Source organism: Falco peregrinus, chromosome 11 (genome assembly GCF_023634155.1).
Source record: "Falco peregrinus isolate bFalPer1 chromosome 11, bFalPer1.pri, whole genome shotgun sequence".
Classification (NCBI taxonomy): Eukaryota; Metazoa; Chordata; class Aves; order Falconiformes; family Falconidae; genus Falco; species Falco peregrinus.
The window spans coordinates 4,232,303-4,354,198 of NC_073731.1; the positions used below are offsets into that span (position 1 = coordinate 4,232,303).

General features: G+C 42.3%; 5 protein-coding genes and 1 long non-coding RNA gene across 15 annotated transcripts in view; 5 read left to right on the forward strand and 1 right to left on the reverse strand.

Annotated features, from left to right (window-relative positions):
* PAPOLG (poly(A) polymerase gamma) overlaps positions 1-721 on the forward strand; it is an 18,469-nt gene extending 17,748 nt beyond the window's left edge. The window contains exon 22 of the mRNA XM_055816693.1: positions 99-721. Coding sequence (XP_055672668.1) covers positions 99-107 — 9 coding nt within the window. The 3' untranslated portion in view covers positions 108-721. The remainder of the gene's footprint in view (positions 1-98) is intronic.
* A 5,815-nt stretch (positions 722-6,536) lies between these two features.
* LOC129785344 (uncharacterized) lies at positions 6,537-12,499 on the forward strand. Its single transcript, XR_008749268.1, has 4 exons — positions 6,537-7,704; positions 7,792-7,982; positions 8,908-9,117; positions 11,943-12,499. It is a non-coding gene; the product is annotated as an uncharacterized LOC129785344 (long non-coding RNA).
* Positions 12,500-16,652: 4,153 nt separating this feature from the next.
* On the forward strand, positions 16,653-49,113 carry REL (REL proto-oncogene, NF-kB subunit). The gene is made up of 10 exons (XM_055816676.1): positions 16,653-16,839; positions 21,808-21,950; positions 25,270-25,418; positions 29,738-29,829; positions 40,392-40,532; positions 44,445-44,549; positions 44,861-45,073; positions 45,428-45,496; positions 45,606-45,677; positions 46,329-49,113. The coding sequence occupies exons 1-10, from the start codon at positions 16,833-16,835 to the stop codon at positions 47,102-47,104; spliced, it is 1,767 nt and encodes a 588-aa protein (XP_055672651.1). The 5' UTR covers positions 16,653-16,832; the 3' UTR covers positions 47,105-49,113.
* Positions 48,913-85,624, reverse strand: PUS10 (pseudouridine synthase 10). The gene is made up of 18 exons (XM_055816677.1): positions 85,494-85,624; positions 83,491-83,627; positions 81,082-81,348; positions 79,387-79,473; positions 72,853-72,887; positions 70,435-70,546; positions 68,674-68,735; positions 66,039-66,084; positions 63,180-63,244; positions 61,939-62,024; positions 58,948-59,073; positions 57,126-57,182; positions 56,113-56,189; positions 55,965-56,020; positions 55,725-55,842; positions 54,396-54,538; positions 53,638-53,737; positions 48,913-52,055 (listed from the first exon to the last, which is right to left on the reverse strand). Exons 2-18 carry the CDS (start codon positions 83,614-83,616, stop codon positions 52,017-52,019), a joined length of 1,602 nt encoding a protein of 533 aa, XP_055672652.1. The 5' UTR covers positions 83,617-83,627; positions 85,494-85,624; the 3' UTR covers positions 48,913-52,016.
* A 59-nt stretch (positions 85,625-85,683) lies between these two features.
* PEX13 (peroxisomal biogenesis factor 13) lies at positions 85,684-92,440 on the forward strand. Of its 2 annotated transcripts, none has more exons than XM_055816678.1 (4): positions 85,684-85,808; positions 87,895-88,592; positions 89,048-89,176; positions 89,706-92,440. In XM_055816678.1, exons 1-4 carry the CDS (start codon positions 85,735-85,737, stop codon positions 89,999-90,001), a joined length of 1,197 nt encoding a protein of 398 aa, XP_055672653.1. In that variant the 5' UTR covers positions 85,684-85,734; the 3' UTR covers positions 90,002-92,440. The 2 variants fall into 2 exon arrangements, with proteins under 2 accessions (XP_055672653.1, XP_055672654.1); XM_055816679.1 differs by having other exon boundaries at positions 89,051-89,176.
* A 3,089-nt stretch (positions 92,441-95,529) lies between these two features.
* On the forward strand, positions 95,530-121,603 carry SANBR (SANT and BTB domain regulator of CSR). 9 transcript variants are annotated; one of them, XM_055816511.1, is made up of 21 exons: positions 95,531-95,854; positions 99,041-99,206; positions 101,061-101,247; positions 104,492-104,585; positions 106,261-106,499; positions 107,357-107,415; positions 108,207-108,367; positions 109,256-109,342; positions 109,480-109,590; positions 111,593-111,716; positions 111,901-112,053; positions 112,287-112,432; positions 112,793-112,892; positions 114,030-114,062; positions 115,640-115,739; positions 116,159-116,253; positions 116,367-116,395; positions 116,493-116,566; positions 117,597-117,685; positions 118,062-118,153; positions 119,545-121,603. In XM_055816511.1, the coding sequence occupies exons 2-21, from the start codon at positions 99,057-99,059 to the stop codon at positions 119,579-119,581; spliced, it is 2,160 nt and encodes a 719-aa protein (XP_055672486.1). In that variant the 5' UTR covers positions 95,531-95,854; positions 99,041-99,056; the 3' UTR covers positions 119,582-121,603. The 9 variants fall into 9 exon arrangements, with proteins under 9 accessions (XP_055672487.1, XP_055672489.1, XP_055672490.1 ...); XM_055816516.1 differs by lacking the exon at positions 101,061-101,247 and adding an exon at positions 98,396-98,513 and having other exon boundaries at positions 119,545-121,602; XM_055816519.1 differs by lacking the exon at positions 101,061-101,247 and adding an exon at positions 98,396-98,513 and having other exon boundaries at positions 104,496-104,585; positions 119,545-121,602.
* Positions 121,604-121,896: the final 293 nt, after the last annotated feature.

The window sequence follows — 121,896 nt, forward strand, 5'->3', positions numbered from 1 at the left end:
CAGATACTTGCTTTACAGTTATTTTCTGTTTGGTCTTACTTTTTTTTTCTTTTGTGTTTTTTCTTTTTTTTTTTTTTTTTCCCCCATCTCCCTCTTAGGGTTTTTAAGAAGAATATTTAGGAAGAATGTAGGTTACTAGTTTCTTGGATTTGATTCAGCATAGGCGCGAACACATTTTGTTTTAACTCAACGTTTGATCCAGTGCAGCGTGACATCACTGTTCTGGAGTTTCCCTGGATGTTGCAGAAGTTCAATACTGCCCCCGGATTATTCAGCTTAGATCTTACTTCTTTCAAATAAAGTTCAGACTTCAATAATTAAACTTAAATGTTCTCCTTTCCTTGTGGAGTTAAGTCTTCTGTTAAAGTGGTTGCAAGGAGAGTTACTCATGCTTACAGACTCAGCGAGGGAGTCTCTGATATCAGACTTCCTACAAACTTTGCTGTTTTTTAGCTGATTGCTGTAGGTATGGCTTGGAGGTCCAGGTGGAAGGGGTGAGGGATGCGTGATCAAATTCCTTAAAGAGGAGTGGTTCTGTATTGAAATTGTTTATGGTTAGTAACTTTGAGCAAGAAATTCCACTGCAGGAAGTAACTTCTTCTGTAGTTTTACGTGTTAGGTATAAGCAAAGAAACAGGTAACATGAAAGTTACATGCACTCCTGCTGTGGTAATGGATACCCCTGTTGAAGCTAAGGCTTATATATATTATATATAAAATATATTTTATACATAATATATATGTAACATGTTATATATGATACATGATATATATAATATACAGTATATGTAATATATAATATCGTATATATAATATATATTATGTATAATATATAATATATAGTGTACATATACTATATACTATATAGTATATATACTGTATACTATATAGTATATACTATATAGTATATATTTTATATTTATATATATATATAAAGTGTCTATCACCATGTTGATAAACATTCTTTGGAACCACTCTTGACAGTTTTTTGAGTTACCTTTTGCCTTAATGAATAAAAAGCAAAGGCGGGGGGGGGGGGGGGGAAATTGTTTATCTTGACTTTGGAGGGAGGGGCGTTATTAATACTGCTTCTGTGTAATACTTAGTGACATAAGCTGTTTAGCCTAAAAACACAAGCAAAAATTCCTAGCTGTGTATTTGTCATTACCTCATCACACTTCTTATAAAAAGTTTGGCCTTGTGCATTATTCCAGTAAATGAAGAGCTGTGGTTGTAGTGTGCTGCGTATCTGTGCGCAGCCGAGGGACTAGTAATCGCCCTGGGCTGGAGGTGTTATTCATTATAGACGGTTAATTTTTTTTAAAGTAAATATTTCTTGTATCGGAGGCACTCGGTGCCTGGTCAATAAAGGAAATCAAGTGGCTGTAGGGAGCACCTCCCCCTGAGCAGTACCCTGCTGCTGGGAAAACCGGCATCTTCCCCTCCCGCAGGACCCTGCCGGTGGGCTGCCCCCCTGTCCCCCGTCCCTTCCCCCGGCAGCGTGGCCGTGGGGCTGCGTGCCCTTCCCCAGCGGGGAGAGCTGAGGGGGCACGGGGAGCTGTGGCGAGGGTTTCATGCCGTAGGGCCCAGGCGGGCTGGGGCCGAGGGCTGCGCGTGCTGTGACGGTGCTGGCATGTGGCTGCACCGCCGCGGTGCTCGGGGCCGGCCGGGGAGCCCCGCTGCAGCCCTGCGTGGCTGCTTGGCCCCTGACCGCTGGCCGGGGCGACTGCCGCAGCCCCCTTCCCTGCCGCTCTGCCTTCCCTCAAGCCCTGCTGGGCCAGGCCCCACTAGGCAGGGTACCGCGGGGTGCTCTCCAGCCCGGAGCTGGTGGGCTGTTGAGTGGTCCCCGCTGGTCATCATGGCCCCCCTTCCCGTGGCCAAGGTTTCCCTCAGCCGCCATCCACCCATGGGTGCCGAGCTCGGAGCGTGGCCCAAGGGCCCGGGGCTCCAGGCTGCTGGCCTTTGTGTGGGCTTTGGGGGGGGGGGAGGGGAGGGAGGATCTTAGCAAAACAGTAGGGTGGGGGCTGATTTTTCTGTTGTTCCAGAAGGTTCAGCCTGTTGATCTCTCAACTATCTGACCTTTGAGAAATTGATAGAACATCAGACTGGGATTGCTTGTCCTTGGGCGGTTCCTCTTTGCTGGGAAGACCCTGTCTGAATCATCCTGCTCTCCTCACCCACCTAACCTTGTTCCTGATTCATGCCTCATCTGATTCTGGACTCTCGCCTCTTCCTTTCTCACCCAAATTCATCTGTGTTTGAACAGGGTGGTACAGTGTTCTGTGCTGATGGAGTGAAAAATCCCAGGAGTCCTGAAACCCTAGGTGAAATAACCTACCCCGTTTCAGTTCTAGTGTGTGGTCACCTGGCAACCAGCGGACCGTCCAGCTTGCTCTCCCCAGGATGTGCCGTGGAGAGAAAGCTGAAAATTTTGGCTACTTAATCAGGTCTAGCAAGCGTGTGTAACTCCAATGTTTGCAAAGGTTCAATACATGCCCAGATATGTCTGTGTGTTTTTCAAAGGAAGAGCAAGAAGTCCGGTAGTGACACCAGCACAGCCTCTGCGCTACATTTCATGTCCCTGTTTCTGAAATGTGAAGAAGTTAAGAGTTTCTTAATCAAAGTTTTACGAATTGTTTAAATATAATTAAAGCAGTATATGTTCCCCGTGATCATTCTTAGAAATGACTGAGTCATTTCTGTTCTGCTTTTCCTAAAAATCAGCTGAAGGTGCAGTATGTGTAATCATACGCTGAAGAAAAGTTTTTGGCAAACTTGGAGTAACTGAAAATGTGCACTTAAAATAGGAAGTGTCGACGAGCCATAACCAACAAAGTGCGTTGATGGTAATATGACAAAAATAACACACGCTACCTACTTGCTACAGCATTAACTAAAGCTAGAAAACGCTAGAATTTTCGTCACCTGCAGTTTTAATTCTGCTTTGTTTTGCCTGTGTGGTCACTTGGCAAGAACAGAAAGTTATCATAAACACTATATCCGTGTGTGTGTGTACACAGAAAAACAGCTGAGGTTTTGTGAATCACTCGATGTGTGAGTGCTTGGCTGTATGCCTTCAGCACGGCTTTAGTGTGTTTGTTGCGATGTTTGTTGGGTAGTTTTTTGTCTCTTACTTTTTTGATACCGAACTTACGTTTTGGTATGTACAGCTCTTCTACCGCTTGAGCAGAAGGACATAAACCTGTCATTGTGAGCAACACAACAGGGATTTCTAATGATTAAGCTAAGGAAGCAATAGCTATTCTAGGTTACACACTTTCTGCTCTCCCAAATGAGACAGACACTAAGGCTGTCGGGAAACCAAAAGCTGGTCCTGCTCCTCAAACGTACGTAAGAAACCAGAAGTCTGTAAGTATTTCTTGCAAGACTTGTGGCTGGGCATTACCTTCATGTCTGGTTTTGTCTAGGTGGTGTAGCATATGTTAATTTATTTATTATGTGTTATTTATATGTTAATTGTTCCCACTCATTTTGAGTGTCTACCATCTTTTGCGGGTCTTTACCAATACTGCAGCTTTTCTGCTATGTAGGACAGCAGCTGTTGGTAGAGTCTGTAAAGCAACCCAGTGTAGGTTTCGTTCCATGCCTTAAAAAAAAAAACAAACAAAAAACCCCAACAACCCAATTTGTGAAACCATGAACAATAGGAAGATCATGGATGCAGTATTTTCTGTACAGTGATGGTTTGCAGTAATTTAATTAAGAAAAACAAACAGGACACAAATATGCCTCTGGGAGTTGCATTTTGAGGAAAAGGACTATGTTGCAAACAGCGAAGTCCTAATGATGAGAAGGCAAGGGAATCCCCTGTTTCTGTTCCTCTGTTCACCCACTAAATCACTGGGTTACACCAAATGGTAAATTGCAGAAGTACAGAGATGTTTACTTTTCTGTAATTCAGGGTAAATATTTGGCACATGCCTGTAAAATTCTAAATCTGTTTACTGAATTATATTTCTCTTACAGACACAAGTAATCAAAAGTGTGTTAATATTCTCTCTCATTCTTATGTGTTGTGACCTCAAGTGGGGAAAATTCAGTAAAGGTAATATCTCACTTTTTCTCCACAGTTATTTAAAGCTGTTTTCAGTTCACCTTTCAGTAACAAGTAAGCTGAGATGGATTGGCCAGAAGCCCAACCGTGGAGCTCAGATAGAGGTTTGTATGTTCAGACCCAAATCTGGTGTGTGTTCAGCCTTAAAGGTCATCCGTGATTTCGGTGGCTGTGATGTCAGTGGGGAAACCCTGCTGCACTTCTGTGTGTCCTTGTGTGAAGGTCTAAACACGTCAAATAAAAGCAAAGCAACTACTTAGAAAAGTTTAAGGCTTCAGTACAGAAACTAACCACAGGTTCTTAGTGAGTCCTAAGGCAGACTGCATTATCTCATCAGCTCCTGCTTGTAAGTGAACCTGGGGTTTTCTCGGTCACTATTCCTTCAGCTTAGATCGCTTTGCTTTTCAATGACTTGTTAAGGAGAGCTTTTGTTGAGAAACATGGGGTGCCCTTGTATTTGTTAAGTAATGGGTGCCACAAACAGAAATGTTTAAGATTTCCTATCTGAAATAATGGTGCCCGCCAAAACTTTCTGATTTGCCTTCAGTTTTGGCACTGTTGTGCCAAGGCTTCCCCTGACACCATGTCACATTCTTTTTCAACACTACTTAATTCTTCACAAGGTCTCTGAGAAGGTTTTTTTCTAAATATCTGCTTTAACAGATAAGGAATCTAAGACATCAAGATTAACAATTTATAAAGGGTCAGACAGAAATTTTGTGGCTGATACCAGAAACTGATGCCAAATTCCCTGAATGTGTGAGATTTGTGGTGTTTGACCCTTTTTCTTCAGAGTCGTGCTCTCCATGCTTGCCATGGGGATTCCCGGTACAGAAGAGTTTCTGCGTCCAGCTAAGGACTGTTGTATCTCCAGAGGCTAGAACTGAAACCGACAGCTGATTCTCGAGCCACCACATATGTGATAGCCCACTGTTCTTTCTTGTTGCTTTTTTATAAGTTTGCAAATTAAACGACTTTTCCTTTCAGACCTTGGTTACTTTCTTAAGAAGAAAAGAATAATAATTGATTTTTTTTCTTGCTTATTTTTGGTTCTCTACAAAAAAGCCTTGCTAAGAATTTTAGCAAAAAAATGCAGTGCCATAGGACAAGTTTGCCCTACTAAGTGCTGAGGGGTAAGTTCTTATATCTTACAGTTGTGGGGGTGGGTGAGGTTGGCAAGAGGGGATCCTAGTAATTCCTGACAGTAGAATTGTGAAAAAAAAAAAAAAAAAAAAAAAATGGAAGGTGAAATATTCTAAGGAGTTACTACTAGTCTCTACAGAAAATGAGTGGATGTAAAGTGTACATCCTTTAAAAAAAAAAAAAGAAAAAAAAGGCAAAAATACTAGAAATTTAACTGTCCAAATTGTAGGTGGCTTTTTATATAGTCTTCATAGAGATGCCTGATTAGACACTCTGCTAGAGATGTCCTTTGCTGCTGCTGAACTGTTGCTGTGGCATCTAACCAGAATTTCTATGTGTAAGATGAACGTAGCTCTGAAGTGATTGAGTAAATCTTTGCAGAAGTATCTTGTCAACTGTTATGAAAAACTGGATATCCCATGGTATCATTTCAGCATAGGAGGCTCCATGCTTAAGGTTGTGCGTTGAAGCCACAGAGGCCTTAGGCATCACAAAATAATGTTGAACTACATGGGTGGGAGAGGCTCCATCACCTGATGAAACACGAATCCCTGAGATATAAGTACTGCAACACTGAGCAGTGTAGCACCTCGGTGTTGCCATGGGTTTGCCTCCAACTCACAGCCATGATACTAGACTTCTTTTATTATCATGCCCCAAATAATCCATCTTTAGATTAGCTGTTAAAAATTACTCTTGGCTTCAGTAGAAGCCAAATCCTTTTATTTAGAAAGGGTTGTAGCTACTGAGTCGAGGCGGTTGAATTATGAATGTTATGTATGTCAACTGGTGCATTGTTACAGCTTTCTGAATGAATGATAAGAGTTTACAGCAAGTTGCTGGTAGCCATCTCCCTTACGATACTTAAATGAATGTCACGTTTGCAGAGCTGCCTATTTTTATCACTCAGACATGATTCCAGTCAACCCAAGTGGAAGCTGTGCCTGTAAGAGAGGTGTGTGATGGGGTTCTTGACTCTTTCCTGTATTGCTATGAGCGTGTGATTGCACGGCCCCACATTTAATAAACTTGTTCCTGTAATCTGCACTTGCTCAGTGTGATGAACAAGGACAGTGAGCATGCCTCCAGGGCTGAGAACATGCTATCGCTTAACGAGTTGCTTAAAGCCCCTCAAACAAAGGTGGAAGAACCACTGGGCTGAGGAAGGTTGACACCCCCCTTCTGTCCAGTTTTAGGGGTGAGAATCCTCCTAGATTTCCGGAATAAAGCTGCTGATCAGTCTCTGTTGCTTGAGTGTGTTAGAGCAGAGATGAAGATGCCCTTGTAAAGGGAGCCGCAGAGTGTTCTGGTGCTCCCCTCCATCTTTCTGAGCCAGAGCAGGAATTTATGGGGGTACCAGGCTGCTGTTCGTAAAGCGCTGCTATGCACACTGTGTTAGAAGGCTCTGGGTTGGAAGACAGCCAGTGTCTTTTGCAAAAGTTAAATGGATTTTGGGTTAGAGGCTTAGGAACGGGATGATATTGCAAAAGAAAGGAGAACTGGACAGGATTGCCTGAGAATAGGGTGGCTGTGGTCGCTATTAAGGGGAGGGGAACACCCCCACCCCCCCAACTTTAGCCTGTTAAACAGTAGCTACTTTGCTGTTTATTGTTTTCATAAACCATAACCAATTTGGTTTTTATCACTGTAGGAGGTTCTTGCCACCACCTTCATCCCTGGCACACTTGAGTCCTCCTCTTCTTTCCTGGCTGGAGACTTCTGCTTCATCAGTTGTGGTGAATCAACTCTCTGTATATGGCTACGGAGCCAAACGCTCTGTTAAAGGGAGCAAAAATAACACTACATGTATTTACCCCTGGTTTTTATTATTTCAAATTAATTACAGGGATGTTTATGAGGCAGGGTTGCTGACCGCACAAATATAGGTTGTTCGTAATACATATAGTCTGGGAGAAACTATAATTGCTATGCTAAATATAATTTATTCTGTGGTTCCATTCAGCTGTATATTTAATTTTATTTTTCCATTCGTCTTCTAGGGCACTAGTAAACATTCTTCCAAGCAGGGATAGTAATGATGAGACAGTAATTGTCTGAGTAAATTATCCAAGCGGCCTTTCTGTCTTGTTTTGGTTTTTTTTGGTTTGGGTTTTTTTTTCACTTCCTACATTTCTGGTGTCCTCTGGCATCAGAACAGAAGTATATGTTAGACCTAGGCTATGTAAATGAAAAGTTCTGTCTACGTTACAATTAAGAACATGTCAAGTCACATGGTTTCCACTTGACCAGCTACAGCAGTGTTGTTTTGCAAGTAAGGTTTTAACTGTGTTGCAAGTGTGAAGTCCTGAACTGACCAAATCTGTAGTAACTGGGTCACCTGCCGCAGTGGTTTTTGTGACATAGGTCCTGGGAATATTTGCAGAAGGAAGAATGCTGTAATTGCATAGCTGTACCAGTATTTATGTTGACACTGAAGCTTCAAGACGCATATTCAGGAAGCAGGAACAATACCATGTGTAACTAGGGTATGTAAAAGGGATATAAATTCTAGTTTTAAAAAACCCAGGCACTAAATGATGGGGACTTTTGAAGAAACACTGTAATTATTTCAGGTTTACATCTTAATGGGCTTTTTGCACCCTGAGAGCATTGACATTGCCCACTGTTGGAGGAAGAGAATTGGCAGCTGCAGCGTACGGAGCTGCGGGACCCCAGGAAGAGATGGCTGTACCGCTGGGTGGCTCGCTGTGACACCAGCCAACAGTTCCTGGCCTGTGGAGCTGGTGGCTACGTGCGTGACGGAGTAAGCACCATATATACCTGTTGTGAAGCAGAGAGGCTGTGTAACAGTATGTAGATACTATCATAGTTGCCCAAGCATGTTAGAGCTCAGAGGGACCGCAGGGGTGCCGTGCAGCCAGGGACCTGCAGCCGCAGACCAGCCCGTTGTGCTGCGGGCAGGACAGTAAATGCCCCGAACTGCCCCAAAGCCCTAGCAGCCTCAAAGCAGAGCGAGAGGCCAGCTGAAGGTGGGGGAACGGTAGCGCCAGCAATTTACAAGACAGCGATCGGCTTGCTGACAAACGCTACCTGTAAAGGAAGCTGGAATTCCAGCCTTCCTTGCAGCAGGACCTTCCGCTGGGACCTACGGCCCCCCTGGGCGGGCCGGGTCGGTTTGAAAGACTTGCAGCAGCAAAAGTCTCCAGAAGTGAATCGTGTGTCAGTACCAGTTTCTGAATTGCAGCAGTCTAGGTGGGGGTGGGCCGTAATGAATCATAATTAAGCGTAGCAGCTAGCTGTACTTCAGGCAGGTCTGCCTGCCGTTAGCGTGCTGGGGCTGCTGGAACCAGCCAGCCACAGAATTCCCTTCTCACCGGGCTGCGCGGCACGGATTTGGTGGCTCGCTTACTGAGCTATGGGTCTCTAGGATCTCAAAAGCTTTGAAGTGGTATTAACTCTGAATTGGTTTACTTGCTGTTTTTTGCTGTAATGGTTTTGTAAACAGGGTAAGAGAAAGCAGTAACAAAAACTAAAACAGCTGTGTTAACTTTTTTGAAAAAGTTTTGAAAAAACTTTTTGAAAAAGTAGCAAAGTTCTGTAAGTGGAACTATAGTTCTGGCTTTTTTGTCTGATTGGGATTTTTTCAAGCAAATGGTTATGCAGATTCACAGAAATACTTTGCAAATGCAAGCGGGAACTTTGGCCTGACTTTATTTTCTGTTATGCAGATTATTTATGCAGGTTTCCTTTCAGTGGAAGCTCTTTGAGAAGGCGCAGTGAGTGATCTTTGGCTACTGCTCTTGGAGATGAGAGCTCAACTCCCCGCAGAGACTAACGCCCTCTGCTTTGTGCACGGCGCTCTCTGCACTCTTGCACCGGAGGAAGCACGCCAGTACGAGGAGGAGTTGGATGCAGGCATAGTGGCATTTACTGGGAAGGTAATAGTTTGCGTGGCCTTTCAGGAAATCATGGTAGTGACCACGAGAGGGCATTTTTATTAAGACACCGCAAACCCAAGTGCATTACTCATGATGGCCAGGGGAGTGGCATCAAGGCCCTTGACAAGCTGTTGCGACAGCCGGGTACGGGCAGTTCAGCAGCAATGAGGTGCTTCATTCTAACTGCCCGACGCCTCTTGGTCCTGACTCTTCTGATACTGGAGCCTGCAATGCTTATCTGCTCATCGATGGGGCTGGTTCGAGTGAAAATTTTAGCTAGTGGCTACCTGCCTCAGCCGTTGTGAATGAGACGGTTCCACGGGTTGATTTTCAGCCCTGCTGACTTGGCTTGCAGCCCAGGGTCCCATATGGAGACTAATCAGAAGTGGAGCTAGGACAGCAGGGGCTTTACTACGTGTAATTTGTCTTTTCTACCTCCGCATGTTAAGGCACCTTTCCGTTAAGCAGTTTTCTTTATATTCAACTTTACATATGACATTGCCCTTCTAGCTGACTCCAGGTCTTGTTCTAATTAATTCTCCTTGCCACCGGCTCGTTTCTGTCATCTCTCTCTTGGGTTAGGTCTTCTCCTTCCTCTGGTTTTACTTGCATTTACTTGCCAGAAGCAGCTTGTGGTGGCAATTCTCCCTCCGTGTCTGCTGTGTTTTCAGTCAACTGGCTGTGTGTGTCTAGCACAGGGCAAATAATCCGTTCAGTTCCTTTCTCTCACCGTGTGGTGTGCAACAGATGTCTTGAAGAATTATTATTCTGCCTGGCTTATTGCTCCTCTTAATCAAAAATAAGAGTCAGAAGATTGATATGTACGTCCTTTACTCACATAGAGAACAGTACTTTTTCCAGGCATCTGAAAATGTTGAGGCTCATGGTGGCTGGCACATCTGCTATACCTAAGGCACAATATTTCAGACTGGAAGCCAGGAGGATGTTTGAATTTTATCTATTTTCTGCAATATTAAGGTTCATAAGCGGAATTGTGTGCAGATGAACATGTATCAAACATATTGTTACATGAGAGGTTAACTGCTACATTGATTATGAGAGGGATGTCAAGCTTTCCCCAAATGTCCTGAAAGCAAAATTGACAAGTCGCGCAGCGACTGCCAAATGAACAAGGCTATGAAATAGCAAAACCCATCACTGTTCTGTGTGAGAAAGCAAGGGGGTTTTCAACCTTGTAATTAAGAAAGCTTGGACTAATATGTGTAGCCTTACACGAATGTTGGCCTTTTTAGTAAATCTAAATTATTTTTGTTGTGGCATGCCAGTAAATTGGATGTTCACTCACACACAAAGTGCAAACAGGCATGGTGGAGGCTAGCTGCCTGCATGGGATGAAGCAGCAGTGTGGTGGTGGCTTACGCACACTCTTGACGGTAAGGCCTCGCATGGTGAGGTGGCACTAGGACACACAGCCCCAGGCAGTGCAGGGCTAATGCGGGTACAGATAAGAGAGCAGCCGGCCAGTTTACAACTTGCTGATACGCTTTGCATACGTAGGAGGATTTTATGCATACACTGGTCCCAAAAGATGTTATGTATTTATGTTCAGCCTGAAGAGTACTGTCACTTTCTGTGATTTCTGAGTATAATCTTTTAACTGTACAAGTCAGAACTACACGAGTCATTGGGCTAGAGATTAAAAATTAAGGTGTAAGGCTCCAAATTAAAAGGAGATGCATCTGGTGGGGCCTTACAGAAACAAAATGCCTTATTATCTCTTTATGATGGGCTGCTGATATGGCTTTCCGAGACTCTTGAAGCTCAAGGTGATGTTAGGTAGCCTAAACTCGTTACAAGCCCTGAGGAAAAAGGGAAGAAGGCTTGTAATAAAACCCTGGATGAGTGATTGCTATCCTCTGTAGGTGGATTCGGTGCATAATGGCTGGCTGGTATGTGCTGGGGTTTGGGGCATCAGGGGAATTAATATGAGCGTACATTGCCCATTTTTTTTTCAGTAGGTAGTTTTCATGTTACAGCTAAGGTACTCTAATAGCTTGCTGTTGCCAAAGGAACTATTCCCATCCTTCCTTCTGCCTCTCTACGATTTATTTTGGTGTGTGGCTGCTGTTAAAGCAATTCTACTGCTTCCCTTTGTACCAGCAATAGTGATCTGGCTTGTAGAGCTAATCTATTTGAAAAAATCATTCCGGGCAGAAGAAGGTTGTTTTCTGTTGATTTGGGTCCTTATGCCCAACCTGAGCTCATCCCTTCCCTATGTCCTTTCACTACAGCACTACCGGATCAGATAAATCTTGATTGTGGCATAAGGAAGTACTGTGCAGTTTGTCCCATTTCAGAGGTCACTAGATCAGCTGCGCTGTAATATGAGGCTTTTATATAGCGCAGTGGAAAAAGAAAACACTCCTCATTTTTTTTTTCTTTGCCTGCCAACAAACATGAAAGACTTTTCTCTGTTAAAATAATGCAGCAACTCCCAAACTGTGGTATGTGTTCATAGCACTGGATAAGGAGAGAGGAAAAGGAAACACTTGAGGGCTGCAGGAGAAGGTGCCTGAGAACTTCTGCTCTGAAAACTAACTCTGGGAAGGCAAGACTGTGAATTAGAAAGTTCAGAGAGATTTATCAGTTTCTTGAGCTGAAAATACAGTGTTATGCTGCAGTGCCACAAAGCTAGCACTCTGGCAGGAACCAGGCACCTCTGCCCAAAGCTGTCTGCCAGAAACTTGTTCTGGCCTTGGTGCCACCACATTCCTTGCTGCTGGCACAGTCATTTCTGTGATTGTACCTGAACTGGCTCAGGAAAAACTGAACCAGCAGAAAAACAATCTTTTTGTTTCCTCCAGGTTACTTTTAAGCAAGCTCCCATGTGGCCAAAGCAGTGCTTGCAGCAGCATTGGAACACATGAGTTGCATACAGGTAAGGAGAGAAGGAGGGGAGACTGCCTTTTTCTGACACCACCGCAGCCTAAAGCGCTCCTGGAACTGTCATTTCATTGTGCTCGCCACTTTCGTATAAGGAGCAATTCATCCGCTGAAGAAATTGCATCATGAGTGAATAAAGTTGAAGTGTGGGAGCAAGGAAATCTCTCCTCTGATTTCTGCCGGGGAAATTGAGGCTCAGAGAATTAAATGACTTGCCTAAGAGTAGAAAGGCTGACTTGCCAAGAGCCAAATTCCAGCCTCCTGAATCATAGCCTTGTGCCTTATCCACCAGACCAACCTTTCTCTGTTAGCACTTCCTTTCTCTCCACCCTGTTTTGAGAGGAGGCACAGCAGCCCTGTTCTATGTCAAACAAACTCCAAGCGTGACACAGGAAGGCTTCCAGCAGAACGGCTTGAACAACCTTTGAGTTTATCGTTAATCTGGAAGCCATGACTTTTCTGGGAATGGTTCCTGCATTGGAACGTTCCTCAGGACCAATAATTACAAAAGCTTTAGCCATCAAAAGGCCTGAGCGTGTTTAAATAAGAGGCCTTTGAGATAAAAAAACATACTTCAAACAGCAAAAGGTTTCTTAAGGTATCGAAGATTGGAAATTGCTAATCGGGAGTATGTGAGGCTGGAGATATAGTGGGCAAGAAAATAGGACTTAACTTCATTCCATAAGGAGAGAAATGAATGATTTTATTATCATTATTTTTATTCCTAGTATGATGCAGCTTATTAGGAGAGCCATATTCTAGAAGCACCTCAGCGCCTGCTTGGCTGCTTAGCCAGCCAGGTGACAAGCGACTTATCTCCGATGGAAGCCAGATAGCTGGGAACAGGAAACAAAGGCTTCAGGGTCTGCCTGGCTGCTCCTGTATCACAGCAGGCTTCCGTGGGCAATGCCCCTGCTAAGCATCACCAAAGAGCCATCATCCCAGGCTTGACAAATATCCACTCAGCCCTCTGCTGTAGGAAGTGTTGGTGGTGATTTGGGGTTGGCTTTCTTTTTTTCCCTCCCACTCTTCCCTTTTCTCCTCCTGCTTGCCCCATGGCATTCCCTGCCGGAGCAGGAAGCGTAATTCCGTACAGCAGCTGTAGGTGTTAACTGTGCTAGTGCAGCAGCCAGTGAAAAGCAGGAGGGAGGACTTGTCTTCGGACTTGATAATTGGAGGAAAATGGGATCTTAAAACAGTTTGCTTTAACTGGAAGACAGGAAGTGAAGCACTGGATCAAACTGGTCCAAGAATTCTGGTATCTTGCCTCTGGCTATAGCCAAAGTCAGCTGACAAAAATAATAGTGATGCACCTGGCTTTTGTTATGCAATGCTACAGGAGGGGAATTCCGTCCTGCTTTTTGCAAAGATCTGCACATGCCCAAAGTTATGACACCTTCTTGCTCTTCATGTCAGCTGCTGACAAGGTTTCTGTCATTACCATTGCCTCACTGTGATTCTCTAGTTCACATCGCTCTCCTGGGGTAATCCCTGTGCCATAGAATCAGGTGGCAGCAGAACAACCTGGTGTACAGGATAGTCACAGGAACAGAGGGATCTATCTGTATGCTTGCATGCTTTTCAGTAAGGCCTCATTAATTTGCTCAGGGTTTTGCCTTTTACTTGGGAAGGCTTCTCTGTTTCTGTACAACTTTCTGTTAGTTTAGGAACGTGAATGTTTCAGCCATGCTGGGCTTAGCATAAAAGATCATTTTGTCCCACTATTGTGCTTTTCCCTGGGCATCAGCTTACAGCTACTGCTGGAGAGAGGAAAAACCATCAAGAAAATGTTCCCACTCCCACTGCCCTTCCTCCGATAACTTAATTCAAGGACTTCCCCAGCCAGATCTAGTCTCTATGTCTTCAGATGATGGGATCATATAGATTTTACACAGTGAAACACTTCGTACAGTTGTTTTTCCTCTAATTTTATTATAGGTTGCTTTCATTGTGGGGAAAGGGCAGGGGTACGAAGCAGCAGTTTGTGCCATAGATGCTGGGGGGGGTGAGATACCGCCTCAATTTCAAACATGCAGTCTTAAGGAGTCTCTTTGAGCAGCCTGTTCCTGCAAGCCCCAAGAGTTAGAGTTCAAAAGAGCTGGAGAAAAATAGGGAATGTTTATTGATGTTTTAGTCATAACATGGTATTCGTATTGCCTGGAATACTGCCCTTCGTTTCACACCGGTTTAGGCTGTATACCCTACCATAACATTTTCCCTCTGAAGAAATGAGTAGGTACTCCTGTTTTGAGCCACCGAGCTTCCCAGGTGCTTTGGGCTGCGTCCATCCAGTAGCGCCGTGGGCTAGAGAAGGGGATGGGATCCAGGGATATAAACTATACTTAGGGAAGCACCTAAATTCATTCTTCCTGAAATGCCATAGTTTTCCTTTCTTATCTTCAGGCTGGTTTGCACAATCTCAGATAGCGAAGTGTTTAAGTCGCTTCAGAGGCCGGCACTGACAGCTCGCTTTACATCCAAACCTCACATCTGCACTCCAGCTCAGGGATAACAGCCTCGCAGGGCTTTTCCAGCTTCAGCTAGCCAAGCGGAGCAGCAGCCCTTTCCCTTTTAAAATCCTGTCCAGAGCACTCCCGTGACCTGCAAGGATGCCCTCAACTTGGGAGCATTTCCCCAGCTGTTCAACCCTGTGAATGAAGGTCGTCCAAAGCAGTTGTGCCACAGCCAGGTGATCAATTAAAAAAAATGAAGTAGCTTCTAAATATTATATGTTAATTAGCTAAATGCGCTTGGATGCGGGCACACAGCAGACAGAAATCTGGGCTGTGTGTTTTCCTATTTGCTGCTCTGCTGCTGTGTTCACGTGCCATCACGTTGGCATCTTTTAACCCCAGTGCTGAAAACGCAAAAGAAAAGCACCTACCCTCACCTCAACCTCTAGCTACCACCCTGAAGAACGTTTTGTTTGCCATCGCTGTCAGTGCATGCTTGTAGGATGCAGTGTGGATGTGTAGGTCAAGTCTAAGTCTGATTTAGAGTATCAGAACAACTTTCCTGCTTTATTTTACATCACCAGGCATAGGGAATCCAAGAAATCCCTGAAGACACAAAGATCTAGTCCTAATTTTTCATAGTTTTAGGGCTGTGTTTGTAACTTTTTTTTTAGGGCTGCTGGTTTATGACTTTCTTGGGTTTTGGTTTTGTTTTGTTTTGTTTTGGGGTTTTTTTGAAAGAAAATGAGAAATGGCATTCTTCTGGCAAGAAACTAACCTACAACCATATTATTGTTTCAGCATAATATCTACGTATATTAATGTATCTGTTCTTCCCTCTAATCTTCTGGAGCTAATGTCACATTGATTATCCTCTGTGCTCCCTAGGATTCTTCTATTCTGATTCCAGTTATAAATTTGACAGGGGTGCAACCATCCTACCATATGGTGAACTGTGGATTGTAATAAGGAAAGCGTTGCTTGCAGGATGGAGAAAGATAATTTCTGTTTATAGGAAATATGATAGTTAGGCAAAATTAAGGTTCTAAAGGAAAGTCCTGTCAAGTTGAGAGGGACTACAGGGCAGGAGGAGCAACAAGCACTGGGCAGCCTTTTCTGCTTAACTACCTGGGTTAGCGTATGGATCTGCAGGTTATGGAACAGCATTTAGTGCTGCGGTTCATTTCTATACATCCTGTTAAGCTTTGCTTTCAGAAAGGATAATGAGGAAAAGAAAAGCAGAAAAACTACCAGTTATGCACTTTGCTTGAGTGCCTTTGGGGGCTTTTCTTGTTATTTTAGTAATGTTTCCTTTTCAATACTAATTCATTTAACTGCATTTTCACGTGACAGTGTATTGCATACCTGAAGTAAAGATTTAAGGGGGAAAAAAGTAAATCTTGCTGATTAAATGCAGCCTTGTACCACAACTAGGTGTGGGCTTGGTGTTCCCCTTTTTACAGTGTTTTGAATCCCCTTGGACATGCCCGTTTGCTGCTGACCCCTCCACCCTGTCCAGCCGTGGGTCTGGGGGCTGTTCCCATGTGTCCAGACCCTTCGCCTGCCCAAGCTGGGTCAGGGCCGGGCTGGGATGTTTCGGATTTGGATCTGCAGTAGCGCTCTGAAGGTTGGGTAGATTTTCAGTTGACCGTTGCGACTTAATCAGCGTGCTGCGGATTAATTTTTCCTTCCCTTCGGTATCAGTTTAATTCCTAGTACGCGTGGTTCTGTTATCGCTGGCTGTGTGTGCAGCGGGGAAAAACATGGATAACGAGGGAGCTCGGTGCGGAGAGGTTTGGGGAGAGGGGAAGCGGGGTGTTGGGGGTGAGGGGTGCGGGGGGCTCCTAGCTGCTGCAGGGGAGGGTGAGGGCTACGGGCTGGCCCAGCTGCTCGCAGGAAGCGGCTCGGAGCGCCCCCGCGGTGGCCCACCGCCGAGGGAAGGGAGGGGGCCGGCGGGCGGCCCTTCCCCGCGGCGGGACGGGGCCTGCCCGGCTCCACTCCGCCTCCCCGGCCTGGGGGCTCGGCCCCGCTGGGCGCTGGGGGGCATCTCGGCCCCGCTGACGGGAGCTCGGCCCTGCGGGGGGACTCGGCCCCGCCGCGCTGCCCGGGGGCGGCCCGTCGTGGGGGCTCGGCCCCGCGGGCGGGGCGGGCGGGGGCGGGGGGCGGATAGGGCGCTCCTCCGCCCGCCGGGACTTTCCCCCTGAAAAGGGCGGCGTGCGGGGCGCGGCGGCGCAGCAGCCGGGGCGGGAGTCGGGCCCGGCTGTTTGTCCCTCCCTCCGCCGGCAAGTGAGCTGTGCGGGGCCCGGGCGGGAGCCCCGCGGCGGCAGTGGGCCAGAGCGGCTGCGCCGAGCTGTCAGCATGGCCGGTGAGTGGCGGGCCGGGCCGGGGGGGGGTGTCTGGGGGGTGTGTGCGCGGTGCGGGGCGAGCGGCCCCGCCGCCCCATCGGCGCGGTGCGGGCAGCCGAGCCCCCCGGCCGCCCCCCGTGCGGAAGCCCGGTGGCGGCAGAAGCGCTGCCCGCGGCGGGGGGAAGGCGGGCTGGCGCCGGCCCTCGCGCGGGGGGCGCTGCGCCTCTCCCCGGCCCCGGGGCGCCGCAGCCGCGGGGTGAGGAGGAGCGCGGGGGGTGGCAGCGCTGCCGGCCGCCTCACGGGCAGGCGGGGCCCGGCGCCCTCCGCAACGGGCCCTTCGGCCTTAACTGCGTCGTTGTCGCGTTTGGGCCGCGACGGAGCCGCCGGGGGGGCCGGCACCAGCGCCCCCGGGCAGGGCCAGGGGCCGCGCTGCCGCCACGGGGCACCGAGAAGTTTCTCTGGGCTAAAACTGAGCGATGGGCGAGCCGGGGGCTGCCAGCCGTGCGGGGGGCGGCTCGCGGGGACCTTCTGTAGCGTTTAAAAAGCCGAACCTGCCCCGCAGCTGAGGCGGGGCTGTGCGGGGCTGGCGCGGCGGGAGCGGGCACGGCTGCTGGGGGGTGCCCGCAACTGGGGAGAAACCAGCCGCCGCTGTACGGCGGCACCTTTGAAAGGTTACGTTTTGTTCGAGCACGGCAAAACCTCAGCAGGAGATAGGGCGCATTTTGTTGCTTTTTTTTTTTCTCCTGGGCGTCTTTAATATATTTTTAGTGTAATCAGGAACCAGATAAGGACTTTTTCAGTAGGGGAAGTTCATAACTTCCTGGTACTAGCAAGCTTCTGTAGTTGCGTTTTTTTGGTTGTGTTTTTTTTTTTTTTTCTCCACCCCCCCACCCCCCCCCCCCCCCGCTTTTGGTTGCTGTTCTGCAATGTAACACGACAGCAAAGAGGAAGTTCCTGAGCGGTTTTTAGTCTCTGTAGGAGCCGTGCAGTTTTCAGGCTCCTAGCTAGATGACTGCGTTCTCAAATAAAAACGCGTTTATGCTTTCAGTTATTTCAGACTGAGCTGGACTGTGCTATAACAAATCTTCCACCATCATCTCCTCTTGCCCGAGGTGTTCTGGCCGGTTAGAAGCGTGTGCGCTGCCTGCTCTGGCTTTCCGAAGCGGCTGTAGGGTCACCAGTGACCTGCAGTGACAGCCAAGCTGAAGGGTGACACTCCTCCCGCCTGCGCCGGGCTGCAGTCACCCCGGGCACAGGGTTTCGGGGGACACTTTCACATCTGCCCCAAGGACGCGCAGCTGCTTGGCTTGCACAGGCACCCGTGGCCGGGGAGTCTGTTCTGGTTGTGCAAGAGACTGACAATGGCGTGGTCCCTCCCGAGCCCGCTTCCTCTGGGCGAAGGAACGAGGCAGAGAGTAGGAGCCCTCGGTCCTGCTGGCTGGGCTTGGTGGCAGCGTGTCATGCTTCCTCATGGCACAGGTGCTCTTAAGCTTTACGCTGGCCCAGGTTTCTCACTGTGGAGAGGTCTGATGGAAGCGTTGAGGTTTTGGGCTTCTTCTTTTTCATCTTGCTCAAACCAGATGGGAGTAAACTGACCTTTAACTCCTGAATAAGTTGGCTGCACTCTCGGAGCTGTTACTGCTTTTGCCTGTTTTCCTTGTGTGTGTGATTGGGATGCTGGATCTCCGATATTCTCTTTTAAATTATTTACTGTGGTATTCAGGGCACGGGGAGGAAGAAACCATTTTATAACAAAAAGAATAAGAGGCAAGTTGTAATACGTAGCACAGTGTTTCTGTTGCTAGCATGTGTATAAGTAATTATAACTAATTACAAATGTAAATTAAACTCTTAAGCACTTAAATGAAGGATTAGCTAGTTTTTGCTTTTCTTCTGTTTGGAATGCTTTTCCCCAGTTGTTGCGGGCAGGTAGGTGACAGGACTAGCCATGCGTCCCTCTCCCGGAATTAGCAAAAGAGTTTGTTTTTTGATACTGCTGGTATTTGCTTGGCAAACGCAGCGAGTCCTGAAAAGGGCTGGTCGTTAGCAACTGTGTGGGAACGAGCAGACTCTGTTAGTGGGAGAGTAGATTGTGAAATGGTGAAGCCCTGCTGCTTCACAAGCGCATCGCTGATGTATGGAAAGAGGGAATGCCGAACAGACCTCTGCTTCGCTGCAGGGCGCTGCCACTGCCCCTGCCTCGCACACATGCTTTAATGTGTTTCCTCTCCACACAAAACGTGACGACACCGATAATCACGGTAGAGATGACGACGTGATTCTTAAGTAGAGTGAGAGAGAACAGAGATAAAACGAAGCTTAATGTTTAATCTCTGGAGGCCACCGCATCATTGAGCTTTACTTTCCCACAAACACACCTGCTGTTAAGCGGTGGGTTTGCCTTCAATGACATTTGTTTCAACCACAGCCCCGTAAAGATCACTGAGCCCAGAGCTTTAAAATAAAGTGCTCTTCCTAGGTGAGAAGAAAGCCCTTTTAGGGAAGTCTTAGTAGAGCATGAAGGGAAATCGTTGGTTAAAGTAGAGAGAGTCAAAGGACTTGCAGTGACAGTGTTCTGTTGTAGTTTTGACCAGCGAGGTTCTAGCTAGTTTTCACAAATACGTCATCTATGTGGGTGTACTGTGCGTCTGGTTAGCAGCTATGTAAGCATGTGCATCTCTAAAGTAAGATGATTAGTAGGCACTTTGCTGCAATTTTGTCATTATAACTTCTAAAATAGATTTTTAATTCAGTACGTGGATATGTGTCTGTATTTGTGGTGTACCGTGTTACGTAGGAACAGAAGGGTGAGGTTCTTTGCTCTCCTCGATTGTGTGATGGGCACGGGATGCTGGCTGATAGGCAGTGGTCGCTCCTCGCTGCTGGCAGAGGCCCTCTGTTGTCTGATCCACTGGACTGTGCTGAGAAATACAGTAGCATAAGTAGATTTAAGTGTGAAAAATAGCTGTACACTGGTGTGCGAGCTTGGCTCAGGCTTTGGCTCTCTCTTTGAAACCAGTTTTAAGTCATTTCTCGGCTTTTTTGTTATTGATGCCTCCCCTTTGCTGGACTTGCTTATTTTTCAGAGAAAAAAATGCAAAGCTTATCTGAAGGAGGGTTAGGCAAGATCTGGGAAGTGTCTAGAAAAGGGACCGACCTTGTAAGTGACCGAACCTAGAGTAGTGAGTGGCTAATGTGTGTTTAATGTCACAGCTTGCTGTCTGCTCTCAGAAAACTATTTAAAATCTACTTGATGGGAGGCGATTGGTTTAGATATTGTATCTTGATGAATTGTTAGAAAGGAATATAGAGAGTCCTAAACCATAGTTCTCGAGTGTTTGGCATCAAATACAGCCTGGAGTTGAAATGTATTGTGCCATTTTAAAAGGCTGTTTAAAAGGGTGTTCAAAAGGCACGTGCTGTTGAAGACAATTGCAGAGTAAGAGCTGCTTTCACGTACTGCCGTTGCACAGTTGTCTGTAGGTGTGTTATAAGTAAAATGTGCGTTCAGGTCAGACCAGGGTGACTTCTTGGAGATGTTCCTTCCATCCCTTCTCTTCTTTTAATTATCTTCTAGGTTGTAATATTTTTCCGTCTTTGAGCATGAACTGTTGCAGCACTGGAAATACTTTGCGATCAACAAGTCCTGGGCATAAAGTTCAAGCTTTGTGTTGGCAGGTATTCCTAAATGACTGTAGGTGCAACAAAAGAGAAGCTTTTATTATGGAGCTCAGATGGGAGTCCGCACCTCTTTGCCAAAACTCATACACTATGGACTCATACGCTGTGTAGACCTTGGGCAAAAGGAAGTAGGGGATCTTTTACCCTTTTAGCACTTTCAATATATTTAATAACTATTTTGCTTGTTATGTTGAAGTCCAAGCACTTTTTTCAGTGCCATGCCACAGGACGTTGCCTGTCATGTTTGTTTGTGATGCTCAGCCTTGCTTGAGTAGGATGCTATTATATGAAGATGACAGAGAGCTCAGTAGACATTTCCATAAGCTACGTTCTTCTGATCGTGCAGCGCCATGATGATTCAACTTTTACAATATTTACTTACCCTGTGTTATTTGTTTTTCACATGCCATCCCACTGTTTGTCACTGTTTGATTGACTATCCTGTTTGATGTTCTCGGTGAGATATATTAAACAGCTTGTTACTGCATGGCAATAAAATACCGCTTGAAGAGTACTTACGCTCTTGCCAAGTTAATGTCTTTCTAAACCTCCCCCCCCCCCCCCCCATTAAGAGTTCTGCTGTCTCTTGTTCTCGTTTATCAGTCGTGTTTCCAGAAGACCTCTTTTTGACAACTGCCTGGTAGCTTTTACTGAGGTTTCGTTGTCTGGGGAGATACTGCAACTAGAAGCAAGCCCTGTGGGAGGTGGGCAGCTCGAGATGTATAGAATTCAGTACCAGCAATCAGGTATTTTCTGAGCCCACAGTGGTAGTATTCAACCCAGTAGGGTGGGGTTTTTGTGTAATTTGCATAGTTTCTGCTTCATTATGGTAGGGACTAAATCAATTGATTCTGAGGAAACATCTTCGCTTTCAGAGGGCATTGAAGAGAACATGCACTTGATGGTACCTGTACTCAGCAATTTGTAATAGTGTATTATAATTAAAGGTATTAAACATTCTCTCAAACCAGTGATTTTTCTGTTGTTTAAAAGCTACTTTCATCAGACATGTATTCTCTGATCGCTAACAGAAGCGAAGTTGTAGGTGAGATGGAGGGGAGGGCATCCTTTGCTAATTACTTCCGTGGCATTGATACCTGGAGGCTTCATTTAAATCTGTTCTCTCCCCTCTCCCCGCACTGTCACTGTGTGCGTGTACATGAAGAGTGGATTGTCTGAGAAGGTAAACAGAGTGGAATGATGGTCGTGTCAGTCTAAGACTCTGGATATTCCAGTTCTTACATCTTCTGCTGCTTTTGAAGCTCTACTGTGTCCTAACACTGGAAATGTTTTGCTTTGTTTTCAAGGTGGCCCTGAGCCCTACATTGAAATATTTGAACAACCCAGGCAAAGGGGCATGCGTTTCAGATACAAATGTGAGGGAAGATCGGCAGGCAGCATTCCGGGAGAACGCAGTACTGAAAACAACAAGACGTTCCCTTCCATACAGGTAAATACCGCTTTTATCTGTGAATTACCATTGCCCACATTAACGTTGCGCTGCAGCAATGTGTTGGGCTTGGTGCAGTAAATAAAGTGCTGTTCATTTTATGTTCTGTTATTCTTTCCTTGGCATGCAAATGTAGTTGCAACAGAGTGGAAAAAGAGTTCCTTGCTCCTAGTCGTTAAAAGATTTTGTTTCAAATTTACAAAAAAAGGGGAGAAGGTGTAGAGGTAGTTAACAAAGTACTGGTAGAGAGGGAACTTGATGAAGTTACTCATTGCCTGGGAACCATTCATTATTAGCTTTTTCTGTGTGCGTATTTGTTCTGGTTTCTTAGTTATGTGACTTGGGTTTGGTTTTGCTATTTGGACTGCAGCATGAATTTTGGGAGAGCTTTGAAGGAGTTTGCGTACAAAATTTGAAAAGGCTTTGAAAAGCTGCTGGGCGCAACATGAAAGAAGGCACTTTGTACGAGTGAGCAAAGTAAGAAAGTGACTTGCAGCCAGCGATTTGGCGATTAGGCTCTGCAAAAGAAACTACCATGAAGTGTGTGAAGTCAGAAGGGGATACAGAATTTAAAAACGAGCTGAGAAAGGGGAATTATGTGGTCAGAGCACCTGCAATGAAGAAGAGTTGGGTGGTTGCATTATGGATCGGCTGGGAAACCCAGAATGAAGGGATTTGGGGTGGCACTGGCAGCTGCGATCAAAGCAGGGGCAAAGATGCAGATGGCAGAGGTGGAGTGGAAGCACTTTAGCAGTAGCTTTCATATGTGGGACAAAGGAATGTGTCAGGGACCCTAGACAGGTAGGGTAAAGGTAGAAGAATTTCTGGTCTTCTATTTGAGGTTGAAGTCACTGGTGTTTCCTTGATCTCTTGCAATTTGGAGAAAATCTTTCAGAGGTGAGGTTAGAAGAGAAAGCTCAAATACAGATGGAAGTTAAGAGTACTTGCCATCTTGAAGCACGTTATGGTGCCCAGGAGCAGAAGCTGTGTATCTGTTTGTGCTGTGTGCCAGTATGAATAAAAAAAAAAGTGAAGCCAAACTTGGAGTCTCTGGAATCACAGCAGAGAAAGAACAGGCATGCAGGACGTGAGATCTGAAAAATAAGAGGTTTTAGCCCGAGGCGTAAAAGCTCTTTAAGAAGAGGTAGAGCTTGGGAAAGGTAGTATTGGCAGTCATGTGTTAAGCAGCGGTGAGTGGCTCCTGCATAAAGCAACAGTGGAAGCTGGTCTAGCCCTGAAGCCAGAATGGCCAAGGGAAGAAGCAAGCAAGAAGGTCCCCCCCTTGACTATCACAGTGCCAGATTTGCGTAAGGAATGCAGGAAATGGAGATCTTGCCAGACTCTGCTTTTTTTCAGCACTCTACCGATTGAACAAGGAACTACGTAGGCTGCTGGCAAGAGTAAACGCTCTCACAGACTCTGCCTAAGGCTGTGCCAGGGCACAAGCTGAATGGCGGCTATAAGCCCCTGATTCCTCTTGGCCTGGGCTCTGCTGCACATGAAGGCCAAGGCCAGCCAGAACCCAAAGGGAAGGTGGGACGTGGGCAGGTGACCGTGCAATCCTGGCAAGGTTTGTGCCTTTTTAAAGGTGACTGTTGATGACAGAGCTGATTGTTACTGATAGCAGGTGATTTCTAGGTGAATTCCTGCCTCCCTGAAGTCCGTAGGAGGCCTGAGTGCTGATTAGGTGCTAGGGGAGTCCCCTCTAGAGATGGAAACATCAATGAGGATGAGAACAGAGAGGCCAGGAAGAGATTAAATTTTGCACTGTGGTTGTGATGAAGAACATCAAGGAGGAACTGGAGAATCACAAGTGGCTAGATTGGGCTTCCAGTTCAAGGGGCTGGGTGTGAAATGAGGGAGAAATGATGTAATAGATGAAGAAGGTGAAGTAGGAGTGGAAGTTTTATTTTAAGGGTAAAAAGTAACGGTGGCTTGTATGAAGGCCAAGAAAGAAGCCAAGCAGGAGACAGAACCAGCTAACAGCTGGTGGAAGCTGGAAGAGCACAGGTCAAGTCAAAGGTCAGAGGTGTTGGCTCAAAAGGATGTATGGTGGATCCTTGGCATCTCAGGAGGAGGAAAGAAATGGCAGGAGGAGGAGAGGAACAGTTAGTTATAGGGCGGGGGAAGCGGAGGAGGAGAACACGCCTCTGCACAAACGTGTGCCTGAGCAAGTCTTGCATTTGCTTTCAAGTTGTTACGCTTCAAACAATTTAGGCCAAACTGTGTTTTTTCTTTTTTTTTCTTCTACACTCGCCCACACAACCCTTGGTGACTTCACCAGTAGCCGTCAGCACAAGGGAAGACTTTATGCACCTGAGAAACATGTATTGAATTAGGCTGACGACTGCTGTGAAGGCTCTCGGAGCTTGAGAACTTGGTGCCACTCTGCTTGAATATAAGACTGAATGTTCATCTGAGAATTAACTAAAAAGAAAAAAATGGGGGGGAAATAAAGACTTCACAGGGGATTGTGTCATGCTATGTTGATTAAGATCCTCTTTCACTACTTAGTGGTGTTCCATGCCCAGATAGCATCCTTATCCCTGAGGCTTTAGGATTTTTTTTTTCCTAAGATCTTTGGAGCTAGACCTCTCCTTCAGTAAGCATTTGTATGTGGTCACCAACGTAGAATCTTGCATCTTTCATGCTAAGGCTAGTTATAATAATGAAATATGTCCTGTTACAGTTGGTCTTAGGGTATTACAAGCTGTTTTACTCTTAGGTTTGAGCATCTGTGTTACATCTGGCCTTTTGCACGGGGATGAATTCGACTCGTGCAAAAAGCCCTGGTAACATGGTGAAGCCATAGATCTCCAGCCCCAGGGGAAAAAAAAACCCCAAAACCCCAACCACCCAGCAAAAATAAAAACGCAAAAACATTCTTTAGAGCCATTCTTGCAGTAGGGTAGTTGAAGAGAACTGAATGGGTTGAATGTCGAATTCTTGCACCAGCAACATTTTATCATTACAAATAACCAGCTGCTTTGGCAGAACTAGCAGGCAAAGTATGTTGGTTTTCTTTTCTGAAAGAGCCGAGAGATGCCTTTGAAAAAAATTTTCACTTTTCAAGTATTTGGCCAAAGAGTTGGTTTTTTAGTGTCAAATGAACAGAACTGAAATGGAATGAACAAAACTTCTGAATGGTCCTGGCTCTTACAGGATCATAGAATTGTTCAGGTTGGAAAAGACCTTTCAGATCATAGGGCGGTGTTTCTGCTGTAGACTATTTTAGCATGAAACTTATTTTCTGTTACATACAGGGACTTTACTAGCCCTGATATCTAAAATCTAGAAATTACCTCACGTTTTTTGGTAGATTCTGAACTATTTTGGAAAAGTCAAAATAAGAACTACGCTGGTAACGAAGAATGAACCCTACAAGCCACACCCTCATGACCTGGTGGGAAAAGACTGCAGGGACGGCTACTACGAAGCGGAGTTTGGGCCAGAACGGCGAGTCCTGTCGTGAGTAATGGTGTTGCTTGGGAGTTCGATTAATTATGCAAGTGATTTGCTAATCTTACGTTTTAAAACTCTAACTAGCAATTAAAAAAAGAGTAGTTAGTATGCTGTCTTTGCCTAAGTTTACTAATCCATCTCTCAGAGAGAACAGCTTCTCTTTGAAGTATTTCCTTCTTTTTAAATACTTCACATATCCACCTTTGGTCCTGTTCTTTTCCTGGCATCCTCTTCTTTCCTTTCTTTGTTCTCCCACTGTCTGTCTCCTTTTCCTTTCTCCCACTTGTTTGCGCTTTTTTTTTTTTTTTTTGGTCTGGTTCCTTAACTCTGCTCACTCTGGAGCATGACTCTCTCCTACATGTGAAAATGTCAACCAATAGAATGGGTAACGACAACATTAGAATTAGCACTTCACAGTGATCAGGGAAGTTTGCATCTCCCATGGGGAATGGTATTTGGACTTTCTGGAAACTGGCAGAGAAAGTTTGTACTGACTGAGCATCACATCATTTAGAAGGTAGTGGTTGTGACACATCTAGAAACATGTTGGTCGGTGTCACTGATGTTGCTCTTTGTTTGGGCTGGGGTTCTTCTGAGTAAAACCACCGATCCTGCTCAGGCCCAGCGCTGCAGAGCAAGCACACCGGGGAAGGATCTACTGGTGGATGCAGGAAGGAAAACTCATGATTATGAGTTTTAAGATTTGTTTCTTGGTGCTCTTCAGAGGCATGTTAAGAATATCTAAAACGCAGTTGTATTCGCTAGCATTTCCTGCAAGTTTACCAAGTCTTTGTTGCAGAGTAAACTGCAACAAACGTAGAGGGATTATTGCCAGAGAGGAGAAGTCAAAATAGACAAGCTGTTTGTGGCTCTCAGTTTGCGATGTAAATTTGGAAGTAGTCTGTTGCTTTGGGGTAAACCTAACAGAGCTGGGGGGTAAATATTTCAGTGTATAAGTGGCTGTAAATATTTCAGTGTATAAGTAGCTCCTGCGCACTGTTCTGGGGCTGATGTGATTCTGTTCGCGTTGGTGAAATTACTGCACGTTTATGTGGGTTTAGTCAGTAGGAGACTATTAAAGGAGAGAACTGAAGACAGTCTGTTTGAAGATGATGATTGCCTGATGGTGAAATAAACAGTTGTAATAGAGGAAATGCTTCAACTTACAGCCCAGGCTGGAGTGATCATGAATGCGCTGCAGTGTATTCAGGTGGCACGTAGTGTGTTGACTGTACTGCCTTTTGCTGTTACAGACACTAAGAACTCTATTAGTTTATTGGTTTTAGCTCTGTTTACAATGCAGTCCTAACTGCGGAATGGTAGAAAAGGATTAGTAAATATAGTATTTCCTATAACATTTTCCCCACTGTCATACCTCTCCAGAAAGGTAGGGCTGTCCCTGGGGGCACTCTACCTTCTGTCTTGATTGTTTTAATTTCTCCCTCATCAGCTTCCCTGCAAATAGAGTTCCCCTTCACCTGGTCTCTAAAAGGCAGTTGCAAATATCCGAAACCTTGCACCTTCCTCTGACTGTCCATTCACCAGCTTCTCCTTTGTCTTCTCCAGTTCCTTACCCACGGTCAAAGGATGCTGGCCCTTCGAGCCCATCCCACTTCCCGCTCTCGGCTCTGCGCCTCCTGATCCGAAGCAGAAAGCCCGATTGCTTAACACCTTTTCTGGTGATGTGTTACATGCAACCGGATGCAGGAGGACACTGGTGATTGCTTTTCCTCTTGGTGTTTTGTTGCACAAGGTTAAGCCTGTAAGCACAAGGTGCGCCTGTCAAACGGATGTGCAGGCTGTAATGCCAAAAAGCGCTGGGATGCTTTGCAAATACTTATTTGCAAAGTTTGATTTCATCTCTGTTGTATGTGTGCATCAAGTCCTGTTCTTTGACATAATGCTGTGTCTCTGTTTCACTCAGAGGCACTCATGATTGTTTGCTATATCCATGAATTCTTCTCAGTATCGGTAGGTTGTAAGCCTCTCGGTTTCTTACAAAATAAGTGGGCTACTTTCAGTTTACTGATAATGTGAAACTGCAAGCTTCAATTGAGCTTGGCACTGGAGATCCTGATGGGAGGAGGCTCAAAACATTCTCTTTGAAATGTTTCCAGCATCGGTGCACTCATATTTTTAACAAATCATTGGTTGCTTTAAGATGAAAGAACAGTATGATCCATAATTGGATCTGGATGTTTAAAGTCATTTTCCTTTTTGTGGCTGGTGACTCAGTCTTTGCATTCTTCTCTTCGAGTCCATGTTGGAGAAAAGCCTCATACAATACTAGTGAGCAGGAGATGTCCTCTCTTGGTAGTGGTTCCAGCTGTTTAGTCTTGCTGAGCATCCCAAATTGGAGCAACAATCCAATTCTATTTTTTTTCCCTGCAGAAGTGGGATTATTAATCCCAGCTTTTGGGCTGGTCTGAGTAATGACTCTGCTTTCTGCTTGTTTGAAGTTCTCCATGTGGTTCTGGTTGAACAAAGTGTGTTGTTCTGCTTGTGCTGTGGTGATCTTTGTCCTGCTGCCTAAACTTGATCAGAGCCCTCCCTGGCCACAACATCAAGGTGAAAGTATGAACGTTGGAGCTTGTGTGACTGCCTGTATACTCAGATTCTTACTTCCTAGCTTGCTATCTCTTGATGTGGATGATATCATAGGTTTTTTTAAAATGTTTTCTTTTTTTTTTTTCCTCTCTCTTCCTACTTCTCCCTCTCCCTTCTCGTTATCGTGCTTGCTTCCTGTCAGCCAGCGCTGGTGTGAAACCCCGCAGCCCTGCGGAGGTTCTCGACGGTTCCTCCTCTGGTCTGACCCTCTGTTCAGTGACAGTTAAATAGACACTTTCGCTGTGAGCGTGTGTTTTAGAAAACATTTATAACCTGAGAATTACAGGCTGTTCGAATGCCTGGTTTCTGTCCCCAAGAGGCTTCGTTCCCCGTGGCTGAAGGGTGTGCGGCAGCGGCTGTCCGGCCCCAGGATGGGCAGTGCTGTCACTCCATGTGCGCCTGCTGCGTACCGGTGACCTGCAGTGGGTTGGGGATGGAACGCGGGACAGGGCTGGGTCATGGGCTTTGAAGCATGCTTCACACTGAGCCTGTGGAATAGAGTGGGTGTTCTGGGGGAAAAAATAATATGTGCTGTGATCAAGCCCTAAAAAAAAAAAAAAGTACTGCCTCCCCGAGAAGGTAGAAATAGGATTGGTTGCGGAGGTGCCGTACAAATCTGGCATGCCAGTAGCCACAACACGAAGCCAAAGTGCTTTAGTGAATTGTGAGATGCTGCTGCGTTTTACTTTCCTCTAGGTCGCTGTATCATGTTCAGTTTCTAAAGGAAGCTTGCGCGTTCCTCTCACGAATAAAGGTTCGGGAAGTGGAGCCTGACTGCAGGGGATCTGGGAACCTCTGAAGAGAGCATGTGGGGTGCAGGCAAGGGAATTCAAGGAAATTAAACTTAACATCCTGCTAGGATAGTTGTTCAGAGCAGGGAAACGCGGAGCAGCTCTCAAGGGGGTTGGCAGGACTTTGGGTGCATGGAGGTGTTTTTTTCTGCATAGCCAAAGCCCAGAATATCTGTGGTGTTTCAAAGGAAGGGAAATAGCTGGTACTTCTGGAGAAAGATGCCTGCTGGCATGACCTATCTTCTGAGCTTATTGTAACATCATGAAATGTGGGGGTTTTTATTTATTTTTTTTATTTTTTTACTTCCTGCTTTACATCCACTCAGCTTTGATGATGTCATGGTTTTTCCATGTGGGAAGGAGTCAGCTCGCCTGGGACTCCCCCCACCTCCTGCATCAGGGTGACCTGCACTTTTATGCAAATAAAGAGGAGCTGCAGCTCTTCAGAACTCTTCCTAACTATGTGAGATCTAAAAACCTGTTTTGACTAGTTTCAAAGAACCTTTACAATGATGTTTGAAACTTACACTCCCTGATAAAAGCAGGAAAGCAAATCCTTAACAGATACAAATCAGCAAGTTTATTGATAACAAAAATAATTGTCACTTCAGATCACCCAAGATTATTTAATTTTTCATCTCTGTAGGTTTACTGCAGAATAACAGTTTTTAATATAAAAATACATATTCTTAATAAAGAATATAAATTCTTTAGAATATTATTTTGGTATTTTTCACTTCTGTTTCCGCTCTTATTTTGGAAAAAGCAGCATCTCTCCTTTTTCAGTTTTTACATCCTTATCAAAACAAGCTGCTTTTTTTTTCCTCACACAGTATGTTATCACACTAGTCAAGGTCAAATAATTTATTTAATATTCTACACTTAAGATTTTTATTAGTTGCTGAAATGCTGCCACATGTGCTTCAGTTTTCAGAATTTGGGCATTCAGTGTGTGAAGAAGAAAGACTTGAAGGAATCAATTTCTTCACGAATCTCAAAGAAGATTAACCCTTTCAATGGTGAGTAGAAATTAGCTGGCTCACTTTGCAGGGTGGTGGTGGGGTTGCGCTTTGTCCTGCCTTTGCTTTTGTGATAGACTCCCCCCCTCCCCCCCCCCGCCCCGATTTTTTTTTTTTTTTTTTGGAAACTGTCTTTCTGTTCTGTTTCCCTCCTAGTCTTTCCTCACTGTCATCACATGAATCTATTTGGATAGTTGCCCCCTTTTTTTTTTTTTTTTTTTTTTAATCTCCAGCAGCAATGTGAATTGCTGCTTCCAGGGAAGTTTCCGGGGAAGCTTTCTGGACAGAAGCGATGGGATAGTGGCAGAAACCTTCCCCAGAAACTTCCACAAGTATCTCAGGAATTGGATTCCCTAGTTTTGGCAGCTATGAGCGTGAAAGACTGAATTGGCATAACTCTGCCACAACTTAAACAGGTAACAAATCTAGCTTGCCACCGTCCCATCTCCTCTTGTGATACTGGTGTCTGTGACCCCAGCCAGGCAGTTTGGGGAGCTGCCCCCCGACTTGATTTTGTAGCCCGGGAGTGGATGCAGGCACATGGGAAGCCTGCAGCAGTGCGGGTCTGAGGCAGGTTGTGCTGCTACACACAGAACCGCGCCTGTGCGGGCCTGCCCGTGGGCTGTGGTGTTGTACAACAGCTGATCCGTGGGCTGCTCGCAGCCATCCTGCTCTGCCCTCCATCCCCAGTCGTGCGCTCAGACTACTTCCCTCGCACCGGGTGCAGAGGTTGCCTGGCTACGTGGTGAATGGACTCAGCAAGCTGTACCAATGGAAACCCAACTTTCCAAAAAAAACCAAACCAACCCACAAAAAAACCCAAAAACAAAAACAACAAAAAAAAATCCCAAAAAACCAACCAACCCAAACCCACCAACCAAAAAAATTCCTGATCAGACAAAAAACACCCCCAACCCAACACCACCCCCCCCCCTCAGATCAACTTGCTAAACCAATTAATCTCCCAGCCACATAATTGCACAGTTCAATGCACAGCACAGGTGGGGAGCATGCAGCAAATTGTAGGGCCGACTGGAGCCGGACCAGCACTTCCATCATGCAGGCGCAGCTGGGGGGAATTAGATGAAAGGCATAAACACCCCTGAACTATTAGCTAAGCATTATGAATGCAGTCATGTATTTGCTTAAGTCTAGCAAGAGCTTGGAGATTTTCCAAATACTTTTTTTAATACCCACAGAGGTCTTGCTAAATTCAGGTAAGACCCTTCTTGGAGAGTCTAGAGCTGGATTTCTGGCTGGCTTCAAAACACGTGTCCCTGAATTGGGACAAAAAGAAGCATGTTGAGCTTATTACAGGGTGAGAAAGGTTTAGATACTTTTCTTAATTTTAGAACAGCCATTTGGAGTCAGGCTGATGGTCTTAATGGTCCATCTCAACAGTTGTTCTGGTAATGGATGCGCACAATGGCATCTGTTTTTACACAAATTTAGCCCATCACAACAATTTAAACAGTTGAAGTGTTTGAATTGTTACCTTGCCTCAGCCAGCTCTACCTGGATTTCAGATAAAAAGGGGAATTTTTCTGTTCAGCCCTTTTGGCTTTCTTTTACTCCATAAATAAAGAACACGTTGACATTTTCTCTTGATGTTGTGCAGTAAAGGAATGTGATAAAATCCCTGTTTGTGCATGGGTTTTACCAAAGAAACTTTAAGAGGCCACATAGTTAGCTCTGTTCCTAGCACTGCTGGGTGTAGTAGTGAAGCAGTGTTTAACTAAAATAATTTGGCAGCAGATTTTTACAATGGTTGGCACGTAACTCCAAATTCACTACCCGTTTTTGGGCAATTACGGCAGGTTGTGCTTGGAGCATCAGGGCAGATCCTGGGCTGCTTTCCACCAGTCCAGCAGCGGAGGAGATGACAGCCCTGCCCTGGCAGCAGGGGAGAGCCTGGCGTGGGTGACACACAGGGCAGCACCCCGCTCTGGGCAGGGGCTGTGCCGAGAAGGGGCCGCTGGCAATCCCCAGCCTGCGTAATTGCCTTTCGGCACTTGGTAGCATGTCAGCACAAAGCAGAGCTGCTTCAGAATGGCCTCCAGCTGCTCCAGGGCAGTCCCACGCTAGGCAGAGCCCAGAAAAGCGTAGGACCAAGGTCTAATAAAACGGGATTGGGTGACAGAAATATTTTTACGGGTGTACTTAGTTGATCAAAAGAGGGTTGCATTAGCAGCAGTCACCGTAATGTTCGCTGCTTGATAAGACTGGGAGTTTTTTGTATGGATTCAGTTTGTTTTTTAAGGTCAGAAGAGTATCATTATGTTCTCCAGGATTGCACAGGCTGTGTCGTACCAGTCCTGCATTGTGCTTGATTTATGTGCCTTCAGAAAGGCATCTGGCTGTTTTATTTGGAGACATTTCGGAGTTAAGTGCATCCTCTAAGCAGGTCGCGAGTTGGTCACACAAGAAATGAGTAACACTATCATAAAAGAAATCTCATGGAGCTGAAAACTAGCCTTCAGGGTGTTTGTGTGATGGTTGGTTTTACTTTTTCTTTCCCACCTTCATCTGGAACAGTCAGATAGTCCCTGTCCCGAGTCTCCTTTCAGGGCAGAGGTTCAGTATTGACCCTATGAACAGATGCAAAACGCCTCCAGCCTGCCAGCGTATGTGTTACTTGGCAGTAAGGGATGAAGTAGCAGCAAGGCGTGGGGCCGTGAAGTCATGTTCCAAAGTTCCTTGTGTAAAGGGGCCATCGTCTTCCAGGGAAGCACAGGTACCACAGGCAACTGGGATGGCAAAGGGAGAGCGAGCCCTTAACGCAGATTCTCTGGGGCTGTCATCCCTCCGCCACGTCTTCCAGTGTACAATACGGACACGTACCGAATAAGGGTCATAATTGGCAGCAGTAGGAAGTTGCTTGGTTGAGGTGTGTGGGTTTGAAGATTGTTTTCTCCAACACTCTTGCCTATCCTGTTGAAGCAACTGATGTCTGCCTCTGAACGCCTGGATGATCAGGAGTCGGTGTTTGCAGGCCATGCCGTGTGCCTGGTTGGAGCTGTCTGCATGAGTCATGCTGCAAGCGTACCTGTAAGGCTGTTTCACCGAGAATTCCCCACTATTAGCTGGCAATGTTTATCCTTTGCCAAGTTCAGTACAGGCTGTACGGATCGTGTGCGTTCGCTAGGATGAAGACAGATGCCTTGCGCTTGGGTCGCTCCTCTTGGGTTAGCCTTGTTTGAGAGAGAATTGCTGTTCCCACACCATCCCTGGATATGTTTGTAATCCGTTGCGTTCATGAGGTGCATCCCATATATTTTTGTCCATTAATAAGCTAAACGATTCTAGAAATCTCTCTTGTCTCATCCCTGAGCGTGCCAGGGAAGTGGTGTGTGGTGGTTGTAACTAGGACTCCTTGGCACGATGATGATATAAATAGCGCAGCATCGAAGGAGCGGAGTTACTCCTCCAGCGGAGCTGGTCCATGTCTGCTTTCTAGGGTGTTTGTTTTCTTTTAGTAGCTGTTGAGTTGTGCCATATCCTTGTCTTCCCATGTACTGTCTGATGTACAGCCAACTCAAATTAAAAGAAGAGCCAGTCTTCAGTTAAGAGCTTTTTGTGGGTGGGTGTGACTTGACATAGAGACAACAATTGGGTTAATAACAACTCAAGTTAATTATCGATGAGGAAAAGCCCTAAATGTGTTCTTTAAATTTAGGGGGAAACCGTACTTGGTATGGTATTCCAGAGGACTAAGCTTTTTCTAGGTGAATGGATGGCAGCATGAAAACCCTAGGCTTGTCTTGGAGTGAGAGCCCTGGAGGATGGCCAGATTTCAGGCAGTTAGAAGAGAGGGCACGAATAGGCTTCCCCTGGAGCTTGACATACGCTTCAGGTTCCTGTTCCTTTGTAATTGCTCTTGCTAATAAGCATTTAATTCACTTGCAGACTCGCCCCTGTACCCCACAACTAATTCTGCTCCGTTTGCCTCCGCAGTCTTTCCTTTGCCGTTTCCCCTTTCCGCCCGCGAGCAGCTGACCCCGCGTCGGCTTCGCACTCGTCACAGTCTCCACGCCACCCCTGCACGCCCCCGCGCTGCGCCCGGGCTCGTCCCCACACCAGTCACACTCGCTTCCTGCCCACGCGCGGTCACCCTCCCCACAGCTTCCCGTGCTGGCCCTGGCACGGCTGCGCTCCTGAGACACCCCCCCCCCCCCGACGCCACTCACCCACGCCAGCCGCGGTCACCGGGATCCCTCTCTCCGGCCGCTCGCCGCAGGACAGCCCCTGCATTGTTGGGGGGCTTGGTGGGCCGTGATTATGTGAGCAAATAAAATATTATGAACCCAGTGAAGACTCTTAGCAAGAATTTGGGAGCTGGGAATAGCTTGAAGTGGAAAGTATCCCTGTAATGAGTGCCTGGGATGTTGCACTTCTGTCCTTAAATTAAAACAAATGTGTAACAGCAGCACCCCCAGCTAAAATCTTGTGAGAGATTGAAAAAAGTGAGAGCTGCCAGCTTTTTGAGAAGCACAGAGCAAATCCACATGTGGAAAGCTAAATGTCCTGATTGTAAGGTGATGTTAGTTTTTACTTTTGGAAAGCCTCTTTTGTACCTCATGCAAATGCTTCTTGCTGTTTATGCTGAAATGTGAATGTTAACCTAAAGGACAGCCCCTTTTCAAATAAAAATGAAAAGGAACGTTGCCAAGTAGAGATGCAAAAAATGCTGCGCTTTTTTCTTTCCTGTACTGTAAACAAACTGCTAAAAACGCGCTAGAAATGTGCAGAGGCTGATGGATAGATCTGCTTAAATCTGTTCCGATTTTACATTTTTCAGACTGAACTTGGGAAAAGAACCCAGATTCAAGAGTAACATTGCCTAGACAAAAAAAGGACTGAGTTTCAAAAGTTTGAATTTGTATTCGCAGTTCTTCCCTTGGCTTTTGTATGAGGCTAGGCCGTTCATCTTCCCTGCGTTTCTTTTCTTGGTAAAGCAGGGAAGCACAACCATGGTAGTTTAGGCATTCGGTCACTGGAAGTTAGCATCAGAGTTTTACAGTCTTTTGCATTAATCAGCCCTCAGAATGCTTTTTTAAAAAATTATTGATAGTCACTGATGCATGTTCTGTGTATAGGTATGTGCAAATGTTTCTTTCTTCTGCAGAATTGGTTGGAACTTACCTCTTTGTGGATCACAGAGGTATAAAGCAGGCATGGGTGTATTGGCAGAAGAAACATATGCTGCCATGGTCCTTTCCTTCCCCTTGTTCCCAGCTTCTACCTCTCAGCAGGTGCTAGTAGATGGTATTTTTGCCTCTGGATGTGTAGCTGAACAGCCTGGCCTGTCATCCAGCACTGTGTCCAGGTGCTGGAGCCCAGCTACAGAGCGAGCACAATATTCTGCTTTTGACAGCAAGGGACAAATAGCGTAGCAGCGCATCTGCTCCTTCCTTTGTACCTGTACGATTTGTAGTTCACTTAGGAACCGCTGCTGTAGCGTTGAACTAGCTGGCCAGGTCCTTTCTGGCTGCGTGGCGTTCGGTGGCAGCAGTCACCGCTCAAACGCCTGGGCAGTTTAGTACGTGCTGCAGGTCCTTCCTAAGGCTAGCTGCCCTGCGGCCACGCAGCCACCGCTGCGGCGAGGCCATGGGCTGGGGGGGCATAAACGGGATGCAAAATGCACCTCCCAGGCGCTACACAGGGAGGAACCTTTGGCTCGGACCCCGTTTCCCTGCCTGGTTGATCCTGGCCTAAATGGGGAGCAGCGCTGGAAGGGGCAGCCCCCCCTCGCTCTGCGTGTACCTGCTTCCACCCTGCCCCGTGCACCAGGGCTAGCGGTCGTGGGAACAGGCTGCCTGAAAACAAGCCGTTTCCTCTTTTCTTCTGGCAGGTTAGTGGTGAGCCAGGCCAGTTCCTTGGTCTGATTCACCACGTGAGCGCCAGGCCCAGTGTAAGAGCAGTGCTGGCCACGGAAGGGCGGGCAGAGCCAGCCTTTCACAGAAGGACCTCTGGCGCAGACAGAGTTAGACCCCCCAGTCGTGCCGGGGCTAAGGGGGGGATCTTTGTGCTCCAGGAGCAAAACGCTCGAGGCAGGCCAGCTCTGTGTCATCGCTGAAATGACACTGAGCATCCAGCCTATCCCCAAATTAAACCTCGTCATCTGCGTAAGAGAAAAGGCAGAATACAGCTCATCGTGATTATTAATGATGTGTGTTCCTGAGCGGTCTCAGTGGTGAAGTGTCTGTGGGAGGTCATTCTCTTTGTTTGAGGTCTAGCGTTCCCCCCGCAGCCCCTGGCTGAGGAGGGAAGGTCACAAGATGTCCCTTTGCAGGGGAAGCTGGTGTTTTCAGCAGAGTCCTCTCTGAATGTGTCACACCACATCATTTGCCCTGGAAGTTTCCGTGCAGGTTAAGTTTAGATGCTAAAGTACCTCCAACTCCACCCACTCCAGAAGTTTCTGACATCATCGGTCTAGAAGCTGGGTGGAGGGCTGTACGTGAGGAATCTGCGATTTAATCGGGTATCGTGTTATCAGTGAAAAAATACAAACACTTCATCATTTCTCTTCAGTGTTCAGAATAAACTTTCACTTTCCCTGTAGCATCACCTTATGAGTAAACTTCAGAGCCCTTAATCCCCCAGTAAAATTTGACAGATGAATGGTATTTTATTGGCCTTTCTGGCTGTTGAAGACTGTTAAAATAGTAAAAAACATGAGAAATAAATAAATAGGAACAAAGAGGAGGCTTGATATTATCTGCATCTTGAACTTTGTGCCGAGTTGGAATTGCACGTTGGTGGGCTGGACCCAGGAAGTCCCCAGTTTTGTGTTACAGAAGAAAATCCCAGAAGTTCTCTGATTTGGCAGAAACCCAGCAGGGCATCTCTGGGCTTCAGTGACAGAAACATCTGAGACGGAGCCGAGCCCAGTGCCTGCGTGGTGTGAGCTGCTGGGGATGGAAGGAGTTCACAGTGTAGCTTGGGGGGCTGTGTTTCTCTGCCCACACTGGGACAGTGTCAGTCTCTTCCCATGTTAACGGATAATGGATTAGAGAATTATTTCAAAGGTCATTCTTTTTTTTCAGTTGGAGCATTGGTGTTTCTTTCAGAAGAGTTCTACACGGATTTACAAAGAAAGGATTTGCTAGTCCCCGTAGCCCCTTTCAGGGCAAACAGCCGATACCCCCCAGGTCCAGCTCTAGGTACCGCTTTTAAAATCCTGGTGCCAGAGTCTTGGTTAGTTTTCTTTTACCATTGTGCCCGTGGTGTTTTTATGGGGCTTTTGGCATCATGCCCCATATTTACCTTAGAATTTTAATTCTTCTTGAAAACAGTTGGGGGTTTTTTGTGCTTTGAGTTGCTAAGTGTTACTTTTGAAAGCTCTCCTCCTTGTAAAGGAGCTCCACTTACTAGCATTCCTTCATCTACTCCTGTTTGCACAGATAACTATGGACAACGAATTTCTGCCAGGGCAAGGCTAGTTTATTAGATTGGGCCATCACAGGGACAAGCAGAGATTGTTGGTTGGACTCCTAGGGAGACGGTAAGGTGTAGTACCACACAGCGAGAAGCAGTCAGAAGAGGAAGCTGGACTCCTGCCAAACCCAGAGTACCTCTTCCTTTTATTCACGTCGGGTTCGAGCCTTTTTTTACCGTATCTGCTCCCAACACTCTGCCTTGTGCGACGTTTTTTGCTTCACGTGTGTAACGTCACTGGTTTCGGTAGGGCTGCTGGTGCAGAGTTTGCACAGGCTGATGGAGTGAGTGCCTGCTTCTCTTCTCTGGGACTTACTGTTCCCAAAATCTTCAACAGCATTTCTTAACTTTAATAACTTCAGGTTTGTCAGGTTTAACCCTGTCTGTTGTCCTTCTGTAGAGAAGTTGGTGGAGTAACACTGACTGACACGACCATCCTCCGTACGGCCATACTCCAGGCATTAGTCAGTGTGTTTGTCTGCCTCGTTTTTGTTTGCTTTTAATATTCTTCAGGTCAGCATCCATTCCACTTAGTGGCTGCTCTCAAATTGACTTCAGAGGGAGCAGAATGAGACGTTTGTTAAAAATAACAACATTTTATTTTGTTTGGATGATTGTCTTTTAGGTGGGAATTAAACATGTTTTGGAATTGATGAAAGCTGTGCGCTTCTGTATATGAACATGGAATCTTGCCTCGTATTTTTTTAAGTATGTCATCACAAGATGGGAGTTGCAGCTGTCTTGTTCTCCTTTCTTGCTGCTACGTTCTTCTCATCTTGTTAAAAATAGCCCAAGAGGAATCGCTCTTGACTGAACACTTCCTCTTTCAAACTACAGATTTTTAAAAATTGTATTAAATCATTTATAAGAACATGCAAAGCAGGAGCAGTGTTTTTTGCTGTAATCCAATGAGCTGTACGCCACAACTCTGTTCTTTGCAATTATTGGCACACCACATCTTTCCTGTGTCAGGTTGGTTAAACAGATTTATTGGGAATTTGCAAAAGTTCGTAGCGTAGGAAATGATGTTATTTGAACATTAGCATTACTAATTTCCTCCGTATCTAGTATGTATTTATAGAGTGCTTTCAAGCTGTAAGTCTGCTATTATTTGTTTCTGAGAAAGAGGCTGCTGCGCCTGTGGAAAGTGTGGCGCAGGGCTGGTGCTGCTGTACCGTGTGAGAGAGAGACTTGCACAACCACAGTCCTCGCTTCTCGTTCAGAATCAAAAGCCAAATCCACATTTTGTGCTTGGCTTCTACCTACAGGGAGCTGGCTTAGACAAAGGTATTTCATCTCGGTGCTCAATTGAATTGAATTTGATTTGCTGGCTGTGATGCCAGCATGGATTAGACTCACCTGAGCTGCTGGGAGCAAGGTGGCAGTGCCCTCCTGGTTATCCCTTCTGCAAGGCGCAATCTGCAGAATGCACTTTTCTTTTTTAATTCTCCAGATCAGGCTGTATCAAGAGGTAGTTGGGCTGTGGAGCCTGCCAAATCTGAGTGAGGCTGAAGAGCCGTCTGTTCCAAACCTGTTTTCCAAAGATCCTGTTTTATTAAGTTAGCAGGTCAACTAGTGAAGTGCATTAAATCATAAAACTTTGTGTACCTGGTAATACAGCCAGCCACCAACCTGCAAAGCGCAGGCTGGCAGGACTGCCCTGGGCCCCACCATTTCTGAAGCTACATACGTAGTTGCTGCTTGGTTTTGTACTTGCTGGTGTATTTGCTTGAAATATTGCAGATCATGGGCTTGTAAAAGGGAGCGGTGACTTGAGTTCTCTCTGCAGGAGAGACCAGGAGAAACTGAGATATTCAGAGCACAAGAAAGACTAAAAATGCCAGTGGAAAGTACTCTGAGCTCAGTGCATTTGTTATTTCACACGATCAAAAGGCAAAAGGAAGAAATCTTTCAAGTGGGCATTGTGGAATCTCACTCACGGCAGGGTGGAGACCAACCTGGTGATAAACGTTAAAGGTCAGAGTATCGCAATCTAATCAGTACAGTGGGATCCCCAGACTTCTCATTGCAGCCACGTTTAATCTCGTGTTCTTGCAAGAGGCCTCTGAAAGGGCAGGGGAAGGACTGAACTCGAGAGGTTGTGATCTGTTGACTTGCCACGTTTGCTGTAGGCAGTTGCAAGGAGTAGCTGAACTATGCTGAACTGCTGCTTTGAACGATTTTGGAAAAGAGAGCCATGGAATTAAATCAGTTTCTCATTTTGCTAGCGTTGAATGTCAGCATAACAGTTTAATGTCAGACCTCGAAGGAACACATCACATTCAGAGAGGGCTGCTTTTCCTAGAGTCACCCATTAAGCAAGGGGTACCCGAAACGTTCAGTGATGGGATCCCAGGTCCTGTGTCTTGAAATTAAAATGAGAGCAAACACAATGGAAATGCTGATCTCGGGTTCTGCGTTTCCTGTGTTTTACGCCGGGAGGAATATGTAAGGAAACGGGTCCTTTCCAGCAAGGCTTCGCCGCTTGTATTACGAAATCGTACCATAGTGACGCCACTGAGCACTGTTCTCAAAGGTACAGAAGCGATGCAGGTAGGGGGGTGGTGGGGCTGGGGATGGTTTCTGTTGTTTCAGCTTTGTCCTTGCCCCAAGAACTGCCTTCTGATTATTTTTCTGCCTCAGTTTCTAGAGAGAAATAACAGTACCACGTAGCGCAAGTCTTTCACTGCCATGGAAAATGTTCAGCTAGGTCCTAGGACATCTTCGTACTGAAATATTTCTCTTCGGCAGCAGCATGAATTTTGTGAATTTTATCGTGCACAAACAAGAGAGAAACACATCCAGGGAACGACTTTTAAACTATAGATGTATGAAACTGGTCCGGCAGGCACGGTGAGGAAACCAGACGCCAGAAACAGCTGCAGAACTAGGACAGTTTAGCCTTGTTTGATGAAGGGGAAGCATTAGCGGCTTCTCTATCGTTTGTTGTGTCCAGGGAATTTACTCAGGCAGCCCCTGCAAAGCTAGCAGGGACCACGGGCACGTTTCGCCTGGCTTGGCAACGCCTTTGCTTCCATCGGTGGAGATTCGTCCCCGGTTTGTCAAAGAACTACTGCTGGTTTTGATGACTAATCCTTAGTCTTGTCTTTCCTTCTGCTGTTCAGTGCCTGAAGAACAGCTGCACAACATCGACGAGTATGATCTCAATGTCGTCCGCCTCTGCTTCCAAGCTTTCCTCCCTGACGAACATGGCAACTACACGTTAGCTCTTCCTCCTTTGATTTCCAACCCGATCTATGACAACAGTAAGTACCTATTCGGTCAATTGTGGGTTTGTTTTTTGTTTGTTTTTGTTTTTTCTTTTCCTTGGGATGAAAAATGCCAGGCCAGTTTTTGAGCTCTGTGCCAGTCTTCTGGGTCACTTCTGTGGCTTGGGACTTGCAGATGCATGTCTAATGCGTGGCAAGTCAGTGAGCACGTACTCAAAGGATGATCCCAGGGTGAAGCATTGGCCAACCAGAGTAAGAATTGTCCATCGCATCTGTGGACTCGCACACCGGTGTTTTTTCAGCCCTCGGTCATATATCACAGCAATGACTGCAAGGAAAGGCCTGCTCCTGATGTGCCGAGGGATTCAGGTAAAGGGTAGCAAGATGGGCGGCTGTAAGAGCGATCTGCTGCCCAAGGCTGTCCTCCGAAGCCTGTTACACCTACGAGGAGCCTTGCCTTTGCCTTGCGAGGGCTCTGGAACAGGGCTCGAGACAGAGATTTATCCCAGTGGGAAACTGTCTTAACGCTTGTCTGTACCCCTTTTGTATCCCGGCCGGCTGTTGTTTTCAGTGTGGAGGCAGGGAATGGGGGAACGTTTGATCGTGCTCTGGGAGGGTGCAGAAGTACGTGCAACCCCCCTTCTTGGCACTGTTTTCCACATTCCGCAAAACTGGACTTCTGTATGGCTTTGGCAGGTGATGGCTGCTGAGGATTTTAGCCCTCAGCGTGTGCTGGACTTCTCTCCCTGAGCAGAATAGCAGAAGAACTTTTAATCCTTGAAAACTTTGTGGCAGTGTTTTTTACTTCTGCAGTGAAAGTGTTTCCATGCTAAGTATTGAAGTCATTACTTTAGCAGAAACTATTGAATAAAGTGAGGTCTGCGTTTATAAAGTTGATGTGGGCCTAACCACTATGAAAGCGTTGAATATGGACTCGGGTGGTTTTGGTATTCTTAGAGTATATTTTAGAGCATTATCTAGGAGCTGGGACTGTGTGCATTGTTATTGAGAACCCTCGTAGTACTGAAGTACTTGGGGATGACATAAAATTGATGTATGAGATTTGCAGCTACGCCTCGGATGCTATCTAGAAATGTGCCAAATCATGATTACTTGTCTATGTTGATTGACGTCAGTCTTCGCTAAGCTGCTGAAGTGACAGATAGCTGTGTGGTGGGGAAAGCTTGGTTTTTTGGTGTGGGTGTATGTGGGCAGCTCCTGATACACCGCTGCTACGTTACGTGGAGGATTTTAGACACCTATAGTGTAAATAAAACGGTGCGTAACTGCAACCACAAATTGTGAACGTTATGCTGCTCTTGTTTGGGACAGCAGTTTCGGATCTGAATTTCTTTTTAAAATGTTAGCCTCTCCGAACCTGCTCTGTCGTACCGAACTGGGGTAAGGTCAGGTTGTAACTTTAGATAACATAAAATTGTGCAGTACACTAGGCTTTGGAAATCCTAGGCTGTTAGATTTTGAGCTTTTGCAGATCTGTTCAGATCGGGGGCAAAAAGGTATGCAGAGCTTCTCTGAAAATCAGCTTGCACATTTTAAATCTAATATTTTTTTTCCCTTTGTAATATTTTCATAGTCTTGACCTGCTTTGGATAGTAGAAACACATAAGAATAACACGCAGACAACTGCAAGTGTATAAAATTCAGTATTACAGGCAGCTTCTGTTTTCCTTTGCCTGTACTGTTAACTGGTTTTGAACGGAAATTTCCCAAGTTGAGTATCTTACTGCGCTGAAAACTCTTGGGAAGAGTCGGATAAAGCAGCTTACTGTTCCTGAGAGATGAGGTTAGGGAGAATATGTTGTTCTGCTGGTGTTGAAAGCGATGTGGTTTTTGGCGGGCAGCTCATTTTTCTAGGGATTTGTTACCAGGGATGTGCTTTTGGGGAGCGAGGAACAGGAATTGCGCAGGAGACAGGCGACGGGGAGGGGAGGGCGTGCATGGGGGGAGAGATGCGAAGCGGCACTGCGAGAGGGGCCACAGGGAACATCTCCTGCTGAGGCTGGGGTCCCACTCCGCGGTCCTGCCTGGCACCGGGGCTGACAGCAGAGCAGAGCATCAAAGCCTGCTGACATCTGTGTCTCTCTGTTTCCACTTCTGAATTCTTTGTCTAAAAAACGAATGACGGAAGTCCAGCCTAGACCTTCCCCCAAACCTGTTAAAAGGACGCCAAGTGCCATTCAAAGCACACAGAAGTGAAACAAAGGTAAAATTAGGCTTCTCCTTGCCATTCTTAATTTACCCTTCCTGTGAAAATCGCACGATGATACTGTCAGTCATATGATCCTGTGCTGTTTCTGGGTTTGTTTTGTTTCCCCTGCCTTCAAAGTTTCTGATTCATTCAGCAAATCAAGTGGCATGTGGCATGTAGTAAAGAGGCTGTAGCACCTGCTTCTCCTAATGATAGTAATAGCTGCAGATAGTAACTACGTAATTGGGCTCTGGCCTGAGGTTACCAGGAGCTCTGTTTTAAGCATAGTCTGCGCCGTGCTACGATGTACCTGTACAGTACCGTGAAAGACTGGGCAGGAATTGACTCCAGCGGAGAGCCTGAAGTAGGTATCCCACACCCTCCCTGCCCCCCTTCTGTTTTTTGAGGGTGACTCCATAAGCTTTGGTTTTGTACGTCATCTCTGTGCCTGGAATGGGGAGCGCATGGCGGTGGAACATCGCACTGCTGTGGCGGTAGGAGGATTGGTTTCTGGCTCGTAAAGCAGCAGCAGCTGGATCATTCCGGGCATTTTAAATACATTTGGAGTCAACGTGTTGATGTAAGAAGATCAGAGAATGTCATGGCACAGTGTAGTTTTGTTCTGTGGGGATTGGAGGGGTGGAAGAAGGTGCAGTAGCTCAGTAAACTGTGAATATGGTCACAGACAGCAGCAGAGAAAGTATCATCAGTTGCTTCGTGCGTTAAGTGAAGACGGGGTCTTAAAATCGGTATCTTCTCACATATTTAGAAGTATCAACAGAGCATATAGGCACAGGGGGTGAACTTGAAATTCTAGAGAGAGTTTTTCTGTCCTGGCTTTTTTTTTTTTTTTTGGTTCTTTGTTACTTCTGCATCACTACACTGTGACATCAGTGCCCTTTGAAATAAATGGTAAGGTGCCCACCGAGCTCCCGGGGGCTGTTCTTTCTTGCGGTGCTCTGTCGGCATGCTCCCTGCGGGAAAGCTGCAGGTAGTGAACAGGGCCGGACGCGTCAGGCGGTGTGTGTCTCCATCCTGCGTGAGTTGCCTGTTGTGTGTGCATGAACTTACTGTGAGCTACAGTGCTACGCAAACTGTGCAGGGGGGCAGCTCTCCATCCCTAACTGTCATGAGCGCTGTCCGTGCACAGCCACAGCCTGGGGCTGACATGTGAACGTTTTGGGGTAAAACCTGTTACCTTGAGTAAAGGCATGAAAGTTAGGCTCCTAGACCTGGTGCTCAGGCACGTTGAGAGGGTAACAGAGGAGAGGCACGATGGGCAAGTATGCCTGTGAATAAAACTACCCCCGGATACTCGGAGAGGGGAATTTTCTTGACTGGCTAGCCCAGCTTTTTGCGGAGAAGCATGACTGTAACAGGTAATCAGTCACTCAGAGAAGTGCTTTGAATCGTACAGCTTGAAAGGCAGCAGTGCCACGCGCAGTCACATCATTCAGGGAAGTATTCTGGGGCTGCTCTAGAATAGTTAGAGAGTGAGTGGCACAGCTGCACTGGTATCTTGTCTTTGGAGATGAGCAGCTGAGAGCTGTAGGATCATGGAACGTCAAGCCTTGCTCCCGAGTTTCCTGTATGGCGCGACTCGTTTCATCTGAATTTTGGGATGTCACACCTCTCCAGCTTTTGCCTTCCCTTCACATACCTTAACCCCCAGCACCCTCATCTTCAACAGTGACAGTTTCAGTAATTCTTTATCATCCAGTTTTCCTGTTTGTTTCCAGGAGCTCCCAACACTGCAGAACTGAGAATTTGTCGTGTGAACAAGAACTGTGGCAGTGTAAAAGGAGGAGACGAAATATTTCTACTGTGTGACAAAGTTCAGAAGGGTAATCTTGACTAGGTTTTTTTCTCTTCTTTTGTCCCACATGGCTGACACTATCACTTCCTAGCTGGGGAAGTGAAGCTCTTCACCACACTCCCGTCTAAGTGGTTTGGTGTTACAGCTGGGCAGAATAGCTTCCAGGTTCAAGGGCTCTCAGCAGCTCTGAAAGACACTCAGTGCCTTTAAAGTCGAGCCATTTACTTGGCATCTGAATTCTGAGCCCGACTCCTTTCTTTATTCCCCTTTTCCCTTTTTTTCTGCTCCAAGTTTTCAGTTTTTCAGCTTAACAAGCATCTTCTGTTTCTAATGGACCAGATGACATAGAAGTCAGATTTGTCTTGGACAACTGGGAGGCCAAAGGTTCCTTCTCACAAGCTGACGTTCACCGTCAAGTTGCAATTGTGTTCAGAACGCCACCGTTTCTCAAAGACATCACTGAGCCCATCACGGTGAAGATGCAGCTGCGAAGACCTTCAGACCAGGAAGTCAGTGAACCTATGGATTTCAGATATCTACCAGATGAAAAGGGTATGGTTCCCAATCGGTTGAGTTTCTGAAAAGCCACTATCAGCGCAGAACTTGTGTTGATAATGAACAGTAGCTTAATTAGTAAAAATTCTACAACACTACTTCTATCAAGTGGACTTTTCGCTTTTTAGAAGTTAACACTAGTCAGTTTGTTCCCTCTTTCAATGAGAGTATCAAGAATCACAGTTAATAATGCTGTCTTGGTTTGTTAGTGCTGTCATGTCTGAAATATTTTTCTTTAAATATATCTCACTACAATTAGGTGCCACTAGTATAAGTTTTAGAAAGTTCCTTTACTACTAATTACATCAAAGAGAAATGTCAAACTTTTCCCTTCCGCTCCTTTCTCTGTAGATCCATATGGCAACAAAGCAAAAAGGCAAAGATCAACGTTGGCTTGGCAAAAGCTCATACAGGACTGTGGTAAGGAAGTTATTTGTCTTTTTCTTGTTTGAGTGAACTTCCATTTAGATGGAGTTATTTTATGTAAGAGCAAACATTCAGTGTAGGCTCATGCTTTCCTCCACCGCAGGATCGAACGCGACAGAGAGGCCCAAAGTAGCTCCGTTCCCTGCTGTCACCGAAGGGAAGCTGATTAAGAAAGGTAGGTTTTCACTTGCAATCCAACGGTGGTTTGAAAGAAATCGTGTCCGATTGCTGTGGGGAAGGGCTGGAGCTTTCTCAGGGGGGCACTGCAGTGCCCAGGGCAGCGGTGGCACCCGTCTCTTCCTTTCCCTCCTCCAGATGCTTCTCAAAGCCTCAGCCCCACTGGAGCTTCCCCTTTGCACAGGAGAGGGCTACACCTTCTTCATCTCGAGGCGTTGCTAGCTTTCAGCCTTAATTTAGATAACTACCAATGCTTCTCCGTGTTCAGCTACTCAGCCCTTCAAACGCACACTCGGCTGCTGGCCTTCCTTCTGCTTTGCCTGAGATGCTAATGCTCTCCTGAGTGTTTCTTCTGTAAGATATACCAGTATTTTTGACTATCTGAGCTAAAACCATCAGTTCTTTACTTAAACGTAGCTGTCGCCTTCAGTGTTTGCCATGGAGGGGTGAGGGGGATGCATAGCTGCCTTGCTGCCTTCCAGAAATCTGGGGTCCACCCTGGAGAGCAGCGAGACAAGTAGGAATGTGCAAATGCACATACAGTCTTACTAAGATAGCATTGGTTTTGCTTTGCCTTTTACTTTTTTGCAATTTAAAACAAACTACAAAAAACAGCATTAAAATGCAGTCACGTCTTTCCTTTCCCTAGAGCCAAACATGTTTTCATCCACACTGATGATGCCAGGGTTAGGCACCCTGGCCCACGCGAATCAGATCTACCCTGTTTGCAACCAGATTCCCCCCCCGCCGGCGCAGGTGGGGCCAGGGAAGCAAGACACGCTGTCCGCGTGCTGGCAGCAGCTGTACAGCACCCCCCCTGCAGCCGGCGGCCTGCTCGGTGCGCACCCGCAGAACAGCTTTGGGGTGGAGGTGCCTCAGTCTGCCGTCCAGGGCGGCAGCGCGCTCCCAGCTTTCCACGACAGCTCTCTGAACTGGCCCGACGAGAAGGATGCGGGCTTCTACCGGAATTTCAGCAGCACAAACGGGATGGGAGCAGTGGCGGTGTCGACGGCAGACATGCAGAGCGTTGCCAGTAACAGCATCGTGCAGCAGGTGCATCCCACCACCATCTCCGCAGCCAGCATTGCGAACATGGAGACCGACGACATGACCTGCACTAGTCTAAACTTTGAAAAGTATAATCCAGTGTTAAACACGAGCAGTCACAGGCAGCAGCTCCAGCAGGTGCCTGCCCCTTGCCCGTCCGTAGCCGCGCCCAGCAGCGCGCCTTTTAACGCGCAGTCTAACTTAGCTGACCCGGCAGTTTACAGTTTTATAGACCAAGAGGTTTTAAGCGAACCAAGACTATCCGCCAACCCGATGCCGAACCATCAGAATAGCATTGCAGATAACCAGTACTATGACACCGACGGTGTCCACGCTGATGAGCTCTATCAGTCTTTCCCATTCGATAGCATACTGTAAAACTATAACCATTGAGCCAGCAGTGCCGGGCTGGAAGCGGGTGCGTAGAGCTTTTCAGATGGCTAGCTGTGTGATGAAGAGGAGTAACTCACCCTTCTGGAGTCCCTGCTTTCTCTTTCAGAATATTGCTATGCAAGTTTCATGATGTAACTTAAGGTTATCTATTGCAGCCCAAAGACTGGTGCCCATAAAGGAGAGAGGTGGGAGTAGGGTTTGGGGTTCTGTACCTTGTACTTTTACACTGTTGGAAAAGGGAACTGTTAACACTTAAATCTTGCTTACCTTTGGGGACTGTAAAAGCTGGCATCTTCAGAAGGGTTAAAATTTCAAATGCTTCACAGGGTTAAAACTGTTTGGAAAATAACTATTTTTGCTATGGAAATTAACTTTAAATTTTGATAGGACAGAAATTGGGGGGAAAAAACCCCCTGCACATGGGCACTCTAGTTCAGACTCGCTAATATTGTTAAAGTTTTACTCAACTTACTTGAAAAGTTTAGGTTTCTTACCCTCTTTCGTATAAAATAGTCTTCTCCTAAAACAAGATCATGCATTGATTTTTCATGTTTTCACCACACTCCATTTGCTTTGAAGGCAAATTTACTCTAAAATTTTTTTAATGACTATGTCATTGTTAGATATATTTTAAAAGACCGGAAGGTTTGAGTTTTTAAATAGTCCAGCTCTGTGGTAAATGAATTACTGCACAGAAGAATGAGCAGAAAGTAAGGACTTCTCTGCACTTCATCCAAAGTGCACTATTTTAAATGACAAACCCCTGTTGCTTTAGGAATGGAGCACACTGTTATTTCTCTGGAAGTTGGGTGTGTGTGTGTGTGTGTGTGTGTAGCTGTGATGTGTATGTTATTTTGAACTGCAGAAATACGTTGAGCCATAGTACCTAGCTACTCTTTCCTCAGGTATCCTGGCAGTTTCCTGCTATGCAAGTGACTGCTCAAAAGGTGGCTCAGATCCTGCCTCCCCACCACCCCTTCACACGAGAGCTTTGGGGCAAAGCCAAAGGCAGTCTTAGTGTAGCCTCATCTAGATGCACTCTGTTATAACTTAAGGCCATTTCAGTCAGTACTAATTAAACACACTCCTCTATACTCTGTATCAGAAGCCAGAACTTCCTCCCTTCCCCTTGATTCCCAGTCTTTATTCTTAGCCTGAGTTGCGAGATGTTCAGTGACAGCTTGTGTGGATGTAACTGGCTAGGTAAGACACTCTACTCTGCCTTATAGGGCTGTGCTATTTTATTATTTTAAGAAGCAACACAGCAAGAAATATATGAGTATTTCTTAAGTTATACAGCTGTTTTATATGGCAAATAAGGCTTAAGAATCTAATTGTTTTACTGTTTGGCAACATAAAACTGCTGTGGAAAGAAGAAACAAAAAAAGCATACTGATGTATTAAAAAAAAAAACAAAACAAAAACCAAACAAACAAAAAACACACCCCCAAATCAAAAAAAGCCACTTGAGATGCCTTGTTGTGCACCAGGCAGAAAGGACCTCCACAACCCCCTCCGTGGTGTACAGGAAAGCAATGACTCCTTACCTGCACTCACTCGTTGCGTTCAAAGCAGTAAGGTGCTGCTGCTGGAACGCATTGCACCGAGGATGCAGGACTGATGGAATATGCTCCTTAGACAACATGTAGAACATACAAAGTTTGGAAAACTGCTTCCCCTAACTCCAGGTACACAACGCAGTGAATTGACTTGCTGTGTTATAAAGCAAGTTTTCCTCACTTCTGCATAGCTCCTCTGCAGTCTTAAGTAACAAAGACCAAAGAAATACAAAGAAAGCTTGAAATGTGTTGTTTATTCAGTTCTTTTTTTGAAGTTCTCAAATTTAAGTATATTAAATGTAAACATTTTACTCACTTCGTAGAAAGCTCCTTATAGTACAGTTGGTTTTTACTGTATAATTAAATATTTACAAAGTTCTGTTTTCCTTTGTAAACAAGTTGGTTTGGTAATTAAAAAACTGGTTATACGAAGTACTCCGCTTCCACAACCTTCTCAGATTCATGACATCTCTCAGCGCAGGAAAGCGAGAGAAAGGGGAGATGGTAGGTTCTGGGTTGCGTATCCTGGGGGCTTTTTAGAGTATTTTCTGCTCACAGTAACTGATGGCCACTACAAAACCCAAAGCGATGTGTGCAGTAAAGGTTCATCTACACTCGGCCATCGTTTGTGGCAGAGCAACTGACTTTTCAGGGGGGCAGGACGGACCGATGCTTCCGTGCTTGGCTAGAGCTGTGCTACTGCCACAACTTTTCCAGGAGCAGCTAAGCCGACGCAAATAAAATGTAGGGGGGCATTACAGGCCAGCAGTTGTTTGGAGGAATACAATGGCTTTGAGTCCTTCCAGAGCAAAGGAGGATGCTGCTAAGGAACACTGGACCTCATTTTTTAGCGTTTTTCACATAACGTGCTAGAAAATACCTACTTCTTTCACACATGCCCAACAAACCAGATTAAATCTTACTCTCACAAAACATCCTGTTTGAGTACTCACAAGCAGGTATTGTACTTATAAATAAGATGAAGGCCAAAGTACAACATTAATATTATTGCTGCAATATTCGTTCCAGATTACAAATGTTCAAAGTGTTTATACCTTGTATTAGAAGCTGCAGACTTTAAACAAAGTTCGAAGTAACAGATTACATCTCTCAATTTCAGATTTTCACATGATCACTGAACAATATCTAAAGACCATAGAGATGTTTGCATCATTAGTCCTGTCCCCCTGCATTTTGATACTTAACATTTATCACCAAAAAAAACCCAAAAAAAGAAAATGGGAATTTTTGGTGGACCTCTCTACGTTGCATAGAGAACAGATTACACTTGGAACATTTAGCATAATCTTTAGAGTCTTGTTGATCTGCACTTTGATTCTTACCATGATCTCCACTGTCACCATGATAACGTACAGCACAGCAAGAGCTGCAGATGGGTGCACCTTCAGTGTCCTTGCACTGTGGCAGGAGCCCTTTTTATTTCTAGCTTGATTTCCTTCTTGGAACATCTCTCCTCATGGCTGGTGTGCCCATGGTGCAGTGCTGTCTACACTTCCCCCCCCCCCCCCCCCCATAGTTTATGGAATTTATAGATCATATTTTAGCTCACTTTGAGTTTCAAGAAATCACATAGATGTGAGACTGAAATTCTCGTTTGTTTTCCATCATTCATGACACTTCCTTTCTGGGTACAGATGATTATCTGAGACAACTACTCCTGGAATATGTTGCTCATAACAGCTTTTAGATTAAAAACAAAAAAAAAAATACTGCTGTCTGAATCATGTTCCTATTATTTTTGTGATAGAAAAACAGGATCTTCTGAACTACTACCATACTTACGTTACAGTGGACTAGGAAAACAACAAAGTTTTGACAGCCCATGACAGGCAGAGTATATAATATTCAGACTAATTTTTCAAGATTTTTGGGGTTTTAGTTTTCAGGAGCTCCTTGAAAATGTATTTATTAATACCTTTTTGAACCTTCAGCTAAAGTTACCATGCAGCTGTAGTATTACGAGGTCCTGGCACCACTGAACTGAAGGTAAGATACCTCAGTGACTCTCCCTGTCCCCAAACAGTGGTTTGTCTTGGCAAATATTACTCTCTTTCTTTCTGAAACGTTAATTATTTAAAAGCCCTTAAGTTGCAATCTTAAGTTTTTGCCAATAGTTAACTCTCTTCTGTGCTTCAGGTAAGCAGAAGCATTTTCCAAATCGATTAACTTCATACAGGCGTAAGTGGCTTTTCCTAAAGACATAGGTGGTGCTTTGTATGAAAACATTTAAAATAAGCAAAGAAAAAAACCTCAGCTCTTCCCTATTCCAGGGAAGTTCCTAAGCAATGTTCAACTCTTCTGGGCATCCATCCAAGGCAAGGTACTAGAAAAAATGTATTACACTATTAAATCAAAGCTTTCTATCTCTTGTCTTGGTCTCTCAATACTAACATTCCTTGGTATATTTATATTTGCCTGCACTTTGAGGTTCTTGGTATTCCTGGTTTTCTTTTTTATTTCCATCGTGCACCACTGCCAGGAGTTCCCAATCTTTTTATATAAGGCGACTCAACTGGGGAAATCCTGTGCCTGAAGAGGATTGTAACCCGGCCAGAGAGCTGCTGAGGCCTCAAGTACCTCAGCTGTTGTTTCTAGGAAGCACTGCTCATGTTTTTAAATGAGAAAAACCTCAGTTTTAAGTGCAGAGTTTTCCCCTGCAAACTGTTTCTTCCCTTTGATTCACTTTTGGAAAAAAAATTTGCCCATCTCCAAAACTGACGCTGACCAAAAAGCAGTCCTGCGCAGGGAGCGGAGCGCTGCCTCGGCCAGGCACTCTCCTGCTGGCTTCAGGGTGAGGTCCCTGACTTGCGAATTCCTGCATGCGCGGCGCTCTGAATCAAGTTGGGACTGGGTTTCGGGTAACTCGGTGCTACCTGCACCCAGGCAAGGAAAGCTGTAGCATCCAATAAAAAAGAGTTCGAAAAAAACCCAAACCTGGCTTGAGGGAGGGTTATTTTTAACTAAACATTTGAAAGTACTGCAGAATGTATATTTGATGTACTTGTGCATTACACCATTTGCATGTTACATCATTTGTCTTTTCCTTAATTGCTTTTTAAAAAGACTTATTATCAATACATTAGCTTACCAAAATCTTTCTATGCACAGAAGAAATTAAAATAAGGCCAGAAGACTGAATGAACACTACCTGTTCCAGAGCGTTTAAGGTTGATACAAAGTTAACAATATCCTTTGGCAGATCAACATGATCCAAATGTTGGACAGAAATACTTTGCAACCAAGCTGTACCACTGCACGGTGTTCAGGAACCAGCTGCTGACAGCGGAGCCGCTTCTTCCTTGTCCCAACTTGAAAAGTTAATCATCCAGGGTTGGAGGCCAGTCAACGTCAACAGACTAGAAGAGCGGGGAGGAGCGGGGGGGAAGGCAAAATTAGCAGACTTGGTATTTTACATACATAAGGAGATTTGGTAGCAGAACTCTACTCTTGTCAGCTATAGGGTAATAGTGGGAAGAAACCGAGTAAATAAAGGACGCTAAGATAAAGAGACATGTGACAAGACAAGCAGGAGCCAGTGGCATGGAACAGCCACCTTCTGGTGGCTCCATCTGTGTCTGGAGAGAGCTCTCTGGGAGCTGGGCTTGCTTCATAAAGCAGAATCGCAACCTCCTTGTACTACTACTTTCCAGCATCATTTGATATTGGGCTGCATTTACAAGTGTCCAGAACTGTTAAGTAGAAATATGAACCATCTTCATCTACCCATCCTGCAGGTGGGCCGTTATGATGTGAAAACAAACAAGCACGGGAATATTCAGGTATTGAGCAGTGCACGCAAGGCTCGAGTAGAAAACCACCGCCTGTCCCCAAATCTGCTTCCTGAGGGACAAACCACGCCTGACACTTTAGTAGAAGCAGGCATGATAATTACTGCAACTTGAATTGTATCTTTCTTCCCTGGCCTCCCTGAGGCTGCATCTCCAGTTCCCTTTGGGCATGAACTTGTTGCTCACCCTCTTCCAAAGGCAGCACACCCTACACTGCCACAGCTATCGCCATTTGCAATCACAACACAGGGATCGCCACACAACACGTTAAATGCCTTGGCTTCAAGACTGCCTACATTAATCATACCTACTCCTTGGCTAATCTACAACTTCATCAAAGGATTAGGCTCTTAGGCTGATCTAAAATGCGTTATTAGCAAGATGACTAATCATTTTCAAGTCCCTAGACGTCTTTCATAGCTATGTCCGATAACTGTAGTGACACCTATCCGTACAAGAGCGATGCTTATCAGCCCGAGCCCCAAGCCAGGCTTCTTGCTTTCAGAACTGAGGTGCCCTCTGCGAGCTCTCTTTCTGTATTGTCCTACTAAAGAGATAAAAAAAAAATAAATGCAAGGCTGTTCTGCAAAAGTTAACATGTGGGCAGCTTTCCAGAAATACATGAGAACAAGCATGCTGATCACTGGCTACTTGAAATGAAAACGCATGTTTTAAATGGATCTTGCCAAACCACTAGGTTGGATATTAAATCTGTATCTCTACCTACAGTCTTTTTAACCACAACAAATTTTGGTTTTACATCTAGACTCCAGCAAGTGAACAGACACAATTTCTTGCTGTGTATGAACCAGCGTTGAAAGAGGACGTAACATCTCTCCTACTTTTCATCTGACCCTGTTTTGAAAAGAAATTACGTGGTACATGTAACATTGCTAAGGTCTGTTCCAGCAGGCGCTAATCACGTCATCAATTCATGGTACGTCCTCCCATCCCTCCCCGACCAGAATTCAGCAGAGGAAGCCTGCCACATGTGGCAGTGTGGTACAAACCACTGTTTTTGCATTAACACTAATTTTTCTATTAACTGTGGTAAGGAATGTTGATTCAGTTAGAGCAATTCTACTGAAAGCATCTCACAAATGCACCTACCTTACTAATTTCCAGGAAAGATAAATAGCAAACAACTTACTTCCACATCCAACTCCAGAATGTCAGCGGTTCTGTTCAGTAGGGAGCCAATATTGGGCTTTGTTCTTCCAAAGTCTCCATGCACAAATTCTTTAATGTAGCTAGAAATACTGGCTAAGGAAAGGTGTGTTTTACCGTGAAGAAATCAAAGGGGAAAAAAAGAAAGAACAAAAAAAGGGTATGGGGAAAAACACCCAAAGCAAAAATAGCGTCTTTTTCTACTAAGCCAATTTGCTGCAAATGTCCTGTTAAGCCCATACCCATCTTTAAAAGGCTTCCTAATTCTTGGCTTCTGACTCTAATGCCCAAAACTGCACTATTGACCTGTATCTTCTGTTTTATTCCAAAGTGCATGGAGACTTTATGGCAAAACTGTTAACTTGTAAGTAGCAGCAATCTCCAGTCTGCATTGCAGTGCATTAAGTATTGCAGAAAAGCTTATTTTCTAAGGTGAAAAGTTTTCAGTTAAATTAGGAAAAGCTTAAGCATATCTTTAAATACTTTTTTATAGTTATCACATACTTTAAAACTATCAGAGCGGTCATCACAAAAACACGCACACGGACATTCATTTTTTGAATGAAAGCCTGAATGTGAAATTCTGACATAAAAGCGAACATTATGCAGCCGCTTAGGACTGCTGAAGAGCAGGCAGTGAGAAACACTGCAGCAATAAAAGCAGGAAACTTCACATTACCCGAATCACTCTAATCAGCAAGCTGTTTCCTAAATGCATTGTGCAACAGCATCTAAGGTTACGTTCCTGCTTGAGTCTTCAGATGCAGGCGAAAATGATGCTCGTCTATGTACTCAGATTTCATGGTGTGGATGATCCGACACCTTACAGCTAGAGGCCTCCTGTGAAGAACCCGGAGAGGTGTCTTCTGGTCAAGTTTTAATTCCTGTTACAAGAGGTTACAAAATAAACAAGGAAGATAGTGTGCAACATACTGCGCAGACTGTAAGAGTCATATGTATTGTTAACCAATCACATCTTTTTTTATACTGTTTTATGGTAGTTGAGTAATCTCCTTCAGGCAAGGCTAATTTTTTCCATGTTTATCAAAGGAGAAAAGGACAGCCATCTCAAAGGCTAAGCGAGAAGGCCTCATATGAACACAAACTAATGGAATCACAGATACAGAAGAATAACCTTGAAATCTCCATAGTCCTTTGCTGGAATGGCTCCAGCATGTAGAAGCTCACTGAGAGCCTCAGGGCAATAATAAAAAAAAGAAAAAAAAAAAAAAAAACCCACACAAAACGCTTTGTCTAAACTACAGCCAACCCCCCTAGAAATAAAAGTGAGGAAAAAAACCCCTGAAATGAGATTAGATCTAGTAACAGTCTTTTAAAAAGTTCATTTCCCCACCCCCTTTCCCAAATGAGATGCGGCAGTTTGAAAGGCAACTTTTCAGGAAGTGAGTGGGCATGCTAAAAAGCCCAGCTTCACAACAGTTGTCTCCCTGAACCGTCACCGCTTGAGCCCTTGCTCTGAGAATGCTTTCATGGCCAAGGCCCATAGGAAATGGTGCAACGCAACAAAAACCGAACATGCTTTTCCATCAGCAGTACCTCCCTGACCGGTATTTGGAGAAAGTTCTTGTTAACACAGCATTCTTGTAACACTGAGCACTTTGTAAGGCCTCTTTGCATTATTTTCCATAGATATTTCAAGTTCCTAATGGCTGCAGCTGTGGAAGAATGGCTTTAGAGCTTGCAGAACAAAAGACCTTCTCCGCTCCTTTCACTTCTGCAAAGCTATCCAAGGTGGTGCAGCGGCCAGACTTCCTCCTCTCCCATTTGCTACTTTTTATTATTTGGTTTACTGGAAGGTCAACGTTATACAATGATTTGTTGTCTTGGCTAACAGCCAGCTAGCTATATTGCTAGGATGACAATGGTGAAGTAAGGAAGGGGTGAGAAAGGGGAAGGGAGGTATGAAAGTCCCCACAGCCAGAGAAACCCTGATGAAAACCCCCCAGACACAGAGAAAGAGGTATGTCCACGGGTGGTGCATGTATATTAACTCTCCCCTAGGGTACCAGGACGGGCACTATATAAACTAGCAATAAGACCTACAGATACCTTGATATCATCCAGCAATGCAATATCTTCTTTCTGTATGGCTTTGTCTGTCCATATTAAGGCACTATAGGTCTTTGTCTTTTCCTCTTCACCTTCCTTCATACGACCAATTGCCTCTCTAAACAAAAGAAATTAATTACATAACATAAGCATAATTATATAACGCTGTAAGCAAGAATGCTTGCAAAACTCCCAAAGCATCCGCTTTCAAATCCCTTGCCAGTGACGACAAATACTGACCTGGTGACAAGCTGTAAATCTCGAACCTGTATTTTGTCTGAAGAATTATTAATTGTCTGTGATATTTAAAAAAGAATCAGTTAGCAAAACTGCTCAGTTAGAGAAGAAACACATGCTTTATGAGTTCCGTGAGGTGCAAATGATTTACCTGCTGAAGTCTCTTCATTTCCTCAGCAGTAAAATGTATTCTACGAGGATTCACAAGCTCAATTGCAAAGGGCCTTCCTAGCAACATGCACAGTCATAAAACATAAAAACATGTTGTTCTAAATTAACGTTTGAATTTATGCAGTAAGGTTGGAAGGTGTGAAGATTGTCTGCTGTTATGCAAACAGGGATAGGACTTGTGGGTTTAGGGATGTAGCATCAGATGGAAGGAAAGAAACAAGGGACTTTTTTGGCTACTAAACCCCAGTATCAGCAATAAGTGCAAATTATGACTTCCCAGAAGACATCTTGTACAAGTCTGTGCTAATTAAAAAATAAAATAAGAAAAAAAGTTAATTAGCTTATTTTCTGTCACCTACAGCAATGCCCAGGTGCAAGATGATGTTAAATCCCGCTCCCTCAGCTAAACATCTGTTGCAATAGCTGCACTTTCTGTGCTCAGGGCCAGGGATGATCCCCAGTATAAGCGATGCCAAGAACCACACTACAAATCAGACAGCGACTGAAACGCATCATTGTTAATGTTTACTTTTTCTTTCTGCTCCTCATTTGGCTATAGAAGCTTCAGTATATTGGAAAGCAACTGACTTTTATAAAGGACCCAAGCTCAAAAAGAAAATAAGGCTTCCCCACTCCCCAGCGACAGTGAGGCAAAGTAGAAGGACCCAACAGAAAACAAGATAGGAATCAGTCTGATATAAATGGCTTAAAAACAGGAAGTGAGTAAAATAAAATAAAATAACAAGCTATGCATTTCCACGCATCTGTGCAGCCAAGGACACTGACAAAAGGGCTCCTTTCAGCTGGTTTTATGAAACTGTTCAGTCTTTGCAAATAAATACATAAATATCACTACAATGTTTCCGAGATACAGTTTCAAAGCATGCCTAGTCCACACTTACGCACTTAGCATTAAGCAAGATCTATCAGGGTAGCTTCAGTTAACCATTTGGTTTGTTTTCTATGTTTCACAAGGGATATTCCAAGTCTTACCACTGCCTAATGTTCTCACATCCACATCTTCTCTTCCAGAGGAAGAAAAATTAAAGCCTATAACAGAATTGAACAAGGCAGGTAAGATTTTATTTCACATTTTTAATACTCTCTACAGCTTTTAAAAGGTGAACGATTTTCTTCTAAACTTGTTTGCAAATCTACTTCAAAGAGCTATCTTTATAAAATGAAGCCTGTACTTCAGGAACACATCTGGGAGTGATTGTTTGTTGTGTTAGATACACAAGTTCCTTGAAAGGCACTCCTAGTTCCTTAGCCTGAACGAGGCTGCTACAAACCTGAAAATGTCCAGAAAAAAAGCAATACCATCCTAAAGGAATTCCACTTACTAATTAATTTTTTCCGTTTCTTATCCAGATAATTCAAGTTTATGACTAAAATCAAACCAAGTCATCTTCCTCCAAAATAGAACTTTTTATCCTAAATACACTCAATGGTTTTTTTTAAGATACCAGAAAAATTTCTGCTAGTCACACACATCTGGACAAAAGAGGAAGAAAATTCAAGTCCAAACTGAAAAGTAACCTCTGTGTCTACGGTTTTTTTCCCATTTTTGAAGCTACAAAAATGTACTATTGGGTATTTAGTTTCCTTTGTTATTCCCCTTCCACCTTCACGCTTTGCCTGAAGGAGGATAGGGGACCAAACCCTGCATCAGAGGTAACTTTGCAGCTCTGTTCCAAAGGGTCTCTGAAAACAACGATGGTTTCAAACTTTTTTGCTCCACAGGGAACATACGAAACGCATAAAGATTTCCTTGGGTTTTATTATGTCCCATTTCTCTGGTGATATTATGGCAACTACAAAACCATGAGAAAATTATTCCATGGTCATGAAGGTCTATTTCGGTAATGCTAGAAGAATTTTCTTGGTTGGTAATGCTCCAGACCCTTAATCATCTCCACAGCCCTTTGCTGAATTTGCTTTGGTATCTCCATGTCTTTCTCGTACTGGGGAGCCCAGAACTGGATCCAATACTCTAGATGTGTTTCCCCAGTGCTAAGTAAAAGGCAAGGATCGCCTGCCGTGACCTATACTGGCAATAGTCTTTCTATTCATTTATATCTCTTGTCAACATTACTGCACAAGCACTTCTGGTAGCTACCTGTGGTAATTCTGCAAGCTGAATTCCGGTGTCACATAGCACCTGGCCTGAAGACACAGTTTGAGGATTTTCCTAGTGTTCAGACTAACACATCATTCGCTGGGAGGAGGGCAGAGAGGAGAGGAAAGCAGCTGTTTTTTCCAAACTAATATTTAATGCAATTTTTCCTTGGGCCTTCTAGGTCTCTAATTCCATGTCTAGTTGATGACAAATGATAGGCAGTGATTATTTCATCTGGATAATCCCTGGATAAGCATTTAGCTTGTGGAACTTTATGCACTGAAGAAAATAAATTAATCAAGGTAAGAAACATGAAGGGGTTGAAGGCTAGGCAGATATTACGGAACGCTGATGGCAAGAACCTTCTCATTACAAGTAATTTTATGAATTACCAACCAATAACAAGTATGGCTAGGCAAAAATACTACCATCTAAAACCATAATATCTGCATCATCTGATCAACTGAGAAGATATTTTAGTAGGATAAAAGACACTGCATAAAACAAAGCACTCATCTAATTACTCGCAGATCACAGCTAAAAAAAATGTACAAGCGTTGACTTGGAAGGATACGAGAGGGATAAAGAAACTTTTTTTTTTCCATTACACTCTTGTATTAAGTGAGTAGGTACTAAGAAAAAACATTCTAGTAATCATGAAAAATACATGCGGCAGAAGATCTCCTAGATACTTACTATCTGCTTTGAATTCTGCCATTAGATGCTCTGAAATCAGTTCTTCCACTGAAGATTCCAGCTTCCGCTCCCCATCAATAATCCAGGGAGTCTGAGGTAAATTCCTTGAATATTTGTTGTATCTTCCTGTATAAAACAACGATGTTACCTGTAAACATTCTAAAGCAATGGAGAAAAGCTCCAGTATGCACAATGCATTTAACTGTCACCAGAGCCTTGTGAAAATAAATTTACAGGCTTAAACTTGTTTTACAGCAAGAGCATTACAGCACCAGGACGAAACGCATGCTGCAGCACCTCGGAGAGCCGCAGCACCCGAGATGGCCACCTCAAAGGTAGACTTGGAGAGCCTGTTGATGCAGCCATACCTTCAGGTGTAACCACAGAAACAAAACTGTATATAGCCTGACACGGCTGGGACTAAATCCCCGAGGTTCAAGTGCCTAGTCTGAGTCAACTTAATTCGGAATGGAAAAAACGATTATTTTGTAATCGCAGCATGGTCATGAACCAGCCTCCCACGTCCAACCTATGCCTGCACTGCCTGTGTGTCCCAAGCAAAGAAGTCCCCACATCCTCCTGTATCAAGCAGTTCAGGTTTCAATCCAAGTTCTGCCATTGGCTGAATGTTTATCAAAAGCAACCCAAACTAAAATGCTTTGGCTCATTACGAGGAAAACCATGTGAGCAAAATGTCTCAATAATAAACTGGTACAAATTTCAAGAGCCTTGAAAAGATGCCAGATAAAGAGATTGCCACCCTCTGACTGATTGCAGTCATTGTCTAGAGTTATGTCACACTGCATGCCACCTCCCGTGACACCAGGGCTGCTATAACAAGTCTGACATGGATGACCACGATAAGCTTTCTTATTGACAGGTTTTATAAGAAGTGGAAATATGCACAAAACAAGGAACTCTTTCATAAAGAACGAGTAATCCCCCTGCACAACAAGTTTCAATCTGAAACCTTGCATATAGAAAATAAAACAAATTTCAAAGTAGCTATGCATATTATACCGTGCCTCTGTCATCTCATTTTTTTTGGTTTTCAGTATCACATTTTCCTATTTCTAACAATGTTTCGTTCTTGCATTTTGATCTGCAGAAAAATCCACACAAACAAATGGGGACTCTGACTAACAGTGTTTCACTAGGGCAAATAATGAAAGTACTATGACTAATCATTCAGAAGTCAGCTTCACACTGCTAAATTCTCTTTCCATAAAATGGAAAAAGAAAAATAACATTCTTTTTTCTCATCTCCCTATTCTAATAATTTTAGCTTTTAATCTGAACAACAGTGGGTTAAAAAAAAAAACCCAGAAGGTGTTTCTTGGTTTGAGATCTTCTCCCAAACCCTTAAAAAACAAAGCTGGGGGGAAGTGATCACTAAACATCATAAACAAGGTCAGGAGGGCAATACCAGCTCTGAAACTGTGCTTAAAAATTAAGATCCCATCTCATTTAATAGTAGCAAAATAATTGCACTGTACTCAATAAATTCTATTCTGAAATTCTTCAAAAATTAAAGACAACATTCTGCCTGTTTTTTGGTGGTTTGTTTTTTTTTTTGTTGGAGCAAGCTATAAACTGTAAATTACATAATCAGTAGTAAATTACATGCAGAAAGCTAAACACTGCTCCCCCCACCCTACCCCCTCACCCCCTCTCTCTCCATAGAGATGAATTCTGATAAAACCGTCCAACAAAGTGACCTAAAATAAAACAGCGTATTTGGAAAAGGCTAAAAGACACTGGATGTCTTGGATTCATGACAATGTACATCTTTCGAATCAGTAATTAAAAATAAGAAGCAGGTATGTATCAACTAGCCTGCCATGAGAACATTCACTTTTGCCTTTTGTCTTTTCATTTTATGTTTTCCTTTATTCAGGATTCGTACCATCCTTTCAAACTTAGTATGCTGAATTTAAATTGCAGAGTTTTTTAAAATATAATCTCCTTGCAAATATTTAAACAAGACTGGGGGAAGGGTAGATACTCTTCCCGGCAGGTGATAAAAAAGTTGAATCACCTCAACTCAAGGACACCAAGGGCTGTTATGCTAGCTGTCTCACCCAGTTTTTTCAGATGTTATCTTGGAGGGGGACGATGACGGGACTGGAAAGAGCTAAACTCCAAAATTTAACCTTTATTAATCCCATTAAGAGAGGTAGTTTTGGATGAAATAATATGCAGATAAATCAGATGGTGAAAACCTCTGAATCCAGATCAAAATTCAAGCAAGTGAACAGCACTGCCAGCAGGGAAGTGCCTTTCCCAAACCACGTGCTTATTACGAAGGACATGTTACAACTGCAAGTTTTGCAGGGATAAGTGTTTTCCAAAGAAGAGAGCAAGCTTTGACGACATGGCAAAACTCTTCGTTTCATAAACTGCTTCTGGATAAGCCCCTGTAATAAGCAGGGGCACAAAGGAAGTTTCTTTAAATCTTCACATCACCCTGGGCTGTCTCTAGAATAGACAACTGTTCCATCTGTCAAAGCAAAAAAAATAACCCACCAACGGCAAGGAAAAGCAGAATCTCCTTAAATATCCAGAAGGTATGTGTGCGCGCACACTGGGAGCAGCCGAAGTGCCGCATGCCCCTCCTGCAGCTCCCAGCATGGGAACCCTACGCGGGCCCTGATACAGCTGTCTGCAGATTCCACTCCTCTTCAACCATATTCCACCACCCACTATCTCCAAGTTTAAATTCACAATCTAAAAGCAGGCAAATAGTTTCGATTTTAGCTTGTTGATCTGTAATTTCTAGCTTTTGACAAAATCATGTCTTCAGCAAAGGCCAAGTATATTTTCTTCCCTTTTCAAAAAAGTCCACTCTTGGACAGAGCCAGATTTGTTTCTTCACTGCTCCTTACACTTAACTACAGGGATCAACAAACAGCAAGAATCTTCTGGGTCTCGTGGCAGTATTATGAAGTTATGTTTAAGACAACACAGCAGCAAATAAATGGATCACTTTACCGGCCACAAAAACTGCACCATTATTGCACTGAATTTCCACAGCAACACAGAGGTTCTTTGGTGAACCTGGGGGACATGGAAAATGCCTGTATAAAAAAAAATAATAAAATTACTAGTAATACCAGAACATGATGGAGCATCACCTGGGGGACACGGAAAATGCCTGTATAAAAAAAAAATAAAATTACTAGTAATACCAGAACATGATGGAGCATCACCATAGCGATAATGGCATGAAAGATGACAACTTCAGTTGCACAAAACACAGCTACAGCATAAAATCAGCATTCACATTAAAAGCTGGAACACCAAGAAATGGATAAATGTTAACCAAATCAAGAACACTGCATTGCAAATATGTTTGTCAGTCTGTCATTGAACATTACTGAAGTAGAACACTCCAAAATGGGCTAATAAGATACCATAGGTACCGTGCTATTGCTCTAGCAAAACCAAAACTCAATGCCACATGAAAACTGTCTTCAGGATCTATTACCACATCTTTGCTGGGAATCAAAGAAAAGAGCTGCAAAGACTTAGGGCAATTAAGCACAGTGAACCACAGAGAAAGTGTCTGTTGAAGTCTTCCCCCTGCTTGTGATTGTTACCACATTACACCATTTGTTCTTTTCTTAAAACTCAACTCCTAACACTTTGGAAATACAGGAAAAAGTCTTTCTTGTAAAGAAAAGCTTGCCTTACAAACTGTAAGGATCAAAATACAGAAGGAAGTTCCAAGATTTCCAAATCTCTTCTGTGGTTTTGGGGATGTACATCAAGATTTTTGAATGTAAATTATTGTCAATACTACACCAAACTGTTTTTACTTCTAACTGTTCTAAATCCCACGCCAGCCCAGAGAGTTGCAGTGATGCACTGCCGAAAGCACAGAGCAGAACTGCAGCTCTCTGACCCATGATTTCTCCTCTGTGCTGCTCCTGAGATAATCAACCAAAGAAGCACTTTTACTAATGGGAAAAAGACCACATTTGTGTCATGTCCAGTTCTCCATCCTCTGTGAATCAAGCATTTAAAGATTACTCCTTAATTAAAAGATCTAGAATGACATTCTATTACCAGAAGAACAGAAACCACATTTTAACCAATAAACTAGCAGAATTTAAACAATTAAAAGTTCTTTTATAGACATCTTACCACTACTTACCCATCTAGTATTTTCCTCCCCATCCTAATTCTATACAAAAGCACAATACTAAGAACTAGTTTCAGTACATACTTACTTGAGAAAATCATCTTCTTTTATCTTCTCTAGGGCTTTTATAACTGCCATTCTAGTGAAAACAGACTGCACAGTGAAATGAAAAAATGAGTCAAGAACTAAGAGAAGCTAAGAAAGGATATGCCTAAGGAAGGAAAAAAACCCACCCTAAACCATACACACCATATGCTTCTCACAATAGGTTTTTTCACTTGTGTTTTGTGTTTTCTAAAAGCAACTCTGTATCAGCAAGAATTCAGTGATCTTAACCTTAATAGGGCAACCAAGAGCAACAGGTAATTTTGCCAAAATCTATTCAAGTAATTTTAGGCACAACATGAAAGCATTCCAACTAATACAGTTGACAGATTGGAACACAGCAGTTATTTAGCTGTAGAACTAAGATTTTCCCCTTTGTTTCTAGAATACATGTACAAACAGTAGTGTACATTCCCTCACTCCGTTCGCACAAAAAAACCCCAAGCACCACTGATTTTGAGCAGGTCTAAAGTTACTGTCACGCTTCCAAATAAACCTACTCGAACTCCCTAGAATATTCGATTGCTAAGCCTGCCCTTTGGTTAGCTGAAAGAAATGCTAAGCGTATCTTTGGGATATCGTCTTATTTCAGATTATATACAAAAGCGTGCAAAAGTAAGAACCAAAAAAGTAGTGCTTGGGAGCTCAGGTACAAATTGCAAAATAGAATAAAACCAGAATCCTAAGCCCATGAACAGAAACCTAAGCTAGCCTCCCCATTTTCAAGAGTTAAGTATGCCCAAGCCCCAGCTTTCATCTCAGCGACAGCAGGCAGGCAGCTCTTCTGAAAGTAAGACTGTTGAGTAGGTATCTGTTTATAAAGTTCAAAGGTTCATTCATACTCAGAAGTAAGGGCTCTGAACGGTAGGGCTTGGCAGCTCCAAAACTGTGGAAGGCAAGCAACTTCAGACTCCCAAGCTGCATCAATTCACAAGGGTGAACCGACAGTAGAAGTAGTAATAATAATACAGTAGTGGCAGGAGCCATGACTACCATCCTCTATGCAGACAGGTGCTGCTGTCGATAAATCAAGTGAGGTTAAGGCAGAAAACATGGAATTTAGGTTCCTGGAACAGGAGAAGCAACTGTAACATGTGAGGTGGAATCCTACTTTAGGAAGGCTAAGGAGAGTAGGTCTCTAAATGAACATGCTAATCTAAGCATGGTCAGTTACGAGATCAAACCGTATTACCCAGGGTTTTACCCAGTCAGGTCTTGAAATCTTCCATGGATGGAGCTTGCACACCCTCTCTTCATAGCCTGCTCCACTGTCCAACTGTCTCATGGTAAAAAGTTTTTTCTTATATCTACACCGAACCTCTCATTTCAACTTATTTCCGCTGTCTCTCATCCTTTCACCGTGCCCTGTGATTAACAGCCTGGCTCTCTGTTCTGAAAAACCTTGGTACCAGGGGGAAAAGCACTTCAGCCCTCCTGAAAGCCACCTCTTCTCCAAGCTGAAGAAGTCCAGGTTCCCCAGCCCCTCCTCCTAGGGCCTGTGCTCCAGCACCCTGACTGTCTCGATGGCCATCTGCCGAATTTCCAATTTAATGATGTCTTTTTGGCAAAGTGGATTGAGGCTTTGGAAAAAAACCTGAAAAATACTGGATTGTTGTTTGGGACAATTCAAGTCTTTGCTCTAACACACAGTTCCTGGCTGCCTTCAGGAAAGCTGCTCTTTCTCCTTCTTAGCATAAATTAGAGATAATAGTGCTTCCCTTCCTCTTAGAACAGATGAACTGGAAATCCCTTAAACTAGCAGCAGGTTTAAATAACTATCTACAGCAGATGACAGAAATTTTCACTCAGAACCCAGTTTTTATAATACTTCTCTGATTAACACAGCCCTTGAAGCTAGCTTCAAGCACAGCTTCTTTGTAAGGATAAACCTCTGACAGCTCTTCAGAGCCGGTATTCTTTCCTTTAGATTCCCCTACATCTTGTTACCTGTGTGGTTTTAACAGCCAGACCCTGCTGGTTTAGCTCCTTATGTGGGATTTCCCCCCTTTTAAAGGAAAGCAATGCAGCAAGCAGTGAGTTATAACAATGCAATTCTTCTAAAAAAAGACTTGCATTTATTGGTCAGGTGGAGTAGAGTAGGCAGAATTTCTGGGTCAGACTGCCTCTGCCAAATGTCGGTAGACACTTCACCAGAAAGAATAAAATGCCTTGCATAGGCTTCTGATAGAAGTTACTTGTTCTCCCTCTGATCACATCAACTGTCCTACTTATATCAGTTTCTCTCCGACTGTTTTTTTATTCTTACATGTCCTCTTTTCCATCAATGATTGTGTGCGTGCTCAGGGTCTGCAACAAGTAGCAAGGTCCCTTTTTTTTCCTCCCCTCCTCCAGAGGTAGACAGGATAAAACCATCCTGCATGTATTGTGTCTTTCATTCAGATCAGAGAACATGAAAACTGCAGTGTGATCATTTCTCTTTTGGCTGCGGAGTCTCATCTTCACAATGTGACTTATCTGAACTGTTTCACCCATGGAGAGCTTGAGGATCATCCTTTATGCTCCTTTTAATGCATGACAATCAAATTCCTAGATCTTAAGGGAGGTATTTACAGAGAACATTCCTAAAATTATGGCCTTTAGACAGTCTGGAAAATGAATGACCTAAAGAAAAGCACCAAGCTCTTAGTATTCCTAAGCAAAGAAATGTTAAGTGAATAAAGGAGACAACTTTATTTTCAGACAATTGAAAACTAGAGAGATTTTTCATGAAGGAAAACCAGACATTAAACACTGACTGAATACCCAGATAAGTTCTTTGTTGTAGCTACTGCTGTGAAAATCTGAATGCCAGAAAAGAAATACAACAATGATGAGGTCCTACCTGTTTGTTCTTCGCTCGTTTGAAACAATCAGGACAAGCTGTGGCTCTAAACACAGAAATGAAAATTAGCTGATACTCTTTCAGAAAAATTAAACAAACAGGCAGACAGACTTAGAAGCATAGCATGTACATGGACTTTCTATCAATATGTCCAGTATCTCACTTCCACAACCTAGCATAGAGCAGAGTTTAAAATTAACTTTATCCTAAACCACAAATGGCAGAAGGCGTGCGTTGCTTGATCTAGAGAAAAAGTATGGACAAAGCTGTGTAAGCCTCTTTTGGTCTGGCCAACACAAATGTGTCTCAGCTTTGAGATAGGATGGAAAGGCGCACGAGAAGTTTAGCTTTCAGTCCTTTCCAATCTTTCTCAATAAAGGTCATGATTTATGTTGAAGTTCTGTGCAAGACTTGCTGACATCCCGAAATCTGCACTTGCTGTTCTTAGACAATGCATACTACAAACTAGAGATTCAAATTGCTGCTTCTGGATAGGAAAATTCAATTTACTACAGGAAAAGTCACCCCGGGTGTTCAATACCATTTGCGCTCTGCCTCTTCAAAAGGAAACTATTGGTTGTTTCATGAAAGTGAAAGCCAAGTCAGTGAAATACTTTTTCTGAGTACTGTAGAGGAAGTCGCTGTTCCTATTAGTGGATTTCTATGTATGCAGTTAAAGATGATTTCTAGCCTGCAAGACTATTTATCATTTCTTGCTGATGCTTTTCAACACCTCTGTGACTATTTCAGACTATAAGGAAGCAGGTCTGATCTCTTGCTGTTTCTATACAAGCAACTTGCATGGCCAGTTTGTGACACAAAGCATCGCAAATTCCCTCTTCTGGAATTTCAGTACCACCATACCTTTAAACATAAATCTCCAAATATAAACTAACAAAAGCCAATTCAATCTTCCAGGCCAAACGAAGAGTCATTTTAGCACACTTGCCTACACATAATTGAGTAAAAACAGCTTGAAAGATGAGAAATTGCAGACGCCATACCTGGAAATCCCACCCCAAAACATACCTGGAGGACTTCTCCAGGTTGACGCATGGTCCTACTTTGTTTCCACAAAGAGCATGACTGTCATTACTAAAGCTGTGACAATTGCCAAACTTACCATATTTACATTGAAACCAAACCATTGCCTCAGAATATGCCCAGAGCCAGCCATTCACATATGCAGAATGCCTTGACGCCTGACAAACTACTATGTAATTAAATTAGGTAATACGCTGTTACTTCAGAAAAATGTCTAAAACCTTAATTGCTGTTTAAGTATGCCACAAAGAGAAGGCAAGTAAAAGGATATTGTCAGGCCACATGGAATAAACCTGAGTAGTTGGAACGTGGAATGGAACTTCTTTACAGCTTTCACCTCTAACTATTCTGCTTGGAGCGCTAACATTGGCACCATAACATGCTCGACATCAATATTTTTGAAATGTCACAAAAAGGATGGAAGGATGAGCTGAAAATAAGAGCCGAGGGGTTTCAGAGGAAGGAAAAGCACTGCAGAAAACAAGAATTGATCAAGTAACATTAAATAAATAAGAACAAAAGGGTGCAGGATCCAGAGACACTTGAGTTTGTACAGAATTGCAGGTACTGTTATACAGAATTGTAGTTTGGCCTTACTACTTTCTCCCTGTTTTGCCCAGTCTTGAAGAAGCTGGAAAGGGAAGCTGTTCAGCAAACACTGGTAATCCATTCTCCCTAATACCTGCTTTGTCACCAAGCATGGTCACTCCCTCATCCCCCCCGCCCCCCCCCCCCCAAGCCAAACAGAAGATGCAGTTGTTGAAAACCGAAAAGGTTCAAACACAGATCACAAATTGCTAGAGGGGGTCAAATCAGGGAAATATATAAAGGCTGCAAAGGCAATCTCTAGTTTCAAGAGACGAATTCACTATGCAAGACAGAAGACTATGCTGAGCCTCTTTCTATGCTAAGATTTAACTTGCAGTAGGGGCACAACTGATGAAACTGACTGAAACTTAAGTTTTCCAGGAAGCATCAGCAAACAGGAAGAGTGAACCTAATTATCCAGAATATACTACAGCTAGATTTTGAGAAATCAGATTAAATGGCAGCAAAATTCACAGAAATATTTTGCTTCTGTTTGTATAGCAAATGCCCTACTGGGCTAGGCCAAAAATGACATGTGGTAGCCAGGGAACTTCTGCTTATTTTAATCAACCAGCTAAGTTGGATTAATGCACTTCAAAGCCTTCCCTCCCATCCATGTTTCCTATAAGAACAGGAAAACCTAGGCATGACCTCAAAACGATTCCCTCACCTGCAACTACCTGGTTTTAATCTATTTTTTAAATGATACGGCTATATTGAAGAGGGTAGTGACTTTGAAAAGGGCTGAAATTGAACAATTTATCTGAATGTTCTCCTTCCAGTTCATATCAAAATTCTGGATGACTTTGTTCATTGGCTTTAAAGCATGGAACTAGAGATGGTGTAACTTTAAGCTCCACAACTGTAACTGAATACGAGGAAGTTTAGATGCAGGCCCCATTCTAGTTTATAAACACTGCATATTCTCATCTGTAGCAAATCCAAACCAACAATGTTGCACAATATTTAGATAAGATCTTTTGTTATTTATATAAAAACTTACAGGAAATGGCACTCCTCGTCTGTTTCTGGGTGAGCAAAGACCACGCTAACTTCAAACAAACTCTAAATCAAAAATAAAAAAAAAAAAAGGAGGTAATAGGTTTTTTAAAGGAACAGGGAGGATATTCTCAAGCACCCTTATTGTAGCATTAGGAAAACAGTCAAGAGGTAGACAAAAGAGAAAGAAACCCATTTACTCTACAACATCACCTAAACACATCAAAATGTGCCATAATAGCATTTGCATTTCTGAAGTAACCGAAGACTATCTGAGAGCACTTCAAACACATGAGTGACCTACACATCATAGATAGCGGCCCCATTTCGCACAGGGGGAACTGAGTCAGACAGTGTACGCTCAAAGCCTATTACGGTCACTAAACTTCACAAACCTTCTGGGAGAGCAGTGCATAGCGTGGAATAAAGATAAAAACCCTGTAATAGTCACCACTGTAAAATTTTGTCAGGGGCTTCGTTTGCAATGACTGGATGGCCTTGGGGCAAAGAAAGGCAACATGTCCTAGTAGACTGACAGCTAGACCAGAAACTCTAGTGTAATCTCAGTTCTACCCTCAATTCCCTCCTTGGCCTTGGGCAAACAACACTCATTACTTCTGTTATTCAGATACCAGAATACCTCAAGAGGGCTATTGAAAAGATTGGCTAATATTCAAGTGCCTTGTAGATAAAGAGCACTAGACAAGTAACTTTTATAGTACAATGATGTCTGGAGTGGCTCAGTGCCTAAGTGTTGTAGAGCTTTTGCTAACTTTGTATGCAAGAAGTTTGTTTCTACTTGGATCATCTTCTGGGTAACCCAGTGTTTCTTTCTTCGCTAACACAAAAGGGATGCTTTCAATTTGCACTCCTGGGAAAAGACAATCTGTAATTATTATGGAAGTTGAAAAATCAACATAAAGGCTAAGCGACTCTAGTCCTAGGGTCAGTCCTATGGCTGATGACAAGTAAAAACTGCAGACTGCCTTGTCCTCAGCAGGAATTTGAGCCATGTTTGCAGAAATTTTACATTCACGATGACGGTGTTTCTGAATTTGTCTGGCAATATCTGAACGTCACATTCAGTCAATGCATTTCGGAAACATTTTAAAAATGTTAGTCAGAATCTCAAAGTTGGAAAAAGGGTTTGAAAAAACATTTCTAATGCCTACTTAGAGGTATTGCGGGTTCCAACATGCCTATCTCTATCATTCATTAAAGTGAACAAGAACCGGTATTTCCTCTTTCAGTATGTTCCTGAAATATATTTTATCGATAGAATTTAACATGCTAACAACATGAACAATTTATCTCAGAGAGCAGTAACAGCGTTGGCAGTTAATAGGAGGGCAAAGAAGGAATGTGTGAGCATTCCTTAGCCTCTGGAAAACTGAGATCCTGGAAAATGAGAAAACTGAAAAAGCCTCATTGATCAAAGGAGGATGGCAGCCCAAGAGCAAGAGATTTAGCAAAAGACTACGACGGTTTCAGAAGATGCGATGATCTACATATACAAAAATGAAGATTGGACCCCTCAGTATTGAGACTGGGAGATCTCTGGTTAAAAGAATTTCCCCCCTGCTTCCCCCTACAGCGAGTGTAAGAGCAGTGCAACTGGTTTGTCTGTTAATGAAGGGGAAAAAGTATCTTTCCCCGCCCTCCTGTTCATATATATATATAAGTATATAAATATATACACACACACAAACACATATATAAAAAAAAAGAAGAGAGGAAAAAAAGTGTTTTCTTATTTATACAACACCTTTCCATCAGCAGGAACACCCAACTCTTCTGACAACTGGGGATGAATAATCCACTTATAAGCTTCTTTCAGTTGAACAATGTCATCCTTTGCCAAGGAAAGGCCCAGATTTCTGAATCACAAAGAAATAATAACTTGCACAAGGGTCTGTCAAAGACAGATACATGACATATAATATTGCAAGACAAACTGAAGTAACTAGCACCAGGTAAACAAGAAATGCAGAAATAAAAAAATACAAAAGTACTAAGCATATAGACCATGGCATGAAAGAATGAAAGGCTGTTCCAAGACCTCTATAACGGCACTATCTCTTTGTACTGAATTAATAAACAAAGTGTTGTGGAAACGTTAAGGCCAGACCAGGATTCCAAGTAAGATGCTTCCCATTAAATCCATAGTTTGGCAGGGAGTAGCTAAAGGTGTAGCTACTTAAGCTACAGTCTGCTCAAGCACAGGAAGGACAAGGTTGCCTCCTCCCTGCCTCTGACTGTGCATTCCTGCCAGCACCTGCACGCTGACACTACACAGCATGGTAAGTAATACCAGCCCACTGATCCCATTTAAAGCAAATGCTAATCCACCAAAAAAGGTTTTAAAGGTTTTGTTTTTCAGCCTGCTCGGTGAGCTATCAGCTGTCCCAGTCAAATAAGCACTTACGTTAACATAAGAAAGACAGAAGGTATGTGCAGAGGAAGGCAAGATCCTTCTGATAGTAAAGCCACATCTAGTTCAGCTTAAGTAAACTGAGCATCTGGATCCTGCAGGGCAGCACCTGTACTACTTGCCAAGGAGCCTCCTGGACAGCTTCCACACTAAGTGATACCTTGTTTTGCCCTTTGTTTAAAAAAAATATGCAAAAAATATCTTGTTAGACTTATTTTTATTGTTAAAAGGGCGTTCTAGTCCTTCACTAAAGGAGGGTGTAAACTCCAGTGGGCACAAATTCCCAGACAGAAAAGCTGAGATGACAATCTCAATTGATCTTGTTGGGACAGGCTCAGCTACCTCTGTAGGTACAAGGCAAGGCCTTGACTCCTGTGTCATTGCCTGTGGAGAGAAGTTAAAAGGAGCAGATGCCTGTGAAGGGTGCCAGCATATGATTTCAAACCACTTGCTGCAAACTCACAGAGCAAAGCGCACGTCCTCCTATACAAATGGCACCAATGGTAGGCTCTGTGGACAGTATTTGCCCTACAGTGCCTCATTCTCTCTCAAGCAAGTTAATGAAACAATTACTTTAAAATTAGTCTCAAAGTAGGAAGTGATTCATCATTATTTAGTCTAGCTTTCTATGAGTATCTTGAAATGGTACTTTCAGCCAAGACGGCTTCCACCAAAGACTATTTCAGTATCCGCAACTAACCCTGAGACAAGTGGATTTCTTTCCTCCTGAGCACGAAGACAATTCTTCCATTCAGAATGTCTCTAATATGTTTGCATTTGGCCAGGGGTGGGAGGCATCCTAGAGCAGACAAAGACTCAAGCATGTAAGCTGATTTCAAAACACGGAGGGATAAAAACCAGAAGAGTCAAAACTAACTTGTACCCACAGCACTAATATCTTTCTTGCTACGCTGCTGACTTTTCACCGTTACCTGACTAACAATTTTCAGTCACTATTGATGTAAGCTAAATCTGATACGGTGGCAAAATGAAGAGGTCTGTACTTCATTACGTTTTCCATGTATGAGAAGATTCTAGCTCACAGATGGCATTGTGGCATCTCTCAGGACCACTAAGTTAACTCAAAGCTGTACAGCTGGACAGACAGCCTGCACTCCGAGCTGAAACACCATGTCCTAGCTATAATCACACTATGAGGCAAAAGATATAAGAAACCCCAATTAAGGTCAAACCAGGTAAAAACCCAAAGAAACAAAAAACCACACAAAAACCAGCTGCCATCTTATCCTACATAAGCATCAATTAAACTGGGAAACTGGATAAGACTATATAATCAGTTTCTCGTCTGCTCAACATTTATATAGACAAACGGTGTCCATATAAGAGAGACAAACAGACCACAAAAATTATGGACAATAAAAGATAATTTTAAAAACCCCAACAAATAAAATGACAGCACATCCCAGTTCTGGATTACCTTATGATTAGTTTTGAAGGTACAAAGTAAGTTAAAATCTTCGCCAAGGACATAGAAGTGAGTCTATATCTTCTACAACTGTTAGCAGAAGTACCTTTATATGAAACCAACTGTCCTGACCTTGAAAATATAGCATTAATTGCTTGGTTAAAAGTTTCTTTTAACGTATGTGTCTCAGCAGGTCCACTGCATTAAGTGGTTTCTCATTTCTACTATGTTGGAAAAAAGTTACAGTAAGAGTATCTCTCCTTTCTCTAAATCTGGAGAACTCTCTAATAGAAGTGGTATGAGAGTTGCCAAAAGAAATTACTCACCTCATTTCCTGTTTTACCAGCAGCCAAGCAGCACGCTATAGGTCACCAGCCATGCCCAGGAAGAAGAGAGGGGAAAAAAAAAAAAGAAAAAGGCAAGTGAAATTCAGGCTAAAAACTCCCAACAATCTGAGAGACTTAGCACAAGGAAAAATGTTTTATAAACTCAGGGAAAAAAGGAAATATTAGGATTTAAATTTAGTTTTTGCTTTATAAGTGGAAAGATAGAATTGGAGCTTGTTTTTATTTGTAAGACATCACTTTGCAATTCACCTCAAATCCTATCTGACTAAAAAAAAAAAATCAGGCTGCATTAAACACACATCGAAACTTGCTATTAACTCTACAACTAGAAAAAAGACTAAGTCAAGTGCAACTAACAGTTATCTACCAGAAAAATTAAAAAAGAAAGGAAAAGAAAGACAAAAAGGAAAAAGGAAAAGAAAGACGAAAAAGGAAAAGAGAGGGAAAAAGGAAAGAAAGGGAAAAAGGAGGGATGGTGTATGAAAACTGATTTGACATGTAAATTAAAACAAAACATAAAATTCCATTAATCCAGTTATCCTTTTTAAAAAACACAAAATAAAAGACATACTTGGTCTTACGGAATCACAAACCCTTTCCCTGAGGACTGCCCCCTTATTTAAAGCATACCCCTTAGTTTAGGAGACATAGGCTGAACATGAGAAAGCTGAGGAACAGAAGGAATAATTCCAGAAATCAGAGGGAGCTTTTAGTACAAACGCTTGAGTTCATTAGCAATTATTGATCACATAGCATACGTAGGAGTGGCTGCAAGGTGTGATCTGAGATAAGAATCAGATGGGCAGATTCAGCCTCGAATTCTCCTTTTTTATTTCCCAGTTGCCCTTCTGTTGCTTTGTGCAGATTCTCTGTGAATACCACCTTCTTCGGCTCCTGATGCACTTCTTTGAGCAGAGTTTCCAAGAGGTAATATTCACTTTATTCATGTGACCATAGGATAACTCAGGAAGCTCAGGAGGTCTCTGTCCAACCTTGTGCTTATAGCAGGATCGGCTATGAAATCGGACAAGGTTCCTCAGGACTCTGTGCAATGAGTTCTCAAAAATGTCCGGTAACGGAGACTGCACCACCTCTCTGGACAACCTGCTCTAGCTTGATTCTCCCTAATTTGTGCATTGTCAACAACTCTTCAAACTCTACTCCTGTCCTCTAGCAGCCTTATATGTGTAAATAAACATGATGTAGCAGATCCCTTAGATGTGACACTGCCCAGGGAGGATGACCATGAACCATCACGCAGGTGTCCCAGCCAACAAATGAAACTCAGCAGTGTAAGAATCAACAATGGTTATATGAAAGGTCAAAAGCAGAATTAAAATTACCAGTGGTATGAAAGGCAGAATAATACAAATGTAAGCCCCAAGCAACAACAGTCTGTTGAATCAGTGCAACAATAACAGACTTGAACAAATTTAAAAATTATGAAGAAACTGAAGACTTCCAAACAGCACTGCTTATGCTAAAAGCTTCTAAAAGCGTATCTTTCCCAAACTCTGCTCTGGGACCCCAATATTTTAGAGGTGCATCTCTTTGCAGTCTCACTCACTTCTCTTTGTACTGATATATTGATTCTACAAGATGATCTATTACTTCAGTGTAGTAACTGTTCAGTGCTTTAGGATTTAAATTTTGACTCTGTGTGGGCCAAGAGTGACTGCCATTCTCTGCACCACAATGAAAACACACCTTACTAAACTGAAGTGCATTGCAGTTAACTAGAATTTTAACTTTGACCACAAATTCCCTTTCTACTAGGTCTAAATAAGTGTGTGTGTGCTGGGGGGCGGGGGGGGGGGGGGGGGGGGGGGGGAAGGTGATGTTGGACGCATGTATTCAGAAGACCTGTACAATGTTTCTATTTCAACAGAATGCCTATCAGTGCAAAAACAATTAATAAGAAGAGAAAACCTCTCCTCAACCTCCTACAATGAAGCAACAACAACAACAGCATTTTCAGTTCTTCCTCTACTCAAAACAACAACAAAATACATTCAGACTGGCAGGATGCCATTTAGGCAATAGGACCTGTGCTGTCAAGACAGTCTGGACACCTAGTCTCACCATCCTCACTGAAGATGAATTCCAAAAATCAAGTTGTTTGGGTTTTTTCATTGTAGTTGTTTCAAGCCAAAATTGGTAGTTTTCAACCTGTGGACTGCACACTACTAGTAAAGTATCATAGAAAGGTGACTCCATATGCTTGTCATACAACTATATATATGTATGCAACTTCCAAAGGAGTTAGTATTGCAAAAGCAGCGAACACCACTGATTTGAATTCTTCAGAATTTTAAATCCCTTCCCTGTCTTTCATTCTTCATACAGTACCTGTCGAAAGAATTACTGTCTATTGGTAAGGAAATAATTCTGAAAAAGGGATTTGAAAACATCCATCAAGCTTAAAGCAGCAGAGCCAGGATCACATCATCTTTTCATTGATATCAGAAGGACCCACATCATAGATCTCTGTTACATGTTGATAGAGGAACTCAATCAAAAAAACCACCTACTACCCTTCCTTTTGTACATCTAAAAAAATGAGGGAATCTTAAAACCAGTGTTAGAACTATTAAGGGGAAAGAGGGATGGTGAAGAGAGAACATAAACTTTGTTAGATACATGATACACAAAACTGCAAACTACTGAACAAAATACTGTATTCATGGAATACTGTTTGCTCAAATTCACGGTGATTCATTATCCTGCATATGCAGACAGTAAGACAAAACACCATGAAGCCTACTGTAATCTTGTTTGCATAATAACACAGACAAAATCATAAATAAAAAGTTTCCACTTGAAATTCCTTGAACCTAATTCTGACCTAGAGAATATGACAACCACAAAACTGGTCTAGAAAGCTGCATTTGACAAATGCCAATTAAAGAAAAAATCTCATATATCTTGATCTAAAGCACATGTAGGTTTGGTACTCAGTTGGGTGGCTGATCTCACTCCTTTCCCATTTCATAGGGGTATAATTACAAAAAAGAGAAAACTTCTGCATGTAAGTAGCTATGCTAAAATGAGACCACAGGTCAAATTTCATTTCCTCTCTCTTGACTTCAAAACTGAAAAAGAATTGAAGAAATTACTTTTCCCCTTCAATTAAGAGGAAACAATAGATTAGGGTACTGCGAGCACAGAAGCCAAAAGATCCCAAATTCCAAATCACATTCAACCACCAAGCCAGCCAAACCCCTCCACTGTCTCCCAGCTGTATGTGAAGCAGGGGATCAGATCCCTCTACTTCATAATTACTTTATGTTTGTGGTTTGAAAATGAAAAATGCTCATTACAGAGCTCAAGCCTGCAGGGCAATGCTTAACAGCAAATATATTTCTGAAATACACTAGCTTAGGCACTATATTGATTACAAGCTGCAGGATATTATTCAAATGCTGAGGGATCACAGTGGCAACAGTTGAAATACCAAGTGCAATCTCAGCCACAGCATTTTTTTCACTGTATTAGAAAAGAGCTTCGAGATGGGGAATTCCATGATGAGGTATACACAGTTCTACAGGGAGTAATGACTACAGATGCTATTTGCATCAATGTCCTTGTAGCAAGTACCAGGATGATGGATCACAACTGAGACTACAGAGCTAACAGTCACCCTTCTGAAGGGCATGACTCACTTCATATTCTAATATAGTTGTCTGACATAAACTTGGGACTCCTGTGTTTATGATTTATTTTAATCAAATATCCTACTTGTGGAAAGAGGTGATAGCTTCTTTGCATTACAGATACAAATGCTATGCAAATGTAAATTTTATGTTCCAGTCTTCTTCAGCTCCTATCGTACATTTTAGACTTGGCAGGATGACAACTGTCATAATTAAATTAGTTGAAGGTAACATTAAAAGGCAGTTCCTGATTTTTTTGTTAAAAAGAAGCCAGAGAAAACCTTTGTGTCATAGAAAAGGTCAACGGGAGGGAGGCTGTCTTTGGGGTGTCCTCTTATGATGAAATTACGTATGTTTTTGTACAGTGCAGTTCAAAGAATTAAAAGCAGAATTTAACAAAAGACCTCTTTTCAACACAAAGCATTTTGAGATATCTGAGATATCCTGACCTATTATATTACTTGCTTCTTCTCTGTAACGGCAAAACAGGAATGGTTTTTTACCAATTATTTTTTAAAGCAATAAACGGATAGGTGGTAAATAAACCCCCATGATTTTAAAGAGGTTCTTTCGCCACCATCACCCATTTTCACCTCTCCAGTTAGGGCACAGCTACCCAAACAGCTGGCTTAGCATTTGGCAAGACCAAAGGGGTGGAATAGAAGGGACACAGCAGGAACTTCCTAATGCAGACCTCCTCTCAGATGGACCGAAACTGTTTCCAAAGAGAACAGATCTGGTTTTGGAGCTTCCTACTCACTCATCTCACTCCACCTATTAATTCCTGTACTCTCACCACAACTTTTATTCCTTTGCTTGTACACCAAGCACTGTAGTATTGTTTGTTTGCTTGAATATAAGCACAAGATACCTTCAATGAAGCAGATGGACAGGTTGAAAATTAGACCTCATCCCTTTTAACAAACTAGCAATTTATTGTACTTAGAAGACAAAGTTATTCTAAAGTAATAAATCTGGGTTTCTACCAACTGCCTTTGCCAAGTCAGTTTTCCCAATCCAAACAGTCTCAGTGTATCATCAACATTTCAATCAGCAAGAGGAACTCTCTGAAGCATAGTACTAATTTTTTGCTTCCATTTACAGCCAAGGCTGCCTCAAAGTAAAGACACTAGCCCTGCTTGTTCAGATTAGTGTCAGAACATCCCTGAGCTAGAATTGCAATGCAATAACACCCTCTACCGAGGCATTCTGCAAAGACCCACAAGGAGGGTGAGGAAAAACAGTAGCATCAAATTTTTCTTTCCTCACTTCCACCGTTATTTAGCTATGCTATGGGGGAAAAAAAAAAAAGAGGTTATTTTTAAGCTAGATAAACTGTAGCTGTCAAGCTAAAGATGTATAATGGAAACGTATTAAGAACTTGCTAACATGGGAATTGCAGTTGGGACTATAGCCAAAAGATTCTGTGCATCACTTTGTTTTTCGCTCATTGAGGCTATAATGAATAGAGAGAGGGAGGCCTCTGCAATGACTAGTGAAGGTAGACTGGAAATGAAAAAGACCTGATCAATAGTACCCCAAAAATACCAGGGCTCCTCTTTTTTTAAACACCTAAGCTTACGGACTAAGTTTGACCTACATGTGGAGTTTTACAGAGCATCATAGGCACACATGCATACCTAACCTGGAAATGCTTTTTTGGCATATCTCATTTTTTGGATGCACATAAAACCAATGGGAATAAAGGCAGTGCATCCAGCCAGAAAGCACAAAGCAGTTTGTTCTGGTATTGTTTTACAGTGGCAGCTGAAGCAAACACACCAACTATATTTAATTTCAGATGGGAAGTAAGGAATTTTATGTTCAAGAAGACCTAGAGGTAAAATATATGTTAGCACAGTGCAGCTATTACACTGGCATTTTCCAAAGATGCCAGAACTAACAGTACAAATCAACACTAAAATTGTAATAGATTATTTAACAATCGATTTGTGTGGGATGAGAATAGACATCACCACAGGTTTACACATAAATCCAAGACCACCTACGCTTCTTTCTGCCATGTTCACTGAAGCTTCTACTACATCTTACCACAGCAGGAATCTATCGTAAAGATTTACATGTTGCCCTTTAGAACAGTATTTTTGCATCACTTTATATCACAAAGCAGGGGAACATCGTAAAACACCTCATAACTAAGCAAAAATTGTTGCTTTATTAATCAAGTTATACTATACTTAGCATCCTCCCTTGATTAAAAAAAAATAATAATTACCAGGGTTATACACTCCTCTCTACATTATCATTATCCTCTGCAATTAAATGACTGAAATGTAAACAATTTAAGTTTTATTAAAATTGCCATCAAAATCAGTAGTTTTACAACTGCTATAAACTGCAGTTTTACAAATCTAGACTTTCAACAATGCCCAAGACAGGTGACTATTAAAATGCGTACTTTCATGTAATTTAAAATGCTGAACAGTTAAAGAGTTCATCTTCAAATTCCTTCATTTGTATTCTGCACTACCAATTATCATTTATTTCAGGAAAGGCACCAGCTGTGCAGTTCCTCCTCCGAGAAGATCCACAAAGCAAAGCTGGCATCTGTACCAAAGGGAACAATACACCGAGGATTTAAAGAAACTCCTTTTAGATTTTCAGATGTAGAATAACTCCTGGGCTAACTGAAAACCGAAGCTACTCGGACACTTTATTAATCAAAATAATAACAACAAGGAAGGGGAGCGCAGACTTCACTTCTAGCATGTGGTTTTTGTGTTTTGGGGGTTTTTTAAACAATAGCAATTAAAAATCAAACCACCTCCAGCTTGTATATTCCACAGTTCTTTTATTTAATATGCATTTAAGTTATGAAGAAATATCTGTAAACACTCACCTCCCTAACAGACAGCTGTGGGGGTAGTGACACAGAAAATACAAAACTAGTGAACTGGTAGTCAGCAGAATTAACTTTTTGGCACACCTGTAAGAAAAGGATTTTAATATTAAACCACAGTAATGGAACTGAGTTGATAATCTTTTAGGATATTCTTTATTCCAGCATAATCGCTGTAAATCCATTTTAATACACACTCAGATAGATGCTGAACATACAAACCAGAGTAATCCCTAGAAACTTATTGAAATACAAGCTTTTTTGTTCTGTTAAAAAAAAGAACTTACTCATAAACAATCCTTATTGATAGAAAACAAGCAGCTGGCTATTTTAAGGCTAAGACCAATTGTATACCAAAATCTTAATGCAACAAATTATACCACAATGACCAAAGACTCGAACAGCTGACACTGTGTCTTTTTTTCATGGCAGTGACACAATTCTGTGACAATAAACATGTTTTAAGATGCCAGTATCATACAGGAACAAACAAATATCCGTAGTACTAATTCATAAGCATTCCTCATCATAAAAAATCATGTTTGTCACTGGAAATAAAGTAAGAACCCAAACACACATCAAATGTTTTAAAGTAGGCTAGCAAAAGCTGATGGTTAGATATCCCTACTGGAAGTAAGCTTAAACACAAATGAAATTGCTGTCCAAAACATCAGTGACTTTAGTGAATGTTAAAAGACTAATTCTGAGCTTTTAAGGTGAAATCAACATCTCAGATAAGGAAATTTCCTTGTAAAATAATCAGTTTTTGTGATGCCTTAACAAATGCTGTCAGATTTTCCATTCCTACTCAAGAAGAGTAACTCTGAAACAAGTCTTAGAAGGAGATGGTGTAAAAATACATATACTCTGCCAACGGAAACAAAAAAGAAACATCATACACTGCAGCAACAGAAACTATATACTATGCTTTCTGTTTAGTCCCATTTTTAGATATATTCACGCTATTAAACCAAATTATTTTCTATTAAAACTGTGTTTAACATCTCAAATGCAACAGTGATTTTTCTAGCTGATATTTCAGTTTGTGACATAAGCAATTTTATTGCTCAGAGGTGATGTTTGCAATACTTGTTATACCCATATTCTCTCCTAACTCACATTTTCTCTATTACCTACAACCTGCTGTATCACCAAAGTATTCTTCTTCCTCTGAGGCTTTCTAAATAGTAGTACGTTGTATATATGTATATATATTCTAATAGTACATTGTATATATTCTAAAAAATAGTACAGAATCATGCTGTATTAGGAACATATAGTTAAGCTTAAGAGCACAGCAGTTGATGCCTCCTCATTTTCCCTTCACATAAGTGACTGTTAGGCCTTTCCCTAGGAAAATGTGCTCCTAGCAGTCATTCCGTTGCACCTGCGCTGCTATTTTTTTACAAAAAGTTACATTATGACAAGGCCTGGGTAAAATACGGTCACAGGGACAAGTTGCATTTCCCAGCTGCACGGGAAGTTTGCACACAGTGTCAATGAGCAGTAAATAGTCGAATGGCGCCACCTACACTTCAAATATTCAAAACAGGTACATGTTTCGATTTGTTTTCCAGTACCTTTCTCTTAATTGTTTAACTGCATGGTGTTTAAAATCATTAGCTCTCTCCTGTAGGCCCTAACATACACAACCTCCAGAAAAAGTACACAGAAAGACTAAGAACAGATATTTACCTTTTTCACAAAGTCGGCCTCGCAGAACTCCTGAAGAATTCCCAAACACACGTTGCAAACCTTCACAGCTGGGTTCTCCACTGCGGTATTTCCATCATTAACCAAAGGTATCTGCTGGAGAGCTCCGTTGTGGTTCAGAGCATCAGGCCCTTCTTCTGTCTGCTCAAGTCTGATTCTCTTACAAGGAGGATCAACTACATCAAAACAATCCGTATCTTCTTCCTCTTGATTATTTTTCAGAAATTCTTTTAAATCCTTCATCAACTCCTAACATAAACAGAGGAATCATACTGTTGTTGTTTCTTCTTCTTTTCTCCAATGCTGTAACAAGCACTTATAAACACAATTGTAAAAGGCAGCACTAATCATTTCAATTTAGCCGTAGTATATGTAATTAACAACTTGGAATTTATACCAAAAGACATCTACACCATTAGAAAGCTTCAAGCTGTATTTCTCTCAAAATATTGACCAGAGAAATCGAATTCTGCTGAACAGACTTCTTTACCATCCAAAAGTGAAAACACTTTACAGACCTGACTTGCAGAAATGCATTTATCTTTGGCCTCATCACTATTCAATGGGAACAGATGTTTATTGCCTTTTTCTCATTTAGATTATGTTAGAATTTAATTCCTCCAACTCCATTAGCCCAGATGACTAGGAAGAGTTGGCTAGCACAGTATGAGAAGAAAATGAGAGCAGATACAGGTGAGGGTGAAATTAAGTACATAGAGGATGAACTTCATATAAAGACAGAAGCCCATAAAAATTAAAGGATGTGCTGGTGAGAAGACAGAAGAATTCCTGCATGTCTCTGAATTTTAGGACAGATGAGAGATAGAGGCAAAACATAGTTTAGAAATGAAGATTTATTAAAAGATCTTCAGTAACAAGGACAGCAGTTGCTGTGGTATTGCAACTCAGAGGAAAATTAGGTAGAGGTGCAAAAGAATAAACAATGGCATACAGAATGAACACTTCTCAAATGATTAATAGAAAATGGAAAAGGATAAAGACGAAACAGGTCAATGGAGGCAATCCTCCCCCTCTGCTCCACTCCTGTGAGACCCCACCTGCAGTACTGCGTTCAGCTCTGGGGCCAACATAAGGACAGGGGCTTGTCAGAGCGAGTCCAGAGGAGGCCACAAAGATGATCAGAGCTGGAGCCCCTCTGCTATGAAGACAGGCTGAGAGAGTTGGGGTGGTTCAGCCTGGAGAAGTGAAGGCTTCAGGGAGACCTTATAGCAGCCTTGCAGCACCTACAGGGAGCCTACAAGTAAGCTGGAGAGGGACTTTTTACAACAGCATGTAGTGATAGGCCAAGGGGGAAAGGCTTTAAGTTGAAAAAGGGTAGATTTAGACAAGGTATTAGGAAGAAATTCTTCACTGTGAGGGTGGCGAGGCACTGGCACAGGTTGCCTGGAAAAGCTGTGGATCCCCCATCCCTGGAAGTGTTCAAGACCAGGTTGGATGCGGCTTTGAGCAACCTCGTCTAGTGGAAGGTGTCCCTGACCGTGGAACTAGCTGATCTTTAAGGTCCCTTCCAACCCAAACCATTCTAGGATTCTAAGAAAGATGTTAAAAATGAATTCTGGAGAAACTAAACTGGAACAAAGGCGAAACAATCAAGACAAACACCAGAAGATGCAAGCATAAAGACAAGGGGTTAGATCAAGTAAATGGAGATGTTTATTTGGCCTACACAATGAAAGGAGTCTCAAAGAACCAGTATGGATGAAAAACAAATGGCCAAAATTAGTTGAAGAGTATCAAATACAAGAACAAAGGCAAGAATGGTTGTGCACAGCTAGGAAAAATTTGAAGTACACTCAATTTTGGTATTAAGGTCAGCTGAAAAGGATGCCTAATAACACTGTGTTTGAATGACTGAAAAAGGAAGATTTATCCTTAACTTGTGCTCCACAATTCTTCAGTTACATCCCTCTACCAATTCTACTGAAAGAAAAAGGAAGCATGAGACAAAAAACCAGTTTGGAACATAGATGGTTCTCCCTCTGCATCAGCTACACTGCCCACAATGACTTTACTACTTATTACAATAAAGGAAAAAGAACAGAGGGAACGGTCATAGCTGCTCTGCTTCAAAAGTGATAGAGCCATGCTGTGCAGAAGCTAACATGCCACGTTTTCTGGTGTTTTCAGGGAATACATAGCAACTTTCACAGTCAAACTTAACATTTAATACACAACGATTGTGATATTCTATGATTCTTGTAATTTGTCAAAATTGTACAGTGCAGCAGCAGTAATTTTTCGTAACACATTTTGCAAAGCGTTTTCCTCTCAGGCAAAGAGCCCAGGAATACAACAACGACCTTCAAGGTAGTGTAAAGAGCACTGCATTCACATGTTCACACATTCTAATTGGGAATACAAAGAACAAACCTTGTACGGATGTCTATAAAGCATCTGTGATCCCACACAGCAGAACCTCAAAATACATCGTGGGCAAGTGCCAGTGTTCAGTAACAGCTGAACAATTGGTCTGTCCTTTTCTGTTAGTGAAGACATGCTGGATAATGCTGAAGTTTAAAAAAGAAAAGAAAAAAAGCTTAGAATAAACGCAATTCAGCAATGCAACAATAAAAGGACTCACTTAACAGCACCATATTTAGAATCACTGGATTCTTTTTTTTTTGTCCTTTAGAGAAAGTGTAGGATACATGTTCTCTCAAATCAAAGGCACAACAGAATTGGAAGACCAACCCCAAAAGACCACTGAGTCATGGAAAAGCTTCTGTACTTCCTAGAAAAATCTGAAGTCAAGAGTTCTGACAAACATATGCAGAGCTTTTGTCCAGAATTTTATCTTTGATAAAGTGCATTACATGACACATTAATTCTTTACTAAATGGCGAAGGGTGGAGCTAAGACATATTAAGCCAAACGTAAAATGGGCATTCCTTCCAAAATTGCAGCAACTAAAGAATCAATGCATTAAAATCACGGAGGGGGGCAGGGGGGAAGCCCCAAACAACAGATGCCATCCCCTTTCGTCATACAAAGCCCTAAAGGCAAAGGAAGTTAGCCCCTTCAATTTTTTAAGATTTGTTCTTTCCCATCTCAAATACAGGACTCCTTTGGGAGTTTTTGGGAGAGATAATGGGGTTTTTTTCCCTTAAAAGATTATAGCTAATTTGGTTTTCTGTCATTCTCTCTGCCCAGAACTGCAGAACAGACTAATTTCTTTGGCTGAAATTTAATAATGGGGTAGAAATCTCAGCAAGTTTCCCAGTGAGATGCTCAACCTTACCGGCTATCTAGGAAACTTTAGGAGGCACATAAGAATAACCACAGTTGTTCAGGCCAAAGGTTCAATTCTGCTGTCACCCAGGGCAAGTATAAACAGATGCCACAGGAAAATATGTGTTTGCAGGGCATATGCCTCTGCCACGGTGTGCTCCCTTCCTCCAGTTATTTCTGGTTTGGGGGGTTCCTTTGTCCTAGTGTGGTTTAACTGTTGGTAAACCTTAACAGATCTTTCCTGCAATCCTTCTTCAGTGTCTCTTTGAAATTCTCTTGCCTCTACATCCTTTGGCAAGGTGCTCCACAATAACCAACAGATGAACCACCTGATTTTGTTTGGGGTTTAGCTCCTGTAAGCAATGTTTGACAGGTGCCTAGTTTCTGTATCGAAGAGCCGGTGTAGAGGCTGGATATATGGGCGTCCTCTGTGCCAGCACAACCTGTCACACCTCTGGTGTCCTGTCCTACTCAGGAGCACCCTGCACAGAGAGAGCTCAACCTTCTGAGCACAGGAAAAGTTATTAATTCACTTAATTCAGTTTCTCCTGGATTTGGATTCTTTACATTAAGCTGTAAAAGCCAAGGACTATCTAGAAACCTTCAAACCTGCTTTTAAAAAGCATAAAACGAACAAAGATACTTTTAGGCAACTGCTAGCTCTATTCAGCTTCGTGAGGCTTAAATATTGCCACCCTAACGCCTTCATGCTACCATCGCCTGAAGCGAGGGGGGAAAAAAAAAAAAAAAAAAAGAGAGACGCTCCAGACGCAATGTCCCGCTTCCCGGGCGCGAAGGCCGGCAGGCACGCCGCCCCCGCCGCCCCGCACGGCGCTCCCCGGCAGGCCCGAACGGCGAAGCCCCTGCCCGCCCGCCCCCGCGACGACAGTCGGGTCACTATCGCGACAGAAGCCAGACCCGGCCGGCCCAGCCGCGCCGGGGCAGCGCAGCGCTCCTGCCCCCGGTCCCGGCCCGCGCCCGGCTCGGCGAGGGGAGGGGAGGCGGCCCCACCGCCCGCGCGGGCTGCACCGGAGGGGGCGGGGGGGATGAGGGCCCGCTCCGCACGGAGCCGCCCTGCCCCACAGGGCTCCGAGCTGCCGCCGCCGCCCCCCGCCCCGCCCCACTCCCCCGGGAGAAGCGATCACCTCGCAGCGCCCCCGGCGCGGCGCCGAGCCTTCCCCCTTTTCCGGGCGGCCAGCGGGCACGATACAGGCTTGCGCAGAGGCAAAGCAGAGCGCATCGATGGCCCGGCGCGGCGGGAAGCCCTGCCCGAAATGCTGCTGGTGAATAGCTCGGGGCTCGCGCGTCGCGCCTGGCAGTGGGCGGGCGGGCGGAAGAGCGGGGCGGGCCGGGCCGGGGCAGAGCGCGGCCCGCAGCGAGGCGGACATGGCGTCGCAGCCGCCGCCTCCCAAGCCCTGGGAGAACCGGCGGCTGGCGGGTACCGTGGCGCCGGCTTTCCAGTGAGTGCGTGCCCCGGCCCCCGGGTCTCCCCTGCCCGTGGTGGGATTAGGCGTTCGCCGCCTCAGGGCGCCTGCGCCTGCTCCGCCTCGGGTCTCCCGCCTCGGCCTTCTGCGCTGAGGCGAGCGCAAAGGTCGGGCTCGGCCGAGCAGCGCCTCTGCGGGCTGAGGGAGCTCGCTCGGGGTGTGTGTGTTATCCGCTGGGGTGGTTTGGGGTCGTTTGCCTTGCTTTGTTGAGGGGTTGTGTGCCAGGCGGGGAGGGGGATCTCTGGTGGATTCCCCTCCTCGGTAGGGAGAGGGAAGGAGAGGCCCCCGAACGGTGCTAGCTAGTCTCGAGCTCTGCTTGTATCTGTAGAAAGCTGCACGTATAGTGAGTGTGGTGAAGGTAAAGCTGTACGTGTTGTCAGGGGTGGGCTGAGTGCAGGCGGCCGTTCCTGGGGATCACGCAGCTGTGTAAGCGTGCACGGTAGGAGTGGAGAAGCTGTGTGTCACCCTCAGGAATTGGAAAAGATGCCTCGGTGTGTCCGTCTCAGCAGTGTTCACCTGGGAAGCTGAGCTTTCCAGAAAATCCAAGCTCATGGAGAAGGATGTTGCACAGAAAGTGTTTGTAAACTTCCTTTTTATCAGAAGTCAAGGAATGCTTGGCAGTTAAGATCAGTCTTGTTTAATTGCAGTCACTAGTACCAAATGAAAGAGCCAGCTGAAACTGGGCAAAAGGTTAGTCCAGGACTAAACGTTCAACAGATACTGCTGCTTGCACTGCCAGCTCAAGCTTTCTAAGCAAGAAAATGGATGTTAATTTTTCTCAATGGGGTTATCTAGCTCATTTTAAATTGCTTCAAACAGCTTTAAAGTGAGGTGTCCTAAGTTGACTGTCAGCAAGGGGAATGGAGCAGTGTCTTAAGTTACAGTACCTCTGTTTTCTGTGATAATGACTTATTTTTGCTTCTGTTTTTAACTGCTAAGAGATTTAGTGTCTATGATGGAAAAAAATCAAGCAGTGTAAAGTTGTAACTTATTCTCTGCTGTGAAAATCAGAAAGTTTTGCTGAGAGGAGGCTGTTCCCAACCTTACACAGAAGTAGTATAGCGAGCGTGCTTTACGCTGAAAGCAGTGCAGAAAAAAGTAGCACCATAGCACTTCAAACTTGAGTTTTCTTCTTCTGTTTATTTTTCTGTGAATTTAATGGTCTATAGAAGTGGGAAGTCATGGGATGAGGCAGTAAATGTGGGAAATAACCAAACTGTTTAACTTTAAGGGTCATAATATGTGATTAGCTTTTTAATGACACAGCAAAAGTTGGACAGCTGTTTGACACAATTCCAATACCAGACTAGAGTTTGCAGAGGCTTCCTATGAAAGGCATATAGATAAAGTGACCTAAACTTATGGGCATACAAAGGAATGTTTACTGAAATAAAAGCAAATAATTCATTTATAATACCTCTTCCTGCCAACAGTTAACTAATAAATTCTATCCTTGATGTGCTACGTAAAAGTAATTAGATAGTTTGTGTAGAAGGGGAAATTGGGGGACCCAAAGCCCTTGCATATGTTGTATAATTACTTGGATTCTCAATTAGGTCACGCCACCCTTTTCTCTAAGGGTGGATTCAAAGGAGCTCACAAACTTCCTTCCTGCTGTGTCATTGGTTCATTGTATAGAAGAGCTTAGAGTAAGTATTGGAAATAAAACTTTCAGTTTGAGAAGTTCAGAAATATTCTCGGTAGCGCATATGAGAGGCTTTTGTATGCAGAAAAATGATCTAGATGTAGCATTTCATGCTTTCTTAGTCAATACAATAAATAGATTGAAAGCTTTTCCATGTGTACATTTTGGATATGCTGCAGTTCCACATTTACACTGAATATCTCATTATGTTTTTTCTTCCCTGAAAGACCTGTATTTCCTGACTTTTATTTACTTCCCACAGATGTTGTGCAACATATTGAGTGTTTGGCTACCAGGTTCCCTGCCCTGGCACTGCTGAAACGCACTGTTGTATTTATATAGTTAGCCAAGATCTCTGCAGAAATGAAAATATAAACTTAGTTTGAGTACTGATCTTGCTTGTCTGAATTTGTTTAGGTCTGCTGACTTGGGTGACAACCTGCTGACCAGGCCTGGACAACCCACAGTTGCACGAATACCTCCACCTATTTTGCCAAGACCATCACAGCGAACAGGAAGCAGTAGTCTGAGCACTTTCAGGCCAGCATATAGTAGTTCTTTTTCTCCAGGCTATGGTTCATATGGAACTTCTTTTTATGGAAGCTATAGTCCTTACAGTTACGGATATGGTGGTTTGGGTTATAACCGCTTTCGTGCAGATGATATTCCTCCCAGCAGGTTTGTTCAGCAGGCTGAAGAGAGCAGCAGAGGTGCATTTCAGTCCATTGAAAGTATTGTGCATGCATTTGCCTCAGTCAGCATGATGATGGATGCTACCTTTTCAGCTGTCTACAACAGTTTCAGAGCTGTGTTGGATGTAGCCAATCACTTCTCCCGCCTCAGAGTACACTTCACCAAGGTGTTCTCAGCTTTTGCTTTAGTGAGAACTATAAGGTATCTCTACCAACGTCTACAGCGATTACTAGGTCTGCGGAAGAGCTCTGAGAATGAGGATTTGTGGGCTGAAAGTGAGGGGACAGTAGCTCGTGTTGGCCTTGAAGATAAGGCGACTAACTCTGCAAAATCCTGGCCTATTTTCTTATTCTTTGCTGTTATAATGGGAGGTCCCTATCTGATCTGGAAACTGCTTTCTACATACAGTGATGAAGAAACAGGTAAAGATGATTTGCAGCACAAGAGAAGTGCAGCATATATTTATTGTTCCTTCTGTTACCATGTATAGCTATTAATCTTACATTACATTGATGGAAGTTGATAGATACTGGGGTACAATACTGAATTTCAGGCACGTTACACCAGTAACAGCCTGCTTCAGTAGCCCTTAGTTGAGCTGGGATGCAGCTTCCTGCTAAGCTTTCTGTGATTCCAAAATCAGGGTTTCTTTCTGTTTCCTTTGTATTAGATGTGGCAGTTGGGGCCAGGGGAGAAGTATCAGTTGGATTGACTCAACAAATCATGCTTTGTTTGTTACTTCTGTCAGTTCTCTATTGGGGAAGTTTTAGGCAGGGAAGTTGAAGTGTTTTCTTCATTTTCCTTTAAAAAAAACAGGGAAAAACCCTTCCAAACTTTAAAATTCAATGCAGATAAACTTTAAATTTCTTTTTGAAAGCAGTATCTAGTAACTGGGCAAGCGGAGAAGATGATCATGTAGTTGGAAGAGCAGAATATGATTTCAGTGCGCTCTCTGAAGAAGAAATTTCTTTCCGTGCTGGTGATGTGCTAAAATTAGCACCCAAAGGTAAACTTTCAGTTTTGTATATATTTTCTAATCACATGTGAAGTCCTATTGTTAGAGCCTGAAAATGTAAACAAACCACCACCACCTTATTTGATGAAACTCCTCATCCACGCTGATCTTTTTTTTTTTCCCCCCATAAGTTATTACTTGAATTGTCATAAAACTTGCATAGTTTTGTTCAAGTTCCTGAAGATGTGACACAGCCTAAACTTATTCAGGGAGTGCTTTGTAGTTAGCCTTGTGGTTACCTTTTCCTCACGTGGGCTGTGTAACTGTGAAAATCCTGAGGCATTTGCAGAACGGTGGTGTTACTGATTGCAGAACAACCTGCACTTTGCAGTACTCTTCAGTTCACCTCATCGATGCAGTTGTTTCTCTTGTGAAGTAATTTGTATCCACCTTTTATGGCAGAGTTATTTCCTCTGCATGATGAGCTGGTATGTCATCTGTCTTCTGGTCTGCTTGTGCCTCGACTGCAATATATTTTGAATTGTTTTGTAACTTGATATGTTTGCATTTTCTCCTTCAGAACAACAACCCAAAATCCGTGGTTGGCTTTTGGCTAGTTACGATGGCCAAACAACAGGACTTGTGCCGGCTAATTACATCAAAATCCTGGGGAAAAGAAGAGGTAGGAAAACGGTGGACCTGGAAAGGATTACAGAACAACGGCCAGCATTTACCAGCAGAGCTGTTACAGGATCCACTGCTACTGTGACTTCAGAGGAGCAGGAAGCTGCTTTTGATTCTGTTTTTGCTGGAAGTAAGAAAGATCCTGTTGCGTCTGACTCCACTATGGTTAGTGGAGAGAAACAGGAACTCTAGTGCACTTTCATCAACAAAGCAACTGAACTGTGCTTTATTGATAAAACTTAGGGTTTGTTGAAAATCTGTATTGTAGTGGAACACTGATGGGTCTGTACCAGTTACTGCCGCTACTGACTGGTGAAGGGATGGAGAAATGATTGCTCAAATTTTTAGTATTTATTTTTGATTCACCTAAGGCTGTACATTAGTGATTCTACCCAACCACCTGGCAGTAACTCATAAGATCTTGAGATGCGGAGATTTGAGGCATTTATAACAAAGCAAACAAAACAACAGAGGCAGCTAGCCTATTCCTTTTAAGGAGACAAACTGCTGGTGAATTCTAGAGTTTATCATCCAGTCTTCATTGGGTTGTCGGCTTGACTAGAGGCCTTCTCAATACATGTGCAAAGGGAAGATAGACTTCTGTCCTATGTCCTCCAAAACTGGATGCCGAGGACCATAAAATAGTAATAGTGCATTGTTTCCCACACGAAGGAGGGAGAATTGCAAGAGATTTAGGTGACACAACTGAAATGTTAGAAGTTCTAAGTTAACTTGCTTTTTGCAAGAAGTAGGGCTTCTGTCATAAAGACCTTAAACCTTATAAAAAAGGGACTTATGAGAAAGGGAGGAGAAACACAGTTTACAAAGGAAGGGCAGTGAAGCTTCAGCAGTAGTTCTAACGAGTTCGTTTTTGTTTATTAAAAAAACATCAGAATAAAGGGTATCCTGCAGTCAGGCACTTGCCAGCGCACTTACTGTTATTCCCTTCTGTGGTAAACTAACTTTGCATCACTCCTAGCCTTTTTGTGTTGTAGCCTGGTAACTGCCTATCAATAGTCTATCGACTGCCATCTGCATCTCAACTTACTTCTGTTCTTCATTGTTTTTATGGGAGTATCAGAGTATCTATCCTGCCTTTTAGTGCAGTAGGAAAGCATTAGATTGAGGGAAGTTTAACATAATTGGAGCAGCAAAGAAAAAGTACCATTTCTTGCTTAATTGCCCCAGTTAGCCAAGGTCTTGGAGTTAATGCTTTATGCTGCCATTCAGGTGGTAAATTTTGCATCTGCCCATAAAATTTGAGGGCTGTGGTTTATCAAGAGCCATAAAAACACTATGACTGTTCAAAGTATTTAGTATTTTCTTCGTATTGATGTTTGAGAATTCCATCTTGTAATACTGTTTTTGTTGGGGTTTTTTAAATGAAGAAAGATAATTAAAACTGTTTTCCGTGTAGTATATATGTATAATATGTTGAGCTTCTGAAGGTTAAAGCAATGGATAAAATAACTAAAGCTTGTCTTAATCATTAAAATAGCATTTCCCTTTTATTTTAAAGGTACTCAAAAGTATTAGTAAAAGTAGGGTGTGTGCCTTTGCTTTATGGACCCACTAGTTTCAGTTTGAATGTTTCTACAGAGATCTTCAACACCCATTATATGTTACCAAAGCTTTCAGTATTTATACTTTAATTGCATTTGCTGGCTTGAGTTCTTCTAATTCTGTTCACCACAACAAAACTCTTGACAAGAAAGATGAAGTGAATAGAGTTTTATTGAGGTAGAGTGGCTGAAAAGATGGAGGTTATGCTGGAACCTTGGATTTTAAAGTAATCTCGGATTGCCCTTTGTTGATAATTGAACAAGAATTTTAAGTGGTTGTGCTCAGGTATTGGGAGATGGCAAAGAATCATTTTTATTAGATTGTTAGATCTTCAGGTGCAGAGGAAAAGGAGAGTAGTTAAAGGGCAAATGAGAAACTTGAAACTAGGTTTAAAACGGAACATGTTCCTGAGACATTTCCCTGTGTACCAGGGCATTAAAGAAAATTATCTATATTTGGAAATGACATCTGTTGTTGAAATAAAAATAGCAAACAATCCTGAAATATAAAATATACAGAGGAAAGAAGGGGGGCGGGTATCAAGTGTACAGTTCTGCTTATGGTGTGTATTCCTGAAGGGAATTAATTTACTATTGTGAGATTTAATTAATGGGCTGTCAGCCTCTTCTGTATCAGTGAAAGATTTCCTCCTTCAGAGGGAGGATCTTTTAAATAAATGAATAAATAAACTCAACCTTCTGTAGACATCTGTGTTCCTGCTCAGAACAAGTTGGGAAGACAGTACCATGCTGATTGTTGAAATCTTTAAACCTTACTAATTTTTAGAAAGATGAATTTAATTTCACTTTTCAGGTCATACTGTTTTGGAAAAAAATTCTTTTAGTGGCAAGTTATTAATAACTGACTTGGTTTTGTAGTAGTTTGACTTAGTCTACCAATTGCTGTCATAACTGTATCTGCTAAATCTTGACAAGAATTTTGATCCTTTCAATCTTGTGATTACTTTAATGAGGAAAGAAGGCTCTGAGGAAATTAAGCAAGTTATTTAACTCACAATTAATTGTACTGATTGCAGAAGGATATTAAAATGCATTGAAGTAAAATACATACTGTGCTTTAAGATATTTTTTTTTTGTAATGCATGAACTAGCACAAGGGAAAAAACTGTGAGTCCTCCAGTTTCATTGCCTTACGTTTCTGCCCCTATGTCAGACTATAGAAAAAGATCTAAATGAATGTTGATTGAAAAAGGGAGGCTGGTTGGCAGGCTGCTCAAGACTTGCACAACTTCAGAAAGGTGAGATGACAAAGGAGCAGGTGTGGTTGCAACAGAAGTGTGTAGGGGAGGGGGTCAGAAAAGAGATACTGTTGAGATACTGCTGAACTTAGACATTAGGCAGTTGAGTCTTATTTTGAGCTATCTACTTACTAAGTTACCTGTATGTTATTCTTTGGAACTACTTATATACCTGTAGCAGTCCTAGAAGTCTGTTACAGACTTCTATGACGTTTATATAAGGCTTTAGTTTAACCTCACTTGAATCTTATTGATGCTGTTTAATATACCGAGCATTTTCTGCTTGAATACTATCTGAACTAATGACAGAAGCCAGTTTTGACTGGTTCTGTGGATGCTAGCAGTATGGGAACATGCACACATTCAAAGCTACGTTCAGGTTTCTGAATAATAAATTTAAAGTACTCTCTTTGTCTAGTAGAACTTAATAAAATCAGCTGCCTTTGCACAGTTTTGAAACTTCTTCCTTCTGTGGAACTAGACTGCATTTGAGCTAGTAAGGTTTTGAATTATTTGGGGACCTTGGTGACATTTGCTAGTAAGGTAAATAAAAAGAAAATATGGTTTCTTACAGATCTGATCTCTTGGCAATGAAAAATTTCCAGAAGAGGTATGAACTCAGAAACCAACAATGATTTTTCTTGACACACCATTGTAGAAATACTCTTGTCTGCAATAGTAGTGGAACTGTATTTATTTTACAAAACATTGAAAATATGAAACCTTATGTTTTTAAGTAGCTCCTGGTTTTTCTTATCCATGTAGGTGTGGCTGTGTGTTGGGATTAGCAAACATTTTTGGCCGTGTTGGCAGGTAGTAATTGAGTGTGTCAACAGGTGGTGATACACTGAGGTTTTTTCTCCTTTGTGTCTTGGCATCAGGTGTTCAGCAGACCAATTTGAAGCAGGTTTGGGATTATAAATCAGTCTCCTGGATTCTGTGGTGATACCAAACACAGCCTTTAAGCAGCTGGATAATCTCTCCTTGAAAGAAATGTACTCGTATAACTGGTTTAAATAGTAACATAGGCATGCTGCCCATGCAAGGCACCCCTGGATCTTTCTTATCTACAGTTTCTAAATCTACTTCAAGATACTAAAGTTCCCTAAATTTCACAAATTAGAAAACTACAAGATTTGAGCAAATGACATGGATTATTTCTGCTGTCAGAGGGTATCTTGACGGGTTTTGGGTTTTAGAGGTGAAAATGCTGTAAATGCAAAAAAATAGTTCCACTACCTTTGAATTATTGGTAACAAAACAAGCATAGTCTAGAGACTATCAAATGAGTAAAATTTAAGGTATGCTATTTTTTTGTTCTCAAATATTGATATTGGTGGCTTTTTGTTATTAAATAAGGGAGGGACTAAACTTTTGCCTAACAGCACAGGTTAATTTTAAAACCATGTTGCCAGTTCTGTGTGACATACCATCAAGCTTCCACAGCATTAATGACTTCCGTGTTCTAATAATATCGCAATATAGGAGCATTAGCTTATTCCTAGGATTACTGTGGGATGGTGTGGAATGGGATGGAAGTGCCTTCTGCTCTCACTGAAACCCAAACGAAGTATTCGTACTGACTAAAGAATTCAGATTTCATATACTTCTCTAGATGGGTGCAATTTTTTATTTTTTTTTTGTTAACTCGTCTGTGCTGTTTTGCGTTCTCTGGCCTTGCTGTATTACTCCAGATTTTAGGGGTGGGGTTTTTTTGGAAGAAAACGGTTAATATCCCTGTGGCCATGATTATCTCGGTGATTCCTCCCAAAATACCAAGGAGGAACAGAAATTGTAGCATGGTACAGTGAGATTTAGCCAGAGGCAGGGCTTGGGGAGGGTTATTCCGTGTTGCACACAGGGAAAGGGGTCATGGTCTGGTCCGCAGCAGGCATAGATGGCTTCCCAAGGGAGGTGATTTTAAAATGTTTGGGAAGACGTGATGCAATAGCAGGCATGGGGTAGGAAACAAACCGATGAGGGATGATGTGGCAGGACTGGGACTGTCTGACCTTTTGCAGCATAGCTCTGGTTTGAGCGGAGCCTTGAAGGAAGGGCTGTGGGGCGCTTGGGCTGTTCTGTGTGATTAGGTCCAAGTCCATGTTCTGTTACTGCTGTTAGAGCTACTGATGTGTCAAATATTTAGATGAAAACCTGGGAAAAGCTTAAATTCAGGCTCTGTAGCTTTAGTCAGCATTTTTTTGTGGGTAGAGCACAGCCTTTACTCAAGTGTTTTAACACAAGCCCTTGCTTAATTGATTTGCTGTGCTTGTATCGTTCTCGTTCCTGCGGTGTTACTTGGGCAGGTGACAGGGCCTTCACGTGCGAGGGCTGCCCAGGCTTAGCCCTCCGGGTACCGTTCTGCGGGGTAATGGCGGAATGAATGGCGGCGTGGGGTTTTATGGAGGAAAAACCCGAGTTTCTCCAGTTATTTTCTGAGTGATTGCGGTGGGGTGCTGGGGTAAGCGGGCTTGGCTGGCTGTGGGTGCCGGCAGCAGCGGGAAGGGTTGGTGTGACGTCATACTGAGCTCAGCTGAGCTGGGCGTGACATCATTTGTGGTCTAGAGGGTCGCTCCGTGACGAGGCGGAGGCGCAGCCTGGCGTGGCGGGCCGGTACCGCCCCCGGGCCGGGGCGGCGCGTTGCTAGGCTACGGGACGCGGGGCGCGCGGCGGGAGGGGCGCCGCCGCTGCACTGCGACAAGGCGGGGCGGGCCGGGGCACGGCCGCCGCAAGACGGCGCCCCGGCGCTCCCGCACTGCCCGGGCGGCCGCAGCCCCGCCCTCCGGCCGCCCCATTGGCTCTCCCTGGCGCGAGGGGGCGGGGCTACGCCCCCCGCCCGGCGCCGATTGGCGGCTGGCGCCCCCCTCGCGGCGCTCCCCGCCCGCGCGCTCCCCGCTCACGGAGAGGGTGGGGCCGGGTGGCGCCGGCGTGTGAGGGAGCCCGTCTCCCGCGCTTCGGGCGCGGTGGCTGGCGGCGGACGGGGCTGCCCGCGGGTCCCGCCGCGCCGAGCAGCCCCGGGGCGGCTCCGCTGTGGGGCCTTGCTGGCAGCGACCGGGCCGTGCCGGGCTGCTCCCGGGCTCCGCGCCGCCCCGCGTGCCGTTCGTCCCCTCAGGGGAGCGGCGCCGCCGCCCTCCCGCCGCCTGCCCCGGCGGCCGCGCCTTGAGGAGGAGCAGCCGCTGCCCGTCCCGCCGCGCCGCCGTGCCCCTCGCCTAGGGGCCCGCCAGGTAACCCCCGCCCTGGCGCGTCCCGGACAGCGTCCTGCGGCCCCGGGAGGGCAGCCCGGCGGCTGCGGGGCGTCTCCGCCGGGGGGGGCTGGGGTGGCTGGCGGGGGCCCCGTTGTCGAGGGCCCCGCCGCGGGCCGGCGCTGCGTGAGGAAGCTGCTCGCACTTGTAGGATCTTGCCCCAGAAAACTGGGAACGGTTTTTCTTTTTTTGTTATTTTATTACCTGGGTTTAGTTTTTATTTTGACTAGTACGCGGGCAAAGCAAACCGCAAGCCAAGTTGCTGTTCTTTCTCTTCCCGCCTCGCCCTGCACCGTCCCTTCCTTGCGTTTGAGGGTCCCTCAGGAGACCCCGCGCTCACCCCCCACCATCTTTACCTTCCCATAGGTTATGCACATGGGAGGGGAGAGCAGTTCTTCAGGTTTAGATGGATTCTTTCCTTTAAATAATTTAAAAAAAAAAATCAGCCTTATATGAGGCGGTGAACTCCTGCAATATATACCAACTTCCTGCGGAGTGATTTAACTCTTTATTTAATCATACCAGTTTTATGAAATATTAAAGTGTTGGGAATCGCTTACACCCCTTACTTTAGAATTTTAAGTATTAGCAAAAAATCCTAGTCACATATCTCTCCATATGAAGCATATCAAATGACTTTGTTAGAATTAAATAATTAAACTTCCCCCTCCTCCAGTTTGCATAGTTGAGGAAGGAGTTAACTGAGCTTTACTTGCAGGAACAAACTGGAGAGAATCTGTAGAAGTTGCCTTCTGTTTCTTGACGGTACAATTTATTACAGGCTTTATGTTGCTGCTCTTATGGAGCACACCATTCTTGCACGAGACAGTCTTGCATGTGTCTTTAACTATACTTCTGTCAGGATTTGCTAAAGGACAAAAAGGCAAATGTTAAAATGTCATGTATAAAACCACAAAGAGGAGTCCCATGCTCTTTCGAGAACAGAAAGAAGAAAACTTAACTTCTTTATGCTTGTAGTTAATATGCCGCTTTATCTTTGCAGTAACCAGCATACATAAAACTGTGTTTTAATGTAAGAATAAGCAAATAAAAAATATTTGAGAGACAGAGGCTTCTTTCTCTCTGAACATCTCATTACATTTTAGCGTACCTGTCATCCTTTCATGGTCGAGTTGCTTCATGGTCCACAATGCTGATGCATACATAAACTTGTTACCAGCAAAGTACTCAGCATTTTTTCCTTTAAATTATAGACTTAATCATACCACAGAAATAGTCCTTAAAATGATGGCTTATGGAATATTGACATTGCTAGTAATGTGAATTTCATTAAGCATATTTTATGGTGCAAGACCAGAGGATTCCAATACTCTCTCATTTACTTATGTCCTTCAGACTTTTTTAAACCAGCTGCTATGTGCATCTAAGGTAGCACAAGAAGTCAGTTTTGTATTTTATAACCACCCAGGCTGGTTTGCCACTGGTGCTGATGTGTTCTGGCCCGGTTATTTCTTTTCATGACAGTGGAGATGGTGGATATTCAGTGGCTTGAATATAATTGATACTGACATTTGGCTGTGCGCTGACAGTGAGAAGTCTCCACCACAGAATTACCACAGCGGGCCACTTGATAGTGCTGTCAGGGTGAGGGTGAAGGACTCCAAGGACTCCAACGACTCCATGCCTGCAGGAACTGATCTACCTTTAACTCGTAGAGGCATCTATCTGAGTTGGAAAGTTTGGGCTCATACTGGCTGTGAAGGATCTTTGTCCTTTAAAAATGGCTATTTCGCATGCTTTGCAATAGATTTAATTTAGATGTTCAAAAGGTATGACACTTTCTATTGGACTTCTGTGTTTTGTTCGTGGCGCTTTTTTTCCTGTTCTTCTTTTTGAAATCTCATGAGTATAGGAAACCTAAGAATTGTCTTGGTGGGTTCTGAGTTTTCTCTTTCTGATGGTTTCAGTCAGCTGATCTTTTCAGGAGGTGAAAGCTGACAGTTACTTGCAGCTGTGATTTCTGTTTCTACCAACAAAACAAACAAGTGCTGGAATAGCTTCTAGAGTCAGAAACAAAATCAGTGCTATTTTGTATATTTGAAGCATCTTTTTTTAGAAAAAGGGTGATGCAAAGGCAACATCTGTGTGTAGTATGCTTTTAGTAACAAGTGATGAGTTAATTCTGCTACCATCTAAGTGTGTTTTCTCTGAACTTTTCTGTAATCCTTGCTTTATAACTCAATTTTTTTAATGTAACTTTTAAGTTCTGTGATTTATGTGATCGGTGTAAGGTACTTCAGAAAAGATCCAAAGTGCATTCCAAATATGAGTCCTTACAAAGCTCTTCTGCTGTGCGTTACTCAAATATGGAAGTCTTGATTAATGCCTGCAGTTTTCTCCCAACATATGCTGAAACAATACTTTGAACTCGTACTGTGTTCCCTGGTGCTACACATAACCATTTGGAAAAAGAAAAAAACCCCACTAATTTTCAAATTAGAAGAACTGCCTTTTTTTTAAGGTGTTCACTGCTGTCCTTACATGCTTTGTTCTGGTGTTCAGCTTGAAAGTGAAAGAACAAGGTTTTTTGGCCCTGATCATCCCAGCTAATCAGGAGTTAGGAGTGCCTTAGGACACCTCAAAACTCGAGTCTTCAGGATGAGAGCTGGAAGACATCCAGGTGGGGCTCCAAAGTATTATTGATGGCCGTTAGCTGGGTGCCTTGGTTGGCTCCTGTGTAGTGGAAGTCAGGTGTGCGAAACAAATAGGCAGAGCAAGAGGAGACCAAAGTTGAGCAGCTGAAAGTTTGGGGGAACAAATAAGTGTATTTGAATTTAAGTAAATTTACATTAAAATGGCCCTCTGTAGCTTAGGCTGTTTATTCTGAATTTGTGGGAGGCCGTTTTTTTTTTGTATTGGAGGGCTCAGGGGTGTGAATCCCTCCTGGAAACGGACAGCTGAAAGAAACTGTGGGTAGTGCCTGGTGCTGCTGAGTTGGTTTTGGTGTGTTTTGCACATCTGCTCCTCCCCCCAGGGTTTTGAGGATGCAGACATGAATATGTAAGTTTTGTCAAATAAAGCATTAGTACTTGACTGTAATACTGTGATAGACATTGCCCGTAGTAATTTATGGAGTGCTGCAGTTAATGCAGACCAAGCTTTAGCAAACTGTGCAGTGAGACCGGCTAATAATGTTTTCTCTTCTAGGCTTAAGTAGCCAAAGATGAGTCGTGGATTTTCAGAAAACAATAACTTTCCATATGACAACAATCAAATGGTTTTGGATATGATCCTGTGTTCCCTCATTGGTGTTCCTCAGCCTATCAACTGGGACAGTGTGGCAAGGCTAGTTCCAGGATATACATCCAAAGAGGTGAATTTACTAATAAAAGAATTCATATACTTTAAGCAGTACTTTATGAAGGAGAAAACATATTTGGGTGAGGGAGGGAAATTGAAGTTAAAGGATTTTTTTTGTCTGAAGTGATTTATACCTAAAGAACTGAATGTTAAATGAGCAGGAGATTGAAAAAACCCTGTTTCTACAAAATCTGAACACTGAGATTAAGAAATACATTCTCCTTTTTTATTTCATTAGAACTAATATAGAATAAGGAAAATATTACTGGAAATTAAAAATTAAAAAGCGGAATACAAAAGGTAGTTGTGCTAACATATTTCAAATTACATAGCTAAGATTCTAATGGAAAGGATGGTAGTACCAACTAACCACACGTAGATTGTAGCGTACATGGTAACTTTCTATGGTTGTCATTGCACTTGTAAAGAAGTATGAGTTACGGATCTCCATGGGGTAGTTAAGAGTGCACTTGCCTCTTGTATGGTTCTACAAGATGTAGATTTTTCTTTACTTGGTCGGAGTTGGAAGAACCTAGTGCCTCCATATACTTAATCTTTCTGGATTGCTGAATTTCCTGTTGAAATGCTTACATTTTTAAAAAAAGAATTTTGAATTTTTCATTCCTGAGGGGCATTAAGCTAAGAGAAGAAAATGCCTTTTGCCCTTGTGATTCAGCAAAGCTGGAAGAAAACAAGCCAGCATTCTTCACTTTCTTGCAAACTTAATCAAATGTGTCAGCTCACATTGCTATTGGGCATCACTGTAACCTTGTATTTAGAACATAAAAGTGAATGATTGGGAGTAGAAGCTTCTGTGGAATATTACTGCCTTTTAAGTGCTTGGCAAAGCGTTTGGTGGGGGGCGTTTTCTACTGTATACCTTTCAATTTGCAGACAGTATTGTGCACATTAAGCAAATAAAATAATTATAAAAGTATTGGTGAGCACTCTCATATTAATTAAGATTATATGATTGATTAGTACATGTCTGATTACTCTGTTTAAAAAAACCCAAAGTGTCTCAAATATGCGGAATCCATGTTTAAGGCAACTAAGTAAATTATAGCTGTGCGTTCATGTATCTGTTGTATATAGTAGACTGGCATGGTTACAAATTTGAGATGCTACGTTAATATCAGAAGGATGTCACTGTGTGCACCTCTCCCAAAGGGGCAGGTGGCATGCAGCAATGTCAGTTAGCTCAGTCCTAAATAAATAGATAAAAACAGCTGTTTGAATGGAGCCTGATGAGCTGTGTCACAGGAGAATCACCTGTAGAGTTAAGTAGATTTACTTGTATGTGTAAATTACCTGTGCGTGGGATTCTGCCGAACTAAACTCATAATTGTCATTGTATCACTACAAATTAACAAAATGATAAAACTTTCTAGTTAATCAAAACAAGGAATGGCAAGTTAATAGAATTGCAGTGGAAATTGCCAGTCCCTTTTGTTCGAATTTAACGGGAAGTCATGTAATAATTGTGAACCAGTTACTATAGCTGTTTTTAATAATATTTGACAATGTTTATGGTAAAAGAACTAGCTACAAAATGAGAATTTAAACTCTCCCCATAACTTCTGTTTTTGCAGTTCAGGCTTAAAATCACAGTTTTTAAGGAAATAGAAGTTGAAACAGGTTCTATCTTACTTTTTCTATTAGAGTATTTAATTATGGTAAACCTTACTTATTTTACTGAATATTTATGTACTTTCCTGATACTACTAAATAGGAAGCATTACAAGTTTAATATCTGTAACTTCACATGCAAAAGATATATGAAATACACTATCTGTCTCAAATTACAGTTATTAAAAATGTACTGAAAGCTACTGCTTCATTGTTGTATCATTACATTTTGTGACAGTGTGCAAAAAGGTTTGATGAACTAAAAGGCAGTGGAAGTTCACCTGTTGACAACCAGTATAACCCCCTGATGGCCGCTGGTGGGAGTCCTGTGGAAACTTTAGCTACGTACATCAAATCCTCCTTGCTTGATACACAGACAGAGTGTCAGGAGCCTGCTATTGGGCAGGATTCCGTTACTGTAACTGGTATGTTTTCAGTCATTCTGAAATATATTGGCTTTGATTATAATCAGTATGTGCATGCTTTTCTGCCCTGAGTGGTAAGTCCACCCAGGAATAGTAGTTGTTCATCTTTTGGAAGACAAAGTTAAGTTTCAATATAATGCTTATGTGAAGCTACTTCCAGTTAGTTTAGATGAGAAGTCAATGTTTGTTTGGGCATTTTTAATAGCTTGTCCTTCCAAAAGGCATAAATCCTTAAGCTGAATCCTCTGTTTAGGATTTCTTGGTGGGGAGAGGAATTCCTCTCTGGTTTTCTATCCCCAGTGTTGTACTGTTAAACCTAGAGCCATTTGCAATCTCACTGAGCTGTGCTGTAAAAATAACTAGAAAGGTTTGTGTAGAAGAGCTGCAGCAAGCTGAGAAGGTGATTCCCTGAGGTCAGACCCTTAACCTCCCAGCTAAAAGCCCTGTTTGCCATGCTGCTCAATGGCGAGATGGCTACATAGGAGTTGGAGTGTAGTGTAGCTACTTTTTGATGCAAGACAGTCTTGCAATGGCATGTAGAGTGTCTTCCTCAATTATGTGTCCCAGTAATTTGGCAGAGGAGGGCCAGTCCTAACAGTTGTATTTCAATCACAGCACAATTAAATATTGTTGACATTTCCTTAAGTACTTCTCCTCTATGAAGTTGTAACTAACTGTGCGATAGTTATTCTCTGACTTTCATTGTAGACTGAGATGTCTTCAGTGCCTTGTAGGACTTGGTAAATGTATTGCATGTGAAATTCACTTCAGTAATAAATTTCTGTGTTAGGAAGACGTGTTTAAACAATATGTTCTCTGTTATTATGCAGTCTTCTAGTCACTGTTCTCTTTGCATAAGGAAAACAGCTGTTTGACCTTTGCTGGAGAATGAATAAGTTGTTTTTAATAATTTTAATCAAGAGGTGATATTTGAAAAGTGTATATGTAGTATCTAGATTGAAAATGCTTCCAGTCAGCTTTCAATTATGTACTTGTTACGTGCATGGTGTGGAATAAATGCTTCTTGCACCCACAGATGACTACTTGTAAGATCAGTAGCTTCCCAGTAAGCAGTTAACAAGCTAACTCTGCTTATAGAACTTTATAGACAATTAGTGCATGTTTTCTTTTTAACAATGTAACACGTGTAGTAAGTATTAATGCAGTTAAGTACCCTAACGTTGCCTACTGCAAGGTCCTAGCTTGAGGTTTTTCTCTGCTTTCTCTGCAAGTTTGGATAAATGATTTTTCCTGTTGATATGTAATTTGTTGGTATGAAATCAGGCTAATTAACCTTTTCTCAGGCTGGAGTGAACTCACCTGCTTAATATTTGTGAGGTTCTTGTATATTTCAGAATTGGAGATTTGTGAAAAGCCTATTTGTAATTTTTTTTGTTGTTTAATTAATTACTTCCTAGTGGATTTATTCACATCTGCTTACTGTTAGGATCAAGAATTTTGAGCATGTTTGGATTTATTTGTAGATATGAGTCACAGCAAGAAAAAGCAATCTGACCAAATTAATTTCGAGCTGGATTCTGGTTTGGCTGAGTTATAAAAACTCTTTTATTACTTGCCTAATTATAAGGCAAACTGCTGTTTGCCTCTGAATGCATATTATGGCAGTAAACAAGCATATAGGATAGCCTTTTACCCAAAGTATTTATTACTAACTTTCTGAAGTCAAACGATCTATAAGCTTTGAGGGGAAGATAAAAAAAAAAGGTAGGAGGAAATGTATGGTGAAGTTCAGACATCCCTGTTAATTTGGCTGTCTTGCATATTCTCATCAGCATTATTTCCTTTAATAAATCACTATGTTCAAAATAAACTTCTTAATATTTGCAGACAGAACTGTTCCATATTTTTTTTTTTGTATAGGCCCTTCCTTTAAAATAGTCATCTTACCTTGCATTCAAAACCTAGGACTAGTGGGGGTCATCTGCCTGCAGTGGCATGGCTGCCCTCGAGGCTGTGGCTGACCCAGCCCCTTCCAAGGTTTTACGAAGGTCTGCCTAGTAAATCTTCCCCTTTTATTAACCATGTTCCCTCTATTATGGCCTTACTAAGGCTTAACTGTGTGAAGCCTTAGGCTGTATCTTTGGAGAAAGTTTTGTTTCTTCTGCCTCTGGTGCAGTAACTTTGCTTTCCTGAAGGTTGTAACGACTGTGTTCTGAACTGTACGGAGCTTCCAGATAATTTTTGTTGGTGGTCTGCTATAGTGATTTAGCCATAAGGTGAAGAGGTCTATCTTAGTTGTCTTCAGAAGAGTACAGCCTCTTACATTACATGAGAGGGAGCAGGAGCTTCTGGAACTCTTCCTAGAAATCTGGGTAGGGAGTAGTCATGGAAAATCATGACCTTATGGATTTTCATCAATGGGAGACAGATATGTGCACTTCCATTGTTAAAAAAAAGATAATGATCTTTATGATTTGTAATCAAGATTATCAAGAGGTTTCAGATTGCAGCAATTCATTAATGTCAGAAAAGTTATTCAGTGTTGGAGTGCTGAGGTTATCTTAACCCTTTGCCCAGAACTCTCTGGATTTGGTGACTAGACCTCCTGGACTTCACTGGGTTTTGTGTCCAGGTTCCACTGTTTGTAGTGCGTTTGTGAAGATAATCTATTCCAGCTAGAGCGCAGCTGTCCTTTATTGCTGGGATAAGCTATGTGATGTAGCTCTAGGACTAGACTCATTTCACGGTCTGCTTTCTTTGGTCTTGTTTTATATAATCTGCTGCTTTAAGCCTTGTGTTTGAGAAACTTAGCAAAACCACACCTGAAGAGACTTCTGTGCTTCTGTTTGGAGACAACTTATTTCCAAAGCTAACACATTATGGATAGGAAGCGGAGTTAGTCTCAAGTTGTTATATCCTGGCAGCAAAGCTTCCTGAAAACAGAAGTTTTGATGTGACAGAGTATTAAGACCCACATTCCACAAAGCAGACAAGGAGAGCTAAAAGAATGGGTTGTGTTCCCAGAAGGAGATGCTGAAGACTGCATGAATCTTCCAGCTCTATATAGAGACTGGATGTGTTTGGGTTTGCAGCCAAGTGTCTGGGCAACCCAGCCACGTCGCTGGTCCGAGTTTCCAGTGCATGCCATTCAGAGCAGGAATTTGGATTATATAGTAGCCCTTATGGTAGCAGATTTGTTGCTAGTTGTGTAACATTGCTCCACCATGACAGCAAAAGGTCAGGCATTTTTGTTCTAATGCAGCCTTTTTTCCTTGCATTTAAGGAAGGCCCAGCACAACCTCCACAAGGAATTGTTCTTCAGAATCCGAGAAAGGTCCTGTGCATAAAAGTGGAGAAAGCACTGATGAAACACAGGGGTAAGAAGATCTTTATGTGTTTGTTATCTAGAGGATTATAGAACTGAAAGAAAACTGTGTAGATTGCTCGTATTTTTCTACTGTTGGAAAGAAACCAGCTGGAATAAATGCTGTAAGAAATTTTGAAACCTTACATTGCTACAGAAATACTAGGGGTTGGTTTGTGTTGTGGTTTAACCCCAGCTGGCAACTAAGCACCACGCAGCTGCTCGCTCACTTCCCCGGCTTCCCTGGTGGGATGGGGAGGAGAACTGGGGGAAAAGGTAAAACTTGTGGGTTGAGATAAAACCAATTTAATAATTGAAATAAAATGCAATAACAACAACAATTATAATGAAAACGAGAGAGGGGAAAAGGAATAAAATCCAGAAGGAAAAAAACCAAACAAGTGATGCACAATACAGTTGTTTACTACCCACTGACCAATGCCCAGCCAGTCCCCCAGTAGTGATCACGCCAGCCAGCCCCACTCCTCCCAGTTTATACACTGAGCATGATGTTCTGTGGTATGGAAGGAATATCCCTTTGGCTAGTTTGGGTCAGCTGTCCTGGCTGTGTCCCCTCCCAGTTCTTGTACCCCTCCAGCCCTCTCGCTGGCAGGGTCTGAGAAACTGAAAAGTCCTTGATTTGGCATAAACATCACAGAGCAACAACTAAAAACCTCAGCGTGTTATCATTTTCATACTAAACCCAAAACACAGCATTGTACCAGCTACCAAGAAGAAAATTAACTCTTATCTCAGCTGAAAACGTGACAGTTCAAAAATTTCTCATGTGCAATAGGGATAGCTTATTTAAAATCTGACCATAGCATTCCTCCTAGTGATTGATTGCTGCTGTGGTGAGAATGGGAAACATAACCTGATTTCAAAAGGAATGAAACAATATTGATGCTCAGTAACATTTTAATAAAAAAAAAATTAAATTCTGTGAACATAGATTTGTCCTATGTGAAAACAGGAGAAAAAAAAGCTGTAAATGAAAAGTGCAAATGAAAATTTTTACTACAAATTCAAATAGCCATGCATGTGACTGTTTTTTGTGCTATCACATCTCAGTTTTCCATACTATACAAGCACACACAGAATAATGTGTGTGTTTGAAACCTAACAGTAACCATCTTTTTGTAGTGCAGCATTTACTGATTCTAGCTATGACCTTTTCTTAAGAAATAGATGTTTTAATATACAATACAAATTTTAATTTCTACACACAAAAATTGCTGTTGTATGCTGTTACGGTTCTTGGGTGCCTCAGTAACTTAGGAATATATTTCTGCCTGTTTTTTCAAGAAAATGAAAAAGGAAAAGAACAAATAAGTTCTGTGTGTAATTCAGGTAGTATCCCATAACAAAGTGGTGTGACTGCATTGGCGACTGGAGTTAGAAATCTTCTTTTTCTGGTCTCTTAATAATTAAATTGCACTGATTATGTGTCAGAGGATATGGATCTGTGTTCTTCACCTGACAATGCTATCTGACAGTAGTTTCTATTAATAGTTTTTATTAATAGTTAATAACTGCAACTTGGTTTGCTTCTGTTAATAAAAACCCATTAGTGACATCGGTGTTGCAATGTGTGATCCAGATTTGGAGATGAGGTCTTTGTTGATTGGTTTTGGTGTTCTAACTGGCTTATGGTGCTAATTTGGTTTGTGGCTTGTTTTCTTTTTGAGGCCAAATATGGTGATCCATGTGTGTGACGAAGCAAAAAACCTCAAAGAAGATTTTGTGTGTCCTCGAGACCTTTTGATTTCAGAAATGAAATACTTTGCTGAGTATCTGTCAGTGGATGCCCAGCGCTGGGAAGAGGTGGACATCTCAGTGCACTGTGACGTTCACATCTTCGACTGGTTGATAAGATACGTTAAGAGGAACACTAAAGATTCTGAAGCTAATGAAATGCCAACTTTAGGTAAAAGAAAGCGTGTAGATCGTTTGTTGTAGGTTCATTATGTTCTGTGATAACGGAAGACTAATGTTTTTGATAAAGTTCAGCCCCAGTCTCTTTGTTTCTGACTGGTGTGCTGAAGCCTGTAATTTGTTAGAAAAGTGTTGCAACAGAGATTCTCTGGTCAGTATGGCAGTAGTCTCTGATCTGTCAACACTGACAGCTTTGAGGAAACATCTTGATAGCTGAAGCAGTGAAAAAGGTCTAATATATTTTGGGGTCTGGTGTTTTAAATTAAAGATTCTTCAGACTTGAACAAGAACAGAGTGGTAGTTTTAAAATACTGATGATTGTTGGGGTTTGGTTTGTTTCCCCTCACCTCCCCATTGGGACAATTGCAATATTTTCTAAAATTTCAATGCAGTCTGATCCAATGGTAGAAGAACTTCTGCCTTTATGAATCTGAGGCAAGTTTTTAATTTTTTGATGAGCCTTTGCTACCATTTTTAAAAAACATAAACCGAGAGGATAGAGTTAGATCTTCGAGTGCAAAGGTTATGTTAAGCGAAGTCTCATCTGGGTATGATGGATACAGATGGAAGTTAATCTTGTTGTGTAATTGTTTAGTCATTGTATCCCTATGAAGCCACCTTGTTCAGTTTTTATAAATTCTGGTTTGTTATAATTGTACTCTGGCCACCTAAATGACAAATCAAAACTTTGTTTCTTAAGATGGAAAATGCTCTATACATTGGAAGATGGACAGGTTGACTGGTCAAATAATACTTAAAACAGATACTAAATATGCAGAGGGAGGGGTGTGATATGAAGTTATCAAAAGGATTTATGTAAAAAAAACCAACCTTTTTTTTGCCTTTTAGAACCATCAAATGTGATATCAATTCTTATTTCCTCTGAGTTTTTGAAGATGGATTCATTAGTAAGTATTAAGAAAGAAGGAAAGATTCTCTGCCATAAGTTAATTACCAGCTTGTTTGTTATAATTTGGCTGTTTCAAAATCTTCTCATTGCATCATCTGTTTCTGTGAGTTTTACCACCTTTCTTATTCAGTGCAGTAATCTAATATTTGCAGAATACTTAATGCAAGAAAACTTAGAGTAAATTAATTCTAAATGTGGTAGTGGGATCTTGGATTTGCCTTCTGATGACTGATCTAGAATAACATCAGTAGCTGACTTCTGATCCTTTTTTATCAAAAAGGATTATTAAATGAATGAGTACCTTTGTTTTGTATCCTTTTTACACGAATGACACGCTTAGGATATGGTTCTCCAGCTCTGTATATCTACTGACTTGTTAGTTAAAATGTTTGTTAGAAGTTCTGTTATTGGGGTGACCCACCATTAAATACACAGTAAACATAGCTGTTTAAGTTGAGATCCAGGCAATACTATGTATAATGTGTACCATGGATCTTTTTTTACAAGCAATTGGAAGGTACCACTTGTTGAAGATGAAACATCTGTGGAGTTGTTTTTTGGACTGTAGAAACCTTTTGGAGGAGAACATGAACTAACACAGAATCATGTTAATTCAGAGTCTGCTTTAGACAAATCTGAGACTTGTTTTTTATTTTTAAGTTGAAATGGAATATTTTCCAAAACACCAGACTTTAAAAAAATAAAAATTTAGAAGCAATTAGTACATCTTTTGAGATAGCTTTGTCTAGAATTCCTTGCCATTATTTTTAACGTTTCTGTTTTTCCTAGGTAGAAAAATGTATTCATTATTGTCACAAAAATATGAATGCTATTGTAGCCACACCATGTAACATGAATTGTATCAATGCTAATCTTGTTACACACATTGCTGATCTCTTCACGCACAATGAATTGGAAGAGCTGAAGGACAAAAGAGACAAATTTAAGAGGTAACTTTTTGCCCTGTAATACACTACTGAAGTGCTGTCAGGCTTTTGGATCATTTTTCAGAACAGCTAAGACACTGTGGGGTTTCAAGTGAGACATATATACAATTCGTATTCTCATGTAATGTATCTTTAACACAATATCATGAAGTTCCTTCAGAATTTTGTATTCAGAGTTTTGTATTAAAATTATAAGCAAAAGCAAAGAGCTTTTTTAGGAAAGGATCAAAAGGAAAGGCTGTACTAGAAGTGTGGCATGGACAAATTATTCATGAATTCTCACATGGGAGCCAGGATTAGGGTAAGGAACTTTTTACGGGATGACATGCTCCTAATTTGTAGAGAATGGTTTGGCTTCAGCGTCCTGTGAACTCTGACGTTTAGATGTAGAATTTAGGATGGCTGGAAGGCTGAATAGACATGATGGAGTACTATTTCATACGGACTCCAGCTTAGTCAGTGTCAAGATAAGGGCCAGTTACTGGAGGGCAGACTGACAGACAAGCAAGGTGAAAGAAAGAAAGAATTTTAATCAGTAGGGATGAAGACATAACTTTAATTCTAAAAGTTCAGCGTAATTTCACAGAAGTATTCATTTATAGAAGGTCTTTTAGTCAAGGTAGAAGTTGACATTTTATATTGGCAAGCAACATAATAGAGCAAAAAAATTTAAGGGATCCCTTTCTTCACATCTGTGTAAAAATGAGAGATGACTAGGTCAGGAACCAGTTACCCAAACAGTTTAGTTTAAAGGAAAATCATATTAAAAGCTGGATTCTGAGAGAAAGGTGGTGACTTTGTTTATTATCAGAATATAATTGTTAGTCTCACTATACATAAAACAATTTTCAGTTTTTTCTAATGGATAAGCTGTGTTGTTGTCATTAATAGTAAACTTTTCTGCAAGAAGATTGAGAGACTGTTTGATCCGGAGTACCTAAATCCAGATTCTCGAGGAAATGCAGCAACATTATACAGGTATGGCTGTTTTATATTACTGCTTCAGTTGCAAGGACAGTCCCTGTGTTTTGAAGTCCTGCTCTTACTCCAGTACTTTATTTCTTTCTTTTCTTTTCTTTTCTTTCTTTCTTTCTTTCTTTTTTTAAATAATCTAGGTGTTGCTTATGTAAAAAGCTGCTAACTAAAGAAACTGAAAGAAGGATTCCTTGCGTACCAGGAAAAATCAACATAGATCAACATGGGAATATTGTCTATGTTCATATAAGGTAGTGAATATATATATATTAAAAACCTTTCTTCAACTATATGATCTTGGGTGATTTTACAAAACACAAAAAAGTTTAGGAATTACCAGATACCTTACAAAATGAAGTCATAGATGCATGAAGAGCAGTATGAAACATTTCAACTTCTTATATTACCTAGCAAAAGGAAAAAAAGGGGTGATTACCATATTGTACTTCTGAAACTCATTCAGTGGTGCTGCTGCTGAATGGAAATGGAAAAACTACAGCCATGATTACTGGGAGGGCTATTTTGGGTTGTGCTGCCCTAAACAGAAAATACTCACTAATTCTTTCATCAAAAAAGTGTTAAGATATATGTAACTGATGACGAATTAAATTAAAGGCTGCATTTCTACAAGATTTGTTATTAAATGATGGACCCATCTCTGCCAGCAAAGAAAGGCTAGAGTTATTTTCTAGACTGACTTTGTACTGTCAAATCAAATATGCAGCCTGCTTAAAAAGTACTATAAATAAACCTTGCCAGTTGCTTTTCTGTTCTAAAGAGGAGCTCCCAGGACCCATTCTATATGTATGCCTGATTTGTTTGGCACAAATGGTTAATTCAGTTCTGTCTGTTTGATCCATGTTTGTGAACAGCTGGATTGTCTTCTTAATGAAGATCAGTGTGTGATCAGCTGCAGTTCCCTCCCTCCCCGCATGCACCTTTTAAGGAAGATGGTGGGAAATTAATAACAGGAGACCTTTCTCAACAGATCTATTTCATTCGGAACAAACAAAACACTGTTCAGTATCAGCTCCCAAGGTAACATGTATTTGGTGTTACCTCCCACCAGTAATTCCAAGGTGTCGATTAAGTTCTGCCTAACAGTCTATAAACAGAACCAAATCTTGTGACCCTGTCCTGACCTTTTAGGGTCATTGATGATTAGCCACATGAAATTCATTAACTGTATTACGTCACTTAAGATGACTGTATGTAGCTGCTATACAATTCCTAGCATATAAATGTGCAGGGTTGTAGAGTTACTCAGAGGATTATTTAGGTTCTAATTATTTGCCTTGTGGTACTTGTGACAGCTTTTCTAAACAGAATCAGTTTACTGTTCCCTAGGCAAAGTGACACTGGCCACTAATGAATTCAGGCTTATGAGCTAATACAAGCCTATCTTTAATGATTTAAAAATAGGTTTATGTTTATTGGTCCTCTAGTGGTGCCTAGAATTAATTTCCAGTTGGAAGTACTGCTCACTTAGTCTGGGTTAGATGTATTATATATGACAAAAACCAGTTCAGGCCAGGGCTTAAAACTGTGGGAAAACAGTATCTGCTGTTTCTGAGGATAACATGCGCCAGTGCAAGTTGCATGTTCTCTTTTGGATTCTGAAGAAGCGTGTGTCATTTTATCACCAGGAAGGAACAAGGTCTGTATTTTTAAGACTGGAAGTCTCAGATACATGTATTCATCAAAAAGACAATCTTATATTTTCAAACTTTAATTCTCAACTGAATAGTTGCTGTTGTGTTGCAGATACATAGTAACATTATGTTGGCTTTTAAAATAAAATACAATGGTAGTACTTTGTTTCTGTTGCACAACATATTGCTTTAAAGACAGAAAACTGCAATATGACTGAGTTTGTCTGTTTGCATGTGCATATTTTGATTTCTTCTGCTCTGTGTATTGGGTTTTCCTCTCCTTAATGGTTCTCCTGATCTCCGAAAGGTTTGATATTTATCTTGGTTTATAATTTGCAAGATGTGGAGCTTGAGATGAATCAAGCTGTAACTCTTTGTTATAAGTAAGTTTAGGATGTTGCGGAAGAATATAGGCTCTTCTGTCATGGTCTGAATTTAGTAATGATTGTCCCACATTGTATCCTTCTTGTTCTGAACTCTTCTGTAGGCTTTTCACCAGTGGAGCATGTGTTGCTCTCCTCCTTCTTTGCTTCACCTTTCTGGTGGCAGGATCAAAACAGAGTTGCGATTCTGTATGCAGCTTGACCTTTTGCTTTTTCAGAGACAAAACCTGGGAAGTGCATGAGTACTTAATTTGCCTTCATGAGGAATTGAAATCCTGGAGGGATGTTTATTGGCGTCTTTGGGGGACTGTCAATTGGTTGACCTGCTCGAGATGTAACCAAGTTAGTATGTTTTGACTTTCACTTATTTGTCTGTAGATGGCATGTTGTGGGGGAGCAAGGCAGGGATTAAAGCAGTTTGGAAAATATGTGGCAACAAAGCCTAGTATGCATTCTTTGTAGTGCAAAATTTTTACTTCTGTAGCTAATATTACCTCTCATTATCTCTCTTTTTATTCTAATGTAGTCTTTCCTGTGTACTGAATTCTCCCATTGCCAGTACCATTTGCAGCCAGTTCTTTATCCAAGTGTAGTAAGTGCTCTGGGCTCGACTGCGACAGGAGTATATCCCTGTTGTAACCAAAAAGTTCTTCGATTTGATCCTACAACCCTCCCAAAGGTACTTCAATACTAGCTCACTTTTAAAAGTGTGTGATACATGTTGGGGGAGTGACAGTGTGTTATGAAAATACGTCTCTTTCAAAAGAAGGATTGTAAATTGTTGAAGTGTCCCAGGGCAGGCTAGGACCTTTGGAAACAAGAACTGAAAAGTTGAAATCTGTTATGGTACTTACTGAAATCAGTTTGTTGTATTAACTCAAGGTTTTGATCTTTTGTGTATGTGTATCGCAGGGCTGCCAAGTGAGGGACCATGTGGTTGATTTACCTTCAGGAAATGAAGATGGGGATGCTTTGCCATCTCAGACTACTAAAATATTGAATGATCTGCTTCATCATAGAGATGTTATTGTTGTTCCTTTCACTAAGGATGAGAATAGGTAAGAATGTTGTGTTACTGACATAACTTAGCTTTCAACATTTAACATGTGTGCACGTTACATTTAATTTCTTTACATTTTGAAATGGGATGTAGGACTTTTAAAGGTAACTTATTTTTGATTGCTTAGTTGGAAATTGGGAAAAGAACAAGTACTTTTTCATTTTAAGCTTCAAGCAGACATTTAGTCATTCATCCTCCATAAGCATTCACTCCTTTATGTTTTAATGGATTGTTTATCAAAATACGTAGCTGACTTGGAGGTCTGTTTTCTTTCTTGATATTTGATGAGTAAAGAGAGACTGATTCTAAAGTTGTGAAATAGAAAAAATTACTTTCGTTTCACATCTTTCTCTTTAAGTGATTCTGGCATTGGGCTCTGTGATGAAAAAGGCATTGAATGTGATGTGCTTGTAGAACCAAATATGCCGTGGGGTCCCAAAACTGGAGAAATCAATGCTGTGAGTGCTAATTTTTTTCCCCCCTTTTTTCTGATAATGAGGATTCTTACAAGGGTACTTTGAAGAATTCATTAGACAACTTTTAATAAAAACAAAACCCATACATTCTTGGAGGAAGTAGTGCACTGCTGACATTGCAGGATAGCATAGGCTAGCGTAGGTGCAAAATACCTAGTTGGTGAAAAGGCAAAACTTTTACTGTCTGCTGGAAATATTTCTGTGTATCATATAGAGGCAATTCTCTGTATGTCTCTGCTTTCCACCCCATTCTTAAACTGATGATATTTAAGGATCCAGTCATACTTTAAAATGCATCACTTGGCAAATATTCAAATGATTGCTACCTTTGTTTTGCCTCCTGATGTATCTGGGTGTGTCCACATAGCTTTTGCAAGAGAGTCCATAAATCAAGAGCTGTAACTTGGGTTGTGTTTTGGTTGGGGATTTTTTTTGTTGGTTTGTTTTGTTGGTTGGTTTTGTTTTGTGGGTTGGTTTTTGTTTTTTTTTCCCCCAGTGTGTGAAAGTTTTTACTTTCCAGAACTATGATGCATGTATGTTACCACGTGTATGTCAGGTCAACAGAATGCCATCACTTGTCTGTCAGATTGTTAACAGTCCAGACTGTTTATAATACTACCTCTGGTTTAAAGAGAGCTTTCATGCAAAGATGTTTTTGAAGTTCTGCACCCTTCGTGGAACTTCTGCTAACTCAACAATCCTGATAGTAGCATAGTGTCTGCTGATTCCATGAGGATTTCAAACAGGAGCAGAAGCTCTCCTGCAGTATATGTAGGAGGATTTAAACTCCATAACCATCTGGTACATAACATCCCCACCCTGCACCGGACTGCTTTTTTAGATTAAAATCAGCTGTAAATATTTTTAGTGCTAAAGTTAGGCACATTAAAGCATGACCGATTCCACTGCATTTAATCGGTCAGTGGCTCATAACCTGTTTGAGGTTAGTCATTCCACCAAGATTTATAGTTGCAGGCGGGAGTGGGCCTTCTAGGAGTTACCAGTGTAGATTGCTGTACATACCACTTCTGTTTTTAGAATTCCACTCACATTTTTAAAGTTCTAGTTATTATTACTTCATTAATTTCCATGCTTTTCTTTCTCTTTCTGTGACTACAGTTTCTTTCTCTGAAGAACTGGACTTTACAGCTGGTTAGTAAAGTATTTTCTTCATAATTTTAAATATTTGCTCCTCAGCACTGGCAGAGAACTAAGTTTGATTTTTGTCTTATTTTCTAATTAATTGGGTGAAAAATATGTTTTCTTTTGCTTTAATTTGGAGGTTGCAGTATAGCAACGCTTTTTACAAGAAAGTATAAAGTATGCGTGAAGTACTACTTTGGCCTGAATAAAAATAAAAATGTTTTTATAAATGGCAACAAACAATGGACTGGCACTGCATGCATCAGTTCTTAATAGTTTGTTAGGCTGACCAAAATGTAAATCATCAAAATCAGCTTTTGATGGTGTTCTCTTTGATGGCTTGTCTAAGTTGCCTCATTGCAAAAAAACCTTTTATCAGAGTTGAGGGCCTAGCCAAATGCTGAGAATGGGCAGTTGTTCTTCCAGTAGCATAGGATGTATCATTTACATACATTATTTACTATTTCTGTATGTAAATGCTACAGAGCAGCAGTTTGCCTCTGTCACTCTTGAGGATTTGTGTTGCAGTCTGATGTTCCTAGTGTCCTATAGTAAGACCATTCTTGCAAAAACATGTTTCCTAATCTTTTTGACTTGTAGTTCATATTAAGTGTCATCGTTTCTCATGGATTACTAAGTAGTCATTATCACTTATTTTAAAAGATATATGTGTGTATTCAAACAATGTAAACATCACATTCCTTAGTATTTTCATTATTCTGTGCTGATCAGTTAGGAACTATTCACTGTGACCCCATCTGTTGCTATCTTGGAGCCCATAGTTTATGATGATGTGTAAGAGGTAGAAAGAAAAAAAAATAATTTAGGTATTAGGGTGAGTTCACAGGAAAAAAAGCCAACCAGATATTCCAGAACAACTTGCAATAAATTATTAATGCAAGTAGCTCAGGTGTGCAGAATGCATGTATTTGTAGTGCACTGTGATATGCATGCTTTGTGGTATTTAATTACTGGGTGTCTCAGCAATTTCAGGCAGTTTGCAAGACCCAGCAAGCCTCAATATAACTGTTCATAAACTTGTACTTTCCTGTATTAGTTGATTATGTGGCTAGCTCAGACATGTGCTACTGTAACAAACTTTCTTATTAATTAGAAAACTAATATAGCCAGCAATGCACTGGATAGTAAACACTGAATCATATGATAATACAGGTTGGAAGGGATCTCTGGTGGTCATCTTATGTATTTCCTCCTGTTCTCAAAGCAGGGCCATCTTCAAAGTTAGATTCAGCTTCAAAGCCATAACACCTTTGCTCAGGGTCATAGCCAGTCAAATCCTGAGTATCTCTGAAGGTGGAGGTTCTACTGCCTCCAGGGGCAACCTCCTACAATGTCTGACTACTTGGAAGAAACAGAAATACAAATACTTACCAAAATATTCTAAGCAAAGATTTCAAATTACTTCCTCAACATTTGAGAAACATGTTCTCAGACCTAACTGTGCATGCAGTTACATCGCTACAGAGCCGCGTTGGAAGTCCGCTCCTTCAAGAAAGATTTAATGTATTATTTAATAGGAATCAAGCCTCACTTATAATCTGTGGCACTCTACTCCTGTTGAATAGAAACAGCAGTCATTGTTATCTGAAGAAGAGGAGTATACCACTGGCTCAGAGGTCACTGAGGATGAAGTGGGGGATGAAGAAGAAGTATGCAGGAAACCAGGTACTACATGTCTCTACAGTCATCCTCCCTGGTATTTAGAGATAAGGATTTAAGGCAGCAGAATTCTTCTGTAAGCAAATCTTTAAGATTAGACATTTTTAAAATAAATAAAAACTAATGTTATTTGAATTGCATTTCTAGTTTTTCTGTGTTTAGATACATAGTTACGCCACTGTTCAGTGCCACAAAACCCACTGACAAACAAGGAAAGCCGCAACTATTCATGTGTGAGATGTCCTCGGAGTTGATCAAGAGTGTATTTTGCAGGAAACTATTGCAATGCCTGCAACGCTTAACAAAATGGAAATAGCCTGTTCATTTACTCTGTAAAGAAGTAGAGAGAAACAATTCTTTTGTAGCTGTGTAGATGAGAAAATCGAAATATCTGTGACTATATGAGTAGATATTTCTTCAATTAGCAGGGAGAAAGGAGAAATTAAAGAAATCCTACAAGCACCCAAAGAAGGTGGTTTCTTCACCTAGTGTTCAGAAAAAGGAGAAGCCATCTGATAAGGTAAATCCTAGCTGTGATGCCAGCCTCTCTGGTTGGGTTGAATAATGAGGAATTCTCTTAAGTTTTGAACTTGATCTCAAAACATATTTAATGTGTTTTTCTGTCTTCAACAGTCAAGTTCCCGAGATGCATCTCCATTCACGTAAGTAATTTTCAAAGTCCTTGAGAACATATTCTAGTATATCCCTTTTTGTAAACTGTTACTGATAACATGGTGTACATCTTTCTTTTCTAACCAGCGTGAGTATGCAGCAGAACAAATGGGATGCGTCAAGGTCACTAAGATTCAATCAAGATGCTCAAAGAGAAGATGGTCTGTTCTTGCATGAGTTTAGCTTTCATGAAGTTAATATTATGCAAAGAAAATAATTAATTCATATAAGAAAAATTTAATTTTCTTAAAATATAGCTACTTGGAAACCTTTAGGTTGAATTCAATCTCAGATATAGCAATAGGGTTTGGGGTGGGTTTTTTTTATAGTTGCTCCTTATTTGGAAATAAACAGATTTCAGCTAGACTAATCATTAGTAATCAGCCATATCCAAACCACACATCAATCTCAGATTCCTCCAAAGTGTACATAAATGTTCATACAGCTAAGAACTCCGTTTGAAAATATTACTTTAGGATTTGATTAGCACTTATTAGCAATTTCACTTGCTCTACAGGAGAAGATATGTTTGTGGCAGGAAAATGGAAAGAAAATCCACAGCATAAAACTATATATTGTAGTCTTGCATACGGATTGAAAAATAAATGGGCAGCATTGGGCCTATTGTCTTGGAAAATATTGGAAAGCAGTTCAAAGTTTGCAGGAAAAAAAGAAAAAAAGTGCATTATAAGTGTTTGTTAGCATGGTTTATGTTTTTTATTTAGAATGTCAGCACATAGCCTACAGAGGTTATAGTTGTGTCATCTGATGACTGTATAAGTATGTGATTATTTTTTCCTGCATCCCTGTGCCATTTGTTGTCTGTGCAGATAAACATTCACTTCTATTTCTTTCCCAGTCTTTCTGACTAGAATTATTTGGACTTCTATTTATTTGTTCCACCTTTTTTAATCTTTCCTGAGACTGTTGTGCATTTTTGCTGTTTTGAAAACCATTCCCACAGATTTTGATCTTGATGTAGTGTTTCAAGCTGAATCTGGATTCTGCCAAGAACACTGCTATAGCTACATTGCATGTATGAGCATTGGTTGCTCAAGATTTTTATATAAGCTGAAAAGAAAGCTAATTTTACAAATACAATATCACTAAAGGGTGCATCTAATTCTTCTTTCTTTGTATTCAGTAGCAAGGAAAACCTCTGTTCTAAATATTCTTTCTTATTTCTGACAGATCAGAGAAGAATGTCTGAGATTACAGGGCACTTGATAAAAATGAGACTGGGAGACCTTGATCGAGTCAAGTCAAAGGACAGCAAAGAAGTAAGATTTGTCCTATCACAATGTAGTGTTTACAGAATTGAAGTGAGTCTTGATTAACAAAAATATGTAACACAAATGAAAATACCATCTATTCAATACTTAAGATCAACAACTGAATTTTATCAGTCTTTGTTTTGTTCCAAGCATTTTTTTTTGTGGAAAATAGTTTAAAATAGTATTTAAAACTTACTGTCTTTTAAAAAGCTCTGTGTGGAAAATAGGATGGGTTTAACAGTTTTCAGTACTGCGTTGTGATAATGAAACAAGGAATGCTATAGGTTCTGCTGAATATAGTGATTTTTATGAAAAGTCACTGATTAAATTGGAATAATGTCAAAACCTGGTGGGTTTTTTTTTGTGTGTGTGTGTATTCCAGTATGCAGGAGGCATTTATTCTAGACTTGAAGCTCAGATAAAGGCCTCAGCGCAGGTCAGTGCACGACAAAACAATGCTGAGAAGAATGCCAGGTAAGATTTTAAAATAAAAGGGAAAAGCAGAACATGGATTTCAGGTGGGGAGGTGATGGATGTCTCCAGAAAAACATGCCTCATTTCATATACTTGTTTTGAATCTGCATCCTCTCCAGCAGGTTAACCCATATATGGTGTGAAAGCTTTCTTTGTCAAATGAAAGAGGATTTTGTTGTAGCGACGGAGGGAAGACACAGTCACTCAATATGAGTGATCAGCAGACTTCGTTTATTGTACCTTACAGTCACCTTTTATGCCTTCTTATAATTAGCTCATACATATTACAAAAGTTAAGCTCATTATTGGTTAGTTGCCTAAATACCAAGCCCGCCCCTTGTTTCTCTTCTGTAGTTATCTGTTCCCACCTGCAACATTCTTTTCCCACCAAAATCTTCCTGTTACTGTGTAACAAGGACAGCCAAAGACAGTGTATTTTGCTTTACTTCAGATAAGCTGAGAGCGATGTGCATTTTTGTCCAGCCAGCTGGACTATGTCTATGTGACCCTTTTCAGCTAGCCAGTTATCCACATTTTGTCTCTTAGTATGGTTTTCACCATATTTTCACACCATATATGGTGTGAAAGCCTCCTTTGTCAAATTAGAGCTAAGAGAATGAAACTCTTGTATCCGTGCTGGAAGAACAGCTTTATTGCTTCTGTGTTGGGATGTTGACTGCTGCTCCCGATAAAGTTTTTTGCAAAATTATGGATAACTGGAAAAGCATTAGCCAAGATTCTTTAGCATATTCTTTGGCCTGCTTCCAAAAACAAAACCAAAAAACACCCACACACCAAACACCTATGTTACTGCCTGTTAGTCTTGTACACCTTAAATGGGTAAACCAAAAATGAACTGAGAAGCTGGCACACTCTGCAGGTGTAGAGCCTAGAACTGCTCATAATTTGGCCAGCAGCTAAGCCTCTTGAGCTGAAGCTTACAGCAGACTTGCTGACCAACTTTTAAGGGATGGGTTGGAAGCCTCAAATATGTTGTCAGACAAATTCCTCACAGGTCTTACTTCTGTCAAAAAAATATGCATGTGACTTAGTTTCTGTAGTCCTGTGTCAGGGGGTTTGGAACTAGTTGGTCTTTGAGGTCCAACCCAAACTGTTCTACAATTCTAGGACTCTACAACATCACAGTTCTTCCAGATTGTGTACCTTTGTATGAGTATGTAGTTTGTAGGTACAGGTATCCTGGCAGAAAGTCAACTTTCTCAATAATAGATTTTGGGAGAGGGATTTATTTTTTTCGCTATCTTCTCTCAGAAGACATTCTAATGTGAAAGTAATTTCAAACAAATACTGTACTGAAGAGCTGACTGGGCTATAATTTAAAATTCTAATAGTAATAATGTACATACATTTCTTACGTGTTCTTAATCCAGGTCAAAATCCCGTTTTGGTCAAGGCCGTCCTACATAAAGACTGATGAAAAAAACTTTAGCCAGAATTCATTACTGCTTCCTGAAACCGTACTGCACCCTGACATACGGAGAATGCACATCTCTGAAAGCTTTCCAGTGACTTATTTATTATTTTAAGCTCTGTAAATTATTTTGTGTGATAAATGAATGCAAATCCAATAAGGTCTGTACTTATTTTAATTGTAAATATACTATTTCTTAAATTTAAATGTAATTGCTTTTTTAGGCTATTGTGTTAAGTTGCATAGAAAATATTTTATAAATCTACAAAGTTAAATTATCAGACTAACTTTATTTATAGGGAAGACGTAAATATGCCTTTTAGTATGCTAGAAATACTGAAAAGGGAAAAGCAAGACTACTGAATTCTGAATACAGTCAGCAGCATTAACACAAGTCGCCTAGTGTATTTATATTGTGTAGTATTTGATGGTACATTTTAGGTCAGTCCTCTGGGGATTTGCATTTAAAGTCTGTGACAATACCTGTGATTTAGGCTAGTTTAAGCAAAAATTTTAATGCGGTTCTGAGGCTTCCTTCTGTATATCAGACAACTCCCATTCGTGTGAAGGTGGGTAGCAGGTAGAGACTAGACCTCCAAAGATTATATAAATGCCATTATGATGCACTATTGCATCTTGCACGTGAAATGCTTGCTTTACTTGGATGTGAAATAAATACCCATTCCTGTTCCATATCTGATTCCTCTTGCACAATACAGTGTTTTGTTCCCTTCTAATATCCAGACCTTAGGACGCAAAGCAGTTCTGTCTCTTAATGATGCTATGCCACTAAATTTCTGAACAGATATGCTATTAATTCTGCATCTTTCAATGGAGATGTATCATTATGAAGATTTGTGCATGTAGATCTTTTGGGTCTAGTTACTTTCTGAAACCTGCCTGAATAATACTGTTTAGAAGTCAGATGCACTTTCAAGTTCTGTATTTGGAGCAATAGAATACAAGTTTGTGTACGTGTGAAATCCAGGGCTACCAAATAAAATAACTTGCCTAGAAAATACGTTGCATATTAGCAAAGAAAATGGCAATAATGGCAATAATAATGGTTGAATTCAAGTAAACACATTCTGACTTTTTGAAACAGGTAGAAAGAGCGCTCAGGGAAAGCTTATTCCAGGCCACAGCTGTACAATAAATTGTGAGTTTGGAATTAAGTCAGCAAGATCCTGGGTGGGAGGGTGGGGAGGGGTAAGGAGGGGGATCATGGTTTAAATGCACTCTTCTCTCCATCCAGACTTTTTTATTTGTCTTGTTTCTTGAGGATTTTCAGTAGGCATTAGAAGACTAGGATAGCAATACTTGAAAACACTGCTTTCAAGGTGGAAGATTTTTATTGAAACAATTAAAAATGAATGTTGTTTATTGTGTGTTTTGTCTAATGTTACAGCAGGTTCCGAGCCCAATGAAACCAACAGGCAAAACTGGATTTCAATGGCTTTGATTTGAAGCAGGAGTGGTAACTTTGCAGGAGTGCTTTAATCTGTTTCAAATAAATCAGGCTTTATTAATGCCTCAGGCTTGTTTGCAAGTAGTAATGCAGTTTTAAGCACTTACAGTAAACACTGGAAAACAGATTGTTGTTTGCTGAAAGGGGAAGTCTTATAAAATCCACTGGGTATGAAAATGCAGTAGAATAAGTGTTTTGCTACAATTTTGTGACTTCAGATAGAGGATTGTTCCAAATTCCTATGGTAAATTTTGCTATGAAAGTTGCAGGCTGCATGTATGTGTGTTTAGTTTTCATAGAACTACTGACTAGAAGAGAAGGGAGAATTCTGCTGGTTTTTTTCTGTGGGAAAATGCCAGTTCTATGTGCCAGTATTGTTTTATTCAAAAATATTTTTGAGCATATAAAAATAACATACGCTATGTGCAGTCTGTCTTTTTTCCCCCTTGCCAACCACCTTGAATTTTTATCTTGTATTAATTTTGAAAAATTGTCTTGGTTTAATGGAAATAAATGTTATTAATTTAAGAAGTGTGTGAGTTTTTTATGGATACTTGTAAGAACTAAGTGTGTAAATGTTTGATGGTCTCAGTCATGCACATGTATTTGTGATTAAATTGCAGCATCATGGTACAGGCTTTTATCTGTGAAGAACAGGATATCATTGAATGCAGAGCTACTCCAAATCTATGAGGACTTAAAAGACTTTTTATCTGCATTGAGTTTTGAAGCTGGATTAGAAGTTCATGAGTGAGCTGACCTACAAGTGACCCAAGTATGCAAACTCTCAAACTAAGCTATGTTACAAACATGTTTAACTTAGCTTTCCACTGCTGCAGTGCT

Bases quoted from the DNA above. Each gene is read 5' to 3' on its own strand.
- PEX13 (XM_055816678.1), top strand. From the start codon at position 85,735: ATGGCGTCGCAGCCGCCGCCTCCCAAGCCCTGGGAGAACCGGCGGCTG. The intron at 85,809-87,894 runs GTGAGTGCGTGC...GAATTTGTTTAG, and splicing joins ACCGTGGCGCCGGCTTTCCA to GTCTGCTGACTTGGGTGACA. The intron at 88,593-89,047 runs GTAAAGATGATT...TCTTTTTGAAAG, and splicing joins ATACAGTGATGAAGAAACAG to CAGTATCTAGTAACTGGGCA.
- PUS10 (XM_055816677.1), bottom strand. From the start codon at position 83,616: ATGTCTTCACTAACAGAAAAGGACAGACCAATTGTTCAGCTGTTACTG. The intron at 81,349-83,490 runs GTTTGTTCTTTG...TGTTTATGTTAG, and splicing joins TTTATAGACATCCGTACAAG to GAGTTGATGAAGGATTTAAA. The intron at 66,085-68,673 runs GTAAGTTTTTAT...TTCTGTGTTTAG, and splicing joins GACGAGGAGTGCCATTTCCT to AGCCACAGCTTGTCCTGATT.
- SANBR (XM_055816511.1), top strand. From the start codon at position 99,057: ATGAGTCGTGGATTTTCAGAAAACAATAACTTTCCATATGACAACAAT. The intron at 99,207-101,060 runs GTGAATTTACTA...ATTTTGTGACAG, and splicing joins CAGGATATACATCCAAAGAG to TGTGCAAAAAGGTTTGATGA. The intron at 109,343-109,479 runs GTATGGCTGTTT...TAAATAATCTAG, and splicing joins AATGCAGCAACATTATACAG to GTGTTGCTTATGTAAAAAGC.
- REL (XM_055816676.1), top strand. The intron at 25,419-29,737 runs GTGAGTAATGGT...CATGTGCTTCAG, and splicing joins CCAGAACGGCGAGTCCTGTC to TTTTCAGAATTTGGGCATTC. The intron at 45,074-45,427 runs GTATGGTTCCCA...CTTTCTCTGTAG, and splicing joins ATATCTACCAGATGAAAAGG to ATCCATATGGCAACAAAGCA.